The sequence below is a fragment of the Sphaerodactylus townsendi genome, linkage group LG17 (genome assembly GCF_021028975.2).
Source record: "Sphaerodactylus townsendi isolate TG3544 linkage group LG17, MPM_Stown_v2.3, whole genome shotgun sequence".
NCBI classification, from domain to species: Eukaryota; Metazoa; Chordata; class Lepidosauria; order Squamata; family Sphaerodactylidae; genus Sphaerodactylus; species Sphaerodactylus townsendi.
This window is the reverse complement of record NC_059441.1, coordinates 9,467,976-9,589,871: the sequence shown is the minus strand read 5'-3', so window position 1 is coordinate 9,589,871 and position 121,896 is coordinate 9,467,976. Positions and strand designations below refer to the sequence as shown.

General features: G+C 48.9%; 5 protein-coding genes across 10 annotated transcripts in view; 2 read left to right on the top strand and 3 right to left on the bottom strand.

Annotated features, from left to right (window-relative positions):
* Positions 1 to 2,346: 2,346 nt before the first annotated feature.
* MCEE (methylmalonyl-CoA epimerase) lies at positions 2,347 to 12,848 on the bottom strand. The gene is made up of 4 exons (XM_048519712.1): positions 12,789 to 12,848; positions 8,354 to 8,482; positions 6,865 to 6,963; positions 2,347 to 3,453 (listed from the first exon to the last, which is right to left on the bottom strand). Exons 1-4 carry the CDS (start codon positions 12,846 to 12,848, stop codon positions 3,292 to 3,294), a joined length of 450 nt encoding a protein of 149 aa, XP_048375669.1. The 3' UTR covers positions 2,347 to 3,291.
* A 1,094-nt stretch (positions 12,849 to 13,942) lies between these two features.
* Positions 13,943 to 25,692, top strand: MPHOSPH10 (M-phase phosphoprotein 10). The gene is made up of 11 exons (XM_048482160.1): positions 13,943 to 14,062; positions 15,027 to 15,696; positions 16,694 to 16,836; positions 17,598 to 17,778; positions 17,970 to 18,111; positions 19,048 to 19,115; positions 20,029 to 20,166; positions 20,880 to 20,990; positions 21,254 to 21,361; positions 22,687 to 22,914; positions 25,499 to 25,692. Exons 1-11 carry the CDS (start codon positions 13,962 to 13,964, stop codon positions 25,637 to 25,639), a joined length of 2,031 nt encoding a protein of 676 aa, XP_048338117.1. The 5' UTR covers positions 13,943 to 13,961; the 3' UTR covers positions 25,640 to 25,692.
* A 5,632-nt stretch (positions 25,693 to 31,324) lies between these two features.
* FAN1 (FANCD2 and FANCI associated nuclease 1) lies at positions 31,325 to 55,644 on the top strand. 6 transcript variants are annotated; one of them, XM_048482183.1, is made up of 14 exons: positions 31,325 to 31,441; positions 32,479 to 33,915; positions 39,168 to 39,308; positions 40,360 to 40,555; positions 43,351 to 43,584; positions 44,564 to 44,695; positions 44,839 to 44,947; positions 46,439 to 46,558; positions 47,643 to 47,807; positions 50,977 to 51,145; positions 51,947 to 52,050; positions 52,273 to 52,467; positions 53,821 to 53,949; positions 55,434 to 55,644. In XM_048482183.1, exons 2-14 carry the CDS (start codon positions 32,595 to 32,597, stop codon positions 55,569 to 55,571), a joined length of 3,153 nt encoding a protein of 1,050 aa, XP_048338140.1. In that variant the 5' UTR covers positions 31,325 to 31,441; positions 32,479 to 32,594; the 3' UTR covers positions 55,572 to 55,644. The 6 variants fall into 6 exon arrangements, with proteins under 6 accessions (XP_048338140.1, XP_048338137.1, XP_048338139.1 ...); XM_048482180.1 differs by having other exon boundaries at positions 31,331 to 31,527; XM_048482182.1 differs by having other exon boundaries at positions 31,331 to 31,703.
* A 4,230-nt stretch (positions 55,645 to 59,874) lies between these two features.
* Positions 59,875 to 117,681, bottom strand: LOC125446117 (myotubularin-related protein 10-like). Its single transcript, XM_048519625.1, is given in 17 exon segments — positions 59,875 to 61,509; positions 63,940 to 64,122; positions 65,540 to 65,710; positions 67,592 to 67,761; positions 67,953 to 68,023; positions 69,760 to 69,829; positions 71,224 to 71,354; positions 72,260 to 72,312; positions 72,315 to 72,356; positions 73,640 to 73,727; positions 74,569 to 74,737; positions 77,576 to 77,666; positions 86,868 to 87,010; positions 90,101 to 90,173; positions 93,052 to 93,188; positions 114,033 to 114,093; positions 117,502 to 117,681. Coding segments are annotated over 17 exon segments (2,307 nt in total). The 5' UTR covers positions 117,556 to 117,681; the 3' UTR covers positions 59,875 to 60,909.
* A 3,323-nt stretch (positions 117,682 to 121,004) lies between these two features.
* The window catches only part of TRPM1 (transient receptor potential cation channel subfamily M member 1), a 69,592-nt gene continuing 68,700 nt past the window's right edge, over positions 121,005 to 121,896 (bottom strand). The window contains 1 exon segment of the mRNA XM_048519624.1: positions 121,005 to 121,896. This exon segment is cut by the window's right edge and continues 855 nt beyond it. Within this exon segment, the coding sequence (XP_048375581.1) occupies positions 121,521 to 121,896 (376 nt within the window). The 3' untranslated portion in view covers positions 121,005 to 121,520.

Here is a 121,896-nt window from a genome sequence, read left to right as displayed (position 1 = left end):
CTGGAACATGCCCAGAGCTTGCTGAGGGATTGTGTTCTGAGATTTTGCAGGCAGAGGCGGGATCCAGCAGGTTCTCACAGGCTCCCGAGAGTAGGTTACTAACTATTTGTGTGTGCTGAGAGGGGGCTACTCATGGGTGATTTTGCCACGTGATTTTTGCCTTCGTTACGCCCCTCCTCTCAGCAGTGGCGCGCAGAACTGGAAGCAGTCTAGCAGGAGGTGCACCGGCGTGCGTGGCAGCCTGCACCTGCGTGCGTTCGTTTCCCGCCCAAGGACCGGCGCAGCGGCTGTGTCCTTGCCACAGCCCCGCCCAGGAATGCTCCGCCCCCAGAATGCCCGGCCCTGCCCGTCATGCCCCGCCCAGCCCCATTGGCACTACAGTTTGAATCCCACCACCATGGGAACCTGTTACTAAAATTTTTGGATCCCACCACTGTTTGCAGGTATACAGAACTCGCATCAGCTTTACGCAGACTTGGGTCCCTTCTGCGTGTGCAGAAGAACGCACTTTCGATCCACTTTCACAATTGTTTGCAAGTGGATTTTGCTCTTCCGCACAGTAAAGTCCAGCTGTTAAGGCATTGAAACTGGATTGAAAGTGCATTATTTTGCATGTGCGGAAGAGGCCGGCCTTAGACAGCACTTCTGCAGAATTACACTGGAATGACAGAGATCGCACTTCCGTAAACGCATGAAGAAGGATATCTCCTTGGCCCAACCCCCAAGGGCAGGAATAGGAGCTAGTGGAGTCCCAAAATGGTAGTAAGACTGTATCTCTTCAGACCATGGGTAGGAGCAAATCACAGTTTAAATACTCCTACGTAAAAGGGAGTAATCCCTTCAAGCAGTGGTGGGATCCAAAAATTTTAGTAACAGGTTCCCATGGTGGTGGGGTTCAAACTGTGGCGTAGCGCCAATGGGGCTGGGCGGGGCACAACGGGGGCGTGGCCGAACATTCCTGGGCGGGGCTGTGGCAAGGACGCAGCAGCTGCGCCGGTCCTTGGGTGGGAAACGAACACACGCAGGTGCAGGCTGCCACGCACGCCGGTGCACCTCCTGCTAGACTGCTTCAAGTTCTGCGCGCTACTGCTGAGAGGAGGGGCGTCACTAAGGCAAAAACCACGTGGCAAAATCACCAATTAGTAACCCCCTCTCGGCACACACAAACAATTAGTAACCTACTCTCGGGAGCCTGTGAGAACCTGCTGGATCCCACCTCTAACTTCAAGTAGAAAAGCAGGATAACAGTGGAGGAAATGGAATTGCTAGAATCTCTCTCCCGACGATACTATCTTTTTAAAAAAAAGATGCAAGTATATTTGGCAGCTCCTGGCTGGGAAATTCATGGAGTTTTGTTAGGGGAACCCGGAGATGGAAGGTTTTGGGGAGGCGATGCTACAATGCCACAGAATCCAACCTCCAAAGTATCTGGTTTTTTTTTTCTAGGGAAATTGATCCCAGTAGCCTGGGGTTAAGTTGTAACTTGAAAACTCCAGCCGCCCCCTGGAGTTTGGCAACTCTAGTTACAGTGTGTGTGTGTTTTTTTCCTGACATGAAGGAATGTTAATGATTTGAATCCTTCACATCGATTATGAGCTGCAAAAGTCTGTTTCGCCAGTTCATTTTGATGCTTGTATTCACTAGGTCCGAGCGAGCGGTCCTTAAAGAAGAGAAGAAGAGTTTGGATTTATATCTCCCCTTTCTCTCCTGCAGGAGACTCAAAGGGGCTGACAATCTCCTTTCCCTTCCCCCCTCACAACAAACACCCTGTGAGGTAGGTGGGGCTGAGAGAGCTCCGAGAAGCTGTGACTAGCCCAAGGTCACCCAGCTGGCGTGTGTGGGAGTGCACAGGCTAATCTGAATTCCCCAGATAAGCCTCCACAGCTCAGGTGGCAGAGCTGGGAATCAAACCCGGTTCCTCCAGATTAGATACACGAGCTCTTAACCTCCTACGCCACTGCTGCTCCTTCTCTATTAAAGAGAACTAGCGTTAAGTATTTCATTTATATTTCGAAATTCTTTGCAACCGACCTTCTCAGAATCTGCTTAAGACAGTTAATAAAAGTTAAACGTCTAGAGGGGTCTCCAATATGGGTGCCATGGCTCAAGAATCTTCATTGGACGGCTGAAAGAAAGAACTGGCAGCCATTTTGTGGCTGACTCCACCTCTTGCGGTAGCCATTTTGTGGCCGGCTCCTCCCCTTGCAGCAGCCATTTTGTACGCCTGCCATTCAGTGTCAGAATCCCAAAAGTGTCCTCTGGGTCAAAAAAAAAAGTTGGGAAAACCCCTAGTTTTGGGTCAAGACTTTGTGAGACGATCCATATCGATAAAAAACAAGGCCGGGATTTATGATTTTGTACCCTGCGCTGCTGTTTTAATATAGTACTGCAGGAAAACTGAATCACTGTGCAATACTGACACCAGGATCGAAAAGAAACGTTTCCAGAAAGTTAAAAGTTTCACACAGGGAAACTGTTTGAATATAGCAGCTCTCTAAAAAAACACGTTTTCCTTCACAAGTTGTAATTCATTAAAACCAGACAAAAGCCATTTTTGTCTGGCAGCAATTAAAAATAATTGGAAACCATTAAGAACACATAAACCCGTGGAAATGAAGCACTGCTATGAAACGAAATGCCACTTCCTCCAGATCTCTCGGTTTTCATCTGCGCAGATTCCCGATTAGGAACCAAAAGAAATGCCAATTTCAAAGACAGAAGTTATTGACAGCCATTAAGCAGAGTTGCTTAGCAATCGCAGACACCCCTACAAGGATCCTATTAGCGAGGACACCGAGAGAACCCATCGATGTCAGTCCTTAGAATGGTGGCCACTGGGAACAAGATAATTTCTTCCTGATTGATTCCCTAAGGGAATGCTGGAGCGGAGTACGGGGGGGGGGGGGGGATTCTCTCTTTCTTGCTCGTTTGCAACTGCAGAGCAGAATAACAAAAGCTTGACCTAGAAATCGACCAAGGGAAATCGCCCAGGCAATGGGAAAAATACTTTTACATACACTTGAGTTGCGGGACAGTGATGTAGCCCCAAACCACCTATGAAAGAGAAAAGATTATTTTGGTGGGAGAGCAACTTCCCATTTGAAAAGGGAGAGGTCCTGGCACCCGGAAACGGACATTCCACCTTTAATGTTCTCTCGTGGACATTTGCAACATAGCCAGCTCTCCGACGACCGCTTAATCAGTTATGATTTCTAAACACACCCCAGAATTTGAGCCACGGTTCCTTTCGGGTGGCTGTTAATTTCCATCTCCTGCACTCGAGATCTCAGCTTAGGCCTCTTTGAGTTCCACAAGGACTCCCCCGCAGTCTTTCGGGTGGAGGAAAATGACTGGTTTCCCGTGGGCGCCTATTTTGGCCCCTTCGCTCAACAGGCGGATCTGTTTCTTCTTCAGGTCTGCGATGGCGTCGGTGATGTTGTCCACCTTAAAGAGAAATGGGGTTAAGTTGCATTGTTATAGTGTAACCCCCATGCTCAAAATGGGTTGACCCAATAAGGGGTGGAGACTCAAAGCAGCAAGAGGCTGCAGAGCTCATGTAGTTGGAGGAGACGAGGCTACCAGACTCAGACCTTGGTTTGTATAAGCCCTTAACACCTGTTAAGGGTTTTTTTTAATGTTTGTAATGGGTGAGAGTTCTCCTGGAAACCTTCATCATCTTGAATCCCGTTCACCAAGCCTCTGAAGTCTTCAAAAACCAACCGCCAGCAAAGAAGAATTGGACTTGGCAATATCAGTAGACTGTAAATATAAGGACTTGAAAATGCAAACTTAACAGGACTGTAAAGTGTAAATGTTAAATGTTTTAAAAGTGTTATTTGTTAACAGAAGTAAACTGTTTTGTTTTAATTTTAGTTCTTTGCAACTCTTTCCAAGTATTGCCCCACAGAACCCACAGAAAGAGGTTACAATAGCCGTTTTTTTTACAACATGGCAGAACCACTGAAAGCCAGGGTGCTATGGTGGATAAGGTGGTGGAATACCACTCTGGGAGATCTGGATTCAAATCCCCACTCCCAGGAAGGGAAGTGACAAACTCTCACCTGGGCCTACCGTTCAGGAATGTTTTTTGTAGGAAAATGCAGTAGAGGTTTGAGAATGAGGTCCGAAATACTGCTTTGAGTCCCAACAAGGAAGATAAGCAGAATGTAAATAAATAAAATTAATGCATACTTATGCCACTGTTCTTAGAATGGTGTGTGTGTGTGTGTGTGTGTTAAAAGTAGAAAACAATAAAGGAAAAGGGATCCCAGGACAAGCTATAAAACGGAATCGGACCATTTTAACACATTAATTCACGGTCCGTTTTATATCGTGCACCATTACTACAAAGCCGGCTCAAACCAGACAAAATATTAAGCACGTGTTTTACTTCTTAAGAAGAAGAAGAAGAGTTTGAGATTTATATCCCCCCTTTCTCTCCTGCAGGAGACTCAAAGGGGCTGACAATCTCCTTGCCCTTCCCCCCTCACAACAAACACCCTGTGAGGTAGGTGGGGCTGAGAGAGCTCCGAGAAGCTGTGACTAGCCCAAGGTCACCCAGCTGGCGTGTGTGGGAGTGTACAGGCTAATCTGAATTCCCCAGACAAGCCTCCACAGCTCAGGCGGCAGAGCTGGGAATCAAACCCGGTTCCTCCAGATTAGATACACCAGCTCTTAACCTCCTACGCCACTGCTGCTTTTAAGTTCCCAACTTCAGGGGGAGGGAGCTAAGCGTGTTAACAGGAATGGAAACACTTCAATTTGGCTCCACCATACGCTTAATTTTTAGACTGCTTCATCCTACGGACTTAAGTTAGGAACATTCTCAGCTTATAAACTCATAGACTCCAGAACTGAATAGCAGTTTAGGCTTCTGAAAAACATTGCCCCATTTTGTTCCTGACCCATGATTATTTTTTCCCCTCTTGCTTACTTCCCAAGGGCTGGAAACTTGGCTTTTTAAAGTGACGCGCGCACGCAATGTTTTGGGGGCTCTAAGACGGGCCTGCAGGTGAGAGTTTCAGATGACATGATGCGACTCTTTCTTGCTTTTTCATGAAGCATAAGAACATAAGAACATAAGAACATAAGAATGAGCCTGCTGGATCAGACCAGAGTCCATCTAGTCCAGCTCTCTGCTACTCGCAGTGGCCCACCAGGTGCCTTTGGGAGCTCACCTGCAGGAGGTGAAAGCAAGGGCCTTAAGAACATAAGAACAAGCCAGCTGGATCAGACCAGAGTCCATCTAGTCCAGCTCTCTGCTACTCGCAGTGGCCCACCAGGTGCCTTTGGGAGCTCACAGGCAGGAGGTGAAAGCAAGGGCCATAAGAACATAAGAACTAGCCAGCTGGATCAGACCAGAGTCCATCTAGTCCAGCTCTCTGCTACTCGCAGTGGCCCACCAGGTGCCTTTGGGAGCTCACCTGCAGGAGGTGAAAGCAAGGGCCTTAAGAACATAAGAACTAGCCAGCTGGATCAGACGGGAACCCCATCTGATCCCAGCTCTGCCCTTTACTGCCAGTGGCCCACCAGGTGCCTTTGGGAGCTCACATGCAGGAGGTGACAGCAATGGCCTTAGAACATAAGAACTAGCCAGCTGGATCAGACCAGAGTCCATCTAGTCCAGCTCTCTGCTACTACGCTGGCGGCCCACGGAATTGCCTTTTGGGAGCTCACCTGCAGGATGTGAAAGCAATGGCCTTCTGCGGCTGTTGCTGCCGAGCACCTGGTCTGCTAAGGCATTTGCAATCTCAGATCAAAGAGGATCAAGATTGGTAGCCATAGATCAGTGATGGTGAACCTTTTCGAGACCGAGTGCCCAAATTGCAACCCCAAACCCACTTATTTATCACAAAGTGCTGACACGGCAATTTAACCTGAATGCTGAGGTTTTAATTCTGCGTACACCAGCCGCTCTGCCCTACGCTGCTCCAGTGCCTCCCCCCCACCTCACCACACCCCTCTGCCTCCGCTCACCTGCTCGAGGCAGGGGGCCAGCCTGCTCCTAGCCTCCTGCAAGTCCTACTTGGCAGCAGCTTTGCTCTGTGCCCTCTCCTAGCATCTCCGCCTCCTCTGCATCTGCCCCCCCCCACCCCTCGGGCAGCAGCCATCAGAGCACAGACACCAGGCCACGCCAGCCAAGTCCTCCTGCTCTCGTGGGGCGTTGTGCGGTATTTAAGCCAGCCTAGATGTGTGTAGCAAGTGTGTGAGGTGTGTGATTTTCACCCCAGCATGATGAACCCTGTCGCGTGTGCCCACAGAGAGGGCTCTGAGTGCCACCTCAGCACTTCAGTGCCCATGGGAGATTCCTTCATCACTGCCATAGATCGACTTCTCCTCCATCAATCTGTCCAAGCCCTTTGAAAGCTATCAGGTTATTGGCCATCACCCCCCCTCCTGTGGCAGCATATTCCAAACACCAATCCTGCGTTAGCGTGAAGAAGTGTTTCCTTTTATTAGTCCCTAATTCTTCCCCCCAGCATTTTCAATGAATGCCTAGTTTCTAGTATTGTGAGAAAGAGAGAAAAAATTTCTCTCTGTCAACATTTTCTATCCAGTGCACTTAATTTTTATAGACTTCAATCCTATCCCTCAGGCGCCTCCTCTCCAGACTAAAAAAAAAAAGAGTCCCAGCGCTGCAGCCTCTCCTCATAAGGAAGATGCTCAAATCCTTCAATCATCCTGCGTTGCCTTTCTCTGCACTTTTCTATCTCCTCAATATCCTTTTGAGATCAAGCGACCAGAGCTGAGGACACAGGACTCCAAGTCGCGGTCGCACCATGAAAATATGGTAAGGTTCAAAACAGGATCGAGATGCTTTGCATAAAGAAACCAGAAACAGTGTTCATGGGCCTTCCAGGCCCGGTGGTGCAGGCCTCCCGCTTTGTTCTTCTGCAAAAAGTTGGCCACTGGGCTGTCATCTCCCAGCGGATGTAGCAACTCCAACTTGGTGTTTTCGCTCCACAAATGCCATTATGAACACCGTGTTGGAAGAGGCCGCGGTCTCCTCCGCGGCAGCTCCTAACTGTACAAAGACTTGGCTTTCTCAAATGCGGGGACTGCGATCGCTCATTGATTGAGCGGCCCAGGTTCCACGCAAAACGCCAGTAGGACTTCTCCGCCAAAGTAAGAGGAAACTGACAGCGTTAAATTGCACCTTGCAGGCGGGAAAGAAGCCACAAGAGAAAATAAAAAGAGACCAGAACAATCTCCTTGCATTCAAACAAACAAACCAGGGCAAACTCGACGGTACATTGTAGATTCCAGGTGAAATCCATCCCCAAATTCTCCCCTCCATAGGCACTGCCCCCAAACCTCCAGGTTTGGAACTTTCCAGGACAAAGGTGGCAACCCAACTTCATTTGGAACTCTTTGAACAACCGAAGAGATTTCACATGCCCCACCTGGAACTGAGTTCTGGTTCCTAGCAGCAGTGGCGTAGTGGTTAAGAGCAGGTGCATTCTAATCTGGAGGAACCGGGTTTGATTCCCCGCTCTGCCACTTGAGCTGTGGAGGCTTATCCGGGAACCAGATTGGCTTGTCACTCCACACATTGCCAGCTGGGTGACCTTAAGGCCGTCACAGCTCTTGGAACTCTATTTACCTACCTCACAGGAGTGTTTGTTGTGTGTGTGTGTGTGGGGAAGGAAGAGCTCAAGGAGATTGTAAGCCCGTTGAGTCTCCTACAGGAGAGAAGGGGGGGATATAAATCCAAACTCTTCTTCTTCTTAGAACAAGGGTCAATCTGGGACCAAGTCTAAGTGAAAACACAGCACAAAGGGTTTTTTTAAATGAGGAGCAAAAATACATAAAGAAGAAGAAGAGTTTGGATTAATATCCCCCCTTTCTCTCCTGCAGGAGACTCAAAGGGGCTTACAATCTCCTTGCCCTTCCCCCCTCACAACAAGCTGCCTGTAGAGGTGGGTGGGGCTACAGGAGAGCTTCGACCAGCTGCTGGCAGGCACCAGCAAGGTCACCCAGCCTGAAAAATGGCGTGGGAGGTGCACAGGCTAATCCTGAATTCCCCAGATGAGGCCTCCCACAGCTCAAGGCGGCAGAGCTGGGAATCCAAGCCTGGTTCCTCCAAGATTGAATGCCGAGCTCTTAACCTCCTCATGCCTGCTGCAGTAGGATAGGGAAGGGGCCAGTTAAAGAGGAGTTGACCATGTTGAGGTCTGCAGGCTACAAAGATGTCTTATACAGGAGGAAGAATCAGCTACAAAATGGCTGCTTTGCCTCAGTCACACAGTGAAAAGCTTTGGGCTGCTGCTGCGGCGGCGGCGGCCAAAACAATGTTTTTAAAAATCTGCCCAGCAAACCTCCAGTGGTCAGTCTTGTTGGGCAAAAGCCTCACCTGGCCAGACCCACGTCCTAAAAGCACCTGGCAGGATGCAGAAAAGGTGTCGGCAGCCCCACGGTGCTCCCAGGCTCCTGGGTAATTGGTAGCCAACGGTACAGAACTGGACTCCAAGGTGGCCGACTTCTATGGAGTTAATAGTACTTGAATACAACTGCACACAGAACTGGACAGCATAGCGTTGCAATCTGTTACCAAGAACACTCTGGTACAAAACTGACTCTTTAGGGCCATGGTGGCGAACCTTTGGCACTCCAGATGTTATGGACTACAATTCCCATCAGCCCCTACCAGCATGGCCAGGTGGCTATGCTGTGACGAAACTGATAGAGAATAATAATCCAACTTTATCTAAGGCCTAAGTCCTCTCCCTCTGAGGGTGTTGTGGGTTTTCTGGGTTGTATGGCCGTGTTCCAGTAGAAGAAGAAGAAGAGTTTGGATTAATATCCCCCCTTTCTTTCCTGCAGGAGACTCAAAGGGGCTGACAATCTCCTTGCCCTTCCCCCCTCACAACAAACACCCTGTAAGGTAGGTGGGTGGGCTAGGGAAGGCTCCAAGCTGTAGCTAGCCCAAGGTGCAGCGTGGCTAATTTTTTGCACAGGCAGCTCCAAATTCCCTAAGATGGCCTCCACAGCTCAGGCGGCAGAGCTGGGAATCAAACCCGGTACCTCCAGATTAGATACACGAGCTCTTAACCTCCTACACCACTGCTGCTCCAGTAGCATTTTCTCCTGACGTTTCGCCTGCATCCATGGCTGGCATCTTCAGAGGATCTGATGGTAGTAAACCAAGTGGGCTAGACAAGTAACACATCTGAATCTATAAAGTATATATAATCCACTTGCTTTACTACCATCAGATCCTCTGAAGATGCCAGCCACGGATGCAGGCGAAACGTCAGGAGACAATGCTACTGGAACACAGCCATACAGCCCGGAAAACCACAGTGCCCTAGTGATTTCGGCCATGAAAGCCTTCGACAATAAACTGATCCTTTGTTCTCAGTCCTGCATTGAAAAGAGGGGAGGGGGGATATTTCCAACCCCAGGGCTCCCTTTGAAATGCACTCTGAAAGCTTTTTTGCAATTAGCGCTGCAAGATGCGATGCTTATTACCTTCCCCAAGAGAGCTCACCCCATTCATTTAGCCTCTGCCCCCTCTTCCTGCCCCCCACACGGCCCCTGCCCATCCCTGCAGACACTGTGGCAAAAACAGCAGGCCGGGGGATCTCTTCTGCTCGGGCCAGAGAGCTCGCCAGAAAGCAGACACAAACAGCTAGGGCAAAGCTGCGGAGCGGAGGGCCGAATGGCGAAGAAATCCCACGCATCAAAATCAAAATTGGAAGCCTCGTCTAAAATGGGGGGGGGGGGGGGTAGGGGAAGAAAAACCCACTCTCAAAACGGGAAGGAAAAATAATCCAAGAAGGGATTTGGGGAGCTGCTCGGACATAAATGCTAATTAGCGGATAATAATCAAACCAAATACTAACGTAAGCACAAGAACATAAGAACGAACCTGCTGGATCAGACCAGAGTCCATCTAGTCCAGCTCTCTGCTACTCGCAGGGGCCCACCAGGTGCCTTTGGGAGCTCACATGCAGGATGTGAAAGCAATGGCCTTACGCGGCTGTTGCTCCCAAGCACCTGGGCTGTTAAGGCAAGGATCCCATCAAGAGCTGCACATAACCGTAGCGATTTAAAATGAGAATAAAAAAGCAAATTCAAATTCTGGAATTCTTAGGAAAGGAACTGAAAGGGAAAAGAGCAAGCGTTGTGAGGCCGTTCTGGAAAAAAACACAGAAGACGGCACAAATGTGATGTGCATATTTGGATTAGTGGTGGAGCAATGGCTTGCATGCGATCAGTCCCAGGTTTAATTTCCAGCATCCCCAGCCACAAGGATCAGGTAACAGGTGATGTGAAAGACCTCTGCATGAGTCCCTGGACAGCAGTTGCCAGTCAGAGTGGACAACAGGGAACTCGATGGAGCAAAGGTCTGAATCCATAGAAGAAGAAGAAGAAGAAGAAGAAGAAGAAGAAGAAGAAGAAGAAGAAGAAGAAGAAGAAGAAGAAGAAGAAGAAGAAGAAGAAGAAGAAGAAGAAGAAGAAGAAGAGGAAGAGGAAGAGGAAGAGGAAGAGGAAGAGGAAGAGGAAGAGGAAGAGGAAGAGGAAGAGGAAGAGGAAGAGGAGGAGGAGGAGGAAGAGGCTTACAAGCTCCTTTCCATTCCTCTCCCCACAACAGACACCTTGTGAGGTAGGTGGGGCTGAGAGAGTCCTGAGAGAACTGTGACTAGCCCAAGGTCACTCAGAAGGAATGGAGAAGTGTGGAAACATCTGGTTCAACAGATAAGCCTCCGCCACTTAGGTGGAGGAGTGGGGAATCAACCCAGTTCCTCAGATTAGAATCCACCTGCTCTTAACCGCTACACCATGCTGGTTCTCATGGGTACCCTCTGCATTTAACTGAAATGGCTAAGTGGTCGACCTCAACACTCGCAATCCTGCAAAAAGAAACGACGGAAATCTTATTTTGGACCAAAAATCAGTTCTCCGGGTGATCTGGTCTATTTCCAGAAATTCACCAGCAGCGTTGGTAACAAAAGCAGATGATTAATCACCAAACGTTCAATTGGAACAAAAAACAGACAACGAAGTCTGCCAAACAGCGGAGCCTTTGAATGGCCCTCTTTTGCTTCTATTTATTGCACCGTTGCCGGAATCCTGGCTTCTATGCAATAGCGGTGACCCGATTCACTTCACCTGGATGGAACAAAAGGTTTATTTTGTATTTAAAAGTAGAGAGTTACATCCTCAACAGCCACGTCTCATTCAAGTGCAGCTACGTTTGGGCAAAAGGCAGGTAACTTGGATAGGATGCAAAAGGGTTCTTTATCAAAGAGATAAAGAGTAAAAGGACACTTTCAAGAGATCTCTAGAGAGTGGCCTCAATTGCACCACAGAAGGCAACAAGTAAATGCAAAACATCCTCTTTCATGGGGTAGGTGTGCTATTCTGCAGGAGGAGGGCATTAATCTGGTTCCCTTATCGGCACTTTGAAACCGTTTTAAATAATTGCTTAAACGCTGCCATTTTAAACTTATTGATTGTTGATGCTGATGCATTTCTTACAGTTTTTGGCCACTCTGAGTCTGGCTGTTAGGTCGAGAAAAAGCAGAATAATATTAAATCCAATAAAATAAATATAGGAAGGAAGGAAGGAAGGAAGGAAGGAAGGAAGGAAGGAAGGAAGGAAGGAAGGAAGGAAGGAAGGAAGGAAGGAAGGAAGGAAGGAAGGAAGGAAGGAAGGAAGGAAGGAGCAGGATATTAAATCCAATAAAATAAATATAAAATAGAAAGAAAGAAAGAAAGAAAGAAAGAAAGAAAGAAAGAAAGAAAGAAAGAAAGAAAGAAAGAAAGAAAGAAAGAAAGAAAGAAAGAAAGAAAGAAAGAAAGAGCGGGATAGTAAATCCAATAAAATAAATATAAAATAGAAGGAAGGAAGGAAGGAAGGAAGGAAGGAAGGAAGGAAGGAAGGAAGGAAGGAAGGAAGGAGGAAGGGCAGGATGAAACAAATCAATAAAAAATAAATATAAAAGAGAAAGAAAGAAAGAAAAAAAAAAAAAAAAAAAAAAAAGAAAGAAAAGAAAAGAAAAGAAAAGAAAAGAAAAGAAAAGAAAAGAAAGAAAGAGCGGGATAGTAAATCCAATAAAATAAACATAAAATAGAAGGAAGGAAGGAAGGAAGGAAGGAAGGAAGGAAGGAAGGAGCAGGATATTAAATCCAATAAAATAAATATAAAATAGAAGGGAGGGAGGAAAGAAAGAAAGAAAGAAAGAAAGAAAGAAAGAAAGAAAGAAAGAAAGAAAGAAAGAAAGAAAGAAAGAAAGAAAGAGCGGGATATTAAATCCAATAACATATAAAATGGATGGAAGGAAGGAAGGAAGGAAGGAGGGAGGGAGGGAGGGAGGGAAGGAGGGAAGGAAGGAAGGAAGGAAGGAAGGAAATAGTCCTTGTGAGGTGATACAGGTAGGGCTGAGAAATGAACACTGTATTGGATGCCAGGAGCAGGAGGAATGAAGGACAAAGGCACTTCCAAGCTGATTTAAATGTCCATGCTGTGTGGTTGTCTGTGCATGAGGGAGGGGATGCACTCAGCCAGAGCTGCACCTGCGCAGATCCTGGGAGAGAAAGTGAAATCCTGAAAAATGATAATTCCAGCAAAAAAAATTTGGTCTTTTTTACCCATGCATTCCCCCCAAAAAAGGGAAATTGGGGTAATGCTTTTGTCCAGGACAGGTTGCAGAGAATGAGGAGTGAGGATTGTGTTTGGGGTAGCAGAAGAGGTGGGATCCAACAGGGCTCCCCCTTTCCAGGCAGCAACACCAGTTTGCATTTATTAAACCTGCAAAGGAGGATGCAAGGAAGGGTCTCGCCTGCCGCGCACCGGGGGAGACGCACATACCCGTTGCCAGGGTCCGAATGCAGGCGGCCATCTTTGAGCCTGGCACGTCCGGACGACCAACCCTGCGGAAAGTCTCTCTCCTGAAGCTGGAGCGAAGCCCAAAGGGTGGAAGCCGGCGAGGGACATGCCGCGAGGGACGCGCAGCGGGAAAGGGCTGCCGCGGGGTCCTAGAAGGAGCCGGTTACTCATTCCCCTCCCGAAAAGCTCATACATCCCTCCTTCCGTGTAAAAATTTGGGCAAGGGGTGTTGGAGAGTCAGTGGAATAGGGCAACGTCCCCCTCCCCCCATGTTCTCAGCTGCTGGCCGCCTTCTCAGAGTGGAGGGAAGATTATTCCTTCCCCCCACGCACAACAACCCTGAGAGGTAGGTTAGAGTGCGAGGTCATCCCAGAGTCCTTCACAGTAGAATCCTAAAATTGCTTCCCCCGGGGTAAGCACCAATGGAATAAACCCAAGTAGAAGCGCTCCGTTATAAAGCTCTGCAGATTGGCTCTGAGCCAGCCTGTCGCTCCTTCTTGGCCTTGACCTACCTCTCAGGGTTGCTGTGAGCATCAAACAGAATAAGGGAAACCCGTCTACACCAATCTGGGCTTCCAAGAGGAAGATCTAGAAAGGCAAGCAGGCTTAGACCAGCCACTCTGTTTTAGTGGAGCCTACCTCCTAGGGGTGTGGTGAGGATAACATTAATTTTGTTCACAGTCTCCCTTTCTCACTGGGACACAGATTATAAGTATGAAAAAGAAACGCCCTTTTGCAAGCCACGCCTGAGAAGAGACAGCCCAGTCACTTCTTAGTAGCCTCGCCTACCCCACAAGGCTGTTGTGAGGCCAACATTCTGAATAGAACGACAGACACCGCACTGGATTCCTGGGAGGAAGGACGGGGTAAGAAATGTGATAGACGAATAGACGATTCTGAGTTCCTCCTCCACTCCTTTCAGCCTTGCCTACCTCACAAGGGTGGCGTGAGGACAAAGCGACTGGGGTGTGGGGAAGGACCCACAGACGAAAAAGTACAGCCAGGATCCAAACCCCAAAAGGCAAGGCGGAACCGTTCTTCCGGGGTGCGCGTTGCCGACCGGATGCAGTTTGGCGAAGGACTTGCCAGTCTTGTCGCCGACCGGAAGTCGGGCAAAGCGGCAACGATGGCTGCGAGTGTTGCGGCGGCGGCGGCTCCACGCGGGCGGCTGGATCGATGCCTGGAGACCCTCCAAGCCTCCGCCGCCCACCCGGAGCGCTTCCTCAGGTAACACCGGCCGAGACCCCTTTTTCTCCTGGATACCTGCAAGGAAATGGGGCGGGGAGACGATTCCCTTCCTCCAAGGGTGCATTCATGGCATGGGGCTTATTTACACAGCAACCCTGCGAGGTCGGCCAGGCTGGGAGGCGGCTGCTTTTATCCAAATGCGAGACTAGGTTTCCCACCCACCCCAAATATCCCATCCTGCATTTTGCATGCGTTGTGTCTAATTAATAAAAATGTGGGTATAATATTGGGGAAGGGTCATCTTACATTCATGCTCGTCTTTTCGAGGAAATATGGTAGCTCAAAGGCACCTGTTCGTATTTTTATCCCACCTTTCCTGCAGAGAGGATATAAATCCTCCTCCTCCTCCTCTTTCTTCATGTGTTTCATTCTTCTTCCTCTCCTCCTCCTCCTTCTTTTCTTCCTCTTCCTCTTCTTCTTCTTCTTCTTCATGTGTTTAATTCTTCCTCTCCTCCTCCTTTTCTTCCTCTTCTTCTTCTTCATGTGTTTAATTCTTCTTCATGTGTTTAATTCTTCTTCCTCTCCTCCTCCTCCTTTTCTTCCTCCTCTTCTTCTTCTTCATGTGTTTAATTCTTCTTCATGTGTTTAATTCTTCTTCCTCCTCCTCCTTTTCTTCCTCTTCTTCTTCTTCTTCTTCATGTGTTTAATTCTTCTTCATGTGTTTAATTCTTCTTCCTCTCCTCCTCCTTTTCTTCCTCTTCTTCTTCTTCATGTGTTTAATTCTTCTTCATGTGTTTAATTCTTCTTCCTCTCCTCCTCCTTTTCTTCCTCTTCTTCTTCCTCTTCTTCATCATCATCATCATGTGTTTCATGTACAAAACTAGTTGAGGTTCAGAACTGACCCAGACTGCCTGGGCTGTCATTTAGACAGACCAATTTCTGTCTTCTATGGCTTGATATCTGTTAAAGACTCACTGTACGGCAACCTGTTTTTACCTCTCAGCATTCAGGATGGACTGGCTGCCGATCTCAACTCGCTAACTAAAACGCTGTATGATTTCCACAAAGCGCTCGGGCCTGCGACGGTTCCTGGGAGCCCTTTGCAAGAACTGGTGATAGATGACTTCGACGAAGAACAGGTCTGGCAGCAGCTGGAACTCCAGAATAACGCGGTCCTCGGCTACTTCAAGGCAGCTGTTGCTAGAAACGGCACTGAGGATGATCTCTGCCTTCTACCAGATCCAGAAGAGGGGGATAGTATCGCAGAGGACAGTGAGCCAGAAACAGACGATGAAGTCCAGACAGAAGACTTCAACAGCGACCCTCCGGAAGAGGAAAGTGACTGGGCGGAAAAGAGAAGTCAACTCAGAGCGAGGACAGAACCTCTGTTTAACGATGAAGATTCAGATATTGACTTTGACATTGACAAGTTAGAGCTGCAAACCCGTCCGTCCAAGATTGCCGTGAAAAGAACGGGTGAAAAGTCTGTAGTCGACGACAGGTTTTTCAACCTGGCTGAGATGGAGGCGGTTCTGGACGCGGCGGAGAAGAAAGAAAGCCAAGAAAAGGAGGATGACGAAGGCGAGGAAATCGATTATTTTCAGGAGGTTCTTTCGGAAGATGACGAGGAGGAGGAGGAAGAGGATGTGGAATTCGGGAAAGCCAAAACGAAGGTAAGAGCGTTGAGAAACGGGTTGTTAAACTGTTGTGCGCTCGGAAGTAGAGATCTCACAGAGCCTGAAGAAATTTCTGTTGAAAACGTGGACTAGCCCGCAACGCGTTCTGCGAATGTGGCTGCTGTCGCCGTGGTGTCTTCAGCCACTTGCTGGACATGCTGCTGTCTACTACCACAATTCATTTTAATATTTTTTACTCATTGAATATTGGTGATACTGACTCTTTCAATTGATTGGAATGCAATATGAATGTTACAGGTTTCTTGCCTTATGTACAATGCTTATGACATCTTATACAATGCTTTTGAGAATTTGTTACTACCGTGTTTCCCCGAATATAAGACAGTGTCTTATATTAATTTTTGCTCCCAAAGATGCGCTATGTCTTATTTTCAGGGGATGTCTTATTTTTCTGTGTTCTGTTCGTCGGGCATGCTTCCCAACAAAAACTTTGCTATGTCTTACTTTCGGGGGATGCCTTATATTTCGCACTTCAGCAAAACCTCTACTATGTCTTATTTTTCGGGGATGTCTTATATTTGGGGAAACAGGGTAAGTACAGTCCCATTACGTTTCTTAAGTTGCCTATGTGCCCCCATTGTATGTTTTGTTATTACCTTTATATCCAGTTGAATATTACTTATAATATAATCACAATATATCTTTATGAATAATCTTTATGAACGGTTTATGAATTATCTATTGACTTTATGCTCAAACTAATTGCACGTACCAATTAGTTCATTGCCTTGTGTCACTATATATACAGTCCATGTTTCCTAGGCTTGGCTGGCCTCAGATTTTTTAGTATTGGTCCCTGAGAGGGCCATTTTGAAGGGTGAGTCTCAAATTCTTCCCCCCTCATGGGCGCCCGGCAGAGTAACTTGAGTCTCCTTCCAGGAGAGAAAGGCAGACTCGTCTTCTTCTGATATTATCTTAAATTTCGGCAGTTTCCTTCTGAACACTGCGCTCGTTTTTTCTCTGTCTTCCTTAGCCACCTAAAAGCGCTCGCAGTCTCAAATATCGGGATTATTTCGACCCCGTGGACGATTGCGAAGATTACACAAGCGACCGACAAAGCTGCGAAGGTGACGGCAACCGGAGCGAGGAGGAAGAGGATGAAGGAGCAGTCGACAGGCGAGTGTCTGGCTTGAAGCCACGTTTGGTTGCTTTAGAATAGTCGCCTCTGAAATTCTTCAGAGGACAATGGTATGGCAAGACATTTAAATTTTTTACTGGAAAAGTCAAGTGCTTTCTGAATTGTTTTTTTTTTTAATTTCTTTAATCACAGTGTACAATAAACAAAGAAGAAATACAAAAAAAGATACAATTTCAGGTTATGTTTACATAATTGAAGGCATATAAAACATTAAAGAAAATTATATAAAAACATAAAGAAAGAAAGAAAAAAAATAAAGAATAGTGTATTAAAGTGGACTTCCAGCTAGTAAAACATATGATACACAATCTAATATCAAAGATACGTTAGTACATCTCAAGTTTCTGATTATATTTCATTTTAAGTTATAATTACATTAATTCTACCCTAGTAGCTATCTCAGCCATTGATTAATCAGTTATATTTAGTACTTAATCCAGTGCTGTATCAGAGAAAATGTCCTCTTGATTATCTTACTTATAAGCTAGCCATTCTGATCTAAAAAGAAGAGAAAAAGAAAGGATACAGTAAAAAAAAACCTGTATATGTTCAGATTTTATATTTTCTATAGTGCTATACAAGTTTTATTTAATTACTTAATAAAGATCATAAGTCATATTTCATACCTTTATATTCTAACTGAAAATATTCAATTAAGGGTTTCCAATTCCTCCCAAATATAAGTGCTTTCTGAATTGAATTAGTTCCCTTTTTACTTGAAAACGCTCTTCAACTACAGAATGGAGGAAACGGATGACGTCCAACAGCCACAGGAGACCGAAAGGAGGAAAGGAGCTCCGAAGGCGGTGACGTTCGCCTTGCCGTACGACAGCGACACGGACGACGAACCGGACACATCTGAAGCAAAGACGAGTCGTTCCCCTGAACGGAAATCCTCCTTTGAGAAAAGGCAGGAAAAGGTAATTGCTGCTCGCGTGCTGGCAAGAAACCCAAGTGCTTTTCTTTCTCAGTAGCTCAAAGTACAACCCTCCAGCCTCCTCTATCAGCGACGAAAGCGAAGACACGGTCTCCAGTTTTACAGCAATGCCCAAGTCCCCGAGAGAACCAAAACATCTCGGGAACCGATTCAGGAGCCTTTGTTCTCTTGCAGCTGAGTCAGAAGATCAAATCGCTCGAAGCGGACCTGTTGAGGGAGAAGTCCTGGCAGCTGAGAGGAGAAGTGACTGGACAGAAGCGACCTGAAAACAGCCTCCTGCAGGAGACGCTGCTCTTTGACCATGCGGTCAAGATGGGTAAATCTTGCATACGTGGAAGCCATTTCTCAGGGGCTGGTTTGTGCTACCTGCAGTTGCCCCAACAGAGGGGGCACCGGTGACATATAGCTCACTTCTTCAGATACAATGGGAAGAGAGGAACCCCTCTACCTCATCTTTGCAGAAAATTACAGAAGAGATGAGTTAAAAGGGACAGGCTGTAAAAATGAGGTAGAGTTCCTTTCTTTGTTCCCCCAAAAGTACGTACTGGAATAAATATATAAAAAAATTTTTTTAAATTTTTTAAGCAAGCCTTTATTGGCATAGACAGCAGTACAACAATAATAAAAAAATGGATTAAAAAGCATATACAATACAGGATATACATGTTAGGACGAAGGAAATCTACTGGCATTTAGTAATTTCCAGGAGAAAGTCTGCCACTATCATACAGAGAGAAGGATCAGGGTTGTCCAACAAGTAGTGTAATCTAATTAAATCGGGGAGATCGGGTAAATGTAAAGGAGTGAGATTCACATACTTGGATCTGATTTCCTTGAATCTGAGACAGTGAAGTAATTGGTGGGCCAGAGATTCAACTGAGCCATCGCTATATGGGCACAATCTTTTAGCCTTTTCTTGCTTATTAAATCTGCCATGTAACAAGGCAGAAGGCATAACATTAAACCTGGCGAGCATTATGGCTCTCCTTTGAACAGGGTTTGTTAAGCAATACAGGTAGTATGCCAAGTGGCCCCGTTCAAATGGGAGATACTGGAATAAATATTAATTTCCTCTGGACTTCTGTTGCGTGTAGTAGACACGGCCTTTCTTGTGCATGCATCTCCCCAGAAGTCCTATTTAAATGCGTTAGGCTGAATGAACATGGCCTGTGTTGCGTTTCCAAGTGACTGAGGGCAGCAGGGCCTGGCCAGAAATCTTACCCCCAAAGTCTTTTTTTTTTTCTCTTCTCAGCTCCCGTCATCACAGAGGAGACGACAATGGCGCTTGAAGACATTATCAAGAGGAGGATAAAAGATCAGGTTAATATAACAGATGACGTGTGTTTTCTGGGGGAGCGGGAAGCAACCTTTTAAGGAATTTGCCCTAAATTCGCCACATCTCAAAAAGGATATTGAAGAGATAGAAAAAGTGCAGAGAAGGGCAACGAGGATGATTGAGGGACTGGAGCACCTTCCTTATGAGGAAAGGCTGTAGCGTTTGGGGCTCTTTAGTTTGGAGAGGAGACGTCTGAGGGGGGATAGGATTGAAGTCTATAAAATTATGCACGGGGTAGAAAATGTTGACAGAGATAAATTTTTCTCTCTTTCTCACAATACTAGAACCAGGGGGCATTCATTGAAAATGCTGGGGGGAAGAATTAGGACTAATAAAAGGAAACACTTCTTCATACAACGTGTGATTGGTGTTGGGAATATGCTGCCTGCAGGTGAGCTCCCAAAGGCACCTGGTGGGCCACTGCGAGTAGCAGAGAGCTGGACTAGATGGACTCTGGTCTGATCCAGCAGGCTAGTTCTTATGTTCTTGACCAGCCCTACTCGCTTTCACAAAAAAACCTGGTGGGTTCCGTGGCACCCATAAGCATCACATTGGGGTATTCCTGATTTGGAATTTCAGGTGAGTCCTCAGTATGCTTGTGAGACTGGGCAGAGGGCAGAATGTTGTGTACTGTGACTCCATTTTTGTGCAGTTCCTTCCCAAAGAGAAACTCCGCACTGCCAGTTTTCAGAAGGGGGAACTGTTCCCATTTTTCAATTTGTGATTCTGCTACTATTATGGGGTGCCCTGCCTTAATGTATTGTAATAACTTGTCATTGTAGCTAGCCTTCTTGCCTTCCTGGAAGAGAAATTGATGCAAGGAGAGACCTCTCTTGCTGCTTCGAATACCAAGCTTGTTAATTCGCATCTGTATCTTTCCGACATCTTCGCTTCTAGGCCTGGGATGACGTCGTCCGGAAAGAAAAGCCAAAAGAGGATCCTTACGAATACAAAAAGCGTCTGACTCTGGATCACGAGAAAAGCAAATTAAGTCTCACCGAAATCTATGAGCAAGAATATCTGAAACTTAACCAGGTGTGTTTTCAAAGGAGCCCGTGCTTTTGTTGGACCAGCCGAAAGGGTGGCGGGGCCCCTTTGCCCCAACGCAGCTGGCTTGTTTGGGGGGTGGGGGTGGGGAGAGGCAGGAGGGGGAGTAGCTGGTGAACCGTCAACCAATGGGCCTACAAGACAAACCTGCAATCCCATTGGTTGAAGGTTCGTCGTTACAACACTTAGCATATTACTGAGTTATATAGGGTAAGATAGAGAGAGAGAGATAGATGAGAGAGAGATGAGAGAGAGAGAGATAAATATAGATATATATAGAGAGAGATGATATATATAGAGAGAGATGAGAGAGATAAATATATATAGAGAGATGATAGATGATAGAGAGAGAGATAAATATATATAGATATAGATATATAGATATATAGATGATAGCGAGAGAGAGATAAATACATATATATGTAGAGAGATGATAGAGAGAGAGATAAATATAGAGATAGATAAATATATATATAGAGAGAGAGATGATAGAGAGAGATAAATACAGAGAAATAGATTATAGATAGATAGATAGATAGATAGATAGATAGATAGATAGATAGATAGATAGATAGATAGATAGATAGATAGATAGATAGATAGATAGATAGATAGATAATCTCATTTAAATGAGGCTGGTGTGAAAAAATTAATAGTTTATCTTGGTATTGTCCTGCTTCTTTGATTTAAATCCATATTAGAAAAAAACTGAAGAGGAAGAAAAACCGGAACACATAGAAATTCAGAAAGCAATGGATGTTCTTTTTCTCAAATTGGATGCCCTTTCCAATTTCCACTTCACACCCAAGCCGGTAAGTACAGTGGCATCAGAAGTCTGTGTTGAATAAAATAAAAACTAGGCATTAAGCCAGTCCATACCAAGGTGCATTTGATTTATGCTTGAAGCATGCCCCAAGTCCTTGGTGTAGCTCTGTTGACCAGAGAACTCTGCGCAGGCCTGCTACCTTCAGTACGACTGAATCCGTTTGGGAGATCCAAATACTTCTGTTTCAACTGAACAATGCATCATTTTTTTCTCCCACTCGACATATTGTGCGTTTCTCTTTCTTCCTAGCCCGTGCCAGAGGTAAAAATAGTCTCTAATCTCCCAGCAATAAGTATGGAGGAAGTTGCTCCGGTTAGCGTCAGTGATGCTGCGCTCTTAGCTCCGGAGGAGATCAAGGTAAGGCATGCTGCAAAGCACGGGTCTTTACAAGTAGCAGAAGTAAAAAAAAGGAGCAGCAGTGGCGTAGGAGGTTAAGAGCTTGTGTATCTAATCTGGAGGGACCGGGTTTGATTCCCAGCTCTGCCGCCTGAGCTGTGGAGGCTTCTCTGGGGAATTCAGATTAGCTTGTGCACTCCCACACACGCCAGCCGGGTGACCTTGGGCTAGTCACAGCTTCTCGGAGCTCTCTCAGCCCCACCTACCTCACAGGGTGTTTGTTGTGAGGGGGGAAGGGCAAGGAGATTGTAAGCCACTTTGAGTCTCCTGCAGGAGAGAAAGGGGGGATATAAATCCAAACTCTTCTTCTTCTTCTTTTGAAAAATCTGCTACTTTTCATAATTAAGAACCTATCTTCCATGAATTGGTCTAATCCCTTTATATAAAAATGTACTTAATTTCCACCGCTTGATACCCAGAAGCAAATTGGTGATATTACAGGGAAATGGTGATATTATGGGGAAAACATTAAGATGGCCCCAGAACAAGACAAGCTGGAACGGGTCCAGAGGAGGGCAGCCAAAATGGTCAAAGGTCTGGAATCCATGCCCTACGAGGAGAGACTTAGAGAGCTGAAATGTTTAGTTTGGTGAAGAGAGGGTTAAGAGGTGACATGATAGCTCTGTTTAGATATTTGAAGGGATGTCATGTTGGTGAGGGAGCAAGCTTGTTTTCTGCTGCTCCAGAGACTAGGACCGGGAGTCATGGGTTCAAGGGGAAGGAAAAGAGATTCCACCTAAACATCAGGAAAAACTTCCTGACAGTCAGAGCTGTTCGACAGTGGAATGCACTGCCTCGGAGTGTGGTGGAGTCTCCTTCTTTGGAGGTTTTTACACAGAGGCTGGTTGGCCACCTGTCAGGAGTACTTTGATTGTGTGTTCCTGCATTGCAGGGGGTTGGGCTGGATGGCCCTTGGGGATCTCTTCCAACTCTGTGGCTCATTCCGCACATGCAGAATAATGCACTTTCAAACTGCTTTCAGTGCCCTTTGAAGCTGTGCGGAATGGCAAAATCCACTTGCAAACAGTTGTGAAAGTGGTTTGAAAACGCATTATTTTGCGTGTGCGGAAGGGGCCTGTGATTCTAAGAAGCTGAGTGGTTTCAGGTGCAGTAAAAACCCCCCACAAGGCTTGGAATCAGTCAGTGGCAGTGATGACAGGGGCATATTTGCCTGTCATGGCCCCATTGGTGGTTCCGAGGCAAGCAACCCGTGAGGGGCGGCATTGCACATACCTTTCGAAGGTGTTTTCTCAGACCCCAGTCCTAAAACACGGCCCTTATTTCAGGAGAAGGCAAAAGGCGGAGACGTGAAAACGGATGCCGAGAAGACCGCCACAGACAAGAAACGGGAGCGCAGAAAGAAGAAGCTCATGAAGCGTATCAAGCTGAAGGAGAAAGAGAAGCGGCAGAAACTCCTCGAGGGGAAGGCAGAACAAAACCCCAAGCTGAAGAAACAAGTTTCTGCCGAACAGTTGAAGAAGCTCATCAAGGCCGACGGGACTTCTCTACTCAAGGTAAGGTTAACGTAAGGACTTCAGTTCAGTGAGTTAGTTTGGCACCGTTGCCTTGTGGGGTGCCCTCCCCACGAGGAAATGAGGAGTTACTTCACAGCCGCTGCTGTGTCCACACGGGGCTGCCCAGTGGAGCTGTCCTGAGATGCTGGGGTGGTGAGGGCCACTAGCCTGGATAGCTTTAAAAGGGGCTTGGACAGATTGGTGGAGGAGAAGTCGATCTAGGGCTACCAATCTGGATCCTCTCTTTCTCACAATACTAGAACCAGGGGGCATTCATGCTGGGGGGAAGAATTAGGACTAATAAAAGGAAACACTTCTTCACGCAACGTGTGATTGGTGTTTGGAATATGCTGCCACAGGAGGTGGTGATGGCCACTCACCTGGATAGCTTTAAAAAGGGCTTGGACAGATTGATGGAGGAGAAGTCGATCTATGGCAGCGATGGCAAACCTTTTCGAGACCGAGTGCCCAAACTGCAACCTAAAACCCACTTATTTATCTCAAAGTGCCAACACAGCAGTTTAACCTGAATACTGAGGTTTTAGTTTAGGAAAAACAGTTGGCTCTGAGGCTCATGTAACTCGGGAGTAAGCTTGGTGAAGCAACCATGCAATGCTTTGAATTGGTTAATCACAACCCTAGGAGGGTTTACTCAGAAGCAAGCCCCAGCAACCAAGCTTACTCCCGGGTAAAGGATCATGCCCAGGCCAGCCTAGGTGTGTGTGTGGGGGGGTGATTTTACGCCCCCGCCACATGATGAACTCTGTGCATGCTTGCTCACAGAAAGGGCTCTGAGTGCCACCTTTGGCACCCGTGCCATAGGTTCGCCACCGTTGATCTATGGCTCCCAATCTTGATCCTCCTTGATCTCAGATTGCAAATGCCTTAACAGACCAGGTGCTCGAGAGCAGCAGCAGCAGCAGCAGCAGCAGCAGAAGGCCCTTGCTTTCACAACCTGCACGTGAGCTCCCAGAGGCACCTGGTGGGCCACTGCGAGTAGAAGAGAGCTGGACTAGATGGACTCTGGTCTGATCCAGCAGGCTAATTCTTATGTTCTTATGCAAAGAACCTCTTTGAGGCCAGTTCGAATGGTGATGTTATAGGACCCCCTGCCTCACCAGCGCATTTGTATCATGCTGGCAAACCACTCGCTGGAGAAAACGGCTCCCGTGCACTTTGATCAAAAGGCCTCTGTCGATTGATTAGTATATTGTGGCCAGATGTTAGCACTCTGTTGCTCGCTTCCGTGTCATTAGTCAAATCCTGCCCCTGGGGAGGTCCGGCTGGGCCTTCCTCGGCTTATTACTTCTAGCTGTAATGGAGAAAACAGTTGGGGCCGGAAGGCCATCAATCTCTCAACAGAGACGCTTGGCGTTTGGCAGTCAGGGCCAGTCCGTGTCCACCAACTCCGAGCCCAAAAGAAAACAAAAATGTACAGAGCCAAAATTGTAGGTAGCCAAAATGGATGGATTTGTATTCACAGGCTTTAACCTGTGAATACAAAGGAGCAGCAGTGGCATAGGAGGCTAAGAGCTCGTGTATCTAATCGGGAGGAACCGGGTTTGATTCTCCGCTCTGCCGCTTGAGCTGAGGAGGCTTATCTGGGGAATTCAGATTAGCCTGTGCACTCCCACGCACTCCAGCTGGGTGACCTTGGGCTAGTCACAGCTTCTCAGAGCTCTCTCAGCCCCACCTACCTCAGAGGGTGTTTGTTGTGAGGGGGGAAGGGCAAGGAGATTGTCAGCCCCTTTGAGTCTCCTGCAGGAGAGAAAGGGGGGATATAAATCCAAACTCCTCCTCCTCCTCTTCTTTTTCTTCTTCTTCCCCTTCCCCTTCTTCTTCCCCTTCTTCTTCTTCTTCTTCTTCTTCATGTTTACCATCGGATTAAAGATTCTGCGATGTAATACAATTCTCGCTTTTGGGGACTAACCTGAACATGTTTACATCTGAGGGTTTCCTTCTTTTCCCAACCTCTTCGATCGCCTGCAAAAAACGTTCTTACGAACCGGCACAAAATCGATGCTTCAGAAGACATCGTTTCCTGCTTTCTGGCAGCGAAGCCTTTCCCTTTCAGAGTGATTAGATTCAGAGTGCGTAGCATGCGTTCGCCTCTCTCTTTGACAAAAGGAACTTCGATTCTCAAGAGCTCCTACCCCCGAAAACCTTGTCGGTCTCTGAGGTGCTACCGGACTCGAATCTAGAGTGATTAGAGAGAAGCAGTTTGGCAGGAGAGAACTTTTTAAAATTCACCCAGAGCTCTCAGCTGGTATTTGCCCTCCGCGATAAAGGGATTTATTTGCTGGCAGCCTGCACTTATCTCTCATTAACATGCGCCGGGCATAACAGGGGAGATCAGAGTGCATCCCTTCAGCTTTTTAGATTCATTGTGTTGCCGGTAAAAAAGGTATTGATGCAACAGCTGTTTTGCCATTGAGTTATCAGTCGGAACACAAACAGGGGGTGGGTGGGGATATCTCTCGAGCGTTCTCTTGGAACAATTGAGGCGGGCACAACGGGGGTACGTGGTGCTTTTTCGTGTGCACACGAGAGTCTCCATTATGCGCCGAATGTTGCTGTCTTCCAGGATGACGGCAAAGACAAGGCTTTGAGGTCCTCCCGAGCGTTCTTCTCTCGCTTGCAAGATCAAGTGAAAATGCAAATTCAAGACCCGAAGAAAAGCCAGAGGAAGAAACGAGCGCTGACTGCCCAAAAGCTGAAACTATAAGATATTTATGCTCAGGCTCTTTTTGTACCAATTAAAGCAAGTTTCCTAATTGAGGCCTGCACTTTTGATTTCCTTCCTCTCGTACGCTCTCTCTTTTGTGCGAGTCGGTGGCTTTTCAGAAATTTCCTGCGTGTTACAAAAAGCACGGTATCGAACCATAGATGCGTTTGTGGTAGTGGGGCAGATGAAGACATTCTGCATTACGTTTTGGAGTGCCCTCTTTATGAAGCCATAAGGACCAAATATATTAAAGGACTTCTCCCAATTGCAGGGGATATTGACAGCACTGGGAAATTGATTTGTCTGTTGTCCGATGGAGATCCATACGTTGCCAACCGAGTAGCGCTTTTTGCTCAAGCTGCAAGAAGAATTAGGCTACTTGTGTTGTCATGATGATGTGTTTTATTATTTGACAGGGATATCCGTATCAGTGCTAATTAAGTCCTTTTTAGCTATATTTCCGTTTACTGTCTTTTACGCAGCAGTGGCGTAGGAGGTTAAGAGCTCGTGTATCTAATCTGGAGGAACCGGGTTTGATTCCCAGCTCGGCCGCCTGAGCTGTGGAGGCTGATCTGGGGAATTCAGATTAGCCTGTACACTCCCACACACGCCAGCTGGGTGACCTTGGGCTAGTCACAGCTTCTCGGAGCTCTCTCAGCCCCACCTACCTCACAGGGTGTTTGTTGTGAGGACGGGGGAAGGGCAATGAGATTGTTAGCCCCTTTGAGTCTCCTACAGGAGAGAAAGGGGGGATATAAATCCAAACTCTTCTTCTTCTTCTTCTTTCTAGCCCATTCGGTCAAAATAGGGCCCAGGATTTCTTCTCTAAACTTGTCCTATGGAGGGCACTTAAGCAACTTATGTTCTAGTGAATGAAAGAATTGACTTCTTCCAGGGAGCAACCACGATGCCAGGAAAAATTGCTGAGAAGCAAAGATCAGTATGGAAACCCCCCCCCCCCTTCTGCTGGAGAAATTACCTTGCAGAACTAGAGTTTGATTTTTAATTGCCCCCTTTAAAGCATCCGAAGAAGGCTGGTACCTGAAATGTTTCTATGTCTGATTGATGGAGCGGAGGAAGGCAGGGTCACCAATCCAGCCCGTTGCTATTAAATACCCGAAACAAATGCACGCAGGGTTGGTCGCACAGGGCACTAAAACTTCCTCTCCTTCCCCGCCCCCCCCTTCCTCCTTTTTGCTTGGATGACCTCATAAATTATGTGATATTTGCAACTGCGCTTTTGGGGAAATTTGTCACAGTTAATTAGAGTCACACGGAGGCTGAAATCGCATTAGTTTTAAAATATCAAGCCCCAGCCAGAGAGCACCATTACGGCTAATAGGGAGAGGCCTCAAGGCCAGTATCTGGAAAATAAATTAAAAGACTTTCCGCTTAATGGAAAGTGATTGAGGCCACGGTCACGCCGGCTGATGGGAGTCGCAGGTAAATTCAATCGATGCCGATGCCGAGTGACAGGAGAAGAGAGGAACGGGCAGTTGGCCTTGTGGAGTCTCCTTCTTTGGAGGTTTTTTTAACAGGCTGGATGGCCACCTGTCAGGAGTTCCTGCATGGCAGGGGGTTGGACTTGATGGCCCTTGGGGGTCTCTTCCAACTCTGTGATTCTACGACTCTTGAGATCTCCAGGCTAGGATCTGGGAGACCAGGTTCAAGACTCCCCCCCTCGCCCCCCAAGAAGGCTCACTGGGTGACCGTGAGCCAGGCACATATTCTCAACCAAACCTATCTCGAAGGGTTGTTGGGATGATAAAATGGAGGAGAAGAGTACAATTTAAGCCACCTTGGATCCCCATTGGGGTTAGAAAGGTAGGCTATAAAGAAAGTAAAAGATTTTTTTTTAAATTACATTGAGATCCCTCAGGTCACTAAGCGGAGCCAACCTGGTGTAGTGGTTAAGAGCAGGTGGAGTCTAATCTGGAGCACTGGGTTTGATTCCCCACTCCTCCACCTGAGTGGCTGAGGCTTATCTGGTGAACCAGATGTGTTTCCACATTCCTGCTGGTTGACCTTGGGCTAGTCCCAGTCCTCTCAGGACTCTCTCAGCCCCACCTGCCTCACCAGGTGTCTGTTGTGGGGAGAGGAAGGGAAAGGAGCTTGTAGACCACCTTGAGTCTCCTTACAAGAGAGAAAGGTGGGGATATAAATCCAAACTCCTCTTCTTATTCTTCTTCAGAGACAGGCAATGGCAAACCAAAATGTACAGGGTCATAAGTCAGCTATCATTTGACAGCACTTTCTAACTACACCATATCCACACTTGGGGGGGGGGAATGCCATTCCCCTCCCCCCATGTAAAAAGAATTGACTTCTTCCAGGGTCTCTGCATTTTAATTTCTGTCTCTCTGCCAGCAAAAATTCTATCAACCCCCTCCCACTTAATTCAAGCATTGCTGATTAATTGGGGCAAATCATCACTGATATTCATTAATACGTATATCCGCCCTGGTGCGAATAATAACGTTCGTGATGACCCGTGGCAGAATTTATCCTCATTTGTTGAGGAGCTAGAACTAAAATATCCTTCAACTGAAATTACTATATTGGGGGATTTCAATGCGAGAGTGGGTAATAATCTAACCTCATATTTGGAACATGAAGGTTATGATGATAACGATTATGTCTATTCACTCTTACTTCCATCAGAGCGTCATTCTGAGGATACCCAGACCAATTACACTGCTAGGAATCTGATCGAATTTGCTATCAAACATAACATGTTATGGCTCAATGGTCTAAAATGCTACGACTGTTCTAATAATTTCACATTTGTTAGTACGCTGGGAAACAGTGTTATAGATTATTGTTTTATGTCACCAAAATTAAGAACTTCAGTCCAGTCTTTTAAGATAGGAGACCTTCTACTAGGAGATCACCTCTCACTTAACCTTGTTCTCCATCAGGAAGAGGGGGTGGACGTTCCTATGGATACATCTAAAGAGTATTTACCTACGCTTTTCTGGACATCCCATTTGGCCCTTACCGCCAATGAGCTAATTAATTCTCAGCATCTAGGTAATCTCTTAAGTGCTTTTTATAATGCAGATTCGCCTTGTGTGGCAATTGGCAATTTTGAAACATTAATCAAGTATATCACAGACTATCTCGTAAAGTCCGTTAAACAGAAACCTCCATACAGCACTAGAGGTGCCCCCTGGTTTGACAAAGAGTGCCATGAATTAAAATAGAAAGGTTTGAAAAGCCGATCCCCGCCCCCGGACCACGCCCCCCTGAGCCTGCCAGCATTAGAACGTCCATTGCCATCGTTATAACGATGGCAGGCTCAAGGGGGCGTGGTTCCGGGCGGGGCGGGAAAGGGGTCTTTGTCTCCTGCCCATGCGCCCGGGGGCTCTGCCGAAGGGCTCCCTCCGCCTTCTCCTCGCCGGCCACTTCGCTCAGGGGGCCCGCTGGACGCTTCCGCCTTTCCGGCCCCGCCGGCCAATCAAGCGGGAGGAGGAGGAGGAGGAGGAAGGGCGACGGCCCAATCGGCGCGCTCTGTCGGGGGAAAGGCGCAGCCATTGGCCAGGAGGCGACGGGGAGGGGCTTCTGTCATTGGCTTCAGGTGGAAGAGGCCAAGCCCCGCCCCCGTGGGATGCCCTCCGCCCTTTCCTAAACGGCCCCGCCGGCAGCAGCCCCCTCCCCCGCTTGGGAGGGGGCTGGACTCTGGGACGGGCTATTGCCAGTAACGGCCATTGTCGTTTTTTTAACGATCGTTTTAACGATCGTTATAACAGCAATGGCTGTTAATGGCCGTTAATACGATCGTATTAGCCATTGATAGTCATTGCGGTTATAGCGATCGTTATAGCGATCGTATTAACGGCTGACTGTTGATGGCAGTTAACACGATCGTTATAGCGATCGTATTAACGGCTGACTGTTGATGGCAGTTAACACGATCGTTATAGCGATCGTATTAACGGCTGACTGTTGATGGCAGTTAACACGATCGTTATAGCGATCGTATTAACGGCTGACTGTTGATGGCCGTTAGTGCGATCGTTATAGCGATCGTATTAACAGCAATGGCTGTTGATGGTAGTTAACACGATCGTTATAGCGATCGTATTAATGGCTGACTGTTGATGGCCGTTAGTGCGATCGTTATAGCGATCGTATTAACAGCAATGGCTGTTGATGGTAGTTAACACGATCGTTATAGCGATCGTATTAATGGCTGACTGTTGATGGCCGTTAGTGCGATCGTTATAGCGATCGTATTAACAGCAATGGCTGTTGATGGTAGTTAACACGATCGTTATAGCGATCGTATTAATGGCTGACTGTTGATGGCCGTTAGTGCGATCGTTATAGCGATCGTATTAACAGCAATGGCTGTTGATGGCAGTTAACACGATCGTTATAGCGATCGTATTAACGGCTGACTGTTGATGGCCGTTAGTGCGATCGTTATAGCGATCGTATTAACAGCAATGGCTGTTGATGGCAGTTAACACGATCGTTATAGCGATCGTATTAATGGCTGACTGTTGATGGCCGTTAGTGCGATCGTTATAGCGATCGTATTAACAGCAATGGCTGTTGATGGCAGTTAACACGATCGTTATAGCGATCGTATTAATGGCTGACTGTTGATGGCCGTTAGTGCGATCGTTATAGCGATCGTATTAACAGCAATGGCTGTTGATGGTAGTTAACACGATCGTTATAACGATCGCGTTAACGGCAATTAACAGCCATTGCTGTTAATACGATCGCTATAACGATCGCACTAACTGCCATTAACAACCATTGCTGTTATAACGCTCGCTATAACGATCGCAGTAGCTGCCATTAACAGCCATTGCTGTTATAACGATCGCTATAACGATGGTATTAACGGCCTTTAACAGCCATTGCCAATGGCCGTTCTAACAATGGCAGGCTCAGGGTGGCGTGGTCCGGGGGGGGGGGGGGGGCGGCTGAATCTCAAGTGTTCCCTGTTTCACACACCAGGGGCGGTCAGTTTTGCAAACTGCTTCAGGGAACTAAGGAAACCTGGCACATGCGCCAGCTGGCTCCCAGGACTGGAGGTCGTTGCCACGCTGTGAAAAAGCCAGCCGCTGCTTTTTGGCAGGCATCTCCACTGATCTCTGCCAGTTTGGGGCCTCCCGTGGTGTCTCAAGAGCACCTTTTCATCTCTGAAGACGGAAGGGGGAGGGGGGTGCTTTTAAAAACAGCATCTTGGAGCAAAGCAGCCTTTAATTTACTATTGTGCAAAAGAGCTCTCCGGGGACCCTCTAACCAATACACCATCCTGTCTCTAAGCAGCGAATCCTGGGCATGCCCGAGCCAGAACAATGTGTGGGGTGCACCAATTGCAAGTCTTTATTTCCTTATTAAAATTTCCTTATTAAATTTCCTTATTAAAAAAGGAGAAAAATAGAAAAGTCCTGCTCCCTTCCCCCAAAAACACCCCAAATAAGAGATCAATAAAAGGCATGGACGGTATTAAAAAAAAAAGAGGCCTTAAAAAGGCATTGGCAATATTTTAAAAAAATAACTAAAATTGACAGATCATTAAAAGGAATTGACAGTAAATGGGGAAATCGATCGCTCCGCCATCGACCTGCCACGCCTGGAGAGCGATGGATTGCATCTGCCTGGATGCGGGATGGCTGGAAGGGAGCTGTCCAGGGAGGCGCATGCGCACCAGGGCTTCTTGCAGCGGTCTCCCGGGAGGGAAGCTGCCGCTCTTGGCGCGCCTGCGCGGTTGAATTTGCATAGACGTGGAGCACGCGGGGGACTTCGCAAGCCCTTTTTGCACCTCTCGCGCCGCAGATCCGTGTATTGCATAGCTTTGCATTGCATTTGCACCCCAGACTGCTTTCTCCCGCCTCCCCTGCTTATTTATGTTGATCCTCCCCTGCAATGTGTGTATAGGCTGGGGGGCAGAGAGGAAAGGGGGCGGGGGGCTCGCTGTTCAACCCCTTCCTCTTTCCCCACTCTCTAGAGAACCCCCAAGCACTGCACTGTTTGGATCTTGGTATATGCGATCTGTTTATTTCTACACTGCTTATGCTTGCAAATTCCCTCCTTGCTGCTCAAGGTTTGGGTAGCCTATTTTTTTTTGCCTTTTTAACAAATAGTTGCATTTGTGATCCTGGATTCTGCAAATGATTCCTGGTTATTTGGACTGAAATGGTACAGCCAGCTGTTGCCTTCTCAGAAACCTCCATGTAAGCCCAAAATGTTTCCTACGCTGGTTAGAACATGCTGTCGGATTTGGTTTTGAATCCTCCCCAAGGGGGAGAGATCCTAGCTCAATGGTTCAGTCTGTGGTGGCTCCAGTTAAAAAGGATCAGGTAGCAGGTGATACGAAATACCTCCGCCTGAGACCCTGGAGAACGGCTGCCAGTCTGAGTAGACAATACTGACCTTGCTGGACTTGACTGGCAGCTTCAAGTGTTCAACAATCCAAGCAAGATTAGGAAGAAACCCTTCGTTAGAGTAGCCACTAATTTGCAAGCGATTTTTGAAAATGATGTTTTTCAAAAAGAAGAAGAGTTTGGATTTATATCCCCCTTTCTCTCCTGTAGGAGACTCGAAGGGGCTTACAAACTCCTTTCCCCTCCCCCCTTCTCACAACAAACACCCTGTGAGGTAGGTGGGGCTGAGAGAGCTCCAAAGAACTGTGACTAGCCCAAGGTCACCCAGCTGGCGTGTGGGGGAGTGCACAGGCTAATCTGAATTCCCCAGATAAAGCCTCAACAGCTCAAGCGGCACAGCAGGGAATCAAACCCGCTTCCTCCAGATTAGAATTGTTTGTAATTCTTTTTTTCGTAATTAGAATTGTTCGTAATTCTTTCTTTTTTTTTAAACAGGCAGGGCGGAGGAGGATGCTTAACAATGAGGGACCGGAAAAATGTTCCGCTTGCAACGCTGTTCGTGTGAAACAGGGTCACCGTGGTGAGGAACTTCTGTGTTTCGGGTCCTTGCGATGGCGGAAGGTGGAGTTCCGGGAAAGAAAAGGCCCTGGAGAAGCGTGTCCCTGGGTGATAAAGTCAGGAAAAGGGCAAACAAACTGGAAGCAGAAGAGGCGTCGCCTTCTGCCTCTATCGTTTCGTTTTTCAGTAAAGTTCCCCCGTCAACAGTGGCCTGTCCCTTGTGCGGGCAGACGGTGCCGAGATACCAAATCAACCAACATATCGACGGAGTGTGTCAAAAGAGCCAGAATACAGATCGCGACGTGGTTCCGGTTGAATCTGCATCTGGTGTGGGTGCTGCTATTTCAGGGGGCAATCAGCCGAGCCCTCCCGGCACATATTCTGCAAAGGACGCCCCAGCCCTGGAGAAGAACCCCCCAACCCCAGAAGGCAGCGGCCTTAAAAGGAAGCTTGGGGCTGGAGAACCGACGAGCCCGTATTTTAAAGGGAGCGATCGCTCGATGGGGAGCAGTAGTACGCCTGCCGTTCGAGCAGTCAAAAACATCTCTTTGGGAAGTTTAGCATCTAAGCTGTCCAGGAGACGCTACGCCCAGGGTGGTAACAGGGGAGGCGAACGTGCCAAGACCTGTTTGATTCCAGACGCGCAGGACAGTGCCATAGAACGCAGCGTGGGGGATGCTACTCTTGAGAGTGGTTCCCAGAAAGAAAACTGTTTCCCTTTTTCAAGACCGGATGGGCAGCGTAGCCTGGAAGGAAGTTTGAAAAGCACACTTGGAACTCAGGTCACAGTACGAGGCTGTGGTCCAGGGGCGCTCCAAGCCAGTTCGGAAGATTCTATTCACGCGTCTGTTCCTTTGGACGATCTTGATTGCAGTGACTTTGCCCTGCCTGCAGAACAGGGCAGCGAGCAGCCAAAGAGTCCCACAGACCCGGTTTCAAATCCTGGCCAGCGAGTGGAATGTTTGGCAGCTGATGGTGAAGCCGGGCCGTCGGATTTGGACGGCTGCGGGATCTCGTCCGGCGAGCACGTTGCGTTATCTCCCGCAAAACGGAAGCCCTTTCAACGAAACCAGAAACCCTCCTTTCGGAGAGGTGACGCAAAACGACTCCCCGTCGAAGGCCCTCTGGACTTAAGGAACGAAATGGCTGACGGCCACGTGAGGCTTTCTGAAAAACCACCCGTTGGGAACATGAGCGGTGTCGTTTTGGGGATGCGGCCCGATCCGGCCGGCTCTGCAGCCGACTCAGGAGGGCATCCGTATTACCTCCAGAACTTTCTGAGGGCCGTGCGGGCCGTGTTGGAGGAGTCGGATGACGTGAGGCTGTTTGACGCGCAGGAATTGCTGCTTGTTGGTAAATTCTACGAGCTGTCAGGTAACATGGACTCTCGAAAGCTTGTGGCTCCAAAAATCTCGTTGATCTCATAAGGTGCTACTGGACTCAAATCTAGCTCTTCTACAGGGCTACTCTCTGAAACAGATACCGTGTTTCCCCGAATATAAGACAGTGTCTTATATTAATTTTTGCTCCCCAAGATGCGCTATGTCTTATTTTCAGGGGATGTCTTATTTTTCTGTGTTCTGTTCGTCGGGCCTGCTTCCAAACAAAACCTTGGCTATGTCTTACGTTCGGGGGATGCCTTATATTTCGCACTTCAGCAAAACCTCTACTATGTCTTATTTTTCGGGGATGTCTTATATTAGGGGAAACAGGGTAGGAAATGCTCGTTCTGGTGGGTTTTCCGGGCTGCGTGGCCGTGGTCTGGTGGATCTTGTTCCTAACGTTTCGCCTGCATCTGTGGCTGGCATCTTCAGAGGTGTATCACAGAGTCTGTTACACACACTGTGTCCAGTGAGAAGGGAATGTTTAGTGGCGTACATACCGTGTTTCTCCACAAATAAGACAGTGTCTTATATTAATGTTTGCTCCATAAGCATAAGCATAAGCATTTTATTGTCATTGTTCACGCACAACGAAATGTACAGCAGCATTCCTCGATGCACACAATTCCAGACTCATACCCCACCCTCGCTTTCCCCTTCCTCCACCCATCCCTACACAGCCCCAAACACATCAACACGAAGCCCCGGAGTTCAGCATAGCCACAGCTCTAGAGTAGAAGCCTCTTTGTCCTAGTTTTGATAGACCTGCATCGTCTGCCGGATGGTAACAGTTCAAAAAGAGAGTGTGCTGGATGAGACGGGTCTCTCAGAAAGATGCGCTATGTCTTATTTTCAGGGGATGTCTTATTTTTCCGCTCCACAGCTGCATGCTCTGTTCGACGGGCATGCTTCCAAACAAAAACTTGGCTACGTCTTACTTTTGGGGGATGTTTTATATTTAGCACTTCAGCAAAACCTCTACTACGTCTTATTCTCAGGGGATGTCGGAGAAACAGGGTAGCGTCCATGTCCCAGGGTAGGGAACCAATAGTAAGTGTCTGGGTGGAACTTGCTATGCAAAGGTGTGGTTGACTGCATTGTATTGCGACCGCACTTGGAGTCCTGTGTCCAGTTCTGGTCGCCGCATCTCAAAAAGGATATTGAGGAGATAGAAAAAGTGCAGAGAAGGGCAACAAGGATGATTGAGGGACTGGAGCACCTTCCCTATGAGGAGAGGCTGCAGCATTTGGGACTCTTTAGTTTGGAGAGGAGACGTCTGAGGGGGGATAGGATTGAAGTCTATAAAATGATGCATGGGGTAGAAAATGTTGACAGGGAGAAATGTTTCTCTCTTTCTCACAATACTAGAACCAGGGGCCAGGCATTGAAAATGCTGGGGGGAAGAATTAGGACTAATAAAAGGAAACACTTCTTCACGCAACGTGTGATTGGTGTTTGGAATATGGTGCCACAGGAGGGGGTGATGGCCACACACCTGGATAGCTTTAAAAGGGGCTTGGACAGATTTATGAAGTCCATCTATGGCTACCAATCTTGATCCTCCTTGATCTGAGATTGCAAATGCCTTAACAGACCAGGTGCTCGGGAGCAGCAGCAGCAGAAGGCCATTGCTTTCACCTCCTGCCTGTGAGCTCTCAAAGGCACCTGGTGGGCCACTGCGAGTAGCAGAGAGCTGGACGAGATGGACTCTGGTCTGATCCAGCAGGCTTGATCTTATGTTCTTATGTATTGCGGGTGTGGTTTTCAGTCCATTTACATTCGCATTCCCATTTGCATTCTCTGCAGTAGCAACAGTATTAGTGAATGCAGATCCTGTGTCTGGGCGGAGTTCATTGCCCATGAACCTAGCACGCCCTTGGGCCTTTGATTCTGGTGTTTTTAAGTACTGGTACCCAAGTTTTGTTCATTCTCAGAGTCTCTTCCTTCTTGTTGAAGTTGTCTTGGTGTTTGTGGATTTCAGTAGGAGCAGCAGTGGCGTAGTGGTTAAGAGCAGGTGCAGTCTAATCTAAAGGAACCGGGTTTGATTCCCTGCTCTGCCGCCTGAGTTGTGGAGGCTTATCTGGGGAATTCAGATTAGCCTGTGCGCTCCCACACTCCTTGGGCTAGTCACAGTTCTTCAGAGCTCTCTCAGACCCACCCACCTCACAGGGTGTTTGTTGTGAGGGGGGAAGAGAAAGGAGATTGTAAGCCCCTTTGAGTCTCCTTACAGGAGAGAAAGGGGGGATTTAAATCCAACTCTTCTTCTTCAATAGCCACCCTGTGTGGTCTGGCATAGTAGCAGTAAGATTTATTTACGGTCTTTGACCAAAGCATTTACAATACAATTTATGGTCTGGCATAATAACCACCCGAGTTGTCTGGAATTTCAGTGTTTTCAAATGTTATGTAAGAACATAAGAACATAAGAACAAGCCAGCTGGATCAGACCAGCTGGATCAGACCAGAGTCCATCTAGTCCAGCTCTCTGCTACTCGCAGTGGCCCACCAGGTGCCTTTGGGAGCTCACATGCAGGATGTGAAAGCAAGGGCCTTCTGCTGCTGCTGCTGCTGCTCCCAAGCACCTGGTCTGCTAAGGCATTTGCAATCTCAGATCAAGGAGGATCAAGATTGGTAGCCGTAGATCGACTTCTCCTCCTTAAATCTGTCCAAGCACTTTTGAAGCTATCCAGGTTAGTGGCCATCACCACCTCCTGTGGCAGCATATTCCAAACACCAATCACACGTTGCGTGAAGAAGTGTTTCCTTTGATTAGTCCTAATTCTTCCCCCCAGCATTTTCAATGAATTCCCCCTGGTTCTAGTATTGTGAGAAAGAGAGAACAATTTCTCCCTGTCAACATTTTCTACCCCATGCATAATTTTATAGGCTTCAATCATATCTCCCCTCAGACGTCTCCTCTCCAAACTAAAGAGTCCCAAACGCTGCAGCCTCTCCTCATAAGGAAGGTGCTCCAATCCTTCAATCGTCCTCGTTGCCCTTCTCTGCACTTTTTCTATCTCTTCGATATCCTTTTTGAGATGCGGCGACCAGAACTGGACACCAGAACTGCTTTATATAAGGGCATGACAATCTTTGCAGTTTTATTATCAATTTATTATCAATTCCTTTGTATTTTATTTTAATCCATTTATTCCCAGTTTTGTATAGAGCGTGTTCTGCTACTGCAGATTTTTCAAGATGGGGAATAGTTTTCCATTATGAACCTTGAGTATAGCACAGGTACAAATAGTCTCTGCCCAGAGGCAAGTGAACAGACCTATTGCCTGTGGTTTAGCTGAGGTTGGGGTACAGCCAGTAAGCCAAACAGCACTTGGATGAAGCCGCAGCCCGATCGCTATGCGTGGATGTAGGGCGCCCTTAGCGGCGCCATTTGCATAATGTGCGTGCTTCAAAACCCATTGCTTTCTGATCAGATGCGTGCTTGATTGCCACAGCTCTGAGACTTTGATATCAAGCTGTTGATTAGGGCTCAGCGAAGAGGCTGTCGTGTTCCACTTGCACAGAAATTTCCATTTTTGGGGCGGGGAAGTTGGCTTCCGTGCCATTCCGCAGGGACCTCTTCGAGACGGAACTGGATTCTAGGGAATCAGAGCTGTCAAGTCTTTTTCCCAAGTAGCTCTTCCATGCACTGGTTTTAGTTGAAAAGGCGTTTGGAAGGGGATAAGCGTGGCGTAGTGGTTAAGAGCAGGTGCACTCTAATCTGGAGAACCGGGTTTGATTCCGTGCTGTGCCACTTGAGCTGTGGAGGCTTATCTGGTGAACCAGGTCAGCTTGTGCACTCCAACACATGCCGGCTGGGTGACCTTGGGCTTGTCACAGTTCTTCGGGGCTCTCTCAGCCCCACCCACCTCATACAGCCATGGTGGCGAACCTTTGGCACTCCAGATGTTATGGACTACAATTTCCATCAGCCCCTGCCAATTGGCCATGCTGGCAGGGGCTGATGGGAATTGTAGTCCATAACATCTGGAGTGCCAAAGGTTCGCCACCACTGTCATAGGGTGTTTGTTGTGAGGGGGGAAGGGAAAGGAGATTGTAAGCCCCCTTGAGTCTCCTTACAGGAGAGAAGGGGGGGTGTAAATCCAAACTCTTCTTCTCTTCTAAGTCATATTCACAGAGGAGAGATCCATCAATGGTGATTGGTCCTGATGAATAAATGGAACCTCCACAGTCAGAGCAGTATACCTCTGAACAGCAGCACCGGGGTGGAGAGACACTCAGTGGAGTGTCGAAGACAGAAAATTCAAGTCAGTCCTTGCGTATTGAACACTAGCGCATCAGGGACAGGCAAGCAAGAGTTTGCAAAGTAGCAATCTTCTGTATGCAGTGATTTTTTATTTTATTTTAATCCATCAGGGGTTGTAAACACAGGGACCCACTCCACACGGATAGGCAGTCTTGATAGAAAGAGCAGCTAGTGTGAGTTTACTTTGTAAGTTTTGTGTCAGGTGCTAGCAGAGGTTTCTGTGGGTGGGTACCTGCTGTAGTTAGACTTTAACTGGGCTGCCTCATGTGTTAAAGCAATTTCCTATGTCTGCAGTTATTTTCCAGGTGTGTGATCTATCTCAAATCCAAATCCAAAACCTTTATTAGGCATAAAACTGGTGTGTGTCAAGAATTCCAAATACAATAAGATCATTATTGCACAACTTGCAGAACACAGAGTAAAAATATAGCAACAGCTTCCAACATTAGAGTTATTTAGAAGCTTAGCCATTTTTAACTTATCAGAAAAGAGCATAAATCCTGTTGGTAATACAGTTCTCAAATCAGTTCTGATGTTGTTGTATTTTGAACAGTGAAGCAGAATATGAGAAAGTGTATCAGTTGTATCAGGACAAAATCGACAGCAACGCTCATTTTGTGGAATATTAGAGAAGCGACCTTGAAGATGTACTGACGGAAAAGAGTTACACCTTGCTCTAGTCATGACCCATCTGCAATTGTAATTAACAAGTTGTTCCAGGTACATAGCAGGGCTAGATTTCTGAGGGATAATCCCAAAGAATATTGGAGAGCAAGAGCTTTGCGCTTTGCTCAGGAGAAATTGATATTCTTGATCAAATAATCTAGTCTTTAAGCGATGGTAAATCTCCGGAGCGGTGAGCATTTGTAGGGCCTCCCAAGAGAAGCCCAAGGAAAAGATCTTTTTTTCAAATGTGATCTATCTCTTGAAAGCATTTTTTCACTCTGTTCTCTCCCCCAACCTGGTGTATACTTTAGCTGGCGGACAGAAATTATACGTACGGCTATTTCAACGCAAGCTGAACTGGATAAAAACCAGCAAGCTGAAATACGCCGAGATCGCGGATGATTTATCACCGTATGTGGAGGAGCTCATTGGAGGAGGATTCCTAGAGTCAGGTATGTCTGTTGACACAGAGGGGGTTCCGTACAGCGGCCTGTTCAGCAGTACCATCCGATGGGGTTCAGGAACGCAAGCCCTCACGTAAAAAGAAATCGCACTAACCTCCTTGCATGTTTGAAAGCTAGCATGTCAAGGGAAGGCAAACAAGGGTTTGTTTTTAACTTGCTAGTTTTCTACAAGCAGGGAGTTCATTATTTTTAGAGAAAGGGATCTCCTGGTTTGGGTAAGTAGATCAGTATGTTCTAGAAAGGACTCAGCCCCTTCTTTTTGATCCCTAAGTATGTGTGTTGGCTGTTAGAGGTTTGGACCAAGGAAGGCAAGAACCCAAGTTACATCCAGGCATCAGGCCATTCACGAACTGTGTGAACAGGGACTTCACGTGATGATCTGGGATGAGAGGGAGCAGATGGGTTTTGTACTGAAATAGCAGAAGAACGTCCTTGGGCCCAGCTTCCGCTCTGCCACCTTTGGGCTTTACTTTAAAGATGGCTTCTGTTCAGGATGCTGGGTTCCTAGGATGGGTGACACCTGGCTTGACAACATTACATGCGAAAGGGATCTGGGAGTCTTAGTAGACCACAAATGGAACATGAGTCAGCAGCGTGATGCGGCAGCCAAGAAAGCCAATGCGATTCTGGGCTGTATCAATAGGAGAATAGTGTCAAGATCGAGGGACGTAATTGTACCTCTCTGTTCTGCATTGGTTAGACCACAACTGGAATATTGTGTACAGTTCTGGGTACTGCAATTCAAGAAGGATATTGACAAGCTGAAATGGGAGATTTTACCTAAACATCAGGAATATCTTCCTGATTGTCAGGGCTGTTTAAACATGGAATTCACTATCTCGGAGTGTGGTGGAGTCTCCTCCTTTGGAAGTTTTTAAGGAGAGGCCATCTGTCAGGAGTGCTTTGATTGCGTATTCCTGCACTGCAGGGGGTTGGACTTGATGGCCCCTGGTGGTCCCGTCCAACTCTGTGATTCTAGGTTTCACCTACAGGGATGCATCTTGAGATTGTCCTTGTGTTCTTCCCGGTCCATCCGCAGACTCAGGTTTACAAGATTTGCCTGAGGTTCTCGACCTGCTGTCTGCCCCCGAGTTGAAAACCTTGGCGCAGGCCTTCCACCTGGCAAACCCGAACGCTCAAAAGCACCAGCTCCTGGACGGCTTCCTCAAGCTCGCAAAGCAACGCTCCATCTTCAGCAGTGATAAATCAGGCATCAGAAGCCAGATTCTGAAAAGGTGAAAACCCGAGCAGGGCCAGGGTGGGGTGGGGGGACTTGGCTATCAGGGGTCCAGAGGTCTGCCCCCAGATCACCTAAATTTGCTGCCATAGGAGGTAGTGAAGAAGAAGAAGAAGAAGAAGAAGAAGAAGAGGAGGAGGAGGAGTTTGGTTAATATCCCCCTTTCTCTCCTGCAGGAGACTCAAAGGGGCTGACAATCTCCTTGCCCCTCCCCCCTCACAACAAACACCCTGTGAGGTAGTTGGGACTGAGAGAGCTCCGAGAAGCTGTGACTAGCCCAAGGTCATCCAGCTGGCGTGTGTGGGAGTGCACAGGTTCATCTGAATTCCCCAGATAAGCCTCCACAGCTCAGGCGGCAGAGCTGGGAATCAAACCCGATTCCTCCAGATTAGATACACGAGCTCTTAACCTCCTACGCCACTAACCTGGATAGCTTTAAAAAGGGGCTTGGACAGATTGCTGGAGGAGAAGTCGATCTATGGCTTCCAATCTTGATCCTTCTTGATCTGAGGTTGCAAATGCCTTAGCAGACCAGGTGCTCAGGAGCAGCAGAAGCAGAAGGCCGTTGCTTTCACCTCCTGCACGTGAGCTCCCAAAGGCATCTGGTGGGCCACTGTGAGTAGCAGAGTGCTGGACTAGATGGACTCTGGTCTGATCCAGCTGGCTTGTTCTTATGTTCTTATGTTCTAAAGTTCCACATCAAAAGCAGAGATTGCGTTTCTGTCCTGTCTGGTTCCCCAGATCAGCCTCCACAGATCCAGCAGCAGAGCGGGGAATCAAACCCGGTTCCTCCAGATGAGAATGCACCAGCTCTTAACCGTTACGCCACTGCTGATATTGCTGAATTCGTTGTATTTTAAATATTTGTTATTTTAACCGTATTCTGTTCTATTTGTTGCATAGCTGCCCTGAGCCCTTTGGGGATGGGCGGGTTATACATTCAATAAAAGGACATCTTCCAAGATTTTAAAGCTATACCATGTATAGCTTTAAGTGGCGTAGTGGTTAGGAGCAGGTGCATTCTAATCTGGAGGAACTGGGTTTGATTCCCCGCTCTGCCGCCTGAGCTGTGGAGGCTTATCTGGGGAATTCAGATTAGCCTGTGCACTCCCACACACGGCAGCTGGGTGACCTTGGGCTAGTCACAGCTTCTCGGAGCTCTCTCAGCCCCACCTACCTCACCGGGTGTTTGTTGTGAGGGGGGGAGGGCAAGGAGATTGTAAGCCCCTTTGAGTCTCCTGCAGGAGAGAAAGGGGGGATATAAATCCGAACTCCTCTTCTTCTTCTTCTTTCCCCTCCTCCTCCTCCTCCTCTTCTTCCTCTTCTTCTTCTTCTTTCTCCTCCTCCTCCTCCTCCTCCTCTTCTTCTTCTTCTTCTTCTTGTTCTTTCCCCTCCTCCTCCTCCTCCTCCTCCTCCTCCTCCTCCTCCTCTTCTTCCTCTTCTTCTTCTTCTTCTTCTTCCTCCTCCTCCTCCTCCTCCTCCTCCTCTTCTTCTTCTTCTTCTTCTTGTTCTTTCCCCTCCTCCTCCTCCTCCTCCTCCTCCTCTTCTTCCTCTTCTTCTTCTTCTTCTTTCTCCTCCTCCTCCTCCCTTCTTCTTCTTCTTGTTCTTTCCCCTCCTCCTCCTCCTCCTCCTCCTCCTCCTCCTCCTCCTCCTCCTCCTCCTCCTCCTCCTTCTTCTTCTTCTTCTTCTTCTCCCTCCTCCTTTAGGAAATACTGTTCTTTTCCTCGAATCTAACCCAGTTTTCTTGTAAGAACTGAGATTCCCTGACAGCCGCCTCCTGGGAGATGCTGTCTCGGCTCTGTTGCTATTAATGTACTTGAGCTCCATGCTAATTTTGAGCAGGGGATTTATCTTGGTTAACGCATGCACAATTTTGCAACCATTCAGCTCGGTTGATGTGTGTGAGTGAGTGAGTGGGAGGGAGGGAGGGAAAGGAACTTCAGGAGTGGGGGAAAAGCTGCAATTGTTGCACACACACACACACACACACAGGGTATATATTGCCCCCAGTGCATAAGAAGCCGTTTAATTTAGAGAGACAGTGTTGTATAGTGGTTGGATCTAGGAGATCTGCCACTGAAGCTTGCTGGGTGATCTCGGGCCTGAGAGCCAGCGTGGTGTAGTAATTAAGAGCAGGTGCACTCTCATCTGGAGAACCGGGTCTGCCACTTGAGCTGTGGAGGCTTATCTGGTGAACCAGATGTGTTTCCACACTCCTACATTGCTGCTGGGTGACCTTGGGCTAGTCCCAGCTCTCTCTGAACTCCCTCAGCCCAACCTACCTCACAGGGTGTTTGTTGTGGGGACGGGAGAGGAGATTATAAATCCAACTACTACTACTACTAGTGGAAGAAGAAGAAGAAGAGTTTGGATTTATATCCCCCCTTTCTCTCCTGCAGGAGACTCAAAGGGGCTTACAATCTCCTTGCCCAAGGTCACCCAGCTGGCATGTGTGGGAGTGCACAGGCTAATCTGAATTCCCCAGATAAGCCTCCACAGCTCAGGCGGCAGAGCTGGGAATCAAACCCGGTTCCTCCAGATTAGATACACGAGCTCTTAACCTCCTACGCCACTGCGTACTACTACTCTTCTTCTTTCACGTCCTCTCAGACCAGCCTACCTCACAGGGCTGTTGTGAAGAGAAAATGGAGGAGGAGGGAATGTTGGAAACCGCTTTGGATCCCCACTAGGGAGAAAGGCAGTGTATAGGTGAAGTTTTTTTAAAAAATATGCGTATGATCCTGCATTAAAGAGAGGGGAATTGAGTTGTGCGGGTTTCTTCTCGGCCCCTAGGGCCAAGGACCTGGCTGGGAAATCCATCCGGCTCCGCAAAGACCCCCGAGACGTCTTCTCGCGCCTGCTACTGCTCTTCACCCTGACTGACCCGCCGGAAGAGGAGGAAGCTGGGAGCGGCGGCCAGAAAGCCCTCTCCACCCTGCTGCTGGTGAACCTGGGCCGGACTGCCTTCCCTGCTTACACGGTCAAGATTGAGCATCTCATATTTGAGGATCGGGAGGACTTCCTCAGGTAGGGGGAAAAAAGTGGGCCGGGGGGGCTAACTATTTTGTGCTGTTGGTTCTGCTTTTCCTTTGGAAGCAGCTCACAAGGCATAAAGGAAAGACAGAGACAGGGGTTCGTTGGCCCCTTTCTGCTTCACCTCCAACGGAGGAGGAAAAAGAATGGCAGAAGGCAGTGTGCCAGTGAGAGGGATGTACCCAGAGGTGGGCTCCAGCAGGTTCTCACAGGTTCCCGAGAGCAGGTTACTAATTGTTTGTGTGTGCCGAGAGGGGGTTACTAATGGGTGATTTTGCCACGTGATTTTTGCCTTAGTTACGCCCCTCCTCTCAGCAGTAGCGCGCAGAACTTGAAGCAGTCTAGCAGGAGGTGCACTGGCGTGCGTGGCAGCCTGCGCCTGCGTGCATTCGTTTCCCGCCCAAGGACCGGCGCAGCGGCTGCGTCCTTGCCACAACCCCGCCCAGGAATGCCCCGCCCCTGGAATGCCCCGCCCTGCCCCGCCCTGCCCCGCCCTTCCCCATTGGCGCTACGCCACAGTTTGAATCCCACCACCATGGGAACCTGTTATTTTTGGATCCCACCACTGGATTTTTGGATCCCACCACTGGATGTACCCACATTCCTTTCTCTGGGTACCTTGCTGGGTAATCTGCCCCCCCCCCGCCCCGCCCGGAGAGCCAGAGTGGTATAGTGGTTAAGAGCAGGTGCACTCTAATCTGGAGAACCGGGTTTGATTCCCCGCTCTGCCACTTGAGCTGTGGAGGCTTCTCTGGTGAACTAGATTAGCTTGTGCACTCCAGCACTGGGTGACCTTGGGCTAGTCGCAGTTCTTTGGAGCTCTCTCAGCCCCACCCACCTCACAGGAAGTTTGTTGTGGGGGGTGGGGAAAGGAAAGGAGATTGTAAGCCCCTTTGAGTCTCCTTGCAGGAGAGAAAGGGGAGATATAAATCCAACTCTTCATCTTCCCAATAAAAACAACAATTTGCCCCAGATACGCCGCTGCCGTGCACACATCCAGCGACGTCTCCGTGGCTATGGCAAATCGAGACTGGGAAGAGGCGCAAAAGCTGTACAAGTCTGCGAAAGACACCTGGCGGGAACTGGGGGCTCATCCTTCACTGAGGTATGAATTCCGGAGTGGGGCAAAAGATTTCCTGCGCCACGTTAAATGATAAATCTGCCCCCGACTGCTCAGGAAGATTTTGGCAGTCGCTATTGGAATCCTCACAACCTCCCCATATCATAAAAACTGTGTTTCTCGGGTAGGCACCACGCAGCCCTCCCGGCGTACCTGCGGTGCTTCACAGTCGGGTGGGTGTACACACGGATCTTGTCGCGGGGAGTCGAGATCTTGCAGAGATTCCACAGGTACAAGGTAAGAAGCTGGGGATCCCAGATGGCTCACGGTTTGCTCACGATTGCTTGGGGCTGTCAGAGGGGATTGATCCTCCCAACCCTGCAGGGTTTCGCCCGTGCATGGGTGGAAGGTAGATTTCTAAGGGCCCCGGGTCTAACAGCAGTGGCGTACCTAGGCAAACTGGAGCCCTGGGCAAAACCTGAGTTTGATGCCCCCCCATGGGCAGCCGCCCTCCCCCACCATGACCAAGCAATGATTTTTTTCCACCAGGTCGTTTCAAAGTCACCATCACATTATAGAACAGTGGTGGCGAACCTTTGGCACTCCAGATGTTATGGGCTACAGTTCCCATCAGCCCCTGCCAGCATGGCCAATTGGCAAGGCCTGATGGGAATTGTAGTCCATAACATCTGGAGTGCCAAAGGTTCGCCACCACGGTTATAGAACATCCCCCAACTCACAAATCTGAATACAGCAACGGGCCATCCCGCACAGCAGAAATATTTTTTTGAAAACATTTTCAAAATGCTTTCAAAATGTTTTGTTACTGCTATGAAAACATTTTGTGGTGTTGTATCCAGTCCCCCCGCCCAGTTCGGGGAAATAACATCACTTTCAATGTTATTTAAACTGGGGACCCCAGATTCTCCAGATTTAAAAGGAGAATCTGGGCTCCCTAGTTTAAACAAGTGATGCTGGAATCCACCCCCAAACAGCATCATTTTCAATGGTGTTTAAACTAGGGAGCCCAGATTCTCCTTTTAAATCCACCTTAAAGGGAGAATCTGGGGTCCCCAGTTTAAACAACATTGAAAGTGATGCTGTTGTGGGGTGGATTATCCCCCACCATGAAACAGCATCACTTTCAATCTTTAAACTGGAAACCTCAGATTCTCCCTTTAAATCCATGCCAAAGGGGGTGGATTTAATAATAATAACCTTTATTAGGCATTGAGAGAATAAAAGAAAGAAAGAAAACAAGCATTGGCAGGAAGAGGGTGGGTTTAAAAGGAAAATCTGGGGAAATTAAGGGGGTGCCTGCTGTCAGGGGTGCAATTATTAAGATAGCAGCATCAAAATTTCAGAGTATTTTCGTGAGACCCTACTGATGATACCACCCAGGTTTGGTGAAGTTTGGTTCAGGGGGTTCAAAGTTATGGACCCTCAAAGGTGTAGCCCCCATCTCTTATTAGCTCCCATTGGAAACAATGGGGGATGGGGGCACTCCCTTTGGGAGTCCATAACTTTGGACTCCCTAAACCAAACCTCACCAAACCTGGGTGATATCATCAGGAGAGTCTCCCGAAAAATCCCTGAAATTTTGGTACTGCTAGCCTAACAACTGCGCCCTCTGCAGGCCAAAAACGGAAAAACACTGAAAATACAAAGAATCCCACAAACGAACCTGCAGTTTTTGCGCCCCCCAAAAGGTGGCGCCCTGGGCAATTGCCCACTTTGCCCAACGGGAGGAACGCCTCTGTCTAACAGGAAACATCTCCTTGCATGCAGGAGGCTGTGGAGCAGCTCGAGGAACTCCTGGCGCAAGAGGTTTATTGCACTGACAGCAGAGGCCGGTGGTGGGATCGCCTGGCTCTTAATTTGCACCAGCACTTGAAAGAAACAGAGAAGGTAACACCCCGGTTGCAACACTGTGCTTCTGGCGTTTGCAGCCCTGGTTGTGTGCCATTATCTTACGCTGTGATGCAAGCAGGGAACACACTTTAGTGGAAACAGCTGGTCCTATGAGCCCATCTTTGTACGGGACATGCCCTAATTCAGTGATGGCAAACCTTTTCGAGACCGAGTGCCCAAACTGCAACCCAAAACCCACTTATTTATTGCAAAGTGCCAACATGGCGATTTAACCTGAATACGGAGGTTTTCGTTTAGAAAAAACGGTTGGCTCCGAGGAGTGCGTTACTCGGGAGTAAGCTTGGTGGTAGTTGGTGGCTTTGCTTTGAAGCAACCGCACAACTCTTCCAACGGGTGAATCTTTACTCAGAAGTAAGCCCAATTGCCAGCAACTGAGCTTACTTCCCGGGAGTAAGGGAGCAGCAGTGGCGTAGGAGGTTAAGAGCAGGTGCATTCTGATCTGGAGGAACCGGGTTTGATTCCCAGCTCTGCCGCCTGAGTTGTGGAGGCTTATCTGGGGAGTTCAGATTAGCCTGTGCACTCCCACACACACCAGCTGGGTGACCTTGGGCTAGTCACAGCTTCTGGGAGCTCTCTCAGCCCCACCCACCTCACAGGGTGTTTGTTGTGAGGGGGGAAGGGCAAGGAGATTGTCAGCCCCTTTGAGTCTCCTATAGGAGAGAAAGGGGGGATATAAATCCAAACTCTTCTTCTTCTTCCAGGTAAAGGATCGCGCTTTAGTTCTTCGCATGAAAATCAGTGGGGTTTAACGGCGCTTAACCGGGTTACTTACTTCTTCCCCAAAACTTGGTCTTAGGTTTAATGTTAATAATCGAGCCCAGCGGCCCAGGCCAGCCTAGATGTGTGTGTGTGTGGGGGGGGGGGGACTCTGTTTGTGCATGCCCACAGAGAGGGCTCTGAGTGCCACCTCTGGCACCCGTGCCACAGATTCGCCACCACTGCCCTAATTTATCATTTGTCGGGAGGGAGGGGGGACGGAAAGGAGATTGCAAGCCCCTTTGAGTCTCCTAACAGGAGAGAAGAAGAGGGGATATCAATCCAAACTCTTCTTCTCTGCTAGGCCGCTGACTGCATCAGGAAAGGCCTCTTGGATCCCCTTGTGCGCACCGGCCACCGGCTTGCCCTCTCCCAGAGGGCCCAGCGGATGAGAGAATCCCCGGCTTGTAAGAAACTGAGACATCTCCTGCAAGACCTGCCAGCCGTTTCTGTGGAAGACGTCGCACACGTGAGTAGCTAGCTCCCCGTTTCTCGTTCCAGGGATCCCTTGTTGTTTCTATTTTTTCATTTACATCCCGCCTAGGTAAGACTGAGAGAGTTCTGAGAAAACTGTGACTAGCCCAAGGTCACCCGGCAGGACTGTAGGAGTGCGGAAACACACCTGGTTCGCCAGATAAGTCTCTGCCACTCAGGTGGAGGAGTGGGGAATGAAACCTGGTTCTCCAGATTAGAATCCACCTGCTCTCAACCACTACCCCACGCTGACTCTATTTACAGAGGTGCTGAAAGTGATACAGTACGGTGTGCCATTACTGCATTCTTATTGGTTCTGATCCAGGCACTGACCTGACGTATGTTAATGTATTCGTGTAGAACAGGGGTAGGGAACCTTGTAACACTCAAAGAGCCATTTGGACCCGTTTTCCACGGGAAAAGAAAACACTTGGAGCCGCAAATAGTTTTTGACATTTAAAATAAAGATAACACTATATATATTGGGGTTTTTTAACCTTTTACTCCACTCATTCTGAGAAGCGCATGGATACGCCCGCCCTGCTGCCTGCAGGGTGGGCAAGGATGGGGCCAGCGGCTTGGCCTTGCTGGCCGCCGGGAAAGTGCCCGCCCCGCTCGAACGGGGTGAGCAAGAGGGGAAGCCCGTGGCACTGGCCAGATGGCCGCGGGCAATTGGTGCACTTGCCCTGCTGCCTGCAGGGCGGGCAAGGATGAAGCCGGCGGCTCGGCCTCGCCGGCCGCCGGGAAAGCGCCCGGCCCACTCCAACGGGGTGGGCGAGAGGGGAAGCCCGTGGCGCGGGCCAGCTGTCTGCGGGCAGTTGGTACGCCCACCCTGCTGCCTGCAGGGCAGGCAAGGATGAAGCCAGCAGCTCGGCTCGTGGAGCCGCAGTGCAAGGGCAGAAGAGCCGCATGCGGCTCTCTAGCCGCAGGTTCCCTACCCCTGATGTAGAAGAAGAAGAGTTTGGATTTATATCCCCCCCCCCTTTCTCTCCTGCAGGAGACTCAAAGGGGCTGACGATCTCCTTGCCCTTCCCCCCTCACAACAAACACCCTGTGAGGTAGGTGGGGCTGAGAGAGCTCCCAGAAGCTGTGACTAGCCCAAGGTCACCCATCTGGTGTGTGTGGGAGTGCACAGGCTAATCTGAATTCCTCAGATAAGCCTCCACAGCTCAGGCGGCAGAGCGGGGAATCAAACCCGGTTCCTCCAGATTAGATACACGAGCTCTTAACCTCCTACGCCACTGCTGCTCATTTTTAAAATGTTTTTATTGTTGATGACATAAACATAAACAAAATACGTAAAAATAGAACAGACATATTGACATAAAACATAGACATACGTAGACATAGAACAAACATAGCAAACTTATATATCTTCAACACGAACCCTAACCCTTCAACACACTGTGAGATACGGCACCACACATCCACACACACACACACAAACTACAAAAGAAAAATATGATACATATATATATGAACAGACTTCCAAATATCTCTATTTGTAGTTTTCCCTTAATCTTATGCGTGATTCTAACTATTGCAACACTGTTTTCTGGATATATTGAATCCATTTTTCCCATTGTGTTTGATAATTATGATCTAGCTTATAATTGGCTTCATCTGCTATTTTTGCACTTTTTGCCAATTCTAATACTTTAATTTTCCATTCAAGTTTGGATGGATTATGATTAGATTTCCAATATTTCGCCCATACAATACTTTCAATGCATTTTGAAGCTGGATTTTCGAAGAAGAAGAAGAAGAAGAGGGAGAAGAGGAGGAGGAGGAGGAGGAGGAGTTTGGATTTATATCCCCCCTTTCTCTCCGGCAGGAGACTCAAAGGGGCTGACAATCTCCTTGCCCTTCCCCCCTCACAACAAACACCCTGTGAGGTAGGTGGGGCTGAGAGAGCTCCCAGAAGCTGTGACTAGCCCAAGGTCACCCAGCAGGGGTGTGTGGGAGTGCACAGGCTAATCTGAATTCCCCAGAGAAGCCTCCACAGCTCAGGCGGCAGAGCGGGGAATCAAACCCGGTTCCTCCAGATTAGATGCATGAGCTCTTAACCTCCTACGCCACTGCTGCTCCTTTATGTACAGATAAATGCTCCTCATTTATGTACAGATAAATGAGCAAATTCTATTTTTATATTTCTGTGCTATGTCAACCTGTGTCTCTTGCACTTTTATAATTCTGTGTTTCCTGGATTTTTGGCCAAGAGGATCTATTTGCGGGTTCGTGGGCCTCGCTGCGTTTTATTTCTACGCTCCGAAGGTGTCTCTGCCCCCGTTCGGCTGTTCTGTGCCGTGACACCCCCACGCGAGAGCGACGGCAAGGCGACAGAGCCCCCTTCGGGGAAATGCAGTCGGGAGGGCGTGGGCGGCCGTGTCGGCAGCAGAGAGAGCTGCTCTTCCCATCCAGACTCCGACTTATTTGACAACCTGCGAACGGAGTCCAATTGCCAACATGGGAACAGCAGCTTCAACGCCAACCTTTTTGTGTTATTTTTAGCTTGCCACTTAATTGGAGTTACCAAGAACAAGAAGAAGAGTTTGGATTTATATCACCCTTCTGAAGGAGACTCAAAGGGGCTCTCTCAGCCCCACCTGGCTCACCAGGTGTCTGTGGTGGGGAGAGGAAGAGAAAGGAGCTTGTAAGCCACCTTGAGTCTCCTTGCCGGAGGGAAAGGTGGGGATCTAAATCCAAACGCTTCTTCGCTCAGTAGCTGTTTTACTGGTTTGGTTTGAAATGTTCACTCTGAATTTTCTTCCAGTTGTTGCATGCAGTGGCGTAGTGGCTAAAGAGCAGGTGCATTCTGATCTGGAGGAACCGGGTTTGATTCCCAGCTCTGCCGCTTGAGTTGTGGGGGCTTATCTGGGGAATTCAGATTAGCCTGTGCACTCCCACACACGCCAGCTGGGTGACCTTGGGCTAGTCACAGCTTCTCGGAGCTCTCTCACCCCCGCCTACCTCACAGGGTGTTTGTTGTGAGGGGGTAAGGGCAAGGAGATTGTCAGCCCCTTTGAGTCTCCTGCAGGAGAGAAAGGGGGATATAAATCCAAACTCTTCTTCTTCTTCTTCTTCTTCTTCTGGATCCTTCAAGTAAGAAGGGTCGTTGGCACGCGCCCTTCTTCCAGCTTAAACGGAGCTCCGTTCTCACTCAGGTCACCATCAGAGGAAAGCTGTGCCCACAAACCAGGATGGGGAAATCGGTGTTCATCATGGAAGACCTCGGACCAGACGACACGGGAGAAGACCGTGAGCCGGCGGTGGTCGTGTGCTCCGTGGAAGAGCTGGCCCTGGCCCATTACAAGCAGAAAGGCTTTGACCAAGGTGCGGTACAATCCATCCATCCATTGTGCACTCAAGAAACAATCCTAGGAACGTGTTTGGCAGACAAAGCGGTGGGGTCACGCTCTTGTGGAGAGGAAGGGAAGGCGATTGCGGCTCAGTGGTTAAGAGCAGGCGGATTCCAATCTGGAGAACCGGGTTCGATTCCCCACTCCTCCACATAAGCGGCGGAGGCTTATCTGGTGAACCAGATGTGTTTCCGCACTCCTACATTCCTGCTGGGTGACCTCGGGCCAGTCACAGTCCTCTCTGAACTCTCTCAGCCCCACCTACCTCACCAGGTGTCTGTTGTGGGGAGAGGAAGGCCACCTTGAGTCTCCTTACAGGAGAGAAAAGGGGGGTATAAATCCAAACACTTTTTCTTCTTCTAAGCCCTTTTGAGACTCCGGGGTCTTCAAACTATGGCCCTCCAGATGTTCATAGACTACAATTCCCATGAGTCCTACTACTTGGCCATGCTGGCAGGGGCTGATGGGAATTGTAGTCCATGAACATCTGGAGGGCCATAGTTTGAAGATCCCTGCCTTAGAACATAGGTGTCAAACTTGCGGCCCTCCATATGCTATGGACTACAGTTCCCATCATCCCCTGCCAGCATGCTGGCAGGGGATGATGTGAACTGTAGTCCATAACATCTGGAGAGCCGCAAGTTTGACTCCTGTGTATAGAGGTTGAGAAAAGTGGGCAATGAAAGCCAGCTCTTCTTCTATGTGAGATTTGTGTAGTAGCTAATGTTTTAAGAAAGGAGTCTCACAACCATTGTGTCTTGTGTATTTCACGCAGGCATTCACGGCGAAGGGTCTACCTTCAGCACGCTCTACGGCCTCCTGATGTGGGACCTCCTCTTCATGGATGGGATCCCCGATGTCTTCAGGAACCCCTACCAGGTGAGCTTCCTATTTACCAGTTGGATTGAATGAGCGCTGGGGTCTTCAGACTTACCTGGCCAACTTGTGTCGCGAGCAGAGCCAAGATCCCACGCTGCAGTTCGCGGGGAGGGGCTCCCAAAGGCCTCGTTTCCCTCAAGAGAGCCCCGTTCAAGGAGGTCAGCCTCTCGTCCGTACCAAAGGCACGCAAGTTGCCCGTGTGTGTGTGCATTTCCCCCACAGTCCTACCCCCTGGATCTGTACACTGACAGCTTTTACGAGAACCGGAAAGAGGCCGTCGACGCAAGGCTCCGGCTACTGCACGACGCTTCCCCAGAGACCCTGTCGGAGTGGATCGCCGACGTCTGGAATGCCCAGAAGGGCAGAGCCGCGGCGCTGGTCAGCTGGGACAGGTTCTCCTCCCTTGAGCAAGCACAGGTAGGGGACACAGCCCACAAACAGTTTTCCGTTATGCCAACTGGACTTGGGCACAGCAAAGGGACAAATAACTGTCTACCGCAGGTACCTCGTACCTCCGGGACCGCATTACCCCATACGTCCCAACTCGACCTCTGCGTTCGGCAGAGGCCAACTTACTGGAGATCCCTGCCCCCTCAATGATGCGGCTGGCCTCCACTCGGGCCAGGGCCTTTACGGCTCTGGCCCCTGCCTGGTGGAACACTCTCCCTCCAGCTGTCCGGGCCCTGCGGGACCTTGGTGAGTTCCGCAGGGCCTGTAAGACTGAGTTGTTCCACCGGGCCTTTGGAGTGTCCAGCCACTGAGTTGTGCCCCCCCCCTCCCCCAGTTCATGGGTCCCTAATATCATCGGGACCCATTATTGAGACCTATAGGTCCTAATACCATCAGGACCCACTGCCTCTCTCTCCTCCTTTTAGGAGGATTAGGTTTAGGTGGGATGCCATCTTAGGATAACTGCTGTTTTTATTATATTTATGGAAGCTCTGTATGATGATTTTATGTATGGTTTTATGTTGTACACCGCCCAGAGCCCTTCGGGGATGGGGCGATATATTAAGTTAGTTAGTTAGTTAGATAAATCTATCTATCTATCTATCTATCTATCTATCTATCTATCTATCTATCTATCTATCTATCTATCTATCTATCCTCCTCATCCATCCTCCTCATCCATCCATCCATCCTCCTCCTCATCCATCCATCCATCCATCCATCCATCCATCCATCCATCCATCCATCCATCCATCCATCCATCCATCCATCCATCCATCCATCCATCCATCCATCCATCCATCCATCCATCCATCCATCCATCCATCCATCCATCCATCCATCCATCCATCCATCCATCCATCCATCCATCCATCCATCCATCCATCCATCCATCCATCCATCCATCCATCCATCCATCCATCCATCCATCCATCCATCCATCCATCCATCCATCCATCCATCCATCCATCCATCCATCCATCCATCCATCCATCCATCCATCCATCCATCCATCCATCCATCCATCCATCCATCCATCCATCCATCCATCCATGGGGGAGAGGTGGATTGACTGAGATAAGGATACAGTCAGTAGACAATTGTTTGATTGATTCAACGTAAGGAGCGAGAGAACCCAGTTGACAACATATCTGCAGACCTGATTTGACACCAGAAACGTCTCAGAGATCAGCAAGATCTTCAGAGCATGAGCTTTTGGGAGGCAAAACAACCCCCATCAGATATCCAAGTTTTGATTCTGGGAAGCCTATATAGCCCAGAAACCTTGCAGGTCTCTGACCAGGCCTTCATGTTTTGCAGAGTCTGGCGTGCTGCTTCGGAGGTCCGTTTTTGAGTGGCGTTTGCCGGCGGCTGTCCAGAGACCTGCGCCACTATAGAGGTGGCCTCCCTGACCTGGTTGTGTGGAGATCGGAAGATCGCCAATTCAAGGTACGCCACTGAAGAGAGTTTGGATTTATATCCCCCCTTTCTCTCCTGCAGGAGACTCAAAGGGGCTGACAATCTCCTTGCCCTTCCCCCCTCACAACAAACACCCTGTGAGGTGGGTGGGGCTGAGAGAGCTCCGAGAAGCTGTGACTAGCCCCAGGTCACCCAGCTGGCGTGTATGGGAGTGCACAGGCTAATCTGAATTCCCCAGATAAGCCTCCACAGCTCAGGCGGCAGAGCTGGGAATCAAACCCGGTTCCTCCAGATTAGATACACAAGCTCTTAACCTCCTACGCCATTGCTGCTCCTGGCATAATGGGGTGGTCTCTGAAGTTCTTCTAGAGAAGAGGAGTTTGGATTTATATTCCAGCTTTCTCTCCTGTAAGGAGTCTCAAAGCAACTTACATGGTCTTTTCTCCCCCTCCCCCCACAAGAGTTACCTTGTGAGGTAGGTGGGGCTGAGAGAGTTCCTAGGAACTGTGACCAGCCCAAGGTCACCCAGCAGGAATGTAGGAGTACGAAAACACATCTGGTTCACCAGATAAACTCTCCGCCACTCAGGTGGAGGAGTGGGAATCAAACCCGGTTCTCCGGATTAGAATCCGCCTGCTCTTAACCACTACACCAGGCTGGCTCTCGATTCTAGAGTCGAATCAAGCTCTTAATCTATCCAGTTTCTTTTGGTTTTGTGGTCTGAGGGCCCTGCTCTTCTGGCACAATTCTCCAGCACCTCAAATACCTCTCTTTTCAATGTAATCCTAAGTAAAACCTAATATGCAGTGACTATAAAGCCGTGATGCGACCGCACTTGGAGTCCTGTGTTCAGTTCTGGTCGCCACATCTCAAAAAGGATATCGAAGAGATAGAAAAAGGGCAGAGAAGGGCAACGAGGATGATTGAGGGACTGGAGCACCTTCCCTATGAGGAGAGGCTGCAGCGTTTGGGACTCTTTAGTTTGGAGAGGAGATGGCTGAGGGGGGATAGGATTGAGGTCTATAAAACTACGCGTGGGGTAGAAAATGTGGACAGAGAGAAATTTTTCTCTCTTTCTCACAATACTAGAACCAGGGGGGCAAACACTGAAAATGCTGGGGGGAAGAATTAGGACTAATAAAAGGAAACACTTCTTCACGCAACGTGTGATTGGCGTTTGGAATATGCTGCCACAGGAGGTGGTGATGGCCACTCACCTGGATAGCTTTAAAAAGGGCTTGGACAGATTTGTGGAGGAGAAGTCGATCTATGGCTCCCAATCTTGATCCTCCTTGATCTCAGATTGCAAATGCCTTAGCAGACCAGGTGCTCGGGAGCAGCAGCAGCAGAAGGCCCTTGCTTTCACCTCCTGCAGGTGAGCTCCCAAAGGCACCTGGTGGGCCACTGCGAGTAGCAGAGTGCTGGACTAGATGGACTCTGGTCTGATCCAGCAGGCTTGTTCTTATGACTAGTTTGGAAATGGGAATTTTTCTCTCTCTTTCTCCCTGTTTCAGCTGGTGGAGGTGAAAGGCCCCAACGATCGCCTGTCTTTCAAGCAGATGCTCTGGTTAGCTGAGCTGGGGCGTCTGGGGGCAGCCGTGGAAGTCTGCCACGTGACCGCGGTTGGATCTAAGAGCGAACGTCTGAACTGAAAGCGTGGGCCACGCTGGCTGGGTCCCTGGCCTCGGCAACAAAACCAAATAAATTTTCTTGCTGCGTATCGCACTGAATTGCCTTTTTGGTTTTTCTAAAAGGAACACACATCGTAGTTCTACACCCATACCCCCTGGCGCACCTGTAAAATAGCTGGCGATGTTTCTCCCGCCTTTATTTTGACAAAACGGGTGCTGTTTCTTCTCTTAATGGGAATCTTCTAAACTCAGGCTGATTGCGAGATTTCGGAGCGTCCAAGGTCTTCAAAAACTAAATTAGTTGAGGTTAAATCTGCTCCAAAGGCAGAGAGCAATCCTGGGCGATTCTCTGTCATAGCCAAGTAAGTTGCCTAGAACAGTGATGGCGAACCTTTTCGAGACCAAGTGCCCAAATTGCAACCCAAAACCCACTTATTTATCGCAAAGTGTCAACACGGCAATTTAACCTGAATACTGAGGTTTTAGTTTAGAAAAAATGGTTGGCTCTGAGGCGTGCGTTACTCGGGAGTAAGCTTGGTGGTAGTTGTTGGCTTTGCTTTGAAGCAACCATGCAACTCTTCCAACGGGTGAATCACGACCCTAGGAGGGTTTACTCAGAAGCAAGCCCATTGCCAGCAACCAAGCTTACTCCCAGGTAAAGGATCGCGCTTTAGTTCTTTGCATGAAAATCAGTGAGGTTTAACAGCGCTTAACAGGGTTACCTACACTGCTAACCCAAAATTAGGTCTTAGGTTTAATGCTAATAATCGAGCCCAGCGGCCCAGGCCAGCCTAGATGTGTGTGTGTGTGAGGGGGGATTTCCCCCCCACATGATGAACTCTGTGCGTGCCCAAAGAGAGGGCTCTGAGTGCCACCCCTGGCACCCGTGCCATAGGTTCCCCATCACTGGCCTAGAACCAGAAGCAACCGGTGTTTAAGAAAAAGAAAATCAACAAAGATGGTTCTTGGGCCAGAGGACTGGAGCTTCGTGAAATGGCCTGGTTTGTCTACCATTTTAGACTCAAGGACAGAATCTTGAATCTACCATTTTAGACATGGGCTCATTCCACGTCCAGAGCCCCGCCGTTCTTTCCCCCAACACAGTCAACGTTCCTAACATCTTCTGCCCACCTTTCTGTTTGTCACCTTTGGCATGAACGTTTATGTACGTGAATCGACGTGCATTACAAAAGGGAATGAACGCTGGGTCTCGCAGCAAAACCCAAAAGCCCCGGGACACCGTTCGAGAGGAACAAAACGTTATTCCGGCACAAGCGGCTGTGTGTCAGGTCTCGCTTTCTCAGACACGAGATGCGGCTGACCCTAACCCCCTCCGCCCCGCTAGAGAATACTGCAGAGAATAAGGACTGGAAAGATTTATTTATTTATTTTTTAGCCTGACCTGCTTCACATTCACAACAGTGACAAGATTCGCCCCCGTCAACTCCGCTTTGCTCAAGTAAAGCAGAGTTAGGCATCAAAGCTTTGGACTCCATTTCAAGGGGGCTCCCAACCACCCCTCCCGCCATAAAAAGCTTTTTCTGTTTAGTAGCAAGGAATCCACGTGTTCTGACTCACAGCGGCAGCTTCTTTCTAAATTTAAACGTTAAAGAGTGGTTTGGCTTGTAACGTTTTATCTTTTCTTTGGAGATCCGACAGCCAAAACTTTCCTGGCTCCAACCAGTTGTAGAGAAAAACCACAAGCGCACAGATTGTTGAAACGGGAATTCCTTTCGCCGGGGCAAAAACACACTTGGCCTGAATCAGGGTTAACGTAATTGCACTTCCATGTTAAATGATGTAACAGCTTCGTTCGGCAGTAGCTAAAAAGAGATCAGATTATCCCGACTTGGACCACGTTAGGTAGCAACTCCGTCAAAAACAACAACAAAAGAAATCTACATCTCTCTTTAAGAAACTGAAGTAGTGCTCGCTGCTAGGAAAGAGGTACAAAAATAAGCATTTATCACTTTCTACTTACAAAATAATTCCAAAGAAGGGTTTTTTCTTTTTTAAAGTACCTAGTTTTAAAAAGAAGACAACTTACTGGGCACGATCTCCTGAACACCCCTCTACCAATCTGAACAGAGGAAGTCTGCATATAACGGAGGGGGTTGTAGAAGCGGTCTAGATTTGGTCAGAGAGAGAGAGCTCTGCTCTCGGGGTTATTAAAAGGAAACAGTTCAGCAGCATTCCCCTCAACTCTTTGAGTTTTTTGCTAAAAGGATTTATGCTTTCTGAAGCCATCCTGCAGAAAATGATTGTTTGTGGATATGCTGCGGAACAGGAAGGGGGTGGGGGTACAACGTTACCGTAATTTGGCATGTAGCGACAGCCGGGGCTGCCGTTCCAACAGAACACGACCCAATAAGTTTGGCTCTTGCCCAAATGCCACTTAACAGCACAAGTTCATGTCCACAGGTTTTGGCTTCAGGCAATCCTAAAAGACCTTTGGCAGCAAAACCCCATTAAAAACAGTAAGGCATGTTTGTGTCCCAGTCGGCACCACTTGCGGGTACTCACAACTTTGCTTCGCCCACAACACCCTTTAAAGCCATTCTGTCGCGTGCGGTCCACACGACGCCCCGGCGGCTACTCCGAAAGGCGAATTTCTGCAACGTCGGAAGTGAAGGGGAGCGGGGGCGAGGGATGGGAAACCCTGATTAAAAGGCCTCTACCAAGAGGCACCTGGTTTGGACCCACGGGAAACCAAAGTCAGCATCTTCACGCCGACTCCAGCAAAATATACCCATCCGATTTTGTTAAGTAGAAAAACGAGGCACATCTGAAATGTACTTAAGACTATCAGGCGTATGTAATCAAAAGACCCAGTATAAAGAACTGTTAGGACATATAAACTTGGGAGCTTCTGAAGTCACCCTAGGGGGAACCAAACGAAACAGTCTTGATGAGAGAGGCGTGACTCGGCCAAGAAGGCAAGGCCTGTGGGTGATCACACCGTCAGCTAGCCCTGGAACCGTGCCCGTTGAAAGTGGTCATCTCACCCTATCAGAAAGATTGGGGGGGGGGGGAGAGAGAAGGGGGAACAGCTTTCATACAAATACAGCAATACCAATCGAGATGGGGGTACAGGTGCCACACGGGGAACTGTGTGAACACAGCCCTATTTCTAAAGCTGGAATCCTGGTGGTCGCCCTGGCGAACAGCTGATCGGAAGCGTGCGAGTTGCTTGCACTTAGCACAGTGTGGAATCGGGCCCGGAGGAAGGAGCCGGGAAGAGTGGGTGTCAATTTCTGTTGGTCTCACAGCCACCTTCCAGGGTCTGGTTACCTGCCACAAAATTGACCTCTGCCTTTCGATGACAGCGTGCGGAGAAAAACAGCACGCCCGCTGCTGAACTTACAGCCTCGGCTTGATGCTTGCTTGACCTGTGGCCTCAGTGCCTGACTCACAACCACACTCGCTTCCAGTGCGTGTCAACACCACACCACACAATCTCATCTTGTAACATTACTCCAAGGATGGTGCAGTCAAAACTAGCTTTTTTGCTCTAGAGTGTTGTGGGTTTTCTGGGTTGTATGGCCGTGTTCCAGTAGCATTTTCTCCTGATGTTTTGCCTGCATCTGTGGCTGGCATCTTCTGAAGATTCTCTGAACATGCAGGCGAAACATCAGGAGAAAACGCTACTGGAACACGGCCATACAACCCAGAAAACCCACAACACTCTAGCGATTCCGGCCATGAAAGCCTTCAACAATACTTTTTTTTTTGCTCTGTCCACTGTCCAGAACTTACAAACACTGATGCTTCCTTAGGTGAGAAATGTCAAAGCCAGCGTGATTTCTGACTTCTCCAGAGAGTTCTTACGCTAAATACTGACTGCTCCCTCAAAATAACACTTCGTGTCTGATCACAGCATCAAAAAGATAACAGAAGCTCCAAGCTGCCAGAGTGTGGCTCACGTGAACAGGGAGAGGATTAGCTTACTAGATGAGGGAAATCAAATCTTAAGGAAGAGAAAATGGGAGTCTTCGTTCCATGCAAGAAAAGGCACTTTAAAAAGTTAATATCCATCCACTGCGAAAGGATGAATTTTGTAGCGCAGCTACAAACAACGTCTCCCAGCCAGTGTTTAGACCAGGGGTCTGCAACCTGTGGCTCTCCAAATGTTCAAGGACTACAATTCCCATCAACAATTGGCCATGCTGGCAGGGCCTGACGGGAATTGTAGTCCATGAACATCTGGAGAGCCACAGGTTGCAGGCCCCTGGTTTAGACCATAGGACTGTGGTGGCGAACCTTTGGCGCTCCAGATGTTATGGACTACAATTCCCATCAGCCCCTGCCAGCATGGCCAATTGGCCATGCTGGCAGGGGCTGATGGGAATTGTAGTCCACAACATCTGGATTGCCAAAGGTTCGCCACCACTGCCATAGGAGCTAAATTTCCCCAGGAATCCCCTGCTTAGGTCCTGGAACCCACATATATACGGTTTCAGATGCGGGGTCAGGCGGATGCCACGGTTCACCTCAGCCACAGTTAATGTTACCGCTCACGTCTGCATTAATTGCAGCTAAGGCAAGATGGAGAAATTTGCTCCCAAGAGGGGACAGGTGAAGCACGCCACTCCTGGTCTCACAGGCTCAGTTTACAGACGAGGACAGCTACGTCGGCCCCAATCCCACGGATGGAGCGCACTGCTTTCTGGGCAGATTTTTTTTTAACCCTAAGGGCAAGCATATATACTCAACTAAGGAGGAAAGATGGGCTTGCGAGACAGACTAGGTCAGCGTGGCCGTGAGCGCCATCCAGCAAAACCACTTAAATCTCACGCTCTTTGATGGCTCAAGCCGGTATTTTAGAGTCCCGCTGAAATCGACAGGAATTTTAAAACGCTGCTTCAGCTGGGCCGGGCCGCAAATCCGCAACCTGACAAAAACAGATTGCTCTGGCGTCCGCGCAAGTAACCGCGGGCAGCCCTGGCCCGGCAATTCTAATTTCCTCTGCTGTCTGTCTCCACCTGCCGCTTAATCCAAACTGACAAGAGATTTGCTTCGGTCAGCGACTGGGAAGAGAAGTCTGGCAACGCGACCGAAGCGCCCAGGTTAGTCACCAGGCCAGATCTTGGGGAGGGGGGGCCGGGGGGAGGAACTCTCAGGCCCCCACGCAGCAAGCTAGGTTTAGGAAGCAGAAAGAAGGGATGGAAACCGGGCGAGACGTTTTAACAGCTGCGGAGAACAAAAAGCCTTGTGCTGCTGTCCTGAAACACGACACCCCGGCTTTTTAAATATTTCTGTGCAAAAAAAACATAGGTCACCTTTGTGTATAAAATTATTACAGCTTCGGGCGGGGCAGTGCGGCAGGGCAAGGAAGCACCTTCTCCGTGCTATAAAGAAGCTACTCCTCGTTGGCGAGAGTCTCGGTGGACAGCCAGATTTTGGCGCCACTCAAGAATTTGCTCAGCGGCGTGCCCAGAATGCTCCTCCGGCAAAGGTTCCCCACGGGAGAGAACGGGAACGAAGAAGAGAGGGACTCTGGGCTGGGCGAGGCGTCGTGCGGGCCGTTGGCTCTGAAATACATCCGGCTCTGATCCGGAGTGGAATTGTTCGCGAGCGACGGCAGGCTGCCGTTGTGTTGCCGCAGGCTTTGGTTCAGCATGTCCACCTCGTCGGCCAGCTGGGAGATTTTGTGGAAGGCAGTGATGGAGCCCCCGCTCGCGATCTGGGCCTCGGGAACCCAGCGGAAGTAGCAGAGTTTCCAGAGTTTGATCTGCGTGCCGGAGAGGCGGGGCAGGAGGACGCCGTGCAGGTCGGCCGGCTTGGCAAACCACTCTCTGAAATACTGCTCGGTGCCGTTGGCACTGGTGTCCGTGGGCTGGAGGAAATCCGGCTTCAGTTTTAGGATGAGGGAGTTTCTTCTTGGAAGAAAGTCTTGCTCGTGGATGATCCCGTTCTTCAAGGACGGGGGAAGGCCGCGCAGGGTCGAGCTGTAATTCTTCTGGAGGCAAAAGCGACATCACGAAAGGTCAATCTCCCGATTACAGAGGCCACCACGGAACGAGGCTCAGTTACACCTGAGCACCCCTCCCCCCCGACAATTTCAGAGGGTGGCCGTGATGGTCCACTTAATAATAATAATAATAATAATAATAATAATAATAATAATAATAATAATAATAATAATAATAATAATAATAATAATAATAATAATAATAATAATAAGAAGAAGAAGAAGAAGAAGAAGAAGAAGAGGAGGAGGAGGAAGAGGAGGAGGAAGAAGAAGAAGAGGAGGAGGAGGAGGAGGAGGAGTTTGGATTTATATCCCCCCTTTCTCTCCTGCAGGAGACTCAAAGGGGCTTTCAACTGCCTTGCCCTTCCCCCCTCACAACAAACACCCTGTGAGGTAGGTGGGGCTGAGAGAGCTCCGAGAAGCTGTGACTAGCCCCAGGTCACCCAGCTGGCATGTGTGGGAGGGCACAGGCTAATCTGAATTCCCCAGATAAGCCTCCACAGCTCAAGCGGCAGAGCTGGGAATCAAACCCGGTTCCTCCAGATTACACGAGCTCTTAACCTCCTACGCCACTGCTGCTCAGATTAGCTCGTGCAGTCCAACACATGCCAGCTGGGTGACCTTGGGCTAGTCACGGTTCTTCAGAGCTTTCTCAGCCCCACTGATCTCACAGGGTGTTTGTTGTGGGGCAGAGGGGGGGGTGGATTTTGAGGGCGGTATGAGAGTCTGAGAGCCAAAGTTCCTTTTCATGAACAGTGGCTACAAAAGCAGTTTCGGTCTCTAGGATGCTCCTGGACCTGAATCTAACTCAAGTCTTTACAGAAATAACTGCTTTTAGGTGCTCTTATTTTTTTTTTAATTTAGCAAGCCTTTATTGGCATAGACAACAGTACAACAATAATAAAAACGGATTAAAAAGCATATACTATACAGGAAATAAATGATGGGTCGAAGGAAATCTACCGGCGTTTAGTAATTTCCAGGAGAAAGTCTGCCGCTATCATACAGAGAGAAGGATCAGGGTTGTCCAACAAGTAGTGTTATCTAATTAAATCGGGGAGATGGGGTAAACGTAAAGGAGTGAGATTCACATACTTGGATCTGATTTCCTTGAATCTGAGACAGTGTAGTAATTGGTGGGCCAGAGATTCAACTGAGCTATCGTTACACGGGCACAATCTTTTAGCCTTTTCTTGCTTATTAAATCTGCTTCTCAGCCTTTTGGCTAAGATCAAGTGTAGGTGCTCTTATTGTGGCTTCCCAGTAGGCTGCAGAGCGGAGGTATTTTCTGTAATCCCATTGGGACAGCTAAGCCTCTGAGTCTCCAGAACCCAGGTAGGGTATCAAGATAAGCAGGGCAGAATTTATAATGGACCACTGCCCCTCAGGCACAGCTTCTGCAAACCACGACCTATCAAGATCTTCACCGTCCTGGATGAAACTGGTCAACTCCTGCCTACACCAAGTACAAGACTGATGAATAATCCAAACGATTTTTTGCATTTTCTGGGGATTAAGATGGTTGCATTTGTAGTTCATATTTTAACCAGTTAGATCAGGGGTCCCCAAACTATGGCCCAGGGGCCAAATGTGGCCCCCTGAAGGCATTTATCAGGCCCGCCAGGCATGTGCAGAGGGAGAGGAGGAACCGGCCCAACGGCTGTTGATTACAATTACATGATGGCACCCCCAAATCTCCATGAATTTTCTGACCCAGAGTTGGAAACCTTACATGTGGCAATGCCTGCTCCGCCCTTCCCTCTCAGCTACTCCATGTGTTGCTCTCAGGCTTTCTGTTCCGCCTAACTCCCATTGGCATCAGCCAGGCTGGCGAATCGCTCGCTGGCTGCTAGGGAGGAAAGAACCCAGGAAGATACCTGATCCTGGGTTAGATGGAATGCTTCATTGGGAAAGTTCTGTTTTTTTTTTTTTTACAGGGGAAGGTATTCCACAGCCTCCCCAACAATATTTGGAGCCCACCCTGTACTTGACGTACTTTGGTCACTGTTCTAAAAATAGACCATGACAGAAAGGCTGAAAGGTGAAATCAAACATTTTACAATCATTTGTGCATAGGAATTTGTTCATAGTTTTTTTTAGTCCAGCCCTCCAACAGTGAACTGGCCCCCTGTTTAAAAAGTTTGGGGACCCCTGCGTTAGATGCTTTTGTTTTTAATCCAAGCCATGCATTTATCCATGGCTTTTGTTTTTAATCCAAGCCATGCATTTCCTACGCACAGATTTCCTCTCAACAAAAAGGCAAACAGGGAAACGAGCACCTTGGCACGTTCGCCACCTGCCAAAGCCACAGAGCCAGGCAAAGGCCACCACGACAGGGGACCGTGCCAAAGGGCTCCACCCTTCCAGCAACACTGCTGCAGCCAGAACCGTGCCTCTGGGCCCCGTCCCTGGTCTCACCTTGGTCCGTTTAAAGGATTTCACGGCTCCGTTCTGTACGCACGGCGTGCTTTTGCCGATGTACAAGGGGTTGTGGAAGAGCATGCGGTCTCTCAGGGTGTGCTGGAGGGACCAGTCCCACACTGAAGGGAATTTCAGGCCTTTCTCATCTCCCAGTTGGATGTTTTTGCTGATGGCGAATTCCTGAGGGGAAGGAGAATTCAGAGGTGTTTAAAGAGCCAGGCAAGCCACCTTAAGAAAAAACAAAGCCCCAACACCCTCGCGATGATACAACTGGGGAAGCCGAACACAGAAGTATAACATAAGGAAATAGCACCAGATAGAGTGAGAATTCTTTTGTAAATTACAGGGCTTAAAAGCAGTTTGATATCAGATCACTTTATTTCAGAATGGGATACTTTGATCTTTAGAAAGGTTGAAGCTATTGGCTTCCCTTTGGAATCACTCCTTATGCTCACAAAGGTGGAAGCCTTCAGACTAGTTAAGAATAGGCTCTTGGATCTTGATTTTCATAGTTTGACTCTTGCAGCCAAGACAACCTGTTCCCCGACTACATTATTAATCCCATGCGAGTGTGGAGTTATGGCAGCATATCTTCGTCTGCTGATTAAACCCACCCTAACGTGCTGCCATCAGCTCTGCTGGAGGGGAGATTTAAGAATGTGGAACGTTCTAAAAGAGTTCGTTCATGTGATCTGATTACAGTTGAAACACTTGACCATTCTCTGTTTGTATGCCCTAAGTACAATAAGATACGCATGAAATACATGAATTCCATTTTCTTGCAATGTTCTCAGTGGCAAGAGTGTTATAAGATACCCAATCTCCTGAACAGCTCTGATGTGCTCTTTTGTGAGACTGTTGCAAACTTTATACTGGAAATTAGTAATTTTAACTGTATTTCTTAACCTTGTTTTGCTTTAAAATTCTGTCCTGTTTTGTATGCCAATAAAGGCTTTGTGTGTGTGTGTGTGTGCGCGCGCGTGCGCGTGTAAAAAAGCAGTTTGATAGAGAATAACTCTGTTGATTACCCTCTGGGAGATAAAGAATGCTACATGGAATTTGAGAATTAAAGGAAAATGTGTAGGAGGGGATTTGCTCTGCACACACTTCTAATTGTTTCTAATATTCTGAAAGGTGTTAAGTATGCCTCCTTGTGTTTGTCCATGCAGAACAACAAGATGATTTAAAACATACCCTCCTGCACTGTTTAGTTTGCGGCTGGCGAGGCAGCTTTCTGCTCACCTACCTTTGAATCTCAGCAATCCACCCAACAGCATAATAGTGCTACAATCTCCTTTCCCTCCCCCCCGCCCCACAACAAACACCCTGTGAGATCAGTGGGGCTGAGAAAGCTCTGAAGAACTGTGACTAGCCCAAGGTCACCCAGCTGGCGTGTGTGGGAGTGTACAGGCTAATCTGAATTCCCTAGATAAGCCTCCACAGCTCAAGCGGCAGAGTGGGGAATCAAACCCGGTTCTCCAGATCAGAGTGCACCTGCTCTTAACCGACGACGCCACGCTGGCGAGGAGGAGCCGCTTCCTTTGCTGCTGGCCCCCCCGCCGCCTTCTCAAACCACACCTGGGACTTTTGTACCCACCGTGCTCTGCTTCACTCTCTGGTGCGGGGAGTTGAACAGGAAAGTGCCGAACAGCGAGACGCGGGTGCTGTCGTACAATATCGTCAGGTAAGCTTCGGAAAATTCAAAGGCCGGCGGGTACTGCTCCAGAAGTTGCCACACGCAGTCCAGGAACATCAAGAACAAGGGGGACTGGATTTGTGGGGAAAGGGACGGGTAGAAGATATTACTAAAAGCACCCCACGGGCACAAATTCAGCCAGACCTCCAAACAGTTGCTGTCCCTAAACCAGTCCTGTGAATCTCCTGGCACGCAGGAGAGGCTGCAGCGTTTGGGACTCTTTAGTTTGGAGAGGAGACGTCTGAGGGGGGATAGGATTGAAGTCTATAAAATTATGCAGGGGGTAGAAAATGTTGACAGAGAGACATTTTTCTCTCTTTCTCACAATACTAGAACCAGGGGGCATCCATTGAAAATGCTGGGGGGAAGAATTAGGACTAATAAAAGGAAACACTTCTTCACGCAACGTGTCATTGGTGTTTGGAATATGCTGCCACAGGAGGTGGTGATGGCCACTAACCTGGATAGCTTTAAAAGGGGCTTGGACAGATTGATGGAGAAGTCGATCTCTGGCTACCAATCTTGATTGTCTTTGATCTGAGATTGCAAATGCCTTAGCAGACCAGGGGCTCGGGAGCAGCAGCAGCAGCAGAAGGCCATTGCTTTCACCTCCTGCATGTGAGCTCCCAAAGGCACCTGGTGGGCCACTGCGAGTAGCAGAGAGCTGGACTAGATGGACTCTGGTCTGATCCAGCAGGCTAGTTCTTATGTTCTTATGAATATGGAATCACCCTGCCCAATTCCACCTTTCATGCCAGGATGCCAAGAACCTTCCCATCTAGAGGCGGAGCTACCAGGGAGCCGGGGTGGGTGCACTGCACCGGGCGCAAGCCTGGGGGCGGGGGAGGCAGAAAATCCCCCACCCCGCAGCGTCCCCTTCACACACCCCCCCCCCCACACTCTTACCTTCGTTCAGCCTGAAAGCGGAGGCTGGAAAAAGCGGCCTATTCACGAGGCTGAAAACGGCCTGGCGGGAACTACACTTCCCAAGAGACCTTGCGAGCCCCAAGGGCGGCAGAGGCACAGAGTGTGCACCGGGCGCAGAACGGCCCAGCTACACCTCTGCTCCCATCCCTTGTGAACTGAAATGCATATAATTTTTTTAAAAAGATTTATCGGGGGGGGGGGGGGGCCTTCAAAAAGCTTCCAGAGGAGTAGCTATGCAATTCTGTTGCATCAAATACAACAGTCAGACTGATGGACCTTGGTCTGCCCCAGCATGGCTTTTCTTATGTTATTAAAATGAGGCAGGGGGCATAGGACCCTTCCCCCCGGCGTGCAGAGCAGAAGAAAGAAAACGCCAGCTCTGAAGGGTCTCATGATGAAGAAGAAGAAGAAGAAGAAGAAGAAGAAGAAGAAGAAGAAGAAGAAGAAGAAGAAGAAGAAGAAGAAGAAGAAGAAGAAGAAGAAGAAGAAGAAGAAGAAGAAGAAGAAGAAGAAGAAGAGAGAGAGAAGAGAGAAGAAGAAGAGAAGAAGGAGAAAGAAGAGAAGAAGAAAGAGGGAGGAGGGAGGGAGGGAGGGAGGGAGGGAGGAGGGAGTTTGGATTTATATCCCCCCGTTCTTTCCTGTAGGAGACTCAAAGGGGCTTGCAATCTCCTTGCCCTTCCCCCCTCACAACAAACACCCTGTGAGGTGGGTGGGGCTGAGAGAGCTCCAAGAAGCTGTGACTAGCCCAAGGTCCCCCAGCTGGCGTGTGTGGGAGTGCACAGGCTAATCTGAATTCCCCAGATAAGCCTCCACAGCTCAAGCGACAGAGCTGGGAATCAAATCCAGTTCCTCCAGATCAGAGTGCACCTGCTCTTAGTCACTGCTCTTAGCCTCTACGCCACTGCTGCTCTTAGCCACTACGCCACTGACCAGGAGCAGGGACTCCACAACCCTCACGCTGAAGCCACTAGTCCAAAGAATAAATGCGAGCGGCCCGGGCGCCCTCTTCTTCAGCTCAGCAATCACCTCCTTGTCGGACTTCTTCAGGTGGTTACACCTGTCCAGAAACGGGTACCCCGCCATGACCCACTCCTTCTGGATGAGGCTTTGAAATCCGGCGATGGTGCGGAAAAAGGGATCCAGCATCACTTGGACGAGGGAAGCGACCACGCAGCTCAGGTCCCGCCCTTCCTCCTCTGTGCTTGTCGAAGGGGGAGAGGAAAGAGAGAAATTAGCAGTGCACGCATGCCGGGGTGTGTGTGTTGCGTGTGTGTGTTGTGTTGTGTGTGTGTGTAAACTGTCAGAAAGGGGAGTTTTGGTTTCTCTTTCACCAGAAAGCGAGGGATGCTTACGTCTCTGAGTCCGATCACAGCCAAACGCGTCTCACCTTGCAAAATGACGGAAACGTGCTTGCTGTCCAGCATGTAGACGAGTTCTGCGGAATGCCTGAGGAGCAGCCTGGGCAAAAAGAAAACGCACAACCCTGTTTGAATTCGTTTAAAGAAGTCGGTAGCTCTGCCATCTCCTTGATTTCAAGGCAGAAAAGAGAATTCCTTCGATCGCTAGCTGGCGTTCGGTTTAACGTAGAAGAAGAAGAAGAAGAAGAAGAAGAAGAAGAAGAAGAAGAAGAAGAAGAAGAAGAAGAAGAAGAAGAAGAAGAGGAGGAGTTTGGATTTATATTCCCCTTTCTCTCCTGCAGGAGACTCAAAGGGGCTTACAATCTCCTTGCCCTTCCCCCCTCACAACAAACACCCTGTGAGGGGGGGGGGGGGGGGGCTGAAGAAAACTCGAGCTGTATTTAGCCAAAGGTGCAGCCCAGCTGGCGTGTGTGGGAGTGCACAGGCTAATCTGAATTCCCCAGATAAGCCTCCACAGCTCAGGTGGCAGAGCTGGGAATCAAACCCGGTTCCTCCAGATCAGAGTGCACCTGCTCTTAGCCACTACGCCACTCAGCCGTTTTTGGGTGGTATTCTTGTCAAAAATGCCCCGAGGCTAGCTCGATCTAAATCAGATCTCAGAAGTCATGCAGGGTTGGTCCTGGTTAGTATTTATACCAGAGACCACCGAATTCCAAAGTTGTTAACGCAGAGGCAGGAGGTCACAAACCACCTCTGAACATATTTTGCCTCGAAAACCCCTGTGGGATTGCCGTAAACCAGTTGCGCCTCAATGGGAGGAAAAAAGTTAACATGCATTCGTATAACAATGCCGTCAAGAGTTTAACTTGTTCACTGCCTTGCAATCTTTACGACCATCCTCTAAAGCAGCGGTTCTCAACCTGTGGGTCGCGACCCCTTTGGGGGTTGAACGACCCTTTCACAGGGGTCGCCTAAGACTCTCTGCATCAGTGTTCTCCATCTGTAAAATGGATAAACGTTAGGGTTGGGGGTCACCACAACAGGAGGAACTGTATTAAAGGGTTGTGGCACTAGAAAGGTTGAGAACCACTGCTCCACACGGGCCAGGGCCTTTACGGCTCTGGCCCCGGCCTGGTGGAAAGCTCTTCCTCCAGCTGTCCGGGCCCTGTGGGACCTCGGTGAGTTCCGCAGGGCCTGTAAGACGGAGCTGTTCCACCGAGCCTTTGGAGGAACCGGCCGCTGATGGTGCCCCCTTCCCCCCCCCCCTTCCATGGCCCTCTACATCTGGGCCGTTTGTCATTGAACGGGACCTGCCATTCCTCCCTCTTGGGGAGAGGATTTTGAATATGGAGCTGCTGGACGCCATTTATATTTATGCTAGTATTTTTATATCGTATTTATGAGATTTAGCTTTTACTGTTTTATCGCTGCTTTTTAAAGATATAGCCATTTTATGTTATGATTATTGTTGTACACTGCCCGGAGCCCCTCGGGGATAGGGCGGTATAAAAATCTAATAAAATAAATAACTAAATAACTAAATAACTAGCTATTATCATCCTCACAGCGAGAGAGAGAAAGGCTCGGGGAAAACTAATTGGTGAGTTTATGGGCAGGGGCAAGATAGGAATGGAAGGGCTTCCCAATGTATACTGAGACCCCTTCCGCACGTGCAGAATAACGCACTTTCAACCCACTTCCACAATGGTTTGCAAGTGGATTTTGCTCTTCAGCACAGTAAAGTCCATCCGCCAAGTGGATTGAAAGTGCATTATTCTGCACGTGCGGAAGGGGCCTTGCTTAAAACTCTTTGCCAGCTGTCTCTTCCGCGCTCACCTCACATACTCCAGCCAATGTGAATTCTCCAGCGAAGACAACCATTTCTCCTCCGTTTCTTCAAAAGGATCTGGCACAAAAAACAGCAGCGTCTCAGGTTAGCCGGGCCAAGTTATTCATAGCATAGCAAGCCTTTATTGGCATAGACAGCAGTACAACAATAATAAAAAACGGATTAAAAAGCATATACAATACAGGAAATAAACGAAGGGAATCTACTGGCATTTAGTAATTTCCAGGAGAAAGTCTGCCACTATCATACAGAGAGAAGGATCAGGGTTGTCCAACAAGTAGTGTAATCTAATTAAATCGGGGAGATGGGGTAAATGTCAAGGAGTAAGATTCACATACTTGGATCTGATTTCCTTTGAATCTGAGACAGTGAAGTAATTGGTGGGCCAGAGATTCAACTGAGCCATCGTTACATGGGCACAATCTTTTAGCCTTTTCTTGCTTATTAAATCTGCCATGTAACAAGGCAGAAGGCATAACATTAAACCTGGCGAGCATTATGGCTCTCCTTTATTAAGCAATACAGGTCCTGTGCCAAGTTCAAATGGGAGAGAAAAATACAGGGGGGAGCACGTTTTCTCGGGCCAAGTTATTGCAGTTGACACAGTTTTGGTGCTGTTTGAATTTCTCAGGAATGTGTGACCTTTTTTTTAAAAAAAAAAGCAGAACCAGGAGCGGGTCTGACTATGGCACACCATGTCACCATGTTTAAGGGACTGGCACATGTCCTCTGCACGCTGGAGCACAAAGTTCTTCCTGCCAGCCTTGCCTGACACCGGAAGAGCTTTAAACACGAACAAAAGTTTCCCAGCACCCAGCTGCCCAACCGTATTCCACTTGAACAATCTGCATTCACAGGTTCTCTGTATGAAACCACTCTTGCATGCAAGAGAGCCGGTGTGGTGTAGTGGTTAAGAGCAGGTGAACTCTAATCTGGAGAACCAGGTTTGACTCTACTTGAACTGTGGAGGCTTATGTAGTGAACCAGATTAGCCTGTGCACTCCCACACTTGCCGGCTGGGTGACCTTGGGCTAGTCAGAGTTCTTTGGAGCTCCCTCCACTTGAACTCCGGAGGCTTATGTAGTGAACCAGATTAGCCTGTGCACTCCCACACATGCCGGCTGGGTGACCTTGGGCTAGTCAGAGTTATCTGGAGCTCCCTCCACTTGAACTCTGGAGGCTTATCTAGTGAACCTGATTAGCCTGTGCACTCCCACACATGCCGGCTGGGTGACCTTGGGCTAGTCAGAGTTCTTTGGAGCTCCCTCAGCCCCACCCACCTCACAGGGTGTTTGTTGTGGGGGGGAAGAGCAAGGAGATTGTAAGCCCCTTTGAGTCTCCTTACAGGAGAGAAAGGGGGGATATAAATTTAAACTCTTCCTCTTCTTCTTGGAGAATCCAGGGCAACACTTCTATGGCGTTCACCACGCAGTCTCAGGCGGGCAACATACCGTTCACGCACAACTGTTTGAGCTTGAGAAAAGCGGCCTGGACATCTTGCATGGAGGGCAGGCTCCTGTCCAGGTCCGATTTGTAAACGTCGCTTCGCTGCGGGTGGCTTCTGGTGATGGCGTTGCAAATCCTAGCGTTTAAGAGAAGGAAAGGAGAGGGAAACGTGCATCAATAGTTCCCGACAAGGTGTATCTGTGAAAGCACCCCAGGGCTACACTTTTTTCTTGAGATGAAGGGAAGTTTATACCCTGGGGTACTTGATGGTCTCCAAGGCACAGCTGGACTTGAATCGAGCTATACTCTGTTCCACAGAAAGGTGACCGTAGGATTGTACATTCCTCCGCCCCGGAACAGAACATGCCAGACCTTCTTTGTTGTACAAGGCTCCACCTGGGTCCTAGTGCCTACCTAGCCCTGGTCTGCTCCACCCCCAACTTGAGGAAAGTGTACTGTACCAGCAGGAGCAGCAGTGGTGTAGGAGGTTAAGAGCTCATGTATCTAATCTGGAGGAACCGGGTTTGATTCCCAGCTCTGCCGCCTGAGCTGTGGAGGCTTATCTGGGGAATTCAGATTAGCCTGTACACTCCCACACACGCCAGCTGGGTGACCTTGGGCTAGTCACAGTTTCTCGGAGCTCTCTCAGCCCCACCTACCTCACAGGGTGTTTGTTGTGAGGGGGGAGGGGCAAGGAGATTGTAAGCCCCTTTGAGTCTCCTACAGGAGGGAAAGGGGGATATAAATCCAAACTCTTCTTCTTCTTCTTATTTTACTTTGTTGATGAGGTGAAATGATGAGTTTTCTAAGCAGGCACACCCATTGTGGGGTTCAAACTGAGTAGGACACGAATGATCGTTTTGTTTTGTATTTCGTAACAAGAATATCAGTGTGTGTGTGTGTGGGGGGGAATCTACCGATACAAAATTGGTAGGGATGAATTCAGTTCTGAAAAGGGCCTAGCAAAAAGGCAAAGCTGAAACGTCCCACTGCTGAGAGCAGAGCTTTCGGACCCGAGCAGGCGGCAGCTCCTTGCCTTACCGTTGGAGGTCGATTTTTTGGCTGCTGCTGCACGGATCCCATGATGTTAGCCATTTCTCACCCAGAGCTTTCCGTTGGAATGATTCCAGCACCACATCTGTGGGGGAAAGCACACATTCCACATGCCTGAAGCATACTGAGAGAAAAAGCTGTTTTTAAAGGAAAATAATGCAGGGTTAGCAGAACCCAACCCGAGCGCCGCGTGACCATGTGACCTGTCGGCATCCTGCTAGCTATTTGGTCACTGCATAAGAACACAAGAACGAGCCTGCTGGATCAGACCAGAGTCCATCTAGTCCAGCACTCTGCTACTCGCAGTGGCCCACCAGGTGCCTTTGGGAGCTCACAGGCAGGAGGTGAAAGCAATGGCCTTCTGCTGCTGCTGCTGCTCCCGAGCACCTGGTCTGCTAAGGCATTTGCAAGCTCAGATCAAGGAGGATCAAGATTGGGAGCCATAGATCAACTTCTCCTCCATAAATCTGTCCAAGCCCTTATTAAAGCTATCCAGGTTAGTGGCCATCACCACCTCCTGTGGCAGCATATTCCAAACACCCATCACACGTTGCGTGAAAAAGTGTTTCCTTTTATTAGTCCTAATTCTTCCCCCCAGCATTTTCAATGGATGCCCCCTGGTTCTAGTATGGTGAGAAAGAGAGAAACATTTCTCTCTGTCGACATTTTCTACCCCATGCATAATTTTATAGCCTTCAATCCTATCCCCCCTCAGACGCCTCCTCTCCAGACTAAAGAGTCCCAAACGCTGCAGCCTCTCCTCATAAGGAAAGTGCTCAAATCCTTCAATCATCCTCGTTGCCCTTCTCTGCACTTTTTCTATCTCTTCGATATCCTTTTTGAGATGTGGCAACCAAAACTGAACACAGTACTCCAAGTGCGGTCGCATCACGGCTTTATAGTCACTGCATATTAGTTTCTACTTAGGATTACATTGAAAAGAGAGGTATTTGAGGTGCTGGAGAATTGTGCCAGAAGAGCAGGGCTCTCAGACAACAAAACCAAAAGAAACTGGATAGATTAAGAGCTTGATTCGACTCTAGAATCGAGAGCCAGCCTGGTGTAGTGGTTAAGAGCAGGCGGATTCTAATCCGGAGAACTGGGTTTGACATTTTCTACCCCATGCATAATTTTACAGACTTCAATCCTATCCCCCCTCAGACGCCTCCTCTCCAGACTAAAGAGCCCCAAACGCTGCAGCCTCTCCTCATAGGGAAGGTGCTCCAAACCTTCAAGTAGCCACAGCCGAGTCCTCAGCAGACTCACCATCACCTCCGGATGCCTGTCAGCCATCCCATCTCCCCTCCAGTGAAGCAGGAACCCAGCTGTGCCCTGCAACCTGCCCCAGCCGCAGGGAATCCAACTCACCGGCATCCGCCTTCCAGTGAAAGCGTGGGAGTAGTGCTTCAGGTCTTGATCGGCCAAGGATGACGGCACCACGAAGTATTCTGGAAGGCTTGGAAAGCAGGACAGAAACATACGTGTTAACAGCTCCGTTTAAAAATGCAAAAAGAGAGAGCTGCTTTTTGTAGAAGAAGAAGAAGAAGAGTTTGGATTTATATCCCCCCTTTTTCTCCTGCAGGAGACTCAAAGGGGCTTACAATCTCCTTGCCCTTCCCCCCTCACAACAAACATCCTGTGAGGTAGGTGGGGCTGAGAGAGCTCCGAGAAGCTGTGACTAGCCCAAGGTCACCCAGCTGGCGTGTGTGAGAGTGCACAGGCTAATCTGAATTCCCCAGATAAGTCTCCACAGCTCAGGCGGCAGAGCTGGGAATCAAACCCGGTTCCTCCAGATTAGATACACGAGCTCTTAACCTCCTACGCCACTGCTGCTCCTCCTCCCAGCTGAAATCCATTTCAACGACAGGCTAAAGCGGAAGAGTGAGAACCTCCCTTGGGAAAAAAAAGAATTAACGGCTTGTGACGAAGGGATGAAATTCATTGGCGGTGAGAAACCGAAATCGTGACAATCTCCGACACTGACAAATTACTATATAGACGAAATACGTCCGATTAGCTTCAGTGATAAAACCAACAAGTCCTAAACTATTAAAATATCAAATGAATAAATAATTACAAAAGCTAAAGCCTGTCAATGGCTTATAAGGAAACTGGTCAGATACAGACAGGCTGCATCCAGCCCTCCAGATGTTATGGACTATAGTTCCCATCATCCCCTGCCAGCATCATGCTGGCAGGGGATGATGGGAACTGTAGTCCATAACATCTGGAGGGCTGCAAGTTTGTCATGCCCCATCGTCGGGGGAGTTTCTTGGGGTTCCGAAGGGGAAACTTACCAAGTAGAAATCATGTATCCTTCATTGACCGAACACACGCGCCACTCGGAGGCCCCCGTCCTCTTGATTTCTCTGTCCCAGTCCGAGTACGTTTCAAACAAAGGGGTCTGCTGGTTGCTGCCTCCTCCTCCTCCTCCTCCCCCGGGGTCTATTCCGTTCACCTTTTTTGCTACGAGAAAAGTAAAAGGTAGGCTTTAAAAACATCCCTTCCGATCGCAGTGGTGGCAAACCTATGGCACGATCCTTTACCTGGGAGTAAGCTCGGTTGCTGGCAATGGGGCTTGCTTCTGAGTAAACCCTCCTAGGGTCGTGATTCACCCATTCGAAGTGTTGTACGGTTGCTTCACCAAGCTTACAGCCGAGTAACGTGCGCCTCGGAGCCAACCGTTTTTTCTAAACTGAAACCTCAGTATTCAGGTTAAATTGCTGTGTTGGCACTTTGCGATAAACAAGTGGGTCTTGGGTTTTAAGTTGGGCACTCGGTCTCGAAAAGGTTCGCCATCAAGGCTTACAGCATCTCTGGCAAGAGCCCCAGACGAGGCTGCCAAGCGCTCTTGGAGCGGGAGGGGGAAACGCGAAAACAGCGCCTCCCGCATCAGCTAAAAGCAAAGAGGATTTAGATCCTCTCTGCAGCAGTGACAGAGTGGAACAATTTCACTGAGAACGACGCTAAAGTTTCTGCACGCACACACACACACACACAAACCACACTTTCCATGGGCTCCCAAACGTCTTCCAAACTTCCTTCCCAAAGCCGCAGGAGGGGAAATAAACATTCGCCATACATTCGCTGGCAACAGCATCACCCCGGCACGAGCAATAAAAATACGCTCGTGAAATCTTATTCGGCTCCAGAAGTAGAGGCTGGGGCCTCGTTCTCACAGCAGAATTTGACCTCTGCTTGGATGGTTCCACTTCGTCCCGCAGGTGGGAGTTCACTTGGCGGAGATACTTTCTTTCTGTTACAGAATAAAATCCCCACTCCCACTTGAAGGCAGAGTAGTAAGTGCGGGGGGAGGGTTCCAGCCAAGTCTACACCCTAGGGTGCTAGCTCTCTATGGGAAAGGATGCTTTTTTCAGTAGGAAATACTCCTTGTGGTTAGCTGCCACATTCACACCTGCAGCCTGGGGTGGTAAAGCCCAGATACAGGTTTACCATCTCAGTGAGACCCAGGCCTGGGTACCCAGATTTCCTGGCAGGAACCGAACTCTCACACTTGGCATCGCCTCAAACCTTCTTGGAGCTCTCCGCCGTAAAAGGACCTGTGTTGAGTTTCAACCGGCATTTACTGTAATCTCGTTCCAAGGTTTTAGTGCCTGATTTGGACGAGCGGTGGGCAGGCCCAGTAACCTTTTAAAATATTTTTTGGTAAATCTATTATTATTAACTATTTTATGGTATTATTTGGCTCTGCTCAAAACAGGCCCTGAGAGCCTTTTTATGCAGAGGCGTGGGAGGAAAATCTTAACGAATAAAATAGGATTTGTGGTTCAGGCAGCACGCAAAAGGCAAGTCTGTCTTTTCACTAGCAGAGGTTCTGCGCTATTGCGTTACTCTGGGACCGTCCAAGTCGGAAACTTAGGGCTCCTACAGTTAGCGGCCATATTATAAAATAAGCAGGTAAAAACAAGATCAGACTATGACATATGAGCACTTCAAATGGACAGAGGCTGTATTAGCTGCTGAAAATAGTGAATTCGGCCATACAATAGGACTCTGAAGAGGCACACAGAAGCATAGAGCCTCAAAGGTCACCTAGCCAATGTGATTCTGGGCTGTATCAATAGGAGTACAGTGTCTAGATCTGGGGTCTGCAACCTGTGGCTCTCCAGATGTTCATGAACTACAATTCCCATCAGCCCCTGCCAGCATGGCCAAGTGGCAAGGCTGATGGGAACTGTAGTCCATGAACATCTAGAGAGCCGCAGGCTGCAGACCCCTGGTAGATCGAGGGATGTAATTGGACCTCTCTATTCCGCATTGGTTAGACCTCATCTGGAATATTGTACACAGTTCTGGGCACCTCAGTTCAAGAAGGATATTGACAAGCTGGAACGGGTCCAGAGGAGGGCAACCAAAATGGTACAAGGAGGCATATGGGGGGTACGTTGCAAGTCACTGTAACATCCCTGTAATTACTGTAATTAGGAAAGGAATCGCTAATCTAATCTAATCACTGTAATTAGGAAAGGAATTGATAATAAAACTGCAAAGATTGTCATGCCCTTATATAAAGCCGTGGTGCGACCACACTTGGAGTACTGTGTTCAGTTCTGGTCGCCACATCTCAAAAAGGATATCGAAGAGATAGAAAAAGTGCAGAGAAGGGCAACGAGGATGATTGAGGGACTGGAGCACCTTCCTTATGAGGAGAGGCTGCAGCGTTTGGGACTCTTTAGTTTGGGGAGGAGACGACTGAGGGGGGATATGACTGAAGTCTATAAAATTATGCATGGGGTAGAAAATGTTGACAGAGAGAAATTTTTCTCTCTTTCTCACAATACTAGAACCAGGGGGCATCCATTGAAAATGCTGGGGGGAAGAATTAGGACTAATAAAAGGAAACACTTCTTCACATAGCGTGTGATTGGGTGTTTAAGGAATATGCTGCCACAGGAGGTGATGGTAATACTAACCTGGATAGCTTTAAAAGGGGCTTGGACAGATTTATGAAGGAGAAGTTGATCTATGGCTACCAATCTTGATCCTCCTTGATCTGAGATTGCAAATGCCTTAACAGTCCAGGTGCTCGGGAGCAACAGCCGCAGAAGACCATTGCTTTCACCTCCTGCCTGTGAGCTCCCAAAGGCACCTGGTGGGCCACTGCGAGTAGCAGAGAGCTGGACTAGATGGACTCTGGTCTGATCCAGCTGGCTTGTTCTTATGTTCTTATCCTGCGAAACAAACCCTTTTGGGGAGTTTTGCACAAAACTTCACACTGACGACACAAGCATCTCTGCATCTTAATTTGCCTGTCTGAGTTACGACGAAACGCGAAACGGTTACCTGGGTTGTGATATTTCTTTCCCACATATTCGAAGGCAAAGAGGAGCTGAAGATCGGCCGGCTGGGAATAGTGAGCTATCGCAAGACACACCTGGAGGAGGAAGCAAAAAAGAACCATAAGGCTCTCCGAGCACCGTCCCCACTATTTACTAGAAACAATGGCTCAGGGCGAGACAGACAGACACACCAGCCCAAAGTCACCCTGCAAACTTCACGGTAGAAAGGGGATCGGACCTCAGGTGTTCCAGAACCTCAGCTAAGCCCGATCAGCAAGTTGAGCGGGCTTGGTTGACTCTCAGGTTGTCCTCCTGGACTGAGCACCTGAAGATATTAAAGTACTTTTCCAGCATCCTACTACTGTAGCACAGTTGCGCAAGGCTGAATTGCTTGTTCAGCTACTGTCTATAGCCGTGGTGGCGAACCTTTGGCATTCCAGATGTTATGGACTACAATTCCCATCAGCCCCTGCCAATTGGCCATGCTGGCAGGGGCTGATGGGAATTGTAGTCCATAGCATCTGGAATGCCAAAGGGGCGCCACCACTGGTTTATAGTTTTTGCCAGCGAATACAAGACCAGGGAAGGTTTCCTCGTGTCTGATCTATTGGAGCCTTCTTATTCCACAAATTGATATGAGTTATACAGCTTTTTGCTGCAAGACTCTTACAGTGTAATTTTTTGGATCTTGATTCCATGTTACAATGACCCCCCCACTTTGTTCCAACAGGGTGGACCCCCCGGACGAAACAGCAGCTTCAGCAAGTGGACAATCTGAAAATGAGGAGGAGGAGGAGTTTGGATTTATACCCCACCTTTCTCTCCTGTAAGGAGACTGGCTTACAAGCTCTCCCTCTCCCCACAACAGACACCTTGTGAGGTCAGTGGGGCTGAGAGAATCCTGAGAGAACTGTGCAGAGGTGGGATCCAGCAGGTTCTCACAGGTTCCCGAGAGTAGGTTACTAATTATTTGTGTGTGCCAAGAGGGGGTTACTAATTGGTGATTTTGCCACGTGATTTTTGCCTTGGATTGCGCCCCCTCCCTCTCAGCAGTGGCCAGGGCTTGGGAGGCAAACAGTCTAGCAGGAGGTGCACCGGCGTGTGTGGCAGCCTGCGCCTGCGTGCATTCGTTTCCCGCCCAAAGACCGGTGCTTGGCTGCGTCCTTGCCACAGCCCCGCCCCGGAATGCCCGGCCACGCTCCCTGTCATGCCCCGCCCAGCCCCATTGGCGCTACGCCACAGTTTGAATCCCACCACCATGGGAACCTGTTACTAAAATTTTTGGATCCCACCACTGGAACTGTGACTAGCCCCAGGTCACCCAGCAGGAATGTAGGGGTGCAGAAACACATCTGGTTCCCCAGATAAGTCTTCCCAGCTTAAGCGGCAGAATAGAGAATCAAACCCAGTTCTCCAGATTAGAATCCACCTGCTCTTAACCACTACACCACACTACCCCATTAAACCCTCCCCTCCTCAAACCCAGCCTTCCCCCAGCTTCTGCTCCAAATCAGCCCAGAGGCGGTCACCCTACTGACGCAATCGGCGGACCAGGACGAGCAAACCCCACGTCTGTGTTCTGCTGACCTTTATTTACGCTGGGAAAAAATACATAGGGAAACGGCAGGCGCAGCTCTGAGAAACGAGCCCTTTGTCGAAGACAAAAGCCACCGGAGATTTTAGACAACAGATGCCAACGCAGAGATGGAAACTATTTTCTTCCCGATAAAAAGCCCAGCTTGTTTGGTGTCTACCCCCAAAAGCGTTCGAGGCGCATAGTGGCACCGTTGTTCGGGGCCTGTAATGGAAGCAGCGCCAGGCTGCAAATTCCACCGGCTTCGGAAGAAATGCCACAAAGGGAGGAGGAGAAAGTTTGGTGTTTTCCTGTCCGCCATGAGAAAAAACGCTTCTCCAATTCATCGCTTCCCCCTGGGTAGTGCTTACTGGGCAAAACAGAGAGCCGTCCTCTGCTGCTTTTGAACGCCACTTTCACGTAGAGCAGGGGTCCCCAAACTACGGCCCGGAGGCCAAATGTGGCCCCCTGAAGGCATTTATCCGGCCCGCCAGGCATGGCAGCGATGGCTCCATTCATGTGCAGTGGGGGCTCGAGGGAGAGGAGGAACCGGCCCCAACAGCCGTTGATTGCAGTTACATGATGGCACCCCCAAATCTCCATGCATTTTCTGACCCTGGGGTTGGAAACCGCCACATGCCCAGCATGGCACTGCTCCGCCCTTCCCTCTCGACTACTCCATGGCTGCTGCTCCGGGCTTTCTGTTTCCGCCTCCCACTCCCCATTGGCATCCAGCCAGGCTGGCCGAATCGCTTCGCTGGCTGCTGCTAGAAGGAGAAAAGAACCCAGGAAGATACCTGATCCTGGGTTAGATGGGGTACTTCATTAGAGGAAAGTTCTACTTTTTTTTTTTTTACAGGGGAAGGTGTTCCACAGCCTCCCCAACAATATTTGGAGCCCACCCTGTACTTGACATACTTTGGTCACTGTTCACAAGCTTATAGACCATGACAGAAAGGCTGAAAGGGTGAAATCAGACATTTTACAATCATTTTGTGCATTTGTTCATTGTTTTTTTTAGTCATTATGATGGAAGCCACGTGGTCGAAGCGTAAGAGCGAGACGAGAGGCGGAGGAGAAGATAACATCTGGTGGAGATCGCATGTGGCCCGGGCCTTGGAGCTCCGTGTTCCTAAGCGAGTCTCCAGCGTGCTGGTTCCTGGCACCTTTTATTGTTACTCTATGGTGTAGGAGGGAGGGACCGGGGGGAGTTCCGGGAGGCCCGGAGGCGGGAGGTCGGGAGATCATCATGTGATGCATGATCTCCCCACCTGGCTACGATCTTGAGGAGAGGAGCGTGGCGTCTGAGCCTAATCCTCACCCAGGGGCAAGACCATTGTCCCTGCGCCCGGTGACTGAGCCAGACAGTTCATGACCCGTGACTCATGGGGGGGGGATGAGGAGTGGGGGTGCGGTGCGACCAGAAGGCCGTAGGTCCGTTGGCGTCCCAACGTTCTACCACGGTGCTGCTGGGTCAGCAGTGCATTACTACACGGCCCTCCAACAGTCTGAGGGACAGCGAACTGGCCCCCTGTTTAAAAAGTTTGGGGACCCCTGACGTAGAGCAATCACCTTAGCTAGGTGTAATGCCTTGCCTTCTTCATTTAGCCTTGGACACCACCTTGGAATCCCACATAAAGAAAGGAAATGCCCGTGTGGCATGGGTTCTGTGGAAACAGTATCTCATATACTGTTGGATTGTCCTTTTTATGAGATAGGTAGGAAGAAGCACATAATCCCCTTCCTGCATGGAAGTGAAGGCATTACAGATAAACAGAAGGTTATATATCTTTTAAACAGCCACAACTACGAGCTGTTGGAAGCAGTGGCTAAATTTTTTAATGGTGTTATTTTAACTCGTCAGAAGTTGTAAAGGCTGTTATTATCTTGCAATGTTAACGTCAAACTATTTATATGCCATTAAAGGTATTCGAAATCGAATCGAACGCCACCTTCTTGAAATCCGGCCACAGCGCAGCGTGTGCAGAATCGGGGGTCATGTTCTCAAACAAACAAAAAAGTTCCCCCCACAAAAATAAGAACAACACATGAGCAACTAGTAAGACCAGGCCTTGCCTCCAACTGACAGCACCGGCCACACATCATGCCAGGCTGAAAGGACCTTTTAGCTGCCCATGTGACTCTGTCCTACTGCCCTGCCAGGCAAGAGGCGGCTGAACTCTCTTGTTCGACACCCCCTGCCCTGCACCAGCTGAAAAGCTGCAATTCTGGGTGGGAGGGAGAGAAATGTCTGTACTGAGAGATATTCGAAGTCCAGTCTGAAAACACAACGCTTCAGCTCCTTTTGTGGAAGAAGAAGAGTTTGGATTTATATCCCCCCGTTTCTCTCCTGCAGGAGACTCAAAGGGGCTGACCATCTCCTTGCCCTTCCCCCCTCACAACAAACACCCTGTGAGGTAGGTGGGGCTGAGAGAGCTCCGAGAAGCTGTGACTAGCCCAAGGTCACCCAGCTGGCGTGTGTGGGAGTACGCAGGTTAATCTGAATTCCCCAGATAAGCCTCCACAGCTCAGGCGGCAGAGCTGGGAGTCAAACCCGGTTCCTCCAGATTAGATACACGAGCTCTTAACCTCCTATGCCACTGCTGCTCCAGAGCAAGTGCAATTAAAGCCAGAACCGGAAAACCAGCAACTGATTCAGAATGTAGATTGTTTATCACATACGAAGGAGGAGGAGGAGGAATTGGATTTATATCCCCCCTTTCTCTTCTGTAAGGAGACTCAAAGGGGCTGACAATCTCCTTGCCCTTCCCCCCTCACAACAAACACCCTGTGAGGTAGGTGGGGCTGAGAGAGCTCCGAGAAGCTGTGACTCGCCCAAGGTCACCCAGCTGGCGTGTGTGGGAGTGCGCAGGCTAATCTGAATTCCCCAGAGAAGCCTCCACAGCTCAGGCGGCAGAGCGGGGAATCAAACCCGGTTCCTCCAGATTAGATACACTAGTTCTTAACCTCCTACGCCACTGCTGCTCCTGGCTGCCCTGACAATCTGGTTTTGGAGTGAGGGAGCGGAGACAGTGTTTTCCAAAGCAGACAAACTTTCTGTAACTCAGTCAGCTCTTCTTTGCCTCCCACTCGTTCCCTCCCTGCTGCACCGTCCCAGGGTCGCGGAGTGCGATCCTATTTTCTCTCTGCCGCCCGTGCAGAGTAATGATGCGTGCACTAAGAGCTGTGAGATCTGGGTTCAAATCCCCATGGAGCCACAGCGATTTTGGGGTGACCTATCCCGTGTGACTTAAGCCCCGGGTGAGATATTCAGTGGGATCAACAGAGGCTTAAAATGAGGCTCTTGATTAATTGAGACAAACTAATCTGCTCGATGTGAACCGCAGCCTTTGAGGGGATTCCTGCGTTTTAGCTGCGCCGATGAACTTGGACAACGGCCTCTCCGGTTCCCACGGAAAACTGTTGCGTTTGACGGCTATTTAAGCACGCGTCGCTTCCTCCGGAGTTGCTGACTCGGCCCTGTCCGCAGCCTCCGCTTGCTTAGAAGCTCCCTTTCTCTGAACTTCCTCCCACAAGGTCTGAGCTTGTTTTCTTCTTCGGGAGACTTTGTGGACTTAACAGCAAAAACAGCTGAACAAAACTGTAGGAGGCTGAAAGGTCCCCTGTTAATTCACAGCTGGAGCCCAGCCGCTCTGTAAACACACGGGCAGATCAGGTAAAATTAGTGATGGAGAAGAAGAAAAGTTTGGATTCATATCCCCCCCTTTCTCTCCTGTTAGGAGACTCAAAGGGGCAGACAATCTCCTTTCCCTTCCCCCCCCCCCCCCACAACACCCTGTGAGGTGGGTAGGGCTGAGAGAGCTCCAAAGAGCTGAGACTATCCCAAAGTTATCCAGCTGGCATGTGTTGGGAGTGCACAAGCTAATCTAGTTCACCAGATAAGCCTCCACAGCTCCAGTGGCAGAGCAGGAAATCAAACCCGGTTCCCCAGATTAGTGCACCTGCTCCTAAACACTACACCACACTGGAGCCCAGGTCTTTAAAGCGGAAGATTTTCCTGTCCATTCTGCAATACAGCAGGACCTCTTATTTGGTAAGTACTGGAAGTTATCTTTAAAAAAACAACAACTCATAATGACCTTAGGAGCAGCAGTGGCATAGGAGGTTAAGAGCTCATGTATCTAATCTGGAGGAGCCGGGTTATTTCCCCGCTCTGCTGCCTGAGCTGTGGAGGCTTATCTGGGGAATTCAGATCAGCCTGTGCACTCCCACACACGCCAGCTGGGTGACCTTGGGCTAGTCACAGCTTCTCGGAGCTCTCTCAGCCCCACCTACCTCACAGGGTGTTTGTTGTGAGGGGGGAAGGGCAAGGAGATTCTAAGCCTCTTTGAGTCTCCTGCAGGAGAGAAAGGGGGATTTAAATCCAAACTCTTCTTCTTCTTCTTATCCCAAGAGCTTGCTACAAAACGCCATAACAGGCCTTTTGAAACCTGCATCTACAGTTAGGAATCTGTTTCACCAGATAAGAGTCCGCTGCTCATGCGGAGGGGCGGGGAATCAAACCCAGTTCTCCACATTAGACTCTGCTGCTGTTAACCACTACTGCTTGCTGGCTCCTTCGTATCCTTCGTACAGACCCAGACTGCCTGGACACACAGAGGTGCCTGATGCAGTGAAAGGCTGCTTTCCCACCACCTGGCCCCGCACACTTTCTATAAAAAGACTCAGCGGGTGCCAGGAAAGTGGCTCGCTGGCATCATAAGAGCCGTGGCTGCCATCGGAAGCCTGGCTTTAGAGCTGAGGAGAAGTACGTACAGAATATATACTGCAACGTTCACTCTCGTTCTGGAGCGTGTGCAGAAGGCCCCGCTAGGCACATTACTTTTTATTGGTGCAGGATGCTGAATTGCAGATCACACACAACAGCCTCCACCAATTGGCCGGCCCCAGGCACCGCTGGCAGGGACCCTTTCCTGTGTCACATTCCAGAGCAGAGGCAGGAAGAAAGAGATGGTGGATTTGACGCAGTTTTGGAAGCCGGTACGAATCAAGCACGGACAAAACGCATCTGAGGCCGAAGGAAAGTATGAGTCGTCCTTGCTTGGTTTGTGCAAATATTGCTGCAAGGCCCGGCGACCTTTTCCTCCGAGTGAACTAATCCTTCCGCAGAAAGAAAGGGAGGCTTTTTAGAGGGAGCGCCGGCTGCGCAAATTCAGACGGACGGCATGTAAATTCTTCCAGCTCGTTAGCAGCATTTTGGAAGAGATGAACCAGACAGGTGTTTACAATTCCTACCTCCTCTACGCACCGCAGTGTGAGAAATTTAAAACCCCAAAGGGCAAACAAGTTGGCAGACGCAACACTGAATGGACCTCTTGTTCTCACTCAACCTGGGCGGGGTTTTTTAGCCGATGCAGAAAGCTAAGCGGATGCCGGAGGAAAACCTTGCTCCAACTTTCCAGGAGCTACGTGTGAATGTTCACATCCTAACCTCTGTGTGACATAAGGTTAAGGACAGCCACGGGAAGCAGGGGAGAAGCTGGTGAAAAGTTTCCGTTCCCAGCATCCACAGAAACTCCACTATGGATATCATGTGTTAATAGAAGAGAAGAAAACTTTGGGATTTATATCCCCCCGCCCTTCTCTCCTGTAAGGAGGGGCTTACAGCAGCCATTCTCAACCAGGGTTCCGTGGTACCCTGGGGTGCCGTGAGCATGTCCCAGGGGTACCGCGGCAACACTACCCCCCCCCCCATTTTTGTAGTGTCTCCCACCGGCGCCAGCAAGGACATGGAGCTGGCCCATGGGGCAGGGCCTGCCACAAGGTCAGCAGCCACCACCACCCCCAGTGCTTCCCTTCACCCTGGGAGGGGAAGGTGGGGGGTGTGGCAAGCAGGGGCAATGGGAGGGGAAGGTGGAGGGTGGCGGCAGGGGTACCGTGAGATATGAAGAGTGAGGTCAAGGGTACCCTGACCTCGAAAAGGTTGGAAAACACTGGCTTACAGTCTCCTTTCCCTTCCCCCCTCACAACAAACACCTGTGAGGTAGGTGGGGCTGAGAGATCTCCAAAGAACTGTGACTCGCCCAAGGTCACCCAGCCGTGTTGGAGCACACAAGCTAATCTAGCTCACCAGCTAAGCCTTCACAGCTCCAGTGGCAGACCGGGGAATCAAACCCGGTTCCCCAGATTAGAGTGCACCTGCTCTTAGCCATACACCGCTGCCGGCTCTCAATACACAACAGCATTCCAGCCCTGGAAGATTCAACTGAGCCGTTAGAGCCGTGGTGGCGAACCAATTGGCCATGCTGGAAAGGGCTGATGGGAATTGTAGTCCATGAACATCTGGAGTGCCATAGGTTCGCCATCACTGCATTAGAGTGCTTGATCCATCCATCTTTAGGTCTGCACAGTATGTTGGGATCTCTGGAGGAAGCACAAAAGCCAGGACTCTGGCAGTGGCTCATCGCTGGCAGAAGATGAGTGGTTGCGAGCCTGTTAAACTGACTCCTCCTCCTCCTCCTCCTCCTCCTCCTCCTCCCTGAAGAAACCCTTCTGAAAAACACATCTTGCTACATGTCTGAACTGAGCGGCTGGATGTTCACAGGCCATCCTGAGCCAAATGCTCTCTCTCCATGAGGACGGTGCCTACTGTTCCTCGATGTACTGCCGCCTTCCGACTGACATCTGCTGTGAGTGGGTAGTTCTGCAACCCCTCTGCGTGGGGCGCAGACGGATGATCAAATCGTTCCCGACGCAGGAGCCCCGCTCACTTTCTAAAGATTACTGACGGGAACATCGTGTGGGGACCGGATCACTCTGGTCCTATACAAGAATTAGGACTAATAAAAGGAAACACTTCTTCACGCAATGTGTGATTGGTGTTTGGAATATGCTGCCACAGGAGGTGGTGATGGCCACTCACCTGGAAAGCATTAAAAGGGGCTTGGACAGATTTATGGAGAAGTCGATTTATGGCTACCAATCTTGATCCTCTTTGACCTGAGGTTGCAAATGCCTTAACAGTCCAGGTGCTCAGGAGTCCAGGTGCTTAACCCTAAAACGGACCTGTTCTGCCAGGCGTTTGGCCAGCCGGGATAGCCATCAGACCCTCGTGTCATCCAGCCCCCACGTGGATGGGATTGGGGGGGAGGGAACGGTCACCATGTGGATTGTTTTAAATTACAGACTGAATTAGAAGAGAAGAAGAGTTTGGATTTATATCCCCCCTTTCTCTCCTGCAGGAGACTCAAAGGGGCTTACAATCTCCTTGCCCTTCCCCCCTCTCAACAAACACCCTGTGAGGTGGGTGGGGCAGAGAGAGCTCCAAGAAGCTGTGACTAGCCCAAGGTCACCCAGCTGGCGTGTGTGGGAGTGCACAGGCTAATCTGAATTCTCCAGATAAACCTCCACAGCTCAGGCGGCAGAGCTGGGAATCAAACCTGGTTCCTCCAGATTAGATACATGAGCTCTTAACCTCCTACGCCACTGTTTTATGTTTTATTTTACATATTAAATTATGGAGTACACCACCCTGAGCCTACTGGGGAGGGCGGTCTAAAAATATAACAAACAAACAAACAAATAAACAAACACATTTGGCAGGCACCGGGAAAGATGTCAGAGGGCACTGAGTTCCGAGACACCTTGTGCCTGCAGCAAGCCACAGTAACCATTTACATCGTTCTCCTGCCACAGCTGAGTATGCATCAACTCTAGCCAGCATTCAAGGAAATGAAAAAACAACGCGCGCAGGCTACGGTACCTTTTTTGCACTTTCTGGCCCCGCTTCGTCGAAACGAAACCGGACGATCCGAAAGTCTTTGCAGTAAATGATCAACTCGGTTGGGTTAAATTTCAGTTTCTGGTTGGGGCCCAGCACCTTCTGTTTCCTCTTCGTGTCGTTGACTGCGGAAGGGAACAGAAAGCAAAACACGCTCTCAGCAAAGCAGACGGACACACCGGCTTGCGATACTTACGGCGACCCCTGGAAACGTTGACTGGCTCATGGGAGAATAAAAGCAGTTCGGAGGACCCAGCCCCAGCAGCCCACCCTTTACGGCACTGTTGTAACATTGCCACCAAACCCCTACCCTGGGGAACCTCAAGTGCTATTTCAGCCTCACAACAGCCCTGGGAGGTAGCACAAGCCACCCATGGATGATGGGCTACACCCAAGGCCACCCAAGGAGGTGTGCAAAACAGTCTGGAGCTGCACCTGGGATTCATACTGGTTTTCCCAGGAATGGTGCCTCTGGTCCACTTCTATCCTCTGCTTCGATGCACAGGGACTGAGGTTAGGAAGGGACAGCTTAGAAGAAGAAGAAGAAGAAGAAGAAGAAGAAGAAGAAGAAGAAGAAGAAGAAGAAGAAGAAGAAGAAGAAGAAGAGAGAGAAGAAAGAAAGCGAGGAGGGAGGTGGGAGGAGGGATGCAGCGAGGAGGGAGGTGGGAGGAGGGATGCAGCGAGGAGGGAGGTGGGAGGAGGGATGCAGCGAGGAGGGAGGTGGGAGGAGGGGAAGGGGGGAAAAAGGAGGAGGAAGAGGAGGAGGAGGAGGAGGAGAAGAAGAAGGAGGAGGAGGAGAAGAAAGAGAAGGAGAAGGAGAAGAAGGAGGAGAAGAAGAAAGTCGAAGAGATCGGGAGGGGAGGGAAAAAAAGGGAAGAAGGAGGAGGAGGAGAGGGAGGGAAGGAGGAAAGGAGAAGAAGGAGGGAGGGAGGGAGAAGAAGAAGAAGGGAAGGGAGAGGAGGGAGGAGGAGGAGGAGGAGGAGAGAGAAGAAGGGGAGGAGGAGGAGGAGAAGAAGAGAGGAGAAAGGGGAAGAAGGAAGGAGGAGGAGGAGAAGGAGGAGGAGGAGGAGGAGAAGAAGAAGGAGGAGGACGAGGAGAAGAAGAAGAAGAAGAAGAAGAAGAGAAGGAGGAGGAGGAGTTTGGTCCCACCCCCCCTTCTCTCCTGAAAGGCGACTCAAAGGGGCTTACACAGCTCAAGTGGCAGAGCAGGGAATCAAACCCAGTTCTCCAGATTAGAGTGCACCTGCTCTTTACCACGACGCCACGCTGGCTCTCTTCTGAGCTCTGTGACCCTTCCTGACATGGCACCTGGGTGTTTCAAACCCCCCGGACGGGACTGGCTACGCTGGCCGAGGAGGGAGCGAAGACTGGGAGAACAGCTTCGCGCTTCTGGTTCCTTTTGCCAGCTTCCGCCTCACCTCAAACGGCCTGCTGTCCAGACCCGCGATGCCTCCTGCAATTTAGCCTGTCCTCGTTTGACCAGAAGGTGACCTTTCCAGAGCAGCCGGGGCAAGTCCAGAAAAGCTGACAGAATCATTCAACTGAATAAGCCAGGAATCTGTCAGGAAGCGCCAGATGAACAGGGCGCCATCTGGCCAAGCGGGGAGGGAGCCGGCCCAGCCCTCTGCGTCAAGTCTGCGCACGGAGGCTGGCAGTGGCCTTGCGCCGCGTGAGCTACGGGGGCCTGCTCTTCCTCCGCCCGTTTGCCCTGTCGCCTGAAAGCGAGGCTCCTGGAGCTCTGGGGACCCCCTCCTCCCGCAGCACGACATAACAGGCAAGCCAGAGAGCCCCGTGGCCGAATGGGAAATTTTAAAAACAATGCCCTTTTCATCGGCAGAAATCACTGGTGCCGCTGAGCTTCAGCCGGCGTCAAAAGACTTTTTTTTGGTCATAACCCCTGCAATGCGGATCTTCAGGCTTTACCCCATAGGACAGCGGTGGCGAACCTACGGCACGGGTTGCCAGAGGTGGCACTCAGAGCCCTCTCTGTGGGCATGCGCCAAACACAAGCCTGGGGGGGGGGGGGGGTCGCCCCCCCCCCCCCCCACATCTAAGCTGGCCTGGGCCGCTGGGCTCGATTATTAGCATTAAACCTAAGACCTAGTTTTGGGGAAGCAGTGTAGGTAACCCTGTTAAGCACCGTTAAACCCCACTGATTTTCAAGCAAAGAGGCCAATTTACTGGAGGTCCCCGGCCCCTCAATGATGCGGCTGGCCTCCACTCGGGCCAGGGCCTTCACGGCTCTGGCGCCGGCCTGGTGGAACACTCTCCCTCCAGCTGTCCGGGCTTCTTCTTCTTCTTCTTTCCGCAGGGCCTGTAAGACTGAGTTGTTCCACCGGGCCTTTGGAGAGACCGGCCGCTGAGGGTTGCCCCTGCCCCCTCCTCTTTACCCCCATGGGCCCTAATACCATCAGGACCCATTATTTCACATTAGGAGGGTTTCGTAAGGGCGCGGGCGATGTTTTAAGGTATTACTGTTGTTTTAATTATATGTATGTTTTTAGCTGATGTTTTTTATCTGTACACAGCCCTGGAGCCAGCTTCGGGGATTAAGTGGGGTACTACTAAATTTTAATTAATTGATTTCAGGATTGATTGATTGATTGATTGATTGATTGATAATAATAATAATAATACGGTTTAATAATGGCCAATAATAGTCGGCCATAATAATACGCACATGCAATAATGGGCAGCAGAAGAGAGCGTTAAAGAAGAAGAGAGAAGGAAGAAGAAGAAGAAGAACTAAGTACGATCCTTTACCTGCAGAAATAAGCTGTCTGGTTGCTGGTCAATGGGGCTTGCTTCTAGATGGCTAAAACCCTCCTGGGAGTGCGTGACTGACCCGATCTGCTCGAGAAAGAGATTGCATGGCGCTGCTTCAAAGCAAAATAGCGGTCACTACCACCAACCTAACTCCCAAGTAACACAAGCCTCGGAGCCAACCGTTTTTTCTAAACGAAAACCTCAGTATTCGGGTTAAATTGCCGTGTTGGCACTTAGCGATAAATAAGTGGGTTTTGGGTTGCAATTTGGGCACTCGGTCTCGGAAAGGTTCGCCATCACTGCCATAGGACCAGTCTCCTTGTGGGGTGGCATCTAAACGACATGGCTGTTTGAAAGCAATTCTGACTGCTCCACCCGGGTTTCGCTCAGCCTAACCGGGCCGAGAAGGCAAACGTCCGACTTCCCGCAGCCGTGGGCTCCCCACGTACCTGTGACGATCTGCTCGATGCACGTTAAGGCCACGTCGTGTTCTCCCAGAAGAAGGTTCCTGTAGTGGAATTTCTGAAAAACAGACCGGAGGTGCGTTGTAAATGCCACAATCCACTTTTTTTTTACTTCCGGGGGTGAAAGCGAGTGGCTATCCTGCATGGAAACAGGGTTGCGCAATTCTACCCCGAGCTTCCTGTTCAATTCTGTGCAAGGAAGCATTTTAAGGGAATTTCTCCCAATGTGCACATGGACCATACTGCCATTTCAAGGAACTGGGGAAGCCCCCCCGCCCTCCCGATGCGCACAGAATTCTGTACACACACAAAGCAGTTGCTGAATTGTAGCAGCCGCTTCTTTTGAAAAGTTTATTTAATTCAAAAACTTTAAAAGGACCATATACAAAATGAATACAGTTTACGTCATACAGAATTTTCAGTCCATTTATAGGTTATAATACATAACAACACAATATAATAATATACTTATCTATATCTCTTTTGTTTTTGTGACTTCACATTCGGACCTAACCGGGACAGTTTTCTCGTAAAATTGATCTTTCTGTAGCTAACCTTTCGTAAATACCCCGCTAGTTAATAACCAGCTACTAAAGTTCTTAAAGAGAAAAGATTTTTTTTCTTCCTCCATTTCTTTATTTTTTTTTCAAACCCTCCAGAAAGGAGGATTTACCCCTTAATGAGAACACACAAACACACACACACACGACACACCACACACACACCACACACACACCACACGACACACACCACACACGCACGCACGCACACACCACACGCACGCACACACACACACACACACTACACACCCCACACCCACACCCCACACCCACACCCCACACCCACACCACACGACACACACGACACACACACGACACACACACGACACACACACCACACGCACGCACACACACACACACCACACACGACACACACGACACACACACCACACACGACACACACACACGACACACACATGTATCTTTTCCCTTCCCGCTTCCTACTATTCTCCAAGGGGATTCACTCTCCCTATTTGGGTATGTAGCAGCCGCTTCTGAAGAGGACCAGGATGCGGCTGTCCCATCGAGAGAAAGGGAGCCATGATCCGGCCACCTTCCTGTCGTGTTTGGATCTTGTCCCAACTCTGCAACCCCCGTGGCATCTAGAAGACCAACGGAGGGAAAGGGCCCTGGCGTTCTGCTGCATGCAGATTCAGAGCCGTCGGAAAACTCCTTCCCGAGTGGCATTTTGCATTATATTTTCAGCAGCACTTGCAGTGTTTTTGAACACCGTTAGCAGCTTTAGGGATCAAATTATGCCTGGAAAGCGGGGTTGAACGGGGCAGAAAGCCAACCAAAGCGAAGAGTGAACGCCATTAGATTTTGTTCAATCTCAGTTGCTTTGTGGTTGAGCAATAGCTCAATTGCCAATAACCCCCAAGGATCAATGTCAGGGACCCGGTGTTCGTGTCATGCAAATCATTTGGGCTACCCGTGTCTGAAAAAGTCAAAGGTGCCCGGGTAATCAAGGAGCTGAGAAGGCTCAAGGGGGAAAGGGGGTGCAACTCTCGGTGGAGGTGCCAGTAATGTACCCGCTGAGGTGAGCACCAAATTGCTACTCAGTTTCTGCTGGCCACACCTACGGAAGTAATAGCCAATCAGATTATGCATGGGATAGAAAATGTTGACAGAGAGAAATTTTTTTCTCTTTCTCACAATACTAGAACCAGGGGGCATTCATTGAAAATGCTGGGGGGAAGAATTAGGACTAATAAAAGGAAACACTTCTTCACGCAACGTGTGATTGGTGTTTGGAATATGCTGCCACAGGAGGTGGTGATGGCCACTCACCTGGGTAGCTTTAAAAGGGGCTTGGACAGATTTATGGAGGAGAAGTCGATTTATGGCTACCAATCTTGATCCTCCTTGATCTGAGATTGCAAAGGCCTTAACAGTCCAGGTGCTTGGAAGCAACAGCCGCAGAAGGCCATTGCTTTCACCTCCTGCACGTGAGCTCCCAATGGCACCTGGTGGGCCACTGCGAGTAGCAGAGAGCTGGACTAGATGGACTCTGGTCTGATCCAGCTGGCTTGTTCTTATGTTCTTCTTATGTTCTTATTAAATGGAAGTGTTACCTAAACTGGAACTCACTTCAAAGGATTTCCACTTTCTCAGTTGCGGTAGGAAAACTTTGGGACACGCAACCTAAAGAATCCAGTTGCATACCCATGAATGCAAGGCCAGGTGTAGTGGGGAAGGAGCTCTCAGTGATTGCACAAGGCTGCCTTGCCCCCGTTCACACTCCTGCCCAGAGGTGGGATCCAGCAGGTTCTCACAGGTTCCCGAGAGTAGGTTACTAATTATTTGTGTGTGCCAAGAGGGGGTTACTCATTGGTGATTTTGCCACGTGATTTTTGCCTTAGTTACACCCCTCCTCTCAGCAGTAGTGCACAGAACTTGAAGCAGTCTAGCAGGAGGTGCACCGGCGTGCGTGGCAGCCTGCGCCTGCGTGCATTCGTTTCCCGCCCAAGGACCGGCACAGAGGCTGCGTCCTTGCCACAGCCCTGCCCAGGAATGCCCTGCCCCTGGAATGCCCGGCCAAGCCCTCGTCGTGCCCCGCCCAGCCCCATTGGAGCTATGCCACAGTTTGAATCCCACCACCATGGGAACCTGTTACTAAATTTTTTGGATCCCACCACTGCTCCTGCCCCAAATGGAGGCCAAGACTGGTCAAAAGACACAGACTTCAAAAACAGAATACTTCAGAAACAGAACAGACCCCAACTGGATTGTAACAAGACCCCCTCCAGGATCACAAAAGACAACCCAGGACGCAAGCGGTGGATGGAAGGGACGTCTCGATGCAGGCAGGCTCCGCTTGGCCATTTAAAGATATTGCAAACATATTCAGGCTACGGAGCTATTGACATAACCCACCTGAAGCGGCATAGGGTCGTCCGTAATGAAGGATATCTTGAAGTTGCTACACACCAGCTTCCCCCACAGATCGTACTGGCTCGTATCGGTGGCAATGCATTTCCTCACGAAGTTAACTTCATTGACCACAATTTCACCTTTAAGAACAAGGAAGGGAAGGGGGGAGTTAATTAAATGACTTGGGCCGTGGCCTTTCGGCAACTTTTAAGATGCAGGAGCAGCTAACACAGATAACCTCTCACCCCTACATAAATGACTGCGTGCCCTTCCTCAAGAGCTTTATCTCAACACGTGTATTGTTTCAGAGCTCTGCGTGGAACGAAAGTATTTTTAAAAAAATATCTTCCCAAATCAAATCCAAAACCTTTATTAGGCATAAAACCGGTGCCAAGAATTTCAAATACAATAAAAAGATCATTATTGCACAACTTGCAGTACACAGAGTAAAAATATAGCAACAGCTTTAGAGATTTCAACATTAGAGTTATTTAGAAGCTTAGCCATTTTTATCTTATCAGAAAGGATCATAAATCCTGTTGGTAATACAGTTCTCAAATCAGTTCTGATGTTGTTGTATTTTGAACAATGAAGCAGAATATGAGAAAGTATCAGGGACAAAATCCATGACAGCTAACGCTCATTTTGTGGAATACTCAGAGAAGCTTACCAGTTGAAGATGTAAAAATATTTTCCTCATGATCTTTGACTCTAGAGTAGGGGTCTTTCGAATGACAAGCCTCCAGATAGTTCGACTGTTTACACTTCCCATCAGCCCCTGCCAGCATGGGCTAAGTGGTTAGGTAGGAGCTTATGGGAAATTGTGAGTTCTATGAAACATCTGGAGGCCATAGTTTGAAGGATCCTGAACCTAGAGCATAGGAACTGCTGCTCCTCCAGATGTTATGGACTACAGTTCCCATTATCCCCTGCCAACATGATGCTGGCAGGGGGTGATGGGAACTGTAGTCCATGAACATCTGGAGGGCTGCGAGTTTGCCACCTGTGACCTAGAGGGTTGAAAAGGCTTTCAGGGGCTTAGTCATCCAGTGCAAGAATACAAGTGGGAGCTGGTGACCAAAAATTGTGTGTGACGTTTTGAACGCCAAGTGTGGCACATCAATAACAACCAATTCCTCCCCTTCCTCAATATTAAGAGCCTTCCACCTATTTTCGATAACCTCCTTTGCTTGAGAACATAAGAACATAAGAACTAGCCTGCTGGATCAGACCAGAGTCCATCTAGTCCAGCACTCTGCTACTCACAGTGGCCCACCAGGTGCCTTGGGGAGCTCACAGGCAGGAGGTGAAAGCAATGGCCTTCTGCTGCTGCTGCTCCTGAGCACCTGGTCTGCTAAGGCATTTGCAATCTGAGATCAAGGAAGATCAAGATGGGTAGCCATAGATTGACTTCTCCTCCATAAATCTGTCCAAGCCCCTTTTAAAGCTATCCAGGTTAGTGGCCATCACCACCTCCTGTGGCAGCAGATTCCAAACACCAATCACACGTTGCGTGAAGAAGTGTTTCCTTTTATTAGTCCTTATTCTTCCCCCCAGCATTTTCAATGGATGCCCCCTGGTTCTAGTATTGTGAGAAAGAGAGAAAAATTTCTCTCTGTCAACATTTTCTACCCCATGCATAATTTTATAGACGTCAATCCTATCCCCCCTCAGACGTCTCCTCTCCAAACTAAAGAGTCCCAAACGCTGCAGCCTCTCCTCATAAGGAAGGTGCTCCAGTCCCTCAATCATCCTCGTTGCCCTTCTCTGCACTTTTTCTCTCTCTTCTATATCCTTTTTGAGATGTGGCGACCAGAACTGAACACAGGACTCCAAGTGCGGTCGCACCACGGCTTTATATAAGGGCATGACAACCCTTGCAGTTTTATTATCAACTCAGTTTCCTGCCCCAAGCAGAAACATCCCACCCCTGCCCATCAACCCGTTTCAAAATGTGTTTCCTTCTCCTAACAGCCAAGACACCGGCAAGCAGAGGATTCCTGCTCGATTCATGGATCCCGTGAAGCAGGATCACGTGCCGGGCGGATCTGCTTTTAATCACGCCTGACTGCTTTTAACTTGCTGCGCACTTCTGGGGCATCTGTCCTGCAGCTTTTTGCAGCTTTGTCGGCCCCCCGGAGTTTGCAGAGACGGTAAATATTTTCCGGTCAGCGAACACACGCATTTAGCAGGTGCACATCAAGGGAGGAAGTGACATTTGTTTGGAAAAATTGGGACGCGAATGTCTGTGCCTGGGGCGAACAGTGGCCTCTGGGCAGGCAGAGTACTGCCTCGAGGTCCGAACGCAGTGGGCAGCTACAGCGGCCGCAGCTGGGTTCCTTCGTGGAATGAGCAAAAGACAGCGGAGTGCTCACAGATCCATTCTGTTAGAAGTGACCCTTTTCTACAGAGCCCGGAGCCTTCTTCTGACACAGGGCAGATGAAGAAGCAGGGCTGTGAAGAAATGGGAGGTGGGAAAAGGGAAATGACTGCCCCCTCATTCCCAAGTCAAGTTCCCTGAGCCCTTTGGGGGAGGGCGGTATAAAAGTGGAACAAATAAATAAATAAAATAAATAAAGTTGCAAGTATTCAAGCTTGGATGCCACTGGCTTTTTAGCTGGTGGAAAGGGGGCTCTCTATGACCCAACAGGCTATGCCAGAAATCACAGAACCTGCATGGACAGATGCCACACTAGAAGGGGCTCTCAGAGAGGAAAGGAGTCGGGAAAGATCAAGTGGAAAAACTGGTAGGATCCAACCTTTAAAAAGGTAAAGTTTCTCCTCCAGTCGTGTCTGACCCTGGGGTACCACTGAGAGCAGTGATTTTATAGGCAAGCCTCTTTTGTGGGGTAGTTTGCCACTGCTTTCCCCGGCTATTCTTTATCCCCAGCTATGGAGGCTAGGGTTACTTAGGTGTCAGTCTCGCGGTTCTCCAGATGCTGCTGGATTGAGCAGTTCTTATCATCCCTGCCAGCATCATGCTGGCAGGGGATGATGGGAACTATAGTCCATAACATCTGGAGGGCTGCGAGTTTGACACTTGTGAGCTAGGTACTCATCTACGGACCAAGAAGAAGAGGAAGAGGAAGAGGAGTTTGGATTTATATCCCCCCTTTCTCTCCTGCAGGAGACTCAAAGGGGCTTACAATCTCCTTGCCCTTCCCCCCTCACAACAAACACTCTGTGAGGTGGGTGGGGCTGAGAGAGCTCCGAGAAGCTGTGACTAGCCCAAGGTCACCCAGCTGGCGTGTGTGGGAGTGTACAGGCTAGTCTGAATTCCCCAGATAAGCCTCCACAGCTCAAGCAGCAGAGCTGGGAATCAAACCCGGTTCCTCCAGATTAGATACACAAGCTCTTAACCTCCTGCGCCACTGCTGGATGGATAGCTGAGTTGGCCATGAGCCAGCTGCCAGGATATCTGACCCACAGGGGTCTCGAACTCCTGACCGTGTGAGTGGCAGTGCAAGCACTTAACCACTACGCCACGCGGCTCATAGGATCCAACCCTTACTCTCTGTCATTCTGGATTACCTGGAAGCACTTTAGGACATACGTTACTTTCAAGTATCTTTTGGAGATGGATATTCTTAGGAGGGTCTGTGTGATGTCGTGTTGTTAAAGTGGTATAAAAGTCTAACAAATGAAATGAAAGGGTGACAAAGCAGATGTCGGGGAAAGAAGAGCCCTAGTATCGTTCTTCCTCCGACCCACACAATACAGGAAATAAGCTCAATGGAATGATTTGGGGGGAGTCACCCAAACAAAACCACAGAGGCCCTGTTAATATTTGCCAAACACACAGTTCGGTCGCCCAGTTTCCAGTGGAGGAGGGAGCTCTTTGCAGGTATTCTACAACATCACGTTCACTCTAAGCTCTGGTCACGGCGCCGTCTCCTCCTCTTTCCATTTTACAGGCACAAACTGTTCCGAGCGCCGAGCGAGCGGGAGTCACTTGCGTGTGACTGGAATAGTCAAAGAGCAGATGCGAGAGACAAGAAAGTAGGCTGCGCTCAGCCTGCCAAGAAATTGGAAGGGGGGGTGGTGGTTTACGATGAATAAAGACATTCAGAGAGACACCAGCAGCTCCTGCCCGAGGCCTACACGGCCGAATTAAAATGGCGTTTTAAGGACAGGAGTCATTTCAGAGATCTGCTCTCAAATTTTTGAGCTGCGTGTTTCGCACACACAATCAGATCAGCGCTCAGGAGGGCGCGTGAAAATCGGCACGACTTGGCCAGAGCCTGGTATTGTGAGAGGGCGGCTTTGGGGGGAAATCTGGTGGGGTAAACAACCTCCGAGAGCCAACGGCGAAGTTATCAGTTAACACACAGGTCTGTTTGCTGTAAACTGCAGAACATTTTCACGCTGCAATTCTTTGAAATCTGCCCGCATAATCGGCTCCAGCTCCCCAAAACAGGAAATGGATGTGGCACGGAACCGCGCGACATGTAAAAAGGAAGAGTTCTGTGATTTCAGATAACATTTACTGCTACTTGAACTTCATATTTCCTTCAAGCAGACTGGGGCAGAATACATTTATCAACTTTATAGGGCAAGTTAGGTCACCAGGATTTCCCCCCCTTTCGCTAAGGTTTAAATTTCAGAATACCTCTGGTGCTTTCAGCTTGCACGTATCCAAACGTCGTGATGCACATAGGGGCAAAAAATCCAAACTTCACATACAAGCTACAAGGGTCAGTGCTATCAGTCACAGACCAGGAAAGGGATTTGGGCGTCTTAGTTGATAGTTCCATGGGAATGTCAACTCAATGCATGGCAGCTGTGAAAAAGGCAAACTCTATGCTGGGGATCATTAGGAAAGGAATTGAGAATAAAACTGCAAAGATTATCGTACCCCTATATAAAGCCGTGATTGCGACAGCACTTGGAGTACTGTGTCCAGTTCTGGTCGCCGCATCTCAAAAAGGATATTGAGGAGATAGAAAAAGTGCAGAGAAGGGCAACAAGGATGATTGGGGGACTGGAGCACCTTCCCTATGAGGAGAGGCTGCAGCGTTTGGGACTCTTTAGTTTGGAGAGGAGACGGCTGAGGGGGGATATGATTGAAGTCTATAAAATTATGCATGGGGTAGAAAATGTTGACAGAGAGAAATTTTTCTCTCTTTCTCACAATACTAGAACCAGGGGACATTCATTGAAAATGCTGGGGGGAAGAATTAGGACTAATCAAAGGAAACACTTCTTCACGCAACGTGTGATTGGTGTTTGGAATCTGCTGCCACAGGAGGTGGTGATGGCCACTAACCTGGATAGCTTTAAAAGGGGCTTGGACAGATTTATGGAGGAGAAGTCGATTTATGGCTACCAATCTTGATCCTCTTTGATTTGAGATTGCAAATGCCTTAACAGTCCAGGTGCTCGGGAGCAACAGCCGCAGAAGGCCATTGCTTTCACATTCTGCATGTGAGCTCCCAAAGGCACCTGGTGGGCCACTGCGAGTAGCAGAGAGCTGGACTAGATGGACTCTGGTCTGATCCAGCTGGCTTGTTCTTATGTTCTGAGAGCCAGCGTGGTGTGGTGGTTAGGAACAGGTGCACTCTAATCTGGAGAACTGGGTTTGATTCCCCGCTCTGCCACCTGAGCTGTGGAGGCTTAGCTGGGGAACCAGATTAGCTTGTGCCCTCCAACACACGCCAGCTGGGTGACCTTGGGCCAGTCACAGTTCTTCGGAGCTCTCTCAGCCCCACCCGCCTCACAGGGTGTTTGTTGAGAGCGGGGGAAGAGAAAGGAGTTTGTAAGCCACTTTGAGTCTCCTTACAGGAGAAAAAGGGGGGGGGGATATAAATCCAAACTCTTCTTCTTTTGAAGAAAAATCAGAATGCAAGCGCTTGCTGGATCAGAGACAGCCACTCGCAGAAATGGAATAAATATCCTGATGACAGGACGATGGAGCGCTTGCCACGAAGTCCCGTGACTGGAAATAAAAGCAGGAACAACAGAGAGAATAATCCTACAGTGCTTTCCAAAGACGGTAGTCACCAGGAACGTGGTGACGTTTGGTGAAGACAGAAAACCCTCCCTACCCCCAAAAGGCACTTTATTTACAGTTTGCCTTGCCAATGAGATGCCTTACTGTTTATACCTGTGGTGGCGAACCTTTGGCACTCCAGATGTTATGGACTACAGTTCCCATCAGCCCCTGCCAGCAGTGTTGCTGGAAGGGTGGAATACTGGCAGGGAGTCCCCTGGCCGCGGTAGCCTTGCCTGGCTCTGTAGCTTTGCTTGGGTAGACGATGCCAAGGTGCCCAAACCCTGTTGCCTTTTTGTTGAGAGGAAATCTGTGAGCAGGAAATGCGTGACTTGGATTAAAAACAAAAGGCAGTGCATCTAACCGGTTAAAATATGACAGTGATGGCGAACCTTTGGCACTCCAGATGTTATGGACCACAATTCCCATCAGCCCCTTCCAGCATGGCCAATTGGCCATGCTGGCAGGGGCTGATGGGAACTGTAGTCCATAACATCTGGAGTGCCAAAGGTTCGCCACCACTGGTTTACACTGACTGCACTGGGCACCTTGTTTATTTTATTTTATTTATTTAATTTAATATACCGCCCCATCCCCGGAGGGCTCTGGGCGGGTGTACAACATAAAAACCGTGTATAAAATCATCATAATCAACTTCATAAATATAATAAAAACAGCAGTTATATCCCAGGATGGCATCCCACCTAAACTTAATCCTCCTAGAAGGAGGAGAGAGAGGCAGTGGGTCCTGATGATATTAGGACCTGTAGGTCTCAATAATGGGTCCCGATGATATTGGGGACCCATGACCTGGGGGAGGGGGCACAACTCAGCGGCTGGTTACTCCAAAGGCCCGGTGGAACAACTCACTCTTACAGGCCCTGCGGAACTCACCAAGGTCCCGCAGGGCCCGGACAGCTGGGGGGGAGAGGGCCCTGGTCCGAGTGGAGGCCAGCCGCATCACTGAGGGGCCAGGGATCTCCAGTAAATTGGCCTCTGCCGAGTGCAGAGGCCGAGCTGGGACATTTGGGGTAATGCGGTCCCGAAGGTACGAGGGTCCCAGGTCGCGTAAGGCCTTAAAGGTCAAAACCCACACCTTGAAGATGATTCGGAATTCAACTGGAAGCCAATGCAGACGGCTTAGCTTAGTTTAGCTTAACTCCTCTGTTTTATTCCAGGGAGAAGAGATGACAGTGAACGACAGACACATAAGCACTGAGCTTAAAAACTACTTTTTCAAGCTACCAGGGGATTGGGACTATTTCAACAGTGGAAAGATGCTATACTGCTTCTGCCGAACACTAAAGATCTTTTGGTGAGGCTACAGCGTCTTTCACCGAAGGAGCATGTTGGAAATGTTTCCTTCTCATACAGATTACGGCCTTCTGGTGATTCCTGTCAAACAAGCCCCGTCGCAGAGCTGAATATTAAAAACAGAACGGGTTTATTAGCATACTCGGACCATTGAAATGTAAATTTCCTCTAATCCACTTCTAAATGAAGCGTCTGTTCAGCAGCTATTTTGAAGTTCAAAAGGGAAAAAGAAAGATTGTGACGAGATTCCCCTCGGAAGCTCGCGAGCTGCTTTTCGAAAATCCTTTTAGGGAATTTCCTCGAGCCTTTGCAGTGAGTTAGCAGCCCTGCAAGAGATCAGGAAGTAACTGCACGCCACTTGGTTAACAGTTGCCACCTGTTCATATTTTCGCTCAATTTATCCTTTCCTACGAATTGATGCTTAAGAGGCAGGAAACGATGACAATCCGTGCTTTGAAAAACGTTCAAAATGGAGCCCTTGTACTGATGCGTGCAGAGGAACCAAATCATTTGGAAGCTGTAGGAAGAGTAACGGGGATATTTTAGTAGGGATATCCTGACAATGTATTGCCGAGAGGCTTTCTGGCAGGAATCTGCTGGGAGTGTAGCCAACCTTGGTTTCCTGGGCTGTATGGCCGTGTTCTAGCAGCAGTCTCTCCTGACGTTTCGCCTGCATCTGTGGCTGGCATCTTCAGAGGTGAACCTCTGAAGATGCCTCAGCCACAGATGCAGGCGAAACGTCAGGAGAGACTACTACTAAAGTAAACGGCCATACAACAGAAATACCACAACACCCAAATATCTATTTATGTTGGGAGGAGGAGAGACCAGGTGAAGTGGTAAAAAGAAAAGAATGTGTGTGTAAGTGCCTCAGAGATTCTGCAGAGAGGTAATTTGTACAACAGGAACATTAAGGCCAGCCATTAGGGGAAAGAACCATTACTTAGCATAGCAAACAGGATTCTCAGACTGAAAGGAAGGACATAAGGATATATATTTATAGATATTTAACACCCACATAATGCACCATCATTTATTTTGACATAATTGCTGCAAAGTGTTTATTGGCTAAGACGCAAATTAAAATAAAATGATCATATACTATGCGGTTCCTTATATATGTGTGTGCATGTGTGTGTTTATATCAAATTAAATCCAAACCTGAACACAATGTAATGTAATTGCAACGTGCCGACAAACATCCCAAACGTTAAAGGTTTTGGGCTTTGTCACGATGACTACAACGTTTAAGCAGTTAACTTGTTAGGTTAGAAAGAAGACCCTAACTCTTAAAATAGTCAGGGTACCAACCAACATTATAGCACTTGCCCTGTTCCCTCATCCAGAAGGAAGGGAACACCTCTTCTACTAAAACTTTGGAGTGTCCAGCCGCTGATTGGTGCCCCTCCCTGTTCCCTGTGCGGTTTTACATCAGGGTAACCCTCATATTGAGGGGCCCACTGCTCTCCCCCACACAGGGGAAGGTTTTAGGAGTGGAGTTTTTTTCTGGACGCCTCTTATTTAATTATTTAATTATTCGATTGTATTAACCATAAGAACATAAGAACTAGCCTGCTGGATCAGACCAGAGTCCATCTAGTCCAGCACACTGCTACTCACAGTGGCCCACCAGGTGCCTTTGGGAGCTCACCTGCAGGAGGTGAAAGCAATGGCCTTAAGAACATAAGAACTAGCCTGCTGGATCAGACCAGAGTCCATCTAGTCCAGCACTCTGCTACTCGCAGTGGCCTACCAGGTGCCTTTGGGAGCTCACCTGCAGGAGGTGAAAGCAAGGGCCTTAAGAACAGCAGAACTAGCCTGCTGGATCAGACCAGAGTCCATCTAGTCCAGCACTCTGCTACTGTGAGTAGCCTACCAGGTGCAACTTTGGGAGCTCACCTGCAGGAGGGAGTAGAAAGCAAAGAACCTTAAGAACATAAAGAACCCAATATACTGGATCAGACCAGAGTCCATCTAGTCCAGCACTCTGCTACTCGCAGTGGCCTACCAGGTGCCTTTGGGAGCTCACCTGCAGGAGGTGAAAGCAAGGGCCTTAAGAACATAAGAACTAGCCAGCTGGATCAGACCAGAGTCCATCTAGTCCAGCACTCTGCTACTCGCAGTGGCCTACCAGGTGCCTTTGGGAGCTCACCTGCAGGAGGTGAAAGCAAGGGCCTTAAGAACATAAGAACTAGTCTGCTGGATCAGACCAGAGTCCATCTAGTCCAGCACTCTGCTACTCGCAGTGGCCTACCAGGTGCCTTTGGGAGCTCACCTGCAGGAGGTGAAAGCAAGGGCCTTAAGAACATAAGAACTAGTCTGCTGGATCAGACCAGAGTCCATCTAGTCCAGCACTCTGCTACTCGCAGTGGCCCACCAGGTGCCTTTGGGAGCTCACCTGCAGGAGGTGAAAGCAAGGCCCTTAAGAACATAAGAACTAGTCTGCTGGATCAGACCAGAGTCCATCTAGTCCAGCACTCTGCTACTCGCAGTGGCCTACCAGGTGCCTTTGGGAGCTCACCTGCAGGAGGTGAAAGCAAGGGCCTTAAGAACATAAGACTAGTCTGCTGGATCAGACCAGAGTCCATCTAGTCCAGCACTCTGCTACTCGCAGTGGCCTACCAGGTGCCTTTGGGAGCTCACCTGCAGGAGGTGAAAGCAAGGGCCTTAAGAACATAAGAACTAGTCTGCTGGATCAGACCAGAGTCCATCTAGTCCAGCACTCTGCTACTCGCAGTGGCCTACCAGGTGCCTTTGGGAGCTCACCTGCAGGAGGTGAAAGCAAGGGCCTTAAGAACATAAGAACTAGTCTGCTGGATCAGACCAGAGTCCATCTAGTCCAGCACTCTGCTACTCGCAGTGGCCCACCAGGTGCCTTTGGGAGCTCACCTGCAGGAGGTGAAAGCAAGGGCCTTAAGAACATAAGAACTAGTCTGCTGGATCAGACCAGAGTCCATCTAGTCCAGCACTCTGCTACTCGCAGTGGCTCAGTCACCAGGTGTTTCTTTGGGAGCTCACCTGCAGGAGGTGAAAGCAAGGGCCTTAAGAACATAAGAACTAGTCTGCTGGATCAGACCAGAGACCATCTAGTCCAGCACTCTGCTACTTCCCAGTGGCCTACCAGGTGCCTTTTGGGAGCTCTCACCCGGCAGGAGGTGAAAAGCAAGGGCCTTAAGAACATAAGAACTAGCCTGCTGGATCAGACCAGAGTCCATCTAGTCCAGCACTCTGCTACTCGGGCAGTGGCCTGCCACCAGGTGCTCTTTTGGGAGCCTCACCTGCAGGTAGAAAGCAAGGGCCTTAAGAACAGCAAGAACTAGTCTGCTGGATCAGACCAGAGTCCATCTAGTCCAGCACTCTGCTACTCGGGCAGCGTCCTACCAGGTGCTCTTTGGGGAGCTCACCTGCAGGAGGTGAAAGCAAGGGCCTTAAGAACATAAGAACTAGCCTGCTGGATCAGACCAGAGTCCATCTAGTCCAGCATTCTGCTACTCGCAGTGGCCTACCAGGTGCTCTTTTGGGAGCTCTCACCTGCAGGAGGTGTTGCAAGGGCCTTAAGAACATAAGAACTAGCCAGCTGGATCAGACCAGAGTCCATCTAGTCCAGCACTCTGCTACTCGCAGTGGCCCACCAGGTGCCTTTGGGAGCTCACCTGCGGTGAAAGGCAAGGGGCCTTAAGAACATAAGAATCCAGTCTGCTGGATCAGACCAGAGTCCATCTAGTCCAACCAGCACTCTGCTACTCGCAGGCTGCCTACCAGATGCCTTCGTGAGCTCACATGCAGGAGGTGAAAGCAAGGGCCTTGAGAACATAAGAACCAGTTCGCTGGATCAGACCAGAGTCCATCTAGTCTTTCAGCTCTCTGCTACTCGCAGTGGCTCAACAGGTGCTCTTTGGGAGCTCACCTGCAGGAGGTGAAAGCAAGGGCCTTAAGAACATAAGAACTAGCCTCGCTTGACTGTGACCAGAGTCCATCTTAGTCTCAGCACTCTGCTACTCGCAGTGGCCTACCAGGTTTTAAGCTCTCACCTGCAGGAGGTGAAAGCAAGGGCCTTAAGAACATAAGAACCAGTCCTGCTGGATCAGACCAGAGTCCATCTAGTCCAGCACCCTGCTACTCGCGAGTGGCCTACCAGGTGCCTTTTGGGAGCTCACCCGCAGGAGGTGGTTAGCCTTAAGAACATAAGAACTAGCCAGCTGGACTGCATCCAGAGTCCATCTAGTCCAGCACTCTGCTACTTGCAGTAGCCTACCAGGTGCCTTTAGGAGCTCACCTACAGGAGGTGAAAACAAAGAACCTTAAGAACATAAGAGAGAGACTAGCCTGCTGGATCAGACCAGAGTCCATCTAGTCCCAGCACTCTACTGCACTGTTTGCAGTAGCCTACCAAGGTGCCTTTGGGAGCTCACCAGGAGGAGGTGAAAGCAAGGGGCCTTAAGAACATAAGAACTAGCCTGCTGGATCAGACCAGAGTCCATCTAGTCCAGCACTCTACTGCACTTGCAGTGGCCCACCAGGTGCCTTTACAGGAGAATACCTGCAGGAGGTGAAAGCAAGGGCCTTAAGAACATAAGAACTAGTCTGCTGGATCAGACCAGAGTCCATCTAGTCCAGCACTCTGCTACTCGCAGTGGCCTACCAGGTGCCTTTGGGAGCTCACCTGCAGGAGGTGAAAGCAAGGGCCTTAAGAACATAAGAACTAGCCTGCTGGATCAGACCAGAGTCCATCTAGTCCAGCACTCTGCTACTCGCAGTGGCCTACCAGGTGCCTTTGGGAGCTCACCTGCAGGAGGTGAAAGCAAGGGCCTTAAGAACATAAGAACTAGCCTGCTGGATCAGACCAGAGTCCATCTAGTCCAGCACTCTGCTACTCGCAGTGGCCTACCAGGTGCCTTGGGGAGCTCACCTGCAGGAGGTGAAAGCAAGGGCCTTAAGAACATAAGAACGAGCCTGCTGGATCAGACCAGAGTCCATCTAGTCCAGCACTCTGCTACTCGCAGTGGCCCACCAGGTGCCTTTGGGAGCTCACCTGCAGGAGGTGAAAGCAAGGGCCTTAAGAACATAAGAACGAGCCTGCTGGATCAGACCAGAGTCCATCTAGTCCAGCACTCTGCTACTCGCAGTGGCCCACCAGGTGCCTTTGGGAGCTCACCTGCAGGAGGTGAAAGCAAGGGCCTTAAGAACATAAGAACGAGCCTGCTGGATCAGACCAGAGTCCATCTAGTCCAGCACTCTGCTACTCGCAGTGGCCCACCAGGTGCCTTTGGGAGCTCACCTGCAGGAGGTGAAAGCAAGGGCCTTAAGAACATAGGAGCGAACCTGCTGGATCAGACCAAGAGTCCATCTAGTCCAGCACTCTGCTACTCCTGAGTAGCCCACCAGGTGCCTTTGGGGACTCACCTGCAGGAGGAGTGAAAGCAAGGGGCCTTAAGAACATGGAACTAGCCTGCTGGATCCAGACCAGAGTCCATCTAGTCCAGCACTCTGCTACTCGCAGTGGCCTACCAGGTGCCACAGGAGCTCCTACACCTGCAGGAGGTGAAAGCAATGGCCTTAAGAACATAAGAGCTAGCCTGCTGGATCAGACCAGAGTCCATCTAGTCCAGCACTCTGCTACTGTGAGTAGCCTACCAGGTGCAACTTTGGGAGCTCACCTGCAGGAGGGAGTAGAAAGCAAAGAACCTTAAGAACATAAAGAACCCAATAGCCTACTGGATCAGACCAGAGTCCATCTAGTCCAGCCTTGCACTCTACTGCACTACTTGCAGTAGCCTACCAGGTGCCTTTAGGAGCTCACCTACAGGAGGTGAAAACAAAGAACCTTAAGAACATAAGAGAGAGACTAGCCTGCTGGATCAGACCAGAGTCCATCTAGTCCCAGCCTCTACTGCTACTGTTTGCAGTGGCCCACCAAGGTGCCTTTGGGAGCTCACCTGCAGGAGGACGTGAAAGCAAGGGTCAGCCTTAAGAACATAGAACTAGCCTGCTGGATCAGACCAGAGTCCATCTAGTCCAGCCTCTACTGCACTTGGTGGCCCACCAGGTGCCTTTACAGGAGAATACCTGCAGGGCTGATGAGGCAAGGGCCTTAGGAACATAGGGCCAGCCTGCTGGATCAGACCAGGAGTCCATCTTAGTCCAGCACTCTGCCACTGCCAGTGGCCTACCAGGAATTGCCTTTGGGAGCTCACCTGCAGGAGGTGAAAGCAAGGGCCTTAAGAACATAAGAACTAGCCTGCTGGATCAGACCAGAGTCCATCTAGTCCAGCACTCTGCTACTCGCAGTGGCCTACCAGGTGCCTTTGGGAGCTCACCTGCAGGAGGTGAAAGCAAGGGCCTTAAGAACATAAGAACTAGCCTGCTGGATCAGACCAGAGTCCATCTAGTCCAGCACTCTGCTACTCGCAGTGGCCTACCAGGTGCCTTTGGGAGCTCACATGCAGGAGGTGAAAGCAAGGGCCTTCTGCTGCTGCTGCTGCTCCTGAGCACCTGCTGTTTATAAATCGAAACAATAAATAAATAAATAAATAAAATATGGAGTTTTAGTGTGTTTTAGTGATTCTTAATTGGATGGAGCGATGTTAATTGTTTACTGTGTTTTGTAGGATTGCTCCTTTACCTGTTTTTGTATGAATTTCACGTTGTACACCGCCCAGAGCCCTTCGGGGATGGGGCGGTATAGAAATCTAATAAATAAATAAATGAATGAATGAATGAATGAATGAATGAATGAATGAATGAATGAATGAATGAATAAGACCAGTGCCTGCTGCCTCGACTTTGGCAGACATCATTTTATAAGCATGCGTCTTTTTTGCATAGTCCTGATGCAATCAACCAACTATGGTTTCTTCCCTCTGGCAGGAGCCCCAACTCTGCACTAACCAGGAACCAGAGAAGTGTTCACTATACCTTGTTCCACGTAAAGACAAAAGCAAAACTGAAACTTCGTCCGCCATTTGCTCTTGCCCACCCTCCACGTGCTCCACGCCCCACACTCGTTGCAGCCTGGTCTGGACTGGACAATGAGTGGGGTGTGTGGAGCACATGGGAGGGGCAGGAAGAAACGGTGGGTGACATTATAATTTTACTTAGGTCTTCACGAGGAGCACGGTATAGTAGATAGGAAAGTCCACCTCGTGCGCACACTTTCCGGACTTTTTCCCTCTTGTGAAGTCCAAACCTGCCCTTCGATTTCTCAGGCCCATGATGAACACAGTTCTATGTATTCTCTTGTGATAAGAGGAAATCTCTCAGGGGCACTATTTTAAGAACGCCACACTTCCTCTGAGGTTTCCAGGACAGAAGTGTGCTGCTCTAAGTAGCAAGCCCTTTCTGGCTTTAAAATGTGGCCGCTGTGGAACAGTCCACAAACTTTCCACCTGTATGTGCCTTTGTCCCCACCTCTGAAATCCACGCATCTTTGTTGGAGCACGGCCCTTTTGTAATCAAACTGAACAACAACAACGCTTTTGCTGAGGGCAGCTGCCCAGAACGTACGGCCAGTGCTCTCATTTGTTGCCCGGTCAGCCACTGTTTGCGGCTCCAGGGCCACAATCAAGCAAAATGGTTAGCAAAATGACACAGGAAGGTTGGAGCGGCCAGAACTCCCTCCGGCCAAGTGCCTTGTTTTAGCAGCATGTCATTTTGGGGTCTGACTGTTCTGGGATTTCAACAGTTAGTGGCTGGGGACCAGCTCGCTTCAGCGGACCAAAATAACGACAGCCACAGCTCGATCGAGCTCATGCACCGGCATCAACACAGAGCCTAGAACTGGGCGCAGAATTTTCGGAGACAGACTCAAGTCAGCTAATTTTCCAAACACGCACACAGACAGCAGGGCCTACTTCTCAACTGTGCTGGAAAACCAGCTTCTGAACTGAATGCAAACAGCCAATTATGCAGGGATTCTGCTCTATGCATCCACCTTCATGTAGAAATCTAGCTTGTCAAGGAGACATATACCCCCCGTTTCTCCTAAAATAAGACATCCTCTGAGAATAAGACGTAGTAGAGGTTTTGCTTAAGTGCTATATATAAAACATCCCCCGAAAGTAAGACGTAGCAAAGTTTTTGGTTGGAAGCGTGCCCGTCGAACAGAACGCCAGAGCATGCAGCCGTGGAGCGGAAAAATAAGACATCCCCTGAAAATAAGACATAGCGCATCTTTGGGAACAAAAATTAATATAAGACACTGTCTTATTTTCGGAGAAACACGGTAGGCCAGATTCCTTCCCTCTGACTTGACACGTTTCTATGTCACAAGAACTTACTTTTGCATGAAGGAGAAACTTGATAGGGCAGTGATGGCGAACCTTTTCGAGACTGAGTGCCCAAATTGCAACGCAAAACCCACTTATTTATTGCAAAGTGCCAACACGGCAATTTAACCTGAATACTGAGGTTTGAGCTTAGAAAAACCGGTTGGCTCCGAGGCGTACATTACTTGGTCGTAGTCAGTGGCTTTGCTTTGAAGCAACTGTGAAACTCTTCCAACGGGTGAATCATGACCCTAGGAGGGTTTACTCAGAAGCAAGCCCCATTGCCAGCAACCGAGCTTATTCCCAGGTAAAGGATCACGCTTTAGTTCTTTGCACGATAATCAGCGGGGTTTAACAGCGCTTAACAGGGTTACCTACACTGCTTCCCCAAAACTAGGTCTCAGGTTTAATGCTAACAATCGAGCCCAGCGGCCCAGGCCATCCTAGATATGAGGGAGGGGCAACTCTGTTTGCGCGAGCCCACAGAGAGGACTCTGAGTGCCACCTCTGGCACCCGTGCCATAGGTTCGCCACCACTGTGATAGGGCATCCGTGGCTTAAAATGGCCCAGCCCAGACACTATTTTACCTCATCCCCTGTGAAAAGAAAATGAGGTCGGATGTATACCCTGCCTTTCTCTCCTGGAAGGAGTCTCAAAGTGGCTTATAAACTCCTTCCTTTTCTCTCCCCACATAAGACACCTTGGGAGGTAGGTGGGGGGTGAGAGTTCAGAGAGGTCACCCAGCAGGCTTCATGTGGAGGAGATGGGAATCAAACCTAGATCTCCAGATAAAAGTCCACTGCTCCTTTGGAGGAGTGGGGAATCAAACCCTGTTCTCCAGATGGGAGGCCAGCACTCTTAACTGCTGCCCCACGCTGCCTCTCTAGGCCTAGCACCTACAGTTACAGGGAGCAACTTGCAGAATTCAAAGGCAGGCCTCAATAAGGACCCCCCCCCCCCCAAAAAAAAATCTTTGGAATTTGGCAGGGAGAGTCAGAACAGATGGGATGGGCCAGCAGAGGTGGTTCCAAAAGCCCCAGAGGTGTTTGGAGCCCCGAGACTGAAGCCTGGGACTCCCATTTTAATTCAGAAAGCAGCCCTGCAATGGAAATCTACTTTAAGAGCCCCCCACAACGAAGAACACAACAAGATCTTGGGGAGGGATGGGGAAAAAAAGAGGCATTCTCAACCACGATGCTTGATCCATCTCTCTTCTGGCGGATGTAAATATTCATGTGTTTCTTGAGAAAGTTTACAGCCCCTCTTTCTTTCTCAGGGGGATTCGCCAGGTTGGCAAGCCGCCGAAACAGAACAAAACGATTGCAAAAATCAGAGACCATTAAAGCTGTAAGCACCTGGTTTCACCTGAAAGCTCGCAGAAACAGTCAGGGTTTAGTGTGTAACAGACTTCCCTCTGTGATACACCTCTGAAGATGCCGGCCACAGATGCAGGCGAAACGTTAGGAACAAGATCCACCAGACCACGGCCACACAGCCCGGAAAACCTACCACAACCAGCCAAGGTTTACTATGCCAGCTTGGATCCTAACAATGGAGGAAGTTAAGTGACTCCCCCCACCCCACAGAACAGAATTCCACAGCTCCACCACAGAAGGCCCATCAGAGAATCAGAGTTGGCAAAGTAAGGCCTCCACGAATGACCAAAACTTGTGTTCTCTTCAGCACGCATCCTAAGAGGATTTCAGTCATTGTCTATCCCAGGTCCTTCTGCACCTCAACCAATGAGAGAAAGGAAACCGAGAGCACCAGATGTCTATCTTCCGATCTGTCAAGGTATTCAAATCCTCCTTTGGACAGGCCTAGCTTTGCAGGATCAGCTAGCCTTTAGAACAACCCTTTCTTCAGCCTTCAACTACAGCCGTTTCTCCCACTGAAGAAGAAGAGTTTGGATTTATACCCCACCTTTCTCTCCTGTAAGGAGACTCAAGGTGGCCTACAAGCTCCTTTCCCTTCCTCTCCCCACAACAGACACCTTGGGAGGTGGGTGGGGCTGAGAGAGCTCCGAAGATCTGTAACTACCCCTAGACAGCCGGCATGTAGGAGTGCAGAATCAAACCTGGTTCTCCAGATAAGAATCCACCTGCTCTTAAGCACTACACCACCTACCGTGTTTCCCCGAAAATAAGACAGTGTCTTATATTAATTTTTGCTCCCAAAGATGCGCTATGTCTTATTTTCAGGGGATGTCTTATTTTTCCACTCCACAACTGCATGCTCTGGTGTTCTGTTCGACGGGCATGCTTCCAAACAAAAACTTTGCTATGTCTTACTTTCGGGGGATGCTTTATATTTAGCACTTCAGCAAAACCTCTACTACGTCTTATTCTCCGGGGATGTCTTATTTTCGGGGAAACAGGGTACCATTTCAGAATGTTGTCACTGCAGCTGTAGAATGCATTTGTGCAACACTTACAGCAAAGCCGGTCTGTTCTTCCAGACAGAACACCACGTTCTGCTAGCGTAATAGAGAACCACATTCTGCTAGCATAATGCTACAAACAGCCCCACAATATTGGCACGTTCACAGAGCGTTGTGCTAGGTGCCTCTGGAGAGACACTAACCCTACTTGGATTTACTTTAAGATCAACACAACTCACAATATGGCCATTTTCCTCTCTCTCCTCCCCCCATGGCTTGGCAGCACTGACCACGTTGCCAAGAGCGGAGAAATCTCAAATGCCAAGAAATCGCTAAATGTAAACAGCCGAGCTCTGTGCACTGAGGCAGAAGCAATTGAGGAATGAGTGGAACAAACCGGCTCCTTTGCTCCTGTGTTTACATCCAATATGACAAAGGAGAAGCCGGAGGGACCGCCCGTTAGGGCTCAGCGTAAACATGAACAAACCGAGAAACGCAGGTACCGCAAATGAGACAGTGATAAACCTTCAGGTAAATGCCCGTAATTTCTTCTGCCGATTTAACAAGAAGAGGTTTTTTTTGTCCAAGGTCACAAGTGAGATAACTCAAGAAGTCCTTCACTGGAGGGAGGCAGGTCCACTAGCACCGGGAGCAAGAAAACTCACTCATTAATCTCCACATATAGCATACCCTCTCCCTGACCTCTTGCATTTAAAAACACAACCTAGAAGGGAAATCTATCTTTGGAAACTAGGGTCGGCACTCCCTTGATCAGTACACAGGCCAATAGCTATGATATCTGCGTAGGAAACGACAGAACGCATGCTTCTTCATTGCAACGATTTTGCGGACTATCGGTTACTCTATCTCGAAGCCATCCTGCAGAAGTATGCAGTGATATAAGATATGGAAATAGTATCATACTTGGGGTGCTGTGTGGTTTCCAGGCTGTATGGCCGTGTTCTAGCAGCATTCTCTCCTGACGTTTCACCTGCATCTGTGGCTGGCATCTTCAGAGGATCTGACGGCCATACAGCCCGGAAACCACACAGAACCCCAGTGATTCCGGCCGTGAAAGCCTTCGACAATACAATATCATACTTGCTCAGTGACCATCATCCTCACACCACAGAGTTAGTTGCTAGGTTTTTAACGAAGGCTCCTGCATCTAGAGAGAAGCCTTTTTGTTAGCCTTAGTTATTTGGTTTTAAAATTGTATACGATTACCATTTCATCTTACGCCATTAAAGGTTTGTGTACTGTACTGTGATCAGTACGCAAGTTTGCCAATCGCACATCAAGTACCTTGGTTACGTTTCCACATTCTGTGAAACAACCACGTGTTTATTTAAAGCAACGGGCACGCAGGAGGACTACGGCATGGACCTGCTGAAGGCAGAAGCTATGAAACAGCAAACAACCCCGAGATTCTGCGGCATTTTAACTACTGCTGCTAAAATTCAATCTGTGCTGGTGTCGGCTTGCTCAGTCCCATTACAAGGGATAAATCTGGCAGTTCAAGGACAGACAGTCAGGAGATAAGTATCTGAGAGACTGTATGTATTCTCTCTGTCATTACTCTGAAGGTGTTAACACACACAACAGTGCCTTGGGTACAGAAAAACAACAGAGGCTCCTTCTGTAAAGAGTTGCCACCCAAAGGAAAGCGGAGAAACTTCACAGAAAGGAAGGGAAACAAGAGCTAGCGATGAACTTGCAAAGTCTCACAGAAGGGAGAGCAAGATCGCGAGTCCTCTATCCAGGACAGATTCAGAGGGTAGCTGTTCTACTGACGATGAGCTAGATTTGAGTGCAGTAGCATTTTATAACACAGAGTTGCTATGCAGTGGAAGGCAATCGCAAACCACCCGTGACACTCTTGCCTTGAAAACCCCATAAGGGGTTGTCATAAGTCAGCTGCAATTTGACTGGATGTTTTACACACTCACACACAAAATTTTGTAGAGAAACAAGGTTTTCAGGATATAAGCTTTCAAGAGCCAGAGCTCTGACAAAGGCAGTTTTGACTCTCAAAGGATTATACTCTGGAAATCTTGCTGATCTCCGACTTGTCACCGGACTCAAATCTAGAATCCAAGTTAGTATACCTTCTTCAGAAGAAGGAGAAGAGTTTGGATTTATATCCCCCCTTTCTCTCCTGCAGGAGACTCAAAGGGGCTGACAATCTCCTTGCCCTTCCCCCCTCACAACAAACACCCTGTGAGGTAGGTGGGGCTGAGAGAGCTCCGAGAAGCTGTGACTAGCCCAAGGTCACCCAGCTGGCGTGTGTGGGAGTGCACAGGCTAATCTGAATTCCCCAGAGAAGCCTCCACAGCTCAGGCGGCAGAGCTGGGAATCAAACCCGGTTCCTCCAGATTAGATACACGAGCTCTTAACCTCCTACGGATAAGGATGACACCAGTTTTGAGGATTCATCCGCCATTTCCAGAGCCATCTTTGTTCTAGAATGCTCCGCTTGGATTCTAGTGCCTTGGGGACAGGACCAGGTTCCAGGTTCCAAACGGAGCACTCTAGAAAAAAAGACAGTTCAGGAAATGGTGGACGGATTCTCAAATCTAGTATCATCTTTATCCAGAAAAAGGTATAACGCAAGTAAAGCAGATATCCCAGTGTTTCTGTACAGAAGACACGGTTGAATAAAGGTGACATCCTTTTCAAGAGCAGCAACAGAGAGTCTGGTGACAGTTAAGAGGTTGCAGGGGATGTGAAAAGACCATAGCCAGATTCTCTGGGGAGTTGCTGTCAGTCAGGGAAGATGACACCAAGCTTGAGAGACTAAGGCCCCTTCCGCACACGCAAAATAATGCGTTTTCAAACCACTTTCACAACTGTTTGCAAGTGGATTTTGCTATTCCGCACAGCTTCAAAGAGCACTGAAAGCAGTTTGAAAGTGCATTATTCTACATGTGCGGAATGAGCCTAACAATCTGACTCTGTGCCTGAGAGCTTCAAACTCATGAAGCCATTGTGTTCCTGTTGGCCAAAACATACTCCGAAGACGCATGGGTTGTTCACCTGGCAACAGCACGGGTTCCAACTTCTTTATCCTGGGTTCTGGGGTTATTTTCTCTTCTACCTGAAACAAAGCAGCAATAAGACAGAGGTATTTATTCATTAAAATGATCTGCAAAGCTTTTGAAGAGCCCTCGCCAGAAACACACTGGAGCTTTGATGCTCCAGAACTGAGTATACACTTTCCCTTATCTTACCTCCCTACATTACACAATGACAAACACGTTTCCCACCACAGGCACACACAGCCGATCCCAGATCACAAGTACGCCTCTCCCTGTTTTTGGTGGAGTCGAACACACACACACACACCCCTGTGTACTTTTTTTAGGTGTATACCCAAAAACAAATTGTGAAACTGCCACCAGACTTCCTGGTTTGGAAAGCTTAGGTATGGCTTTCGCAATCTCTGGAAGACACAACGCCAGGTCAGCCACCTGAACTTTGGGCTTTCAGGGAAGCCCCTTCAAAGCCAGTTTTTGACATCCTTTTGCAATCATTTCAGCACGCTCTGCTAGAAATGATCACCTTATGAGCGGGCTGCCATGTAAAGTCTAGTGTTATCAACCTGGTATCTGCAAAGTAACCAGTGCTCGTAGGTATTGTTTCAGGAACACAATGGTAACAGGAATTATTGCGTACAGTTCTGGGCACCACAATTCAAGAAGGATATTGACAAGCTGGAACGGGTCCAGAGGAGGGCGACCAAAATGGTCAAAGGTTTGGAATCCATGCCCTACGAGGAGAGACTCAGGGAGCTGGGGATGTTTAGTTTGGTGAAGAGAAGGTGAAGAGGGGACATGATAGTCATGTTTAGGTATGTGAAGGGATGTCATGTTGGAGAGGGAGCAAGCTTGTTTTCTGCTGCTCCAGAGACTAGGACCAGGAGTCATGGGTTCAAGGGGAAGGAACAGAGATTCCACCTAAACATTAGGGAAAACCTCCTGACAGTCAGGGCTGTTCGACAGTGGAATGCACTACCTGGGAGTGTGGTGGAGTCTCCTCCTTTGGAGGTTTTTAAAGAGAGGCTGGATGAACATATATGATTGTGTGTTCCTGCATGGCAGGGGGTTGGACTTGATGGCCCCTGGGGTCTCTTCCAACTCTATGATTCTATGATGTGTTAGCTGAGGAACTCTAGAAAACCTACATCTTGGAGCCACAGCTTGAAATGACCCTTTTAAAAGGTTACTAAGCAAGTTTTGACAAGCACTATGTGTCATCTTCTCCTTTTCTGGCTGCATTGAGGCCCGGCAGAATGTCACTGTTCCCACCCTTTTTAAAAGTAGCAATCCCCACCCAACATTTTTAGGCTTAAAATTACTCACACAGTAAGTAGGGCTCATAAACGTACGCCCTGCCACAGTATAAACCACAAATGCCTTCTCTACCACGCGTCTGATTTTTAGTAAACACTACTTTCTTTTGTTTGTTTTAAAAAGACAGCTTTGACAGTTTACAACAGCAGCTCGGGCCTATTAAAAGGATGTTCGTTTACTCTGGTTGTGAGGAGGCTACATTTGACCACTGGACAAAATGGTTCTGCATATTTCCTCGCACCAAAAATAACTACTGTTCTGCACTGTTCACTGAAAATCAAGGGATTTACATATTATAAAAACCAGGAGTTTATACAGTATACATCAAGGAATTTATGTACCAAAAAAAAGCAGGGATTTGTACAGAATAAATCAAGGAATTTCTATACTATAAAAAGCTGGGATTTATATAGCATAAATCAAGGAATTCACATATAAAAAGCAGGGATTTATATAGTATAAATCATTAATATAGTATATAAATTTATATAACATAAAGGAATTCACATATTATAAAAAGCAGGGATGTATATAGTATACATCAAGGAATTTATGTACCAAAAAAAGCAGGAATTTATACAGAATAAATCAAGGAGCTTATATACTAAAAAAAACAGGAATTTATATAGTATAAATCAAGGCATTCACGTATTATAAACAGCAGGAATTTATATCGTATAAATCAAGAAGTTTATACATTATAAAAAAGCAGGGATTTATATAGACTAAAAGGAATTCACATATTGTAAAAAGAAGGAATGTATATAGTATAAATCAAGGCATTCACATATTAAAAAGCAGGAATTCATATAGAATAAAGGCATTCACATATTGTAAAAAGCAGGAATTCATATAGTATAAATCAAGGCATTCACATATTAAAAAGCAGGAATTCATATAGAATAAAGGCATTCACATATTGTAAAAAGCAGGAATTCATATAGTATAAATCAAGGAATTGACATATTATAAACAGCAGGAATTTATACAGAATAAATCAAGACGTTTGTACGTTATAAAAAAGCAGGGATTTATACAGACTAAAAGGAATTCACATATTGTAAAAAGCAGGGATTTATGCAGAATAAATCAAGGAACTTATATACTTAAAAAAGCAGGGATGTATATGGTACAATCTACATTACATCTACGTTACCCTCCTAAGGAGGAGTCTGGCCGTTCCCTCCTTTTGGGGAGGCTTTTTAATAAATTGGGTTATGGGACACCTGTTATTATTGCATCGACCGCTGTTTTAATGGATTTTAATGGATTTCAGTATATGTAATAATTGTTTATTTTGTTATAAACTGGATATACGTTGATGTCGTTGTACACCGCCCAGAGCCCCTTGGGGGTGGGGCGGTCTACAGATCTAAACAATAAATAAATAAATATATATACTAAAAAGCAGGGATTCATATAGAATAAAGGAATTCACTTATAAAAAGCAGGGTTTTCAGTCTGGTCCGTGGAGAGGTGCCTAGGAATGGCACTTTTGATGTCTATCGATAAGACTATTGATAAGGCTCTGAACGGCTGCTGTAGCTGTCTGTCTTTTATGGACAATTGTTTTATGGTATTTTGGAATGCCAATAAAGGCTTGTCTATATATAAAAAGCAGGGATTCGTATAGTATAAATCAAGGGGGTTTACACATTATAAAAAAGCAGGGATTTACACAAAAAGGGAATCCACATATTTTAAACAGCAGGGATTGATGCAGAATAAGTCAAGGAATGTGTATCTATCATGAAAAGCAGACAGTTCGGGGAGATCATCTTGCAAGTGAGTGACAGCTCCTTCCTTTCCAAGGCTGGTGCCCGGGGCTGCAGGGCAGAACCCCACTCGCCCCGACCCCAGGCTGCTCCCCTCCGGGGCTCCCCGGCCGAGCAAGCCCTTTAACCCGCCTTTGCCCCCGCAGGACAAGCCAGGAAAGCGCGGGGTTTTGCAACCCCTCCCCGCAAGTGGCAGACCCGGGTTAACTCCCAGCTGGAACGCGCGTTCACACGTGCTGCCGACACGTGTCAGGTGACGTTCCCCCCCCCCCTGCCCGTGCGCTTCGCATGATTGGGCGCGGGTGGGTCATTAAAAGCGGCTCCCCAAGACTGAGATTCACCTCAACCCCCCCCTCCCCCCCCTCCCCGGTTACTTACCTGTGGCAGAAGGTAGGAGCGGAAGGTGGCCTTGGGAGGCCTGAGGGAAAACATGGCGCTCGCGACGGGAAGGAGAAGAACGATTCGTGACAACTTAGCGGAGGTTTTTCCGCCGTTCACGAGACTGGCGAGTCCAGCGCTCTTCGCCCCACCTCAAGCCGAGCGGGGAGGAGGAGGAGGAGGAGGCGCGCGCGGATTGGACCCTCCCCGCCACCGTCGCGCTCTCGCTCTTAGCCCCGCCCCGCCCCGCTGCTCGGCTTCTCAGGCGGTCTGCCGACCACGACAAGGCGGGAGGAAGCCCCGCCCTCCTTTGACGTCACGGTTTATAGGAGGGGAGAAGGCGGGACGGCCTGCTCTCCTCCTCCTCTTTTCCCCGCCCCTCGTTTCCTAGCAACCCCCTCCAAGGGTGAGGAGTTAGCCTCGGATGGCTCGGCGGAGGGGCCAAACGGCAGCAGCTTTGATAAAGCGAAGTTTCTTTTTACACCACACTACAGGAGGGAGAGGCGAAAAGGTTTCTAGGAAAGCAATACTATTCCTATGCTACACACACACACACACACACACACACTATAACCCACATGATCATCATGCGTCGTCATCATTATGCGTTATCAGTATGTCGTTATAACGACGTCGTCAATATGCGTCGTTATGGCATGTCGTTATAACAACGTCATCATTGTGCGTCGTTATAATGACATGTCGTCATACTGATCGTTATAATTACGTCATTATTATGCGTTTTCAGAATGTGCCGTTATAACAACATTTCCTTATAACGATGCATGAAGTCGTTGTAATGACATGCCATAACGACGCATGATGATGACGTCATTATAGCGACGCATAACGTCCTTATGGTTTTAACGTCATATGCCTTTGAGTTGCCAGCTCCAGGGCAGGAGATGCCTGGAGATTTGAGCTTGAAGGGACCTCAGCATCACACAGTTATGGCAATATGGGGGTTTACCCTCGAAAGCAGCCATTTCCTCTGCAGGATCTGAGCTCTGTCGTCTGGAGATTGCTTGCCATTCCAGGAGAAGACCAGGCCCCACCAGGAGGTTGGCAACACCTCTATGTTTGCTCTGACTAGCAGCAACTCAGACAAAGCGGAAAGAAGTCTCTTCTGCAGTTTGAGATCCAGAATTTCAAAAAACAGGTCAAAGTAAGCAACCATTTCTCATATTTCAAAAATAATTTTTATTCCGACCTTCCATTTTCAATACAATGCCTATATGATTCATTTTTTTAAAAAAAAGGTACACACATGCACTTCAACCATTGCAAAACATAAGGAAATGCGTCGTTTCAAGAGTTCCCTGTCATGCATGGATTAATTCTGCGTGGCAAAATTTTAATAATCTCCGTTTTATAAAGAAACAGTTTAAATGAAAGTGGATCGAATTATGCCACTTGAGGCAGCCTGGGACATAACGTCATGTATGTGCCAGAGTGAATACTGAGAAGTACTTACAAAGTTCTTATCTGGTTATGGGATTACCTGGACTTTAGCCTAAAATGGAACCAATGCCTGGGGAATCTTCCACTGTTCTGTTGCTCCCCCCCCTCCCCCCAATTCTTTTGTATAAACTGATGCACGTGGGCCATTTGCCTCTGCTGCCAAACTTCCTTGTGTATTTTTCGCCTCCTCTATGATACCGGTGCATGTGGGCATTGTGGAAACACTCCATTACCAAATCAAGGCTGCTGTTTTGAATTGCTCTTTTAACGCCCCTGAAGGCACTGGCCATGGTTAAAACACAACTGAAAGAGATGGCAAATGGTGAATGCTCCACGCTTGAACTTCTTACTGAGCTGGAATGAAGGAACAGGGCAGTGGGGACGGAATTTCTCCTTCACGCGCGACTGGCTGCAATTCCCAGAAGCACAAACCTTTGACCGCTAACCTGTGAAAAATTAACTTCAGCCCCCCCAGTTAGCTGAAATCCCTTCTTCCTTGACACAGTTGATTTTAACTCTGTTGGAAAAGAGGTAAGGAATTGCCTTGAAGTCTGAACGACTGCAGAGATGGAGACATAAAAACTGGGAAGGGTTGGGTCCCGCTGCACCAGAGGTGGGATCCAGCAGGTTCTCACAGGTTCCCGAGAGTAGGCTACTATTTATTTGTGTGTGCCGAGAGGGGGTTACTAATTGGTGGTTTTGCCACATGATTTTTGCCTTAGTTACACCCCTCCTCTCAGCAGTAGCACGCAGAACTTGAAGCAGTCTAGCAGGAGGTGCACCGGCGTGCGTGGCAGCCTGCGCTTGCGTGCATTCGTTTCCCGCCCAAGGACCGGCACAGAGGCTGCGTCCTTGCCACAGCCCCACATAGGAATGCCCCGCCCCCGGAATGTCCGGCCACGCCCCTGTTGTGTCCCGCCCAGCCCCATTGGTGCTACGCCACAATTTGAATCCCACCACCATGGGAACCTGTTACTAAACATTTTGGATCCCACCACTGCCCTGCACAGTACTTTGTAGAAACAAACGCATGAAGTGGTGGGATTTGGAGGGGAAAGAAGGTGTCTTGTTCTGCAATTCTGATCACGGTTAAAAAAAGAACCAGATTAGTCGTTTGAACACATTTCAGAATTGAGAAAACTGCCCACAAACAAAAGAGGACACAATCACCACCCCCTTTTAAATCTATCCTTGGCTGCATTGTTTCTGTAGTGTAGGAGATTCTGGCAGCTGGTGTGTGACCACACTGTGGCACGGCCACCTGCTTTTTCGTGTGTGCTTCTCATAACCCACTTCTTTTTTAAAATAAAAGCAATTTTCACTTCCTCCTCAGCCTCTTCTGTAAGCTCCCGAAGCAGCTTGTTGAATAATAGCCCCCATCTAAAGGTGCTGATCACACAGGGTAAACCCATGAATCGAAAGGAGGCTTGGTACAATAGCCGTAACTCAAAGAACCCAGCGTGTAGGGTCACCAGTTTCGGTTTGGGAGCCCCTGGAGCTTTGAGGTGACATCTGCGGAGGGGAGAGAGCCCACCAGGGCTGTGATGATGAAGAAGAGTTTAGATTTATACCCCACCTTTCTCTCCTGTAAGAAGAATCAAGGTGGCTTACAAGCTCCTTTCCCTTCCTCTCCCCACAACAGACACCTTGCGAGGCAGGTGGGGCTGAAAGAGTTGAGAGAGAACTGTGACTGGGCCAAGGTCACCCAGCAGAAATATAGAAGAAGAAGAAGAAGAATTTGGATTTATATCCCCCCTTTCTCTCCTGCAGGAGACTCAAAGGGGCTGACAATCTCCTTGCCCTTCCCCCCTCACAACAAACACCCTGTGAGGTGGGTGGGGCTGAGAGAGCTCCAAGAAGCTATGACTAGCCCAAGGTCACCCAGCTGGCGTGTGTGGGAGTGCACAGGCTAATCTGAATTCCCCAGATAAGCCTCCACAGCTCAGGTGGCAGAACTGGGAATCAAACCCGGTTTCTCCAGATTAGATACAGGAGCTCTTAACCTCCTACGGATGTGCGGAAACACATCCGGTTCACCAGATAAGCCTCTGCCACTCAGGTGGAGGAGTGGGGAATCAAACCCGATTCTCCAGATTAGAACCCACCTGCTCTTAAACCACTACACAACGCTGATGCTGTGTGGTCTACCCTCCCCTCTCCAATGCTGTCATTATCTCTGGGGGAACTAATTTCTGTAGTATGAACATGTGAAGCTGCTTCATAACGAATCAGCCCTTGGCCCATCAAGTCACCACTGTCTGCTAAGAGGAGCAGCGACTCTCTGGGGTCTTTCATGTCACTGACTACCTGGTCCTTTCAACCTGCATGGCAAGGAGTGAGCCTGGGACTTCCTGCACACCTAGCAGATGTTCCATGGAGCATTCCTAGCTGCGGAGAAATGCCACACCTGCCTTGGACCTAACGGCATGAAGGGCTTCTGTAGAAGGAGCACAACCTTGGCACGTTGTCTGCAAAAGAGAATGCAATGAGCTACCAAAGGCAAGTCACCCATCAAGAAAGAGACACCCGTTTGGCGGGGTGGCAAGGAAAGGCCTGGGTCAGCATTCCGTCTCGGTGGAGGCATTTTCCGGCTTGAGTTTCTGCTCCTCCGCCGCGCTCCCACAGGCCACCACGAGGTTGCTGACGCTGCTGGCGTGTCCTGGCCGGTTGAGCTTGTCCTTCCCTGACCTGGCCTTCCGAGAATGGCTGTGTAAACTCTTGGATCGGACGGGAAGAAACCCGCAAGTCCTGTCGGACTCTACCGGCAGCAGGTTGTCCGTGTCGGTGCTTTCGGTGGGGTCGGGGGAAGGAGGGTGGGAGGCACTGAGGGCGGAGACGTCGCCCACGTCGCTGTCGTCTTCCGTGTCGGTCAGCAGCGGCTTCCGTTCGGCCCGCATCTCCGCCTCGGACACGATGCCCGGATATTCTGGCGGG

Coding starts and splice junctions, on each gene's coding strand:
- FAN1 (XM_048482183.1), top strand. CDS start 32,595: ATGGCGGAAGGTGGAGTTCCGGGAAAGAAAAGGCCCTGGAGAAGCGTG. Junction 44,948..46,438: donor AGAGATTCCACAGGTACAAG/GTAAGAAGCTGG, acceptor CCTTGCATGCAG/GAGGCTGTGGAGCAGCTCGA. Junction 53,950..55,433: donor CGGAAGATCGCCAATTCAAG/GTACGCCACTGA, acceptor TCCCTGTTTCAG/CTGGTGGAGGTGAAAGGCCC.
- MPHOSPH10 (XM_048482160.1), top strand. CDS start 13,962: ATGGCTGCGAGTGTTGCGGCGGCGGCGGCTCCACGCGGGCGGCTGGAT. Junction 17,779..17,969: donor TTGAGAAAAGGCAGGAAAAG/GTAATTGCTGCT, acceptor GTTCTCTTGCAG/CTGAGTCAGAAGATCAAATC. Junction 20,167..20,879: donor AATATCTGAAACTTAACCAG/GTGTGTTTTCAA, acceptor AATCCATATTAG/AAAAAAACTGAAGAGGAAGA.
- MCEE (XM_048519712.1), bottom strand. CDS start 12,848: ATGGCCGCCTGCATTCGGACCCTGGCAACGGGTATGTGCGTCTCCCCC. Junction 8,483..12,788: donor TCTCCCCCGGTGCGCGGCAG/GCGAGACCCTTC, acceptor TTAACTCCATAG/AAGTCGGCCACCTTGGAGTC. Junction 6,964..8,353: donor TAGGACGTGGGTCTGGCCAG/GTGAGGCTTTTG, acceptor TAATGGCATTTG/TGGAGCGAAAACACCAAGTT.